We start from the raw sequence: 144,179 nt of genomic DNA, 5'->3' as shown, positions 1-144,179 counted from the left end.
GGTTAGCATTTAGTAGGCACTTAATAAAATATGGGAATAGTTACTGTTGGATTTCTTGTGAAAAGATAGGCATCTGCTATTGATGGAGCTGTGGGTTGGTTTGATTATTCTGGTAAGAAACTTGTAATTATTCTAAGAAAGCAACTAAAATAACCACATCCTTGACCTAAAGTCTTACTGTTGACCATATATCCCAAGGAAATCAATAATAAAAAGAAGCCCTATTTACAAGAAAATATTTATAGCAAAACTCTTTATAGTAACAAAGAACTGGAAATAAAATAGATGTCCATCAAATGGAGAATAGCTAAGCAAACTGTGGTACAATTTTGGTAATGGAATATTTACTGTGCTATAATAAATGATGAATATATGCAATGACCTAAGAACTGATACAAATACAAGCAGAAATAAGCAGAAGCAGGAAAACAATATGCCCAGTGACTACAATGATATATAAATGGATAGACTAACAATAGCAAAATTAATAAAACTCAAAGCTTTGAAATTGTCATGCAGAAAGAAGAAAATAAACATTTATATAGTGCCTACTATGTGCTAAGCACTATGGTGAGCAATTGTTACAAACATGTCATTTGAACCTCACAACTACCTCCATAGAGTCCTACCCTCTTCATTCACAGGTGAAGAATCCAAGGACAAAAGTTGCTAAATGACTTGTCCTGGATCACACTATTCATATCTGAAGCAAGATTTGAGATCAGAACTTCCTCCTTCCAAGTCCAGTATTCTATCAACTGCACCACCTAGCTGTCACTTCATCAAAATTCTTTTAGCTGGATGTGGTCTACTGAGAAAAATGAGACTGAGGTGCTTTTTGTATTCCCATTTTACCCTTGAGGAAAATGAGGTAAACCTGGCTCGGGTCACACAGGTAGTGAGTATGTAAGGCCAAATTTAAACACATAACTTTACGACTCCAGGCTCAGCTGTGTAATAACTCCATCACCTAGCTGCCAACCTTGTTACCAAAGAACACAAGAAGGCATCTATTTTCCATTTTTGCAAAGATGAGGGTATATGGAGCACTGCATTTTATATTATTCTGGGTCAATATGTTAGTTGCATTTGCTAAGAACTTTTTCAATCTCTTTTGTTTTGTTTTTGTTTTTTATAAAAAAATAGCATTTCTGTAGTGGGCTAATAAGCTTTTGGGTTGGTTTTTTTTTTAATATAGCTAATTGCAAAATTGAATTGAAGGGAATCAGTTTCTTTGTACCGTAAGTTGTACCCTTGTCCTGTCTATTGTACCTTTCATGGTTCCTCCCAAAGTCATCTCTCTGATATAATACCTCTTAAGTTTCCTTTGTGTGAATTATTCCTCAGTTCCATAAGTGACTGAGTGGCTTTCAAACCATTCTCCATATAGTGCCTTCTGAACTCTGATATGTCAAACTACAAGCTTTGTTTCCATTTCAAATTACCAAAATTCCATGAGTGTACTTCAGAATCATAGAATAACAAAATTTTATGTTAGAAGAAACTTCAGCGGCCATCTTATCCAACTCAGATTCATCTCACCCTCAACCATCTGATTCCCCTACTCAGCTAACTCTGGGACTTCCTGTTACCTCTAGGACTGAGTATACACTCCTCCATTTCTCTTTTAAATTCTATACAATGTGACCCCAATCTGCTTTTCTACCCTCATAGACATTATTCCCATACCCATACTATGTTACCCACTCAAACTATCCTCACACATGAACTTTTGGCTCTGTGAATTTTTAACTAAACATCCCCATCCCTAAAATACACTTCTTTCCTTATGTTTGCCTTATAGAATCCCCCTCTTTTAAAGATGTTGATCAAGATTCATTTTCTACATGAAACCTTCCCTGATCCCTCAACTGCTAGTAGTACCTCCCCCCCAAACTCTTTTTCATCCAACTACTTTATACATATTTGTATTTGTTTATTTTGTATTTAAAATGTATGTTTTATGTATTTTTGTTTTACCTCCCACTGGAGTATAACTTCATTGCAGGGACTGTATCATTCTCTGTATTCCTACAGCCTAGTATGGTCCCTGGTACATAACAAGCACTTAATAAATTATTTGTTGATTGATTGAATGTAGATTTCTAATAAAAGGTAAATTCAATTCCTCCCAAGCATTACATTACACTTTTGCATAGCTCTAATTGTTGGGATATTTGTCTTTAATCAAGTCTGACCAAATTTTTTTTTTTTACTTTGGTTCATTGTTACTGGTTCTACTTTATGTATGAGGCTTCAGGCTAGACATTATAAAGTCATAAAAAATGTGTGAAAAATGGTCAGAGCTTGCTCTTGATGAGAATCAGATAATTAAAGTTAAAAAATGTAGTAAGTGCTATCTGAGGAGAAGCAAAATACTAGGATCATAGATGGAAGGGAGTTTATTTCCTATTGGGGAGGACAGGAGTGACTTTATCTGAATTGAGTTTTAAAGGAGTAAGAGGATGAAGGGGAAACTAAATCTCACTATTTTGAATAGACAAGAAATATAGTAACTACTTATGAGCCCAATCTCACTACTGATGATCATGGAAGCTTTGACCTACCCTATTTCTGACCTGTGCTGTTTTCTCTTTCTTTAATTAGCCTGGCAGATCCCTGGTCTTGGCAACTCACTATATTGGTGCCAGACTTGGGGACAACCAATTGGCTTTAGCCCTCCTGCAGCTCAGCAGTCCAGACCTCACCTAATCCATCAGCCTTATTCTCCCCAGTCCATGTCCAATTATTTAAAAGTACTTTGCTAAGGTGACAGCTAGATGGTGCAATGGATAGAATTCTAGACTTGGAAACAGGAGTCCTGACTTCAAATTTTGTTTCATATACAAGATGTGTGAACTTGGAAAAGTCATTTAACAACTCTTAACCATGTATTCCTCCCCTGGAAAACAGCAAGAGTTAGACTCTATGGTTTCTAAAATCTCTTCCAGCTCTAAATTATTGTTCTACAGGGTAGAGTTGGAGACAATAGTTCAAAGGTACAGAGATTTTTTGGGGGGAGAAGAGGTATGTTAAGGAAAAAGTGAGGAGTCTTGTTTGGCTGGATGGTAGAGTAAGAGGAAATAGGACTTGGAAAAATAGATTAAAACTGGATTATGAGGGTCCTGAATGTCAGACTAAAAATCATGGATTTTATTTATCAGGGAATAGGAAACAACTGAAGATTAATATATTTGTTTGTTCATCTATTTATTTTTGTTTCTTTCAGTTATCCTAGAACAATGAACATTTTTTGATCATTTTACAATGTGTGGAACACTTAAGCAACTAAAGCAGATATGAAGCTTATAAAAGATATGTCTCTTGTCCTGTCTGGGCTTAGAATCACAGGAGTTCAGAGTTGGAAGGATGCCACTAAATGATGAAGTGGATAGAGATCTGGGCCTGGAATCAGGAAATCTTGGTCTCAAACATTTCCTCTTTGTGAGACCCTTGGCAAGTCAGGTAACCTCTGTCTGCCTCAGTTCCTTCAATTATAAAATGGAGATGCCAATAGCACCTACTTTCAATCATTGTGAAGATAAAATGAGATTATTATAAAGCACTTTGCATAGTACCTAACACAGTAGAGATGCTTGATTAAATGCTATTTTAGGGCAGGTGTTCACATCTGGTCTTAGACACTTAATACTTACTCACTGTGTGATCATGGGCAAGTCAGAACTTCTATTGCCTTGCCAAAAAATAAAATAAAATAAATGCTGTTTCTTTCCTTCTTCTTTAGCATTCATCTAGTCCAATTCAAACTCAAAAAAGAGTCCCAACTATAACATACCCCAAAATGGTTATACAGACTTTACTTGGAAATTTTCATTGCCTTCATCTCCTAATGTAGGGGTAGGGTGGGGAATGTCCGGCCCTCAGGCCAAAAAAAAGACCAAATTGCCAAGGCAACTTCAGGCAATGATAAACTGAAAGCTAGGTAGTTCCCACTGCTTGAATTCTATAAGTTGATAATTTTGTATGGCTTGTGAATGATGTTATAAATATCCAAACAATCCTTGGTAGAAAAAAAGGTTCCCCACCCCTGTCCTAACTCAATTTATTCCACTTTTGGACAATTCTGATTTTGGGAGTTTTTCCTAATGCTAAATCTAAATTTGTTATTTTGTTCATAGTGACTATTGTTCCTAGTAATGTTGAGGTTCATGAGGGGACCACCAAAATTTTGGAATTCCATACCAGTGTCACAAAGATGTCTCAAAAGCATTTGCAGGCTTCGACCCATCTCTAAGGGAAGGGGTAAAGTTCATTATAATTGTAATACCAATTAGAGCAGGCTAAATTCCAAAAGAAGCTAGCAAAGATCCAGGAGCAAGAAAATAAATTTATTGGGAAAAGTTAGAGAGACTAGGTGCTAATCACTGATATTCAAATTTTATGGCTTAGAGGTGGACTTGAGTAGTAGTCTGGTTCTGAATTTGTGAGCAGTTGCATTATCCATAATTCTCTGAGTAGAGTTGGGAATAAGTTGAGGGTGGGTGGGAGGAGAACTTTCCCAAAGTGTATTTTTAGGCCTGAAATGTTACTAGGTCTAGAGGCAGACCCCCAGTTTTGTCCTGTGCTTGCACCAACTTTAAGCACTTCATTATCGTTGTTCAATAGTATCAGAAACCCTGTTATCCTTGATCAACAGGCTGTTATCTAACAGCCAGCAATATTTGTGGCCTTAGCATTCTCATCAGATAGAAGTATATCATTTTTAACTAGATCACTCCCCAAACCCAAGGCACTATAAGTGTTACTGCTACATCTCTGCTCAGAATGTCACTACATTACTTCTACCCTCTAGGATTAAACAGAAAATCCAGTCCTTCTTCCTTGTGATAGTCTTTCAAGACAGTTCTCACAAGTCCCATCGGACTTTTCTTCCCCAGGCTAACCATTCCCACTTCCTTCAACCAATCTCCATATGACACAAGCTTGAGGTCTCTTCACCATTCTGATAGCCTGCTTGGGATTATTCAAGTTTATCCATACCTTTCCCAAACTGTGCTGCTCAAAATGGAATTCAGTATTCCACATGTGTTCTAACCAAAGCCGAATACAAAAGGAAGGGGCTATCACCATGCTCCTCTTAATGTAACTCACGATTTAGGTTAATTTTTTTGAATTACAACACACATCACAACATTCATTTGTATTAAGCTTCGAGTCAATTAGAATTTCTAGATTTTTTTCAAATAAACATCTCTGTAACCCATGGTATCCCAATTTTATGCTTTAGCAATTTTTTTTTTGTCTAAGCATAACACATCACATTTATCCTTATTAGATTTAGTCTAATGTTCTAGATTTTTTCTATTTTTTTTTTTATCTCGACCCTGTCATCCAATTCATTAACTATCCCTTCCAGTATTGTGTCATTTTAAATTTATTATGGATGCTATCAATATTTTTGTCGAAGTCATCAGTTTTTGGGGAAAAAATAATGAACAGCATTGGAACAAATATAGATCCTTAAGGTATTCTACTGGGAACCTCCTTCCAGGTGGACTAAGAACTATTAATGACTCCTCTTGGAGTTTGTCTCTAACCAGCTCTGACTTCATCTAATTCTACTATTATCCACTTAACATCTCTTCCTCTTTTCCACAAAAGTAGAATGAGGTACTTCACCAAATATTTTGCTAATGTTCAGAGAAATAATATTTAGCATTCTTCCAATCAAAAAGGAAATAAAGTTAGTGTGTATTAATCAACCTGATAACTGCTTTCTTTTCTATATTCTTAGTTATCTTTTAAATAAAACATTCTAATAATTTATTTGGCAATTAGATGGCATATTGGATAAAATGCTGAGCCTGGAGTCAGGAAGGTCTGAGTTCAAATCCAGTCTTCCTACCTGGGTGACCTTGAACGACTTTGTAACCCTGGCCATACCACTGATTGATATTCAACTTAAATTTGCCCCTTTGCAACTTCTCATTGATCATAGTACTGTCTTCTAGGGCTAAATATGACAGATAACTTTTCTTTTCTCTCCCTTTTAACTTTTTTTATTAACACTTTTTATTCTTCAAAATATGTATGTGGACAATTTTTCAACATTAGCCCTTGCAAAACCCTGTATTCCAATTTCCCTTCTCATTCCCCCAAACCCTCTCCTAGATGGCAAGTAGTCCAATATATGTTAAACTTGGTAGAAATACATGTTAAATCCAATATATGTACACATATTTATATAATTATCGTGCTACACAAGAAAAAAAAAGAGAAGCAAAATAAAACGCAAGCAAACAACCACAAAAGAGTGAAAATGCTATATTGTGAACCACAATCAGTTCCCACAGTCCTCTCTCTGAGTGTAACTGATTCTCTTCATCACTGAACATTTGGAACTGGTGTGAATCATCTCATTGTTGAAGAATTCTCTCCCTTTAAAAAATTATAATAGCTTTTTATCTTCAAAACACAAGCAAAGATAGTTTCCAATATCTACCCTCAAAATCTTGTGGTTCAAATTTTTCTCCCTCTTCCCCCCCCCCACCCTAGACAGCAAGTAATCCAAGATAGGTTAAACATGTATAATTCTTCTAAACATATTTCCACATTTATCATATAGATCAAAAATGAAAAAAAAAATGAGAAAGAAAAAAAAACAAGCAAACAAAAACAGCAACAAAGGTGAAAATACTATATTGTGATCCACACTCAGTTCCCATAGTCCTCTCTCTGGATGCAGATGGCTTTCTCCATAACAAATCTATTAGAATTGGCCAAAATGATCTTATTATTGAAAAGGGCCATGTCCTTCCGTTTACCTGTCAACGGTTTCATGCCCTCTTGAAAGCTCTCTTCAAAGTTCTTTTCAACTTTCCCTTATGGTACTTGTTGACTATCGGTCTCGCGCCAGTATTTAGCCTTAGATGGAGTTTACCACCCGCTTTATATATGATCTCCCAAAGGTTAACTCCTCCTTCTGGAGGCAGGGCTTAAGGGAGGTATGAATTCGGATATCTCCTACTAAACCTGAAATCTCTCAAATGTGTGAACTCCATTGAGTACTTAAATACTTATGAGCTCTCTAAAGGTGTGAACACAAGCATTATTGTCTATCAGTATTAGCAATTTATCACCTTGTAAGGATTCTTAAGGTGTGAACTAATAAGTACTCTATCAATTCTATTGAATTAACACCAGGATTCTGACATTACCCTTGAGCTTTCACCTTGTTTCAAGTTGAGTTGACACTAGGATTCCAACAATATAATCTTGTTGTTGCTGTGTACAATGATCCCCTAGTTCTGCTCACTTCACTCAGAATCAGTTCGTGTAAGTCTCTCCAGGCCTTTCTGAAATCATCCTGCTGATCGTTTCTTATAGAACAATAATATTCCATAACATTCATATATCAAATTTACTCAGTCATTCTCCAGTTGATGGGCATCCACTCAGTTTCCAGTTTCTGGCCACTACAAAAAGGGCTGCCACAAACATTCGTGTACATACAGGTCCTTTCCCTCCTATAAGATCTCTTTGGGATATAAGCCTAGGAGTAACACTGCTGGATCAAAGGGTGAGCACAGTTTGATAACTTTTTGAGCATAGTTCCAAATTGCTCTCCAGAATGATTGGATCCATTCACAATTCCACCAACAATTGTATCAGTGTCCCAGTTTTCCCACATCCCCTCCAACATTTACAGACAGCCTTTCAGTAACTTGCAAATAGTAATAACATCTCCCTTGGGTCTTCTCCAGGCTAAACATTTTCAGTTCCTGCAATGAATAAAAAGCATTTTCTCTGTGCCAAGCACAAATAATACCAAAACAAAACAAAACAAAAAAGATAGTAGCTGTTCTTCAAAGAGTTCGTAATCCAACTGGAGAAGACCATAATACATAGGAAAGTTTAACTTAGAAACAGATGGAAAGTTTCCATAGAATAAGAAGGTATGGAGGAATTGTGACCTACATATACTACAAGAGAAAGTACCCATCTTGAGGAGATCATTGTTCCTTTGAACTATTAAATAATGATTATAATAACATTTCTGTAGTTATTTAATGACTGTCAAATGCCTTCTTCCCAACACCCCCAGATGCTGAAAAGAAAAGAGAACTTATATCTCATATAACTGGAATGTGTGAGAATATATGAAGATGGAAGAAGAGGTGGGTGGAATAGTAAAACTTTCATCTGAACTGGACAAAAAAGGGCTAAACATACACCTAGTAATACACAGAATTTTGATACAGAAATACACAATGAGATGTGGAAATAGATACAGACAAGAGGAAAAGAGAAGGGAATTTAAGAGAGACAGTAAGGTATTATATCATAAGCAATACAAGCTTCTGTGGAAGAGGCAAAATGTAAAAAAATTGTAAGAAAAGGGTAACAATTTGCAATTAGCGTTTGAGCAATTATCTCTCCCCTACTCTCACCCTCTATCCCCACCTCCATTAAAATGTGAGTACTCTGAGGGCAGGGACAATGTTTGCTTTTCTTTTTATCAAGTCTATATTTAACATAATATGTGACACACAGTAAGCACTTAATAAATACTTCTTGACTGACTGATTCTGAAATGCATTATCCCCTACTACCAGAAACAAGCATTGATTTGTTTTCATTTAAATTACTCAAGCCTTGTTTTATAATGAATGGCCATAGCTTCAGTTTCTTTTCAGAGAAATTTTATTCTCTTCCTCTTTTTATTGAGTTCCTAGTCTCCTTATTAAAACCTCAGACCTTTTCCAGATGAATTCGTATTTTTTATCATAAGGAACACATATAATAAAAAAGACTTGTTTTTGAATGATACCAGTTTGTCTCTCCAATACTGAGTTAGTGTCTCAGACTCATCCAACAACATGTACAGTATATAAAAAGCACTGGTCCTGATTGTTCTAGCCTTCAACATCATGGCTTTATTGCCGCGTCATCCTAGAATTTCCCTCATCTGCATCTTACTCTAGGACATCTTATCATTCCTGCAACTTCTTCATCCTGGAATATCTCCCACTAATGTGTCTTCTTGAAGCCTCCATTTTGAGAAGGGACACAGGCTGGCCTGCCATCATTTTCCTCAGCTCTGCATCTGACTTTCTGATCATGTCCCCGTGCTAAATATATATTGATCAATAGAAAAGTAGAATCCAAGATTCACTATGGGAGAATATAAGAAGCATCTGAACAAGAAGGTGACACCATATTGGAACACTCTCTACTACTGGAAGATCTCAATAGCAGAGGTAACCTGAAGTACTTAGGGGTTAAGTGACTTTTCTAGAGTCATACAGCTAGTGTCAGAGGTAGGATGTGAACCCAGGCTCCCAGTCCAGAACTTTATCAGAAGTTACTATAATTTCAAAGTAATGTCCTTAAGTTAACTTTTTAATTTTCTTGATGGATAAAATCCTCAATTTTTTTTTTTTTTTTTTTTTTTTTTGCTGAGACAATGGGAGTTAAGTGACTTGATCAGGGTCACATAGCTAAGAAGTATTAAGTGTCAGAGGCCAGATTTGAACTCAGGTCTTCCTGACTTCAGGGTTGGTGCTCTACCCACTGTGCCACCTAGCTACCCCAAAGATTCTTAACCAAAGGGCATTTTTATATTGAACTAGATAGCCTTTGGTGGGAGGTAGGTGGCACAGTGGGTACATGACTGGGCTTAGAGTCAGGAAGACTTGAGTTCAAATGTGGCCTCAGATAATTACTGTCTGTGTGACCCTGGGCAAGCCACTTAACCCTGTTTACCTCAGTTTCCTCATCTGTAAAATGAATTGAAGAAGTAAATGGCAAACTACTCTGGTATCTTTCCCAAGAAAACCCCAAATGGGGTCAAAAAGAGTCAGACAGAACTGAAACAACTGAACAACAAAAAGGTGATCTCTGATGTCCTTTCTTCTATGATTCTTCATGCCTGCTTTTGCTAGTGCTGCTTTTCAACACTTCACTGAACAGTGAATAGAAAATTAATTGGAAAAAGAATTATATGATAATTTGGAAATATGTAGAAGAATTGCACATGTTTAACCTATATTGAATTGCTTGCTGTCTAAGGGAGGCGGGAAAAGGGAAGAAGAAAAAATTTGGAACACAGGGTTTTGCAGGGGTGAGTGTTGAAAATTATCTATCCATATATTTTGAAAATAAAAAGCTTTAAAAAGTAAAAAAAAAAACAAATGCTAGTAATAGCCACCAAATAGTACTTGAACAGTGCAAGTTAATAAAATTGTTATTAGTTGTCATTATTATCATTATAATAATAAGCAATGTACTTTATATTTAACAAGAAATTACTTTTAAATAATTCACTATTTTTTTACTTTTAAATAGATTACTATTTGATTTTGTGGCTCATTTTTAGATTGCCACAACCCACCTTCCCTCTCGCCCCCAGTTCTAGAAATAATTTTACTTTTAGGTTGGAATTATTTTGCTTTAAGGTTCTTACCAACTCTAGACTTATATTCCTATTGTAACATCTGTTTCAGACTGTGATCTTTTTACATGAACTATTAATATGGTTACTATATCTTTGAGGCAGAATAATTTAGTAATGGATAAAAATACAATGATTGATTGATAGAACCCGAAAGGATGTCCAACAATTGTGGAATGACTCAACAAGTTAGAGTATATGAATGTGATGGAATACTATTATGCTACAAGAAAAGATGGAGATGATTTTATAAAAACCTTGAAAGACATATCAACTCAAGAAAAGTGAAGTGAGAAAAACCAGAACAGTCTACACAGTAGCAGCAATATTGTAAATATAATCAACTATGAAAGACTTAGCAATTCTGATCAATACCAATGATGCAGCATAGTTTCTTTTCTTTTTTTTTTATTTAATAGCTTTTTATTTACAGGTTATATGTATGGGTAACTTTACAGCATTAACAATTGCCAAACCTCTTGTTCCAATTTTTCACTTCTTACCTCCACCCCTCCCCAGATGGCAGGATGACAGTAGATGTTAAATATTAGTATATAAATTAGATACACAGTAAGTATACATGACCAAACTGTTATTTGCTGTACAAAAATCAGACTCTGAAATATTGTACAATTAAGCATGAAAGAAATCAAAAATGCAGGTGGGCATGAATATAGGGATTAGAATTCAATGTAATGGTTTTAGTCATCTCCCAGAGTTCTTCTCTGGGTGTAGCTGGTTCAGTTCATTACTGCTCCATTGGAAATGATTTGGTTGATCTCATTGCTGAGGATGGCCAGGTCCATCAGAAGTGGTCATCATATAGTATTGTTGTTGAAGTATATAATGATCTCCTGGTCCTGCTCGTTTCACTCAGCATCAGTTCATGTAAGTCTCTCCAGGCCTTTCTGAAATCATCCTGTTGGTCATTTCTTACAGAACAATAATATTCCATAATATTCATATAACAATTTATTCGCCATTCTCCAATTGATGGGCATCCACTCAGCTTCAGTTTCTGGCCCTACAAAAGGGCTCCACAAACATTCATTGCACATACAGGTCCCTTTCCCTTCTTTATGATCTCTTTGGGATATAATCCCAGTAGTAACACTGCTGGATCAAAGGGTATGCACAGTTTGATAACTTTTTGAGCATAGTTCCAAACTACTCTCCAGAATGGTTGGATTGATGCAGCATAGTTTCAAAGGATTCATGATTAAAAATGATATCCACTCCAGATAGGAAGAAGAAAAAAGATGAGGAAAGCAAAATATAGAAAAGAAAAGAAAAAAAGAAGAAAGGGAAGAAAAAGATTGGAAAGGATATGAAAATAATGAAAAGGAGGGAAGGAGAGTGGAAGAGAAAAAGAGAGAGGAAGAAGAGATAAAAGATAACTAAGTAAACAGGAAGGACTAGTACCAGATTTTTCTACTGAGAAGAAAATCATAATTCTTTTTTTTTAATTTATTTATTTTTTTAATTTAATAGCCTTTTATTTACAGGATATATACATGGGTAACTTTACAGCATTAACAATTGCCAAACCTCTTGTTCCAATTTTTCACCTCTTACTCCCCCCCACCCCCTCCCCTAGATGGCAGGATGACCAGTAGATGTTAAATATATTAAAATATAAATTAGATACACAATAAGTATACCTGACCAAAACGTTATTTTGCTGTACAAAAAATCAGACTCTGAAATATTGTACAATTAGCTTGTGAAGAAATCAAAAATGCAGGTGTGCATAAATATAGGGATTAAATTCAATGTAATGGTTTTAAGTCATCTCCCAGAGTTCTTTTTCTAGGCATAGCTAGTTCAGTTCATTACTGCTCCATTGGAAATGATTTGGTTGATCTCGTTGCTGAGGATGGCCTGATCCATCAGAACTGGTCATCATATAGTATTGTTGTTGAAGTATATAATGATCTCCTAGTCCTGCTCATTTCACTCAGCATCAGTTCATGTAACTCTCTCCAGGCCTTTCTGAAATTATCCTGTTGGTCATTTCTTACAGAACAGTAATATTCCATAATTTTCATATACCACAATTTATTCAGCCATTCTCAACTGATGGACATCCATTCAGTTTCCAGTTTTTTGCCATTACAAAAAGGGCTGCCACAAACATTCCGTGACATACAGGTCCCTTTCCCTTCTTTATAATCTCTTTGGGATATAATCCCAGTAATAACACTCTGGATCAAAGGGTATCACAGTTTGATAACTTTTTGAGCATAGTTCCAAACTACTCTCCAAAATGGTTGGATTCGTTCACAACTCCACCAACAATGCATTAATGTCCCAGTTTTCCCGCATCCCCTCCAACAATCATCATTAAGAAAATCATAATTCTTAAGAAAAACTTTCATTTTTTTATTTTTTTTATTTTATTTTTTTTTTATTTAATAGCCTTTTATTTACAGGATATATACATGGGTAACTTTACAGCATTAACAATTGCCAAACCTCTTGTTCCAATTTTCACCTCACCCCCCCTCCCTAGATGGCAGGATGATCAGTAGATGTTAAATATATTAAAATATAACAGATACACAATAAGTATACATGACCAAAACATTATTTTCTGTACAAAAGAATCAGGCTCTGAATTTTGTACAATTAAACTTTGAAGGAAATCAAAAATGCATGTGTCCATAAATATAGGGATTGGGAATTTAATGTAATGGTTTTTAGTCATCTCCCAGAGTTATTTTTCTGGGCGTAGCTAGTTCAGTTCATTACTGCTCCATTAGAAATGATTTGGTTGATCTCGTTGCTGAGGATGGCCTGATCCATCAGAACTGGTCATCATCTAGTATTGTTGTTGAAGTATATAATGATCTCCTGGTCTCTCGTTTCACTCACATCGGATTAGGTAAGTTCTCTCCAGGGCTTTCTGAAATCATCCTGTTGGTCATTTCTTACAGAACAGTAATATTCCATAATTTTCATATACCACAATTTATTCAGCCATTCTCCAACTGATGGACATCCATTCAGTTTCCAGTTTCTGGCCACTACAAAAAGGGCTGCCACAAACATTCGTGCACATACAGGTCCCTTTCCCTTCTTTATAATCTCTTTGGGATATAATCCCAGTAGTAACACTGCTGGATCAAAGGGTATGCACAGTTTGATAACTTTTTGAGCATAGTTCCAAACTACTCTCCAAAATGGTTGGATTCGTTCACAACTCCACCAACAATGCATCAATGTCCCAGTTTTCCCGCATCCCCTCCAACAATCATCATTAAGAAAATCATAATTCTTAAGAAAAACTTTCAAATGCCTGGTTAAAATAGTTTTTTCTCAATAACTAACAACCAAAGTTACTCCCCTAATCAACCACCTTTCCTCTAAAATTGTCTTCAATTGATCCTGGATACATATTGCTAGTTTGTAGTTGTCTGAATGTTGTCTCTCTCATAACATTGTGAGCTTTTTCTTTTTCTTCCTTTATATCCCATGTATGTAGCACAGTTCTTGAAACATGATAGGTACTTAATAAATTTGCTTGCTGACTTAACTTGACTGCTCTTAGGTCCCATAGGGTTAACTTTTATTTTACAGGTTGATATTTCTTTTTTAGCCCTAATTCCAGAAGAATAAGGGACACATCAATGGAAAGGATGAAGAGCTCAAGAAGGTGTTTTCTTCCTCTTGTAATTTACCAAAATTGAGTAGATAAGGGGGGGGTAGGGGGGGGAGAGAGATGGAGAGACAGAAAGACAGGAGAGGAGAGGAGAGAGGGGGGAGAGGAGAGGAGAGGAGGCGGGGGGTGTCTGTCTTTTCCTTCATCCTTTTGTAAAAGCCCTTGTAAAGAGAGTCTAGAGGATAACCAGCAATGGGCAAGTCAAAGAAATAATTAAGGAAAAAATTGTCAATTTGTGCTTTGCAGAATTTGTTGAGCTCAATTAAGACAACTCTGAGATATCACCACACACCTCTCAGATTGGCTAGGATGACAGAAAAAGATAATGACGAATGTTAGAAGGGATGTGGGAAAACTGGGACACTAATACATTGTTGGTGAAATTGTGAATACATCCAGCCATTCTGGAGAGTAGTTTGGAACTATGCTCAAAAATTATCAAACTGTGCATACCCTTTGACCCAGCAGTGTTTCTACTGGGCTTATATCCCAAAGAGATCTTAAAGAAGGGAAAGGGACCTGTATGTGCAAGAATGTTTGTGGCAGCCCTTTTTGTAATGGCTAGAAACTGGAAATTGAGTGGATGCCCATCAGTTGGAGAATGGCTGAATAAATTGTGCTATATGAATGTTATGGAATATTATTGTTCTGTAAGAAATGACCAGCAGGATGATTTCAGAAAGGCCTGGAGAGATCTACATGAACTGATGCTAAGTGAAATGAGCAGAACCAGGAGATCATTATACACTTCAACAATAATAGTATATGATGATCAATTCTGATGGACATGGCTCTCTTCAACAATGAGATGAACTAAATCAGTTCCAGTTGTTAAGTAATGAAGAGAACCAGCTACACCCAGTGAAAGAACTATGAGAAAAGAGTGTGGACCACAACACAGCATCTCCACTTCTGTTATTGTCTGCTTGCATTTTTGTTTTCCTTCTCAGGTTATTTTTACCTTATTTCTAAATCCAATTTTTCTTGGGCAGCAAGATAACTGTATAGACATGTATATATATTGTATTTAGCATATACTTTAACATATTTAACATGTATTCGCCTACTTGCCATCTAGAGGAGGAGGCAGGGGGAAGGAGGGGAAAAGTTGGAACAGAAGATTTTACAAGGGTCAATGCTGAAAAATTAACCATGCATATGTCTTGTAAATAAAAAGCTAAAATAAAATTTTAAAAAAGAATTTGTTGAGCTCTCCCCACCACTTGAAATGGAAAGAATAATCAAACAATCAGAATAAATCAAAATATTAAAAGTTATGAGATTATAAAGAATAAATTATAAATAAATGAGAGATATGAAAAGATACTTTCTCTTTCTTCATTACAAAAGTGGATGAACATAGGCATGGAACAATATATTTAAAAAGTCTGACTTTTTCAAAGTTTGCTGAAATTTTTTTACCCTTTTTTCATATGGGATATTTCCTTGGGAGACATTAGGGAAGGATATATTAGAAAATGTAGGTGATGTTTAAAATATATATATCAATAAAATCTTTATTTTTTTAAAAAAGTAAATGGATCAGCCTTTTAAAATGTTGCTTGATAAGTAGTTTTCTAAAGAATCAATTTTTATAGGACACTGAACTCCTAACAAGTAAAGTGAGAGGTAGTATTATAATTAATGAAAGAATACTAGATTTGAACCTGTACAGGAGAATGGTCTCAATGGGTATGAATTCAATAGACAACTGAAGTAGGAAGATCAAGATCTATATGGAAAAGGTTAAAGCTAAGATATTGAAGGTAAAGAGTCATCTACTGAGGAAATGTGAACATAGCTGTCTAAACAGAAATTATTCTCTGGTGACTATGGAGGTTGGAAACCCAGCAAATTAACTCCATTAAGAGCTAGCAGGAAGACAAGACTTGGAGACAAAATGAATCCAGTCCCAAGGATCTGCGGTAGAATATGACTTCAAACTGGTCAAGTTAATGATTCATTCCTCACTTCAGTCCTTCCACATGTGGGAGGAAGTTTCCATACTCCTAAGTAACTTCTTTCTGGGAATTTTTTCCCATCCATCCACCATTTACAGAAGTATAGGAGAGAACACCTACTTGTTGATGGAAAACTTTGAATACCTCTAATACCTCATTCCTTCTCCCTTGGAATTTATATTGTTTGTGTCTTAATTAAGTGCTTTGTGACTAGATTTGTAGTTTTTGCAGATCTGTGAAGATATTGCACTGGTAGGGACTTAGGACATAATCTGCATAAATAATTACTCAATTACCCCACAGTAAACTTGAGAAAAGTGCCAAGGGGTTCCAGAGACAAAGTTCTCAGGGGTAATTAAGAGGTGTTTTGTTTCAAATGTTTTAGATTGTTTATTCCCGATAAATCTTAAAGAGAAAACAAAAACAATGTAATGTTCATTCCCAAAGGGCCCATGGTGAAGTGGCAAGCGATCCAGATAATAGATCAAGAGTCAGAGGGTCTGGATTTAAATTCCATTTCTGTCATTTAGTTCATGTTGACACTGAATAAATCATTTAACTAACAATTACAAATAAGGAAGTTGGAAGAGATAGTCCCAGTTTGTCTAGTCTTCTTACATTTTCCATCTCTTCGAGGTTCAGCTTTTTGACTCCATTTGGTGTGGTTCACCATTTCCTTCTCCAGCTCATTTACAAATGATAAAACTGAGGCAAACAGGATCAAGCAACTTGCCTAGGGTCGTACAGCTAGTAAGTGTCCAAGGCAGCTAGATTTGAACTCATGAAGATGAATGTTCCTACTTCCAAGCCCAGAGCTCTATCCACTGAACCACCCAGCTACTCTCTCACTCACACCTTCTCTTCACCCTAATACACTGACTTTCCTTGAATAACTTACCTCATCCTTTAACTACTGCCATTTTCAGTGACTGAACCCCAGGCATGGGATTCCCAGATTCCTTATCTGCCTCCTGGCTTCACTCCTTCCAAGGGAAGTCCTTTATAATTCCCCTTAATGCTAGTACTTTCACTCTTTTCCAATTCATCCTGAAGGTAGATGTGTGTACTCAGTTATTGACATGTTGTCTCCCCCATTAGATTTCGAGTTCCATGATAGCAGGGGCTGTCTTTTAACTTTGAGTCCTCAGTGCTTAACACAGTACCTAGAGCATAGTAGGAACTTTGTTAATGGTTATTCATTGTCTATCTATTGATCGATTGACTAAGATATTCTCTACCTCTAAATCCATGATCTAATGATCTCATATCCCCAAGAAAATACCCCTGCTGACAGCTATGAGGATAATTATGACAAACTTCCTACAATTAGTTACTTTCTATGAGAAGAAGTGAAAATATTTAGGCTGCAGTCTTATATGATCGAAACCTCCTAGACCATTTTTTTAGGCAACCATGTTGGCAGAGATATAGTTTTATTCAGTTGTTTCCTGTTCTTTTTGACTCCATTTGGGATTTTCTTGGAAAGATATTGGAGTGCTTTGCCATTTCCTTCCCCAGCTCATATTACAGAGGAGGGAACTGAGGCAAACAAAGTTAAATGATTTGCCCAAGGTCAGACAGCTATTAAGTGTCTGAGGCCACATTTAACTCAGGAAGATAAGTACTTCAGGCCTGGTGCTCTATCCACTGGGTCTTCTAGCTGCTCTAGAGGAATAGCTTGTAAGAAAATTTGGGGACAATTGTGCTGTAGTAATTTCTTAAACAATGATCTCCAACCAGTTTTAGATATTACATCTGAACTAAATGACCCCTTCCAGTTTTTGTCTGTGATCTTGTTTTGACTATTTTTGTGTCCTTTCATTCCCTCATTTCCTGACATTTGTATAGCAAAGTGAATCAGCCAATCTGTCCAGCCATGCAGTGCTGAGTCAGGAACAGCTGGATTTGAGTCCTGGCTCTGAATCCCACTAGTTGAACATGATTTGGCCACTTAACTCTCTCTGAGCCTCAGTTTCTCAAAATAGAGATATTAATACCTAGAAGGCCAATGTCACAAGGTTTTCCTGAGGCTCAAATGAGAAAATCAACTTACAGTTTTGTTGTTGTTGCTTGTTTGGTTTGCAAACATTAAAGCATTGTTAGGGAATTTTGGCTTTTCTTAATTTTTTTTGTCTTAATTTTTTAATCCCAGCCTGTGATTTTATTGTTGTTCTGAATTCCCAGTGAAGAAACTTTCTCTACCAACGTACCTTTGGTGGCAATTAGGCTGTGGACTAGATTGTCAGACCTGAAATCAGGAAAAATTGAGTTCAAATCCAATCTCTTACATGCTTTATGTCCACAGACAAAACATGTAACCTGGGTCTACCTTCAATTAACTCATCTATAAAAAGGAGATAACTCTAGCACTTATCTCCCAGGGCAGTTGTGAAGATAAGATGAAGATAAAATGTAAAACATTTTGTAAACCTTAAAGCACTAAGTAAATTCTAAGTAAACATTATTTCTATCCAGTTTGCAATTTAAATTCTCAGATCCATAGCCTGGGGTAATAAGAAATTAAGCAACTCCCCTGAGGTCAGCTAGTATATGTCAGAGATAAAACACAGCCCAGATTCATAACCAAGATCAGCTCTTTAGTCATTATACCAAGCTCTCTCTCCAATGATGTTAAAGATGATTATGGTGTGTGTGTGTGTGTGTGTGTGTTGTGTACTTAGAATGATAAGGTATCAGCATGTATATGTATGAAGGAGCATTGTGAATTAAGAAGAACATTCAGAACTAATGATTGGTATCTTAATGTAGTTTGATTGAAGCAATCCACTTTTGGTGTCTACCTGTTACCCAACTTTCTTTTATTGCTCCAAGAAGCTGTAGAATGTGCAACAGCCACATCCAGGTAAAACTGTCTCAGCAGGCAGGTTAAGCCAGGTTGAGGATAACTGAGGTCTTGAATCCATTGGTGATTTAAGGAAATGTCTATCCCAAGCATGTGAAGACTTCCCTTAGAGGAATGAGGGATGAGAACAAATTGTTCCAATGGACATGAAGGCAACTGAAACAAGTTGTGCAGTTCTTAGAACTTGATCAAACAGCGAAGATAACAAGGTCATCCATTGCCTCCTGGGCTATCACCGATCATCTTGATTTGTCTTGTCACAGGACTTCATGACACTGGAAGAGACAGTGGGCCTGGTGACTTTGTGCAATTCTGTCTCACTTAAACCTAATTCATTCCCAAGTCAAGACCCTGTGATATTATTAGTCCTCCTTTAAAACACAGGATGAACAACAAATAGTTGTATTAAGATTCAGGATCATGAAATACAAAAAGCAGATTACTATGTTATAAGTCTAGTAAGGAGTCAGCAGAGAGAATGTAAAGCCATCCGAGTTAATTGAAGGGAAAAACAATCGCTGAATCAACCATAGAAGATGGAAACAGGTCAAACCCTACTGGGGGTCACTGGTGGAAAAGGAATAGTCCAAAATAATATAATCCCATGGGTTTTTATAGGGTGCTTAACTAAGTCAAATAATATTGCTCATTGTGGATGAGGAGCTAAGAGAGTATGGAGTCTATACTTCATTGTACAGGGCAAGATTTAAAGACCAATACTAATTTATGCTGAAGGAACAGGAGGCTAGTTGATATTCAAACTCTCTGTGTGGTAAGAAAAGAGACTTTGAATTTCCCTAAGTTTTCTTCATTTAATGGAGTAGGGAATGGAGTGGGGAATGTTCCTGAGGTCCTTACACTTTGGATTTAAGAAGACTCCTTTAAATTGAATTTTTTATGACATTACAGGATGTTTCCATTGCTCAAAGACACTACAGTAACCTTAAAAAAAAACCTACCCAAAATAAAGCATATGGTAATATTAGCCCATGGAACAAGGAGGAAACACACATCCATCAATGACAGCTTGATGCAACTTCCAAAAGACTGGGGAACTGATCTAAAGGGATGCACCTGTGGTGGGCCAAGGCAAATACACAGAGTCACAGGAAGTCAATGCTAGAAAGGACCTTCAAAACTTCAATAGATTTGTGATTTCATCAGTACGGATTCATCCTTCACCAAACAGATTGCAATCCATCTATGCCTTCTCATCCTGTGAAGCACTTGTGTCTTTCCATAAATCCTCCAGAGGATCTAGCTATTAAGCTGGATTCCTTCCTCTACATTTCCTTTAACATTTCAGCACTCAGGCTGTTCATTTGCTAATCTTCATTCATGCTACATAACCTTCCTGTTACACAGATATTCCCTGTTGTCTTTTATGCCCACTTTTTATTTATAAGTTTTTTTTTGGAGATACATTGAAACCTACTTACACATTCACAATGAATCTTTCTATTACCCTTTGACTTACCAGAATTTGTATGTGATCCTTGGTAATTCACAATTCACAGCCATGTAACATCAGTGTAAGAATGATGGGAATGGGGAGGGGAAGGGAATGAGACTTTATAGGAGAAGACAGGAAGAGAATAAGCATTTATATAGTATCTACTATTTTGCACAGAGTAAGTGCTATATAAATGTTAGCTAGACACTATGTTAAGCAGTTGTTGTTATTATCTCCATTTTATAGTTGAGGAAATGCAGGAAAACAAAGGTCAAGTAATATGCCCAGGATCACACAGTTAGCAAACATCTGAGTTTCCTTATAGCAAGAAACAGCTTCAACTATTAGAAAGTGCTGCACAATTTCCAAAACGTGATCCAGCTCCATCTCTTCCTGTTCACCCCTATATCCAATTTAATGTCTTTCTGCAATACCTGACTATCATATAGGTACTAATAAACAAGGAAGAAAAAACCTTAGATTTTAATGATTGCAGAATTTAAACTCTTTATTTAACATTGTACTTACGTTGTTGTTTGATGCTCACGACAACGCTGAGAAGGAATTGCTCCCTCATCCCATCTCTCTCACTTAATCTTGAGCCTCTTTCTATCTATTGGCTGCTCCCCAACTGCCTATAAAAACAGCCTCCATACTCAAAACGACCCTCAATTAGTTCATCCTCCCTGATGGCTGTGGTCCCATATCTCTTTTCCCTTTTTGTGTCTAAATTCCTTGAAAAGGTCTTTTACAATAGGTGCTCACCTTTGCTTTCTTCTTATTCTCTTAACTCTTACTTCCAGATTCATTCAAATGAAACTGCTCTCTCCAAAGTCACCAATGACTTAATTGCCAAACTTAAAGGTCTTTTCTCAACCCTCATCTTTGATTCTTCTGCATCTCTGACATGGTGAGCATTCTCTTTTTAATCACTCACTTCTCTCTAGGTCTTCATGACATTGCTGACTTCTGGTTCTGTTGTGATCTATGTTACTGTTTCACAGCTTCCTTTGCTGATTATTCATCTAGGTAGAACCCGCTAACAATAGGTGTCCCACCAGGCTCTGCCCTGGGCTTCTCATCTTCCTCTATCCTTTTTCAATTGATGATCTCATAAGCTCCTATGGTTTCAATTACCATCACTCTAATGCTGATGATTCTCATATCTACTTATTCAGTTCTAACCTCTTACTCTCACACCTCCAAATGCTTATTAAACTTCTCAAACTGGATGTTCTATAGACATCATAAACTCAACACATGCAAAACTGAACATTATCTTTTTCTTCCAACATTTCCCTCTCCTAAGTTCTCTATTGCTTTTGAAGATACTACCATTCACCTAATCACAAAATATGGAACCTGATATCATACTTGACTGCTTAGGCTCTTTCACTGCCTCCCACCCTCCATAACCATTCTGTTGCCAATGCCTATAAATTTTATATTCCATCATCTTATTTCCATACCCTTCTCTTCTCCCAGCCACCATCTTAGTGCTGGCTCTCATTAATTCAAGCTTGGAGCTTTTCAACTGGCTATTCTGCTTGCTCTAATACAAGTCTCTTCCCTTACTCAGCTGTCGAACTGATCTTCCTAAAACACAGGTCTGACCATGTCACCCTCCTCCTTAATAAACTACAGTGTCTATTGATCACCTCTATTGAGCATTCAAAGCTTTTAATAGCTCAGTCTCCATTCCCTCACCTTTCCAGTCTTTACATACTTGCTTGTATTTTGTGATCCAGTTAAATTAACCTCATTGCTTGAGTGAGACACTACATCTCCCAACTCCAAGGTGTTTTTGCTGGCCCTCTCTAGGCATGGAATGCTTTCCCCTTTTCCCCCCATTTTCACTCCCGGCCTCCTTGGCTTTGAAGGATTTCCTGATTCCCCTTAATTCTAGTACCTTCCCTCTATTGTTTCCTATGTATAGTTTATTTTTTATAGATGTTTGCATGTTGTCTCTCTCATTAGAGGCTGAGTTCCTTGAGAGCAGTGACTGTCTTTCACTTTCTTTATGCCCCCAATGTTTAACATAGTTCCTGGAACATAATAGGTATTTAATAAGTATATATGTATTCCTTTGTCTTCTCCCATTACAAAGTAAGCTTTCTTGAGCAGGGATCATTATATCCTCTGCATTTGGATCCCTAGCACATGATTTGCATTTAATAAATGTTTGTTGATAGATTAAAATTAAATAAAAATATCACCTTTAGGAAACTTATGATACCCCGATCAACATCCTTCTTCCTTTTACCTTACATAATACCTTGTCTTATCATTTGTCTAAAGCTTTTATATGACATTCTAAATTACACCTACCTATGGTGTAATAAAATATACTATAATTGTGAAGTCTTACTTGATTATAAACTCTCTGAAGGCTAGAATTATGCTTAAAATTTTCTATTTCTACCACCAACAGGTGCTCAATTAATTTTTTTAAAATTTACTACATCTATATATATATATACTGATAGCATTTTGGATGCAAGCACTTTTCTTCAAAAGAAGTCTGAAGTGTTATTATGTATTTTATCTGGTAAGGGTGGGGAGAGGAAAAGCAGCATTACCATGTTCTGTTCTGAGCCTTGGGAAAAGATCAAGGTTGACAAAAAAAAAAAAAAAAAAAAAAGATTGACCTTGCACCTGACAGGAAACCTAAGTCTTGGCAATTTTTTGTGATCTCATATGGGTTGATTATGGATAAATATTGTCACAAAAAAAGCAATCTGTTGATGACCACCTTTGAAGAATAATCATTTCCTTTTTAATTAAAAATGTATCCAGGAACTCTCACTGGTTAGTCATTTTTTGTCACAAATTAGGAAAATGAATTTCTGGTACTGCCTCTCATAGAGAGAAATTAGCAGTAAGGCCATTATGAACAAGAAATATTTCACTAAGTTTGTTAAATAGTCCTGTTCTGGAATGTCTGCACTATTTCTTTAGGCTATGTTTTCCTTAAAGATAAAGTTTATTTATTCTTCAATAATATAAATCTTAAAGCATATAATACAGTTCCATACCCTCAATATGCTCAGTGAAAAAAAGTATTCCTAAGCAATACTTATAAATTTGAGATGTTGTCCGTTCAGGGATAGCAGGGAAATAGATACACTAGTATTAATTTATCACATGTCATCTTCACTATACAAAAGCGATTATTTCAACCACAGTTTGAAAAGAAACCAGGATATACTTCAATATGTTGTTTGGGAAGCAGGGAACAATTTCAAGAGAATGTAACTTGAATTTTGAGAGTAAAAAGCCAAATAGTCTTATTGGTTTCATTGGTTCATAAAAATTTCTATGCAGGAATATTTTCCTCTCTCAATGGGAATTATACTTTAATTTTGTTGACTAGAAATTGGTTGAGCAGGATTCATCATGCACCCAAAAGCAACAGAAAGCATCATATCATGAAACCCATTATCATGGTGCTTTGTAACACTCATGAATATAAGCAAATAGATCACTGAAGATAACAAGTTGCTTCCTGAGGAAGCAACTAGATGGTCTAGAGTCAAGAAGTTCAAATCTAGCCTCAGAAACTTACTGTGTGACCTTCTGCAGGTCACTAGATCTCTATTTATCTCAGTTTCCTCAATGGTTAAGTAGAGATAATAAAACCTACCTTCTGGGATTGTTGGGTCAAATGAGATATTGGTAAAGTACTTAGCACGATACCTGGCACATATAAATAAATGCTAGCTCATTATCAGTCCAACTCCAAGAGAAACAACATGGTTTACCAGAATGAATGCCAGACTTGGTTTCAGAGTTCAAATTCTAACTTTGTTACTTATTACTTTTATGATCTTGCATAAATCACAATCTCTTTAGGTCTCAGTTCCTACATCTATAAAATAAAGGAAATAACACTAAAGTTATTTCCAGTTCCTAATTGTGATCCTTTATAGATGATTTGTAAGTAAAGAAATTTACTGAAGAACTTGATGGGATTCTCCAAACTATGCCATTAATACTTGGTGATTTTGGGGGGAGAGGAGAGAAGTAGCCCAGAAGTGGTTAGTAAAAACCAAGATCAAAAATGAAAAGAGGTGGTCAAGCACTTGTCAAATATATTATATACAGGATTATATTCTATATAATCCTGGTTAGAAAACATTAGCTACAGAAACAGGGCAGTCAGGTGCACAGTGATTGGAGTGCCGGACCTGGAGTCATGAAGGCTCCTTTTGCTAAGTTTATACTAGCTGTGTGATCCTAGGCAAGTTACTTAATGCTTCCTCTGTAAAATGAGCTAGAGAAGGAAATGGCAAGAAAACTCCAAATTTTTTTACAATGAGTCAGATACTACTGAACAACAAAACACACAGCAAACACCTGGTGCAGTCATAAAAATTTCATGTTCTTATATTTTCAAAACAATCATATAAGCTGGGAGGACAAATGTTATGATCCCCATTTTAAAGATGGGAAAACTAAGGTACAAAGAAATGATGTATCTCACCCAAAACCATATAATTAAGAAGTGCTAAAACTTAAGCCTAGGTCAGGTGAATCCAAGTTCACTTCTTTTTCACTATGCTGTGCTGCTTTCCAAAAGTTTATATTGATTTTCTTCTAATCTTTAAGAAAATCTAGAAAAATTATATCAGGTTGTACCTTGAGCATAGACAATTACTATCCAAGTGAAAAACACCCAAACTAATTCTTAGTATTCCTTTAATTATTTGTGTCCACCTTTAGGGATTTGCCTCAAGAACCACAAAAAGGCTAAAATGTTTCTGAACCTCTAAATTTTCTACTATCTCTCTGCAAACTAGGCTTTTTTCAAAAAAAAAAAAAAGGCTTTATTCTGGCTAATCAATCAGCAAACACTTATTAAATGCCTTCCCTAAATAGGGAAAAACATTATTGCCTGTTTCTGAGCACCTAATGTTCTAATGGGGGAAACAGCACACAAAATTATGTATAAAATACACAGAAAAGGTGGAATATATTTCAGAGGGAAGGCACTAGCAGTGAATAAGAGAACCTGGAGAAGGTAGGATCTGAACCAAGTCCTCAGGGAAGCTAGAAGTGACAAGGAAAGGAATTCCAGGCATGGGGCACAGCCATGGAGTCAGGAAATGGAATGTTTTGAGTTAGGAATAATAAGAAAGCAGGTTTTGCTGAATCATAAAGTATATGGAAAATAAAATGCTAAGAACACTTGAAAGATAAGAAGGGGGAAAATATTCAAGATCTTTAACTGCTAAATAGATCAAGACATGCAATGTTTTTTGTAATCCAGCATGAACAGTGATAATTAAATCTTGGACTTGGAAGCAACCAAAAATACTGATCTCTACTTATCTCTTTTCTTTCTTCCACCATCCAATCCTTGTTCTAGTAATATAATGCATTTAAATAGTGGTGTAAGAAAATAAACAAGCAAAATAAGCAAAATACTTCATAACATAATACTTCAATGGATCACTGATTTCATTTGATATGGATTTTCTTTCCTACTGTTCAGATCACAATTTATCTAAGCTATCTTATACCATGAGACTCTTGTCCCTGTGCTCCTTATTCTGTAAAAGAGATCTGGCTACTGAGGATCCCTTTCTAGTAAGATGCAAATAGAATGTATTAGCCATCCATTTGGTATCCCTCACTCTTATAGCTGACTTACTTTTTCTGGTCATACATTTCTATGTGCACAGTACCTGACATCCACTATTTATTGCTCCTCTGACATCTTTTGCACTATTTCTCAGGTGTTAAGTCCTCGTGGCTCCATATTGCAGCCTACTTACACCCACTCCCCACCAATCACTACCCTTTGGGTGACCTACAAGTTGAATTCCTCAAAGAGGATGACATCCTATGACTCGGACAGCATCATCTTTGCAGATTTCTGTTCTGATGTCTCATTGTAATGTGGAAGCAATAATGAGTACTTGATAACTATGCCAGGGGAATACAAGCTCTGGCAGGTTTCATTTTACCATACTGAAAAGACTTTATTAAATATGATTCTAGCAATAATTTGCCTCCCTTTCCTGAGGTCAAGGTTATGGTGACAAATTCTTTTACCCCAGCAACTCAACGATTGCTCTGTAGCTGAACAAAACAGTAAAACTAAATGTGTTCTCAGATTTGATAAAGATGTTTGATTATTGGTCACAGTGAGAAAGAAAAAAAATGCACAAAAAACATTGGGACAAAAATATGGGAGCAGAAGAATGGAAAAATTAGATGAAGAGAGGCTGCATAACATACAGTAAAATCACAGAAGCTCTAGGATTCTTGGAAAATACACGAGAATACTTATTATTTCTTGATGAATTGAAAAAAGTCTTTGTAGACTTTCCCCAAATCATTAAGGGTAGCCAGACACTTCAAAACACTGCTGATTATCGGGGTGGGAGAGGAAAGAATATTTTGATATATTAGAATAAAAGGATGGAGGGAAAATCATTTAGAAACACTATTTATAAAAAGGGAATTGATCTTGAGTTATTTGAGATGGCAGATTCATTACTAAATGAGAGAGAAATATAAACAAGAATTAGTAAACACCAATGAAAAGTTGTCTCCTACCCTGAGCAATTCATAACAGACTTGTAACAGATTTTTCTATTTTTGCATGATTATGTTTTCATATATGAAAGCTGAGGGACAGAAGGAATTAATGGTTCTAATTTCTGTATCCTTGTCCAGGACATCTGTCTATTGTAGTTCATTACGCACATCAACTGAAGGAATATATTTCAGTTCAAGGTGACTGATAAGCTTAGAATGATATACATTTAAAACACTGAACAAATATTACCTAAGAATAACACATTAACTCAGGTCTCAGTTAAATGATACAATAGAAAAGCTAATTATTAAGAATAAAATGTTACTCTGAGGGGATGCCCATCAGCTGGGGAATGGCTGAATAAGATATGGTATATGAATGTAATGGAATATTATTGTTCCGTAAGAAATGATCAGCAGGATGATTTCAAAAAAGCCTGGACTTATATGAATTGATGCAGAATGAAGTGAGCAGAATCAGGAGAATATGGTACACAGCCAAAACAGGATTATGTGATGATCAATTCTGATGGATTTGGATTTTTTCAATAATGAGGTGATTCAGGTCAATTCCAATAGACTTGTGATGAAGAGAGCCATCTGCATCCAGAGAGAGGACTGTGGGGACCAAATGTGGATTGCTTTCAAGGGGAAGGGGAGGAGGTAAAGGAGAAAGAAAAATATGGGACACAAGGTTTTACAAGGGTAAATGTTGAAAACTATCTTTGCATGTATTTGGGGGGAAAAGCTATTATAACTTTTTTAAAATAATAAAATATTACTAATAGTCAGAATTCAATTTTTATAAAGCAGCCAACATTTTGTAACATATGAACAGAACCCTGATTCAAATCAATTCTATTTAATTTAAAAACATTTTGAAACTAACTACTACTAAAGACACTGTGTTGGGCACTGGGAATTCAAAGATAAAAATGAAAAATAGTTCCTGCCCTCAAGAAGTCATTCAGTCGATATGAGGCAACAAAAACCTTCACTCTATACTGTATGTTGTTTTTTTGCTAATTTAACAAATCAACGAAAGTTCAGAAAATATTAACAAGGTGTATCACTCTATGCAAAGTGCTGAAATCTGCAATTTTAACTTTAAAAAGCTATAATAATTTTAAAAAGTCACGTCCTTTTGAACTGATCCTTGTATAGTCTTGTTGTTCCCATATATAATGATCTCCTGGTTCTGCTCATTTCACTTAGCATCAGTTCATGTAAATCTCTCCAGGCCTCTCTGAAATCCTCCTGCTGGTCATTTCTTTACAGAACAATAATATTCCATAGCATTCATATATCATAATTTATTCAGCCATTCTCCAATTGATGGGCATCCACTCAGTTTCCAGTCTCTTGCCACTACAAAAAAGGATTGCCATATACATTTTTTGCACATGTAGGTACCTTTCCCTTCTTTAATATCTCTTTGGGATATAAGCCCAGTAGTAACACTGCTGGGTCAAAGGGTATGAATAGTTTGAAAATCCTTTGAGTATAGTTCCAAACTGCTCTCCAGATTAGTTGGATCAGTTCACAGTTCCACCAACAATGTTTTAGTAACCCAGTTTTCCCACATTCCCTAACATTCATCCTTGTCTTTTCCTGTCATCTTTATCAATCTGAGAGGTGTGTAAGTGGTGCCTCAGAGTTGTCTTAATTTACATTTCTCTGATCAACAGTGATTTGGAGCACCTTTTCATCTGACTAGAAATGGTTTTAATTTCTTCATCTGAAAATTGTCTGTTTTTATTCTTTGACTATTTATCAATTTGAGAATGGTTTGAATTCTTATAAATTTGAGTCAATTCTCTACATATTTTAGAAATGAGGCCTTTATCAGAACCTTTGAATGTAAAAAATATTTTCCCAGTTTATTGCTTCTCTTCTAATCTTGTCTGCATTAGTTTTGTTTGTACAAAAACTTTTTAACTTAATACAATCAAAATTACCTACTTTGTGTTCAATAATAATCTCTAATTCTTCTTTGGCCACAAATTCCTTCCTTCTCCAAAGATCTGAGAAGTACACTATACTTTGTTCTTCTAATATGCTTATAATATCACTTTCATGTCTAAATCATGAACCCATTTTGGCCTTATCTTGGTATATGGTGTTAGGTGTGAATCAATGGCTGTTATTGTTTACAATATTCTTTCTTTTGGTTTTGTTCATTTCATTTTGCAATGGTTAATGCAAATCTTTCCAAGTTTTTCTGAAATTATTCTGCTCATTTCTTATAGCACAACATTATTACATCACAATCATGTGCAGTGACTTATTCAGCCATTCCTCAGTTGATGGGACATCCCCTTAGTTTCTAATTCTTTGATACTATCCCAAAAAAAGCTGCTATAAATATTTTTTGTATATGTAGGTCTGTACAGACTGAAGATATTGGGAAACTCTGAGAAAAGTATACTTGAAGCAAAGATACTTACAGCAGAGTATTATTAATTCAGTGTGATTGATGAGATGATGGTTTTCTAGTTCACATATTAGTGCTTAGTATGGTGATGTAATGGTTCTACAGTTGGCACATGATCAGTGTGCTGTAGTGGAGGTATTTAAGGGATGAGAAGACTGGAAATGAGACATTCCATCTTTGACCATCTTCCTGGTGGCTCTCCTGCTTCTTGCATTCCTCCACCAAGATCAAGGTTCGTCCTGAGATCAGCCAGAGAGTTAGTTCGGACAATATATTTTGGCACCCAATGTGGGGGCCCTAAAAGATGCATACTACATTTTGATGCTCTGGATGTAAGGACCTACACTCAGCAGTTTGACTGATGCTATCATAAACTCAGTGAAGAAGTCCCTGTGACCCGGAAATAGGATAAAATAGTATAAAATAAAAATAAATAAATAAATTAAAATAAAATAAAATAGTACAAAAATGGACAAGCAGGAAACTTTGGTAAGAACTAAACTTTCATTTTTTTTTCAGCTTAAATGGGGCAAATAGTAAGAAAAGAGCCTTCCCCACCTCAAAGGAAGTGTGTAGCAAGCATAGTTAGGTTAATAAAGAAGCAAGGTATGTTGGTAACTTGGAAACAGATCATTGGACTCTTAGAAATATTAGAGTGCACATCTTAGTTCTCTAAGGAAGAAAAATTAGAGCCAGATAAGTGCAAAGTAGTGGGAGAGCAACTAATTGATTACAATAATAATGGTTCTGATTCAATTCCTGAGGAAACATTCTATATATTCAACATAATACAATTGACTTTAAAGAATCCCACAAGTTTTAAAATAAGGAAAACGGAGAAAGAGCAGGAGGGGGATGGTACTAACAAAACAGCTGAACATGAAGAATTGGACAAGAAAGGAGTTGTCAATGCTGATGAACTTAAGAAATGTGGTGCTTCTCAGCAGACGCCCTTAGGGTATTCCCCATTTCCTGACCCTCCCACCTCAATTTCGCCTTCATAGGTAGATGAAGGAGGAGGAATGGGAGAGGCAATGACATCATCAGCACTACCCATATAACAGTTCTATCCACCCCCTATGACAAGATTACAAAGGCACTAGTTAAAGCTAAAAAAGAACAGGATGCATCTGATTTGAGAATAGATACATACCCTGTGATTGAAGAGTTTGATTCTTCAGGTCAAGAAGGAAGATACACTCCTTTTAATCTGGAAATTATCAAAGATCTGAAAAAGGCTTGTACTCTTTATGAGGTCTACATCATCTTATGTTAAGATGTTATTAAGAGAATTTGGCTTTTGAAGTTTTAACCCCTAATGATTGGAAATCTATAGCAAGGACACGTTTAGAACCTGCACAAAACTTGTTGTGGCTTTCTGAGTATAGTGAACTCTGTAAAATACAAGCCCAATGTAACAGGCAACCTGGAGTTAATATACCAGTCATCTTTGACCAACTAGCAGATTTAGGTCTTTATGCAGATATTTTAGCAACATATGAGCAAATTGCTGCTACTATCAAAGCATGGAGCACCCTCCCAGGAAGATAAGATAAAGGGGAAGCCTTCATGAAAATAGCACAAGGTCCAAATGAACCCTTTGCTGATTTCGTGGCATGTCTGCAGACAGCTATCATACAAACTATTGGTGAAAATGCAGCAACAGGAATAATGATAAAACAACTTGCTAAAGAAAATGCTAATGAGGTTTGTAAAAGAATTATACTAGGACTACACAAGGATGCTTCTTTAGAGGAGATCATAAGACACTGTGTAACAGTGGGCACAAATACCTTTCATATGCTATGATGCAGACTTCCCAAGATCTGAACATGGGAAAACAGGGACCCTTTTGGCAAGGACCTTCCAGAGAGACTCATCAATGTTTTCAATGTGGTAAAGTAGGGCATCTGAAAGCTCAATGTTGGCAGAGAAGACAAGACCAAAACCCCATGTCCAACAAGCAACAGAGGCTTCCTTTGGGCATCAGAATGTAGATTGACCCAGGGGAAGCAGGGCCCAGCTCCAAGGGCCCAGGCAAAAAACATTTGGGGAATGATAGCAGCTGATGTTACACCCGGAGATTCTTTAGAAGTTCAGTACTCAGACATGACCAATCAGCCAAGAAGCAACCTGACTGGGGAAAGGGATTACAATTGGGGAGAATAGAGCTGTATACATCTGGGACTACTGAGATATCCCCTGGAGAGGTGAAATCTATTCCTCTCCAGCCATGGATCCCTTACCTCCAGACACAGTAGGCCTGACCATTTCACCTCCTGAGAATACTTACAAAACAGTGTTCATTCATACTGATGTGGATAAACTGGGGAATGTGTAGCTAATATCCCAGGCCCTAATACAGGTAGATAATATGTGACTTATCAACCAGGAGAAGTAGTAGCCTGAGATTTACTGATAGACTCCTAACAAGCAATTTGGTGATATTTACCCAGATTTTGACTCCCCACAACAGAATCCAGGAATATTCTAGACTGCAGCAGTTACAGCTGACCAACCTATGCTCACTATCTATGTAAATGGCATACCATTGGAAGGGTGGGTATACACAGGTGCAGATCGTACAGTCATTAGAGGTGCCAACTGGCCCAGTCATTGGCCAAAGATTAAGGTAGACACCTATATGTCTGGCGTAGGAGGATCAACAGCAGCTAAAGTTAGTGCTACCCCTTTGAGATGGACATTTGAAGGTGAAACAGGAGTTTTTACTCCTTTTGTAGTTGAAAAAATCCCCATCAATCTATGGGGAAGAGACATCTTACAACAGTACAAATGAGTACTTCAGTTTTTTAGGCAGGACTGCTGTTGAAAGCCTGCCTGCACTCTCACCTGTTCCTATTCAATGGAAAACTGATACAACAGTGTGGATAGAACAGTGGCCCTTAGCTAGTGATAAAATTCAGGCCTTATGTAGATATAGTACAGGAGCAACTTGACCAAGGACACTTACAATCTTCTCTAAGTCCTTGGAATTTCCGTGTATTTGTTGTAAAAAAGAAATCTGGAAAATGGAGGATGTTGCCTGATTTAAGAAAAGTAAATGAACAGATGGAAACTATGGGAACTCTTCAGCCTGGATTTCCATCTCCTACTCAATTGCCTAGAGAATGGCCTCTTTGGGTTATAGACATGAAGGATTGTTTTTATTCTATCCTTCTAGATAAGGAGGATATGAAAAGATTTGCCTTTTTAGTGCCTAGCATTAACTTAGCTGAGCCTTATAAAAGATATGAATGGGCAGTTTTGCCACAGGGAATGAAAAATAGCCCTACTATGTATCAAATGTATGTTGCTGCTGCTCTTACTGCAGTAATAAAAGCATTTACAAAAGTTATGTTGTTACATTACATGGATGATATCTTGGGATGTGCACCTAAGGAACAAATGTTAGAAGTATGTCTACAAAAGACCATAGAAATCCATGTTGTAGTAGACACCTTCTCAGGATTTACTTTTGCAATACCAGCACCAAAAGAGACTGAGTAAGTAGTCACTGAATTCCTTATACAAAGCTTTTGCAATCATGGGTGTAATCACAAGCAATAAAAACAGATAATGGACCTGCATATACTTCTAAACATTCTGCTCACTTTTGTGCACAGTATCAGATTTTACACTCCACTGGCATTCCTTTTATTCCTCAAGGACAGGCAACAGTAGAGGAGAAACAGAGACATCAAGAAACTCCTCCAAAAACAAAAGAAACCCTAGAGAACTTTTAAATTTAGCTATTTATACAATTAACTTCTTGATTTTTTGATAAAGATGCACTGGCTCCAGCAGACAGGTTTTATAACCCGTCAGAAGGGCAGTGTCCAATGCGAGCAGCTCCACTATCTTGAGATAATCGCCAGGTGATGTAGAGATTCAGAAAATGGTGAATGGAAGGGACCAGGTAGGTTAACTGCTTGGGGGAGAGGATTTGCTTGTATCTCTACAGATGGAGAAGGAATCAGATGGGTGCCAACAAGCTGTATTCACCTTGTCCATTGTAGAGAAAAGGGGAAGACTCAAGAAACATCTGGTAGTTCCATCTCTGACTCCATGTGCCACTGAAAAAGCATGACAGTGAACATCAAAAATTGTTGCTGAGACTGCTGCAGGACTTCAAAACCTGTAGGAATCATTGGATTCTCTGACATGTGAAGTAAAGGACAATGGATTGGTTTTGGACTATCTCTTGGCTGCTGAAGGTGTATGTGTGAATGTTATTTATATATCCTCCTTCTAGGACTTATGGACATGTATAATTCCTGTTGTTACATTACTACTAGCCTGCATTATATTACTATGTGCTTCTGTTTATACTTCCCATCCTGACGGATTTATGTATACCTGTTTCAAGTAAGATCCTTCAGCTCAGAGGAAAGCTGCTAACAATATCTGGTTTGACTCCCCATTTCCCTTTGGTGCCCACTTCCCTTCCTGAGAAGTCAGGGAGGGCATGACCACCTGTGTACTAAAACAAAAGAAAGGGGGAGATGTAGAGGATCACAGATATTGGAGAACTCTGAGAAAAGTATACTTGAAGCAAAAATACTTACAGCAGAGTGTTTACTCAGCATGACTGATGAAATGATGGTTCTCTAGTTCACATATACTTAGTACCTAAGTGATGTAATGGTTCTACAGTTGGCACATGCTCAGTGTGCCGTAGTGATATAATTATACAGAGGTATTTAAGGGCTGAGAGGACTGGAAATGAGACATTTCATCTTTTGACCATCCTCCTGGTGGCTCTTCTGCCTCCTGCACTTCTACACTAAGATCAAGGCTGGTCCTGAGATCCTCCAGAGAGCTAGTCCAGACAATACATAGGTCCATTTTTCTTTCTGAGATAGAGACACAGTAGTGGTATCTCTGAGTCAAAGAGTATGCAGTTTTGTAGACTTTTGGACACAGATCCAAATTACTCTCCAGAATGGTTGGATCAATTTACAACTCCACTAATATAGTACATTAGTGTCCCATCATTCCCCTCATTCCCCCATCATGTTATTTTCCATTTCTATCACATTAATTAATCTGATAGGTATGAAGTGATAACCTCAGAATTGTTCTAATTTGCATTATCTCATCAATAATGACTTAGAATACAAGAATGACTTGTAATCTTATAAATTTGGCTAGTTCCCTATATAATTTAAGAAATGAGACTTTTAGCAGAATAACATGTAAAAAGTTTCCCCTCACTTTTCTGCTTTCCTTCTAATCCTGGTTGCATGGTTTTGTTTGTGCAAAAACTTTTTAATTTAATGTAATAAAAATTATTCATTTTATATTTGATAATATTATTTGTCTGGCCATATATTCTTCTCTTATCCATATAAGATCTGACAGGTCAACTATTCCATGCTCCCCTCCTAATTTGCTTATGTTATTACCCTTTATATCTAAATCAAGGATCCACTTTGACTACATTGTTGATATATTGTGAGAAATGTTAGGCTATAAGTAGTTTCTGCCAAATTGCCTTCCACTTTTCTCAAAAGTTTTTTTCAAATAGCAAATTCTTGAACCAAATACTGGGACATTTGGGAAATATCGCAAATGAGTTTATTAAACCTTAGATTACTATGGTCCTTTACTACGGTGTATTGTGTACCTAAAATATTTCATTTTCCACCACTCTATTTCTTAGCCACAGCAAATTGTTTTGACCATAAACACTTTGTAATATTGTCTGAGATCTGGTGTGATGAAATCACCTTTCTTAATATTTTCTTCATTGATAGAATATATACAACTTAAATAAGATACTTATGTTGACCTTATAGGACATGCCATCTAGTAGTCATGTAAGATACAAAGTCCTAAATCAATAGAATATACAGTTATCATATGTTATGAGCATTACAGAAATGCAGAATAAAGTGGGGCAAGTATAACTGACAGATGCAGTTTGAAGAGGTTGCATTTGAAATTGATGGGGAGAAATTCAATAGCAAACATAATATATGAATGCAGGAGATTATAGAGAATAAGAAAGCAAATCATCCAGGTTACTGGAACATAGTATGGGGAAAGAAATAATATGAGATAAACCTGTGTGGGCCTTGAATGTCAAGCAAAGGAACATAAATTAAAACCACTGAAGATTCCTGAGTGGAAGAGGAAAAATACAGATGAAATTATGCTTATCTTCAAAGGTTCAAATGCCTTCCTTCTTTCATTATGGTTTTTCCAATATTTGTAGTTTATGTTTATACATCCCCTTCCTAAATTCCTCTAGAAAAAATTTGGCATTTAGTTACAAACTATGTGGTTTAATCTTTCTAAAGCAAAATTAAGGTTGCAAGGTAGGTGATATGCTAAGCCCAGTGTTGGTGATAAAGTGACAGGATGAAGTTTGATTTCTGAAAATAGATAGTCTTGAAAATAGTAATTAAAGATCACAACCTTCCAGGTCCATTTTAGGCTCTAGAAAGAATTTAAATGAAAAAAATATAAGTAATCTGGATCTTTTGTGCCTATGGACTTTATTTACATTATCAACTTAATAATCTAATAGCTGGGTATTTGTTTCTCTGGTTGAAAATGAGTAGAATGTTTCTCATCATAAAAAGGTAAGATGAGAACTATCATTTCCTACACTTTCAAGAAAACAAAATCAGTCTAATTTCCATGCCTTTATGTTTCAACTGAATGACAGAGGCATATAACTAAACCTAAGTTTAGAAAACATTCCAAAATCAAAATTGGTCTTTAAATAAGAAAAATCAATGTTGTAATCTATCAAAAAATCTAACAAAAATGTTTTTAAAAAAATTTCAATTTTCAAATTTCAGAATTTCAAATGATCATTGTCCAATTTTTTTCTCTACATAATCTGTGTTTAAATAATACTAAGGATGGGTCTCTGAGAATAGTTTTTAAAATATACCTATATTTCTGTGTTATTTTTAAAAATATGAATTTTTAGCAAAATGAAAAGCTCAAGTCCTTCAATTCCCAAGTACCAAAATGTATTAGCAGTACAACCAATGAGCAACAATAACAAGAAAGGAGTGGGAAACTTCTCTGAACTTTACCAATATTATTAGATGGTCAACATTCAATTTTTCCTCTGAATCACAAAAAAGTTTGAAGTTTTGTGTTCAAAGTAAATATATATTTACATAGGGTCTTCATAAAATCCTGATGCACTCAAATTTCAGCAAATTTTACTATATATTCACTATCAAAAATAATAATAGTAGCTAGCATTTACAAAGCATTTTAAAATATGCTAAGTGCTTTAAATACCTTATTTGAATCTCACAATAACAGCTTTGAGGCAGGTGCCATTATGATTCCCATTTTGTAGATGAAGAAAATGAGGCTGAGAGAGATTAAGTGACCTGTCCAGGGTCAAGGATTTGCAAATTAACTGAAAACTGTTACAGAATGCCAGATCTTATAGTCAAGTTCTGCTATAATACAAAAAAAAAAAAAAAAAAGCTTCCCTAAAAAATTAATGCATTATGCAAAATTGAGCAATAAAAATGATATAGCCTATAAGAAAAATGGGATTGAGAATAAAACTCAATATTGAGAATAAAACTCAATACCTTCTTTGGTACCATGTTTAAAAAAAAAAAAAGGAACAAATGCAGTTTTATATATAATATATATGTGTGTGTGTATATATATTACATAAATACAAAATAGTGGCAATATCAATGGCCTCAGAATTCTGCCCCACTTGAGCTCAAATTTCTTTAAGGCAAAGTACAGTTTTTGCCAGGCCAGGATATGACCCACATGGGAGGGAGGAGAGAGAGCTGGACTGGCCTTTCTTAGTCCAGAGCAGAACTGATCCATATAATATACAATTAATATGGGATTTGCCTTGGAAAAGATCTTAATTTTGCATATGGAAGTGAGTCTGGGAAGAGTTATAGCTAGTGAGCTATTATGAAGTGTTATTTAATCTGCTGGACAATACCCACAGTAAAACAGTGTTTGTTTTGTGCTAGGATTGCTAGATACAATTTTTTGTTTGTCTCTGATAAAATAATGCATAAGTAAACATGAAGTTTGCAATATATTATATTTATATATATAAATTATTTCCTAATATCTATCAATATCACTAGAACAAATCCACATTTTAAAAACGAGTGTTATAGCAGAACAGACTATTCAGAGACTACAGAAGTGTAGTCTAGAATTCAACAAGAGAAAGAACAGAGAATGGATTGCATAATGCTTTCAGTGATCCAGGGTTGATCTTAGACACAAAACATATCTTTTTAACAACAAAATTCTTCCAATGATTATATAAAGTTGCAAATTATCCCAGATTTGCAGAAGAATCAAAAGAATGAATGATCCAAAGGGAGAGGGTGCATACCGAGGATAAGCAGAATGTAATGTATTACAAGTCATTATTTGGTACAAAAGGTTTAAAGGAAATAGAAGTATGTCACACAGGCAATGGGGCCAGTCTCATGTAGCTAGTGGACAAGTCAAGTGCTACACTGACAGCAATAGAAATGTTAAAAAAACCTAGGACAGGGGGTTTTTAAGCTGAGAACCTTATATACCACACCCACACCCCCCCCCCCCCCAACACACACAGTTTATAGATTCCAAGTTACAAAACATAAAATTTCATAACTGTATTTTAACATAATTGATTTTCTTATAATCCTATGTACTTTAAGCATTTAAAAAAATTATTTTGAAAGAAGATCTATGATAACAAGAAAGTTAAGAACCTCTGATATGATAGAAAGCCACCAGCTTTCTGATTTGATTCTTGAGTCAGATTTATATAATTATGATAAAGAATATTTGTAAAGTTAGTTATCCTCTTATCCTCAAAAAGGCTCACTAATATCTACTGAAGTACACTACACAGTAGGAGGAGGGGAAGGATGAAAGGGAGGAGGACTAAAACCTCAAAACTCTAATTTACCATTCTAATTTAGAAGTGAGTTTTTCTTCCAAGGTTGATCTATTATATTTCTTTTATTTGTTACTCATGACCAAAGATAGGCTCTAATATACCTATAATTAGGTTCATGATGTTTACAGTTTTTTTTAACTGGGAGAAGAGAGTGTTTGAATCTCATACTGAAGAAGTCTACCACAGACAGGAAAACAGAGGGACCAGACCACTATAGGAATTGTATGTATGTGGTCTTATTTTGTAAGGCTTTCCTCTACTTATCTCCACCTTTCAGAATCCTTAGCTTCCTTCAGGACTCAGCCCAAGTGCATTCTGCCCTCTCACCTGAGTGCTTCCCTTTCTAAATGTAACCTATATATATATCTTGTACACATTGTACGTATCTATCATGTACATTCTGTTTCCCCTTTCCATTAAGAACATAATTTCTTTGAGGGCAAGCATTATTTCTACTTTTTCTTTGTATCTTCCATGCTTAATTCAATGTATAGTTAAGTTCTTAATAAATCTTTGCTAATTATTATTTAAAAGAGGGGAGAAGGTTCAAAAAGACAACAGGATCAAGTCTGGCAGTCCATTAAGCCAGTTAAATATACTATTGTAGGGTAGGCAAAAAAGGTAAAAAGTGTCCAGTAGCAGAACTGAATTCTATACATCTTCTATAAGAAGAAAATTTAATGTCATTAAGCAGTATTTATAGGTTTCTATCATATCTACAAACCTATTATTAAAGCTTATAAATTAAAAGTTCAAAAGCCAAACGGGTGTTTATGAAGACACTATGCAATTTAGACTTTTTAACTTTTCATAACTTTCTTCTTCAAGTCTTCAAACAGTGAGCAAAGGGCCAACTTGAGATGATCCTTATGAGTCTGTTACATAGGAAAGAAGAGTGACTTTTTTCTCTTGGCTCTTATGGCTTATGTGAGTCCCAGTACTACCTATATGTACTGATCCATTTCATTCTTCTACTCTATTATCTCGGCAGCACCCTATTTTCATAGAAAAAATAAAACAAGCCCTTTGCCAAACTTCTGACCCTGCTAATGTAACAAGGCTTTCTGGCTCCTTCCACATACCACTTCATTCCTCAAAAGAAGGAAAGTTACATAAGGAAACATAACATAAGGAAAGCATGAAAGAATTATAAGAGACATGTCTGTACTCTTCAGTGGAAATATAGCTGGCCTCTGATTTCTTCCCATGTTCCTAATTTCTTTAATAAAGCAACATGAAAATAAAATACTCACCCTCAAGAAAATGTGTATGGTTTAAGTCTGAGTTTATGGGGAAAATAACCTGAGAAAATAAAGCAATTTTTAGATAGTAAGCTAAGAGCCAAAGAGGAAAGGGAATACATTTCTTATATGAAGAGTAATCATTTCAATCAGTTTAGTTCACCTTTAACTTAGGTCTAAAGACTAGTGAACTCCAAAACCTACTCTGATTTTTTCCCATGTTCCTAAGTTCTTTAATAAAGCAACATGAAAATAAAATACTCACCCTCAAGAAAATGTGTATTGTTAAGTTTGAGTTTATGGGGAAAATAACCTGAGAAAATAAAGTGATATTTAGATAATAAGCTAAGAGCCATAGAGGAAAGGGAACACATTTCTTATATGAAGAATATTCACTTCAATCAGTTTCTTCCAGAAAGTTCACCTTTAACTTAGGTGCAGAGATTAGTGAAAACTTCCATGCTCGAGTTAGAAAAATAATGACTTATTTCTAGATCATATGCTCGCTCTCATATAATATATTCCTTGATATTATATTTTCCTCTCAATTCTGAGTGGTCTCAACAAAACAGTAACAATAAAACCACTCCATTCCTCTCTATCCCTCCTAGATTTAAATAAATATAATCACAAATGTACCAAAAAGTCATGTTACACAGAATGAAAAGAATTAAATCCTGAACTCAAATCTTGACACAGAATAAACACTTTAGGTAAATTTAGTTTTTGATGGTACACATTTCAAGAGGCTTAAAAAAAAAAAAAAAAGTTCAGTCAGTTTACTTGATTAAAACTATAGTAAAGAAATAATGTTTCTTTGCGAATAACAACTTTTACAAACAATACCCTCCAAATTATACAATAACTACTTAATATATACAGATTCATAACAGTCCAAATCTCAGACTTTGGTAGAAAATGAATTGTTATATCTTTATAGCTACAAAAGTCTCAATAATTCAAACAGGGTTAAAAAAACATCCATTTTCTTTTATCTAATATCCTGTAGTAACAGTAAAATTTCATTCCATTTCTCCCCTCCCACTCCATTGTGTATATTAAGGAATAGTTCACAATCAGCAGTTTGGGGACAGGAATTCCACAATCAATGAAATGGACGTCCTCTTCTGTGTTTAGTCTTAAGGTGTCCAGCTGAACGGCGAAGTCTTTTTCTCTCTTGTCGATGCTGCTTCTCAGCTTCTTGTTGCTTTTTCTGTTGCTCAGACTAAAAAATTTAAACAAAGAAAAGAAGAGGTAAAGTTCCAACTTTTCCTTCCAGAGTCACCCAAATCCATTCATCCTTGCTAAAAGAAATATTACTGAATTCTGGCTAGTTTAAGTTGGTAAGGCTACATTCTACTCAGGAAAGAATACTGTGGTGGAAGACAGTACAGGGAAAGAGATTTACATTACTAATACACACAGTACAGAGAAAGGCCCTTTAATGAGGAGTAAGAAAAATTGTAAAAATAATACTGTATAAGGAATCAAGAGATCTGTATTCTGTCTGGTCCCAGCTTTGTCACTAGTTCACCTTATGCCTTTGTGTCACTTTCCCTCTCTGATCCTCAGTTCCTTCACCTACAAAATGGCAGTGGTTGGACTGGATGATTTCTCTGGTCCTCTTTCAAATTCTGAAAGTCTATAAATTGATGACACAACTGTCCAACTATATAAGGCTAGCAGGGTGAACACATCCTGTGAATACTTTTTCTTGTATTCAAACTCTTCTTAACAGCATTCTCTCTATCTCAAAACAAAAGCAATATTTCCTAGCTGATTATCTGTTTTATTTTTTAAAGCTTAAGCTTTCAAACACTTCTGCCTATTTCCATAAAATCAAATTAGCCTTTAAGGAATGAAGATTTGTCCTCACTGATGATGTTCCAAAAACTATATCATAGGCTCAGAAAGTGAGTACAGAATAATAACCCTGATGTATTATAAATTGTGGAAATATGATGGAGACAGAGTCAGGTTAAAATAATAGCTGAATGGAATGGAGAAAATATAACTAACTCTTGAATCAAAGTTAAGGTCAAGAACACCTCGATTCAGATTTTTGTCTCTGACAAAAATATATGTATAACAATGAATAAATCACTTAATTGAAACTCATTTTCCTCATTTGTATGAAGAGGGTCATTCTATCTACAGAGCCTATCTCACAGGACTATTGAAAGGCTCAAATGTGATGATGTATATGAAGCATTTTTTTCAAACTTTAAAGCAATAAGCAGCAGTGATAAGTAGTAATACTGTTATCATTAGCATTACTATGGGACATTTGAATCTTACTAACATTATAGAGTCTAAACTAATTTTGTTTATATGTCAGAGTTCTACTTTATTCCAAAAATTATTTGCCTATATTCCTCTATAGCATCTGCTTGATGCTTTACTACTTTTTATTCAAATTTTAGGAAAAATGAAATTATCATTAGACTTTAACATTTTCTCACCCAAAGTAAAAATTTATATTGAATTTAACAATCTCAAAAAATATAAGTGAACTGTCTAAACATAGTATTAAAAATTATAGAAACTGGCATGTACATTATTAAGAAATCTTTATTTAAGTGAAATACCAGAACAAAATTTTGTCCGTTATCACCCTTTCTCAGCTGCCCTTCACAATAAACTCATAAAAACCTTGAGAGGAACACCACATTGCTGAATAGAGTAGTTATAGCACTATCCTTTGTAAAGCTAATACATATTAATTTAACCAGCAGCTTATGAATAAGTGATTCAACTGGATATCACTGGTACTACTTACATCACATTACTGTAAATGCCCTTTAAGACAAAGGTAACAGTTTATATATTACTGAAATTTTACGAAGTGACAACTGTTTTTTATATTCTTTTTCTTTCCTTTTGCTCCCAAAAAGAGGTGAAGTTTAAATGAGACAATATCACTAATCATTCATATTATGAGACAAAGATTTGGAGAATGTGAAAATAAATTGCTAGAATGTAGTTTTTAGTCAGAAACAGGTTCTAGTTCCAGTTCTATCATTAAATATGCTGCTCTGAATGGCAGAGATCGCTTTTCTGGACCTCGGCTTCTTCTTGGGTAAAATGAGATTTAATTTTATCTCAAAGTGTGATCCAGGGACCCCGGAGGTCTACAAGATCCTTTCAGGGAGGCTGAGGGCAAAGATATGTTTTTATAAAATTAAGAGACATTTTGATTTCTAATGTAATAAATAGTGATAGACAGAACCCAAAACACAAAAGCTCTCTAAAGTCCAGACTGGTCTTAAATGAGTCCTAAGATAAAAAATTTAAGAACTGATGAATTAAATGATTTCCAAGATCCCTTCCACATCTGAAACTCTATAATTACAGAATCCTTTTCTCCAATGATCTGGGATGTGTTTGCTTAGTTTTCAGCTGCCAGGGAAGGGAAATTGGGGGAAGGAGGAGGAAGAAGTTTATGAAAAAGAAGGGGGAGAACATGAATACCAACAGGAATGCAGCTTCACAGGAATCACAGTCCCTACATAAATATATCACATTTTACTTAAATAATTTCTTTGTTTTAAAGATGTAAACTTTTTCATGAATTCCACATGGTTAATACCATTTTAAATAAGTTTTTCATCTCTAAAATTTCTGAACAATTTAATTTCTTAGAATTTGTTCACATTTATAAAGAATAATTAGAAATACAATATAGATTTAACCAAAAATATAACAGACACCTATGTGATATAGCCAAAAAATTTCAGTGGATACAGAGTCCAAAGATTTGGCTTAGAATTCCATCTCAAACTGAAATTCAGAGAACTGCTTCCTAACCATGGGCCTGGAAAAAGTCCATGACTTTTCTCCTCTCTGAGCTTTAATATGTCCCTCTGTGAAGTAAAAGTTAGGACAAAATAATCTTTTTCTTAGAGCACTAAATCATGAGCTTACACACAATGGGTATTAAAAATATATATATTGAATTCTCTTGATTTAAATGAATGCTGTGTCCAGTCAAATGCTAAGACCAATGGAGAGAAAAACCTTTGAAAAATACCAGTAGGGGCTCTTTCTTTCTATGCTGAAATCTGTCCATACCTTCCTATCCCAAGTTCTTTTTGTCCATGAAATTTCCATTCATGATCAAAAATTACTTTGCTTTATACAAAGTAAATTTTTCGTGATTCATGTATTGTCATGTTTACTTTGCAAAGAAGGAAACTGAGGCTAAGTTAAGTCACTTGCCCATAAAAACACAACTCTTAAGTGGGTAGACCCAACTATTATCCCAAACATTTGCAAAAATAATCCTAACCAAGTCAGTTATTGTCTATGTCTAGTTTTGATATAATTCCATTTTTAAATTTCTGGAGTATTTTGTTGAATAAAAACAGTGTCAGGAAGATATGTTATTCACTTTATCATGAAATACAAAAAGTTGCTCTAGCTAATCATTTTCTAATTTTATGAAAAGACTTTTAAGAGTCCTGGCATATATTCACTAAGCCAAAGAACTATATAGGAACTAACATATTATTTTAAAATAGTTTAAATGATGAAAGGATGGTCCCTCACATAAAAGCACTGGACTATATGGCTTCGATTCCAATAAAAATGTGTCTTGAATTTCAAATATAATGTAACAATTTTTTAATGTCCAAGATTAATTATGATAAGAAAGTTAAAGTATAAGGAATAGGTAACAGATACAAGAAATCACTTTTAGTAAAAAGTAAATTTTGATTTATTTGGGAAATGCTTTCAAAGAGACTAAAAGATGCTTTCAATTCATAGAGTGAAAGTTATTTACTACTATTAAACTACCTATATCTTCTTTAGGAAAAATTTCAGAAATAAGCAAAAAATTTATGAGATTACAATTGCATATTATTCAAGAAAAAGAAACAAAAATACTGTTAAAAAGCAGTATTCATTGATTAATTTAAAAAAGAATATCACCTCCAGATAGTTATTTAAAAGCCTTCACTAATTAAAAGTACAGATCAATTTAGGGCAATATTCAATATTAAAATAAACATTTCAATAAATGAAAATAGAATACATATAGAGTTTAGACTTAGGAAGGACCTTCAACCCTCTCATTTTACACAAAAGAAAACTGAACCTGGAGGATTTAAGTGTGTTTCTTGCCAAGGACACAGACATAGTGATTGGAAGAGCTGATCTTAGACTAGTCTGGTTATACTTTATTTTTTCTTATTAATTAATGAAATTAAATTTCACCAGGATATTATAGTTCACATCACTGTTTTGATAAAAGATATCCTTTAATCTTTAAATGATAAGGATTTTCATTTCTAAGTTGCAAATATCAATTCAGTAAATGGACAACTGCTAGTGTGCTTGTTCTCTACTAGAAAAAAGAATTATGGCTAACTTCTGAATCACTCAGTCTTGTGCTACTTTCCAGGACTCCTAATAATACAGGACCTCCTTCTTTTAGTCCATGAATTCACAGTCCAAAAAAGCTCTGAAAAAAATGATGAAATACTTGTATAGGAAATGATATTTTACAGAAGAGAAAGAAAACCAGGGAGGTCTGGCTCCAATTTGAGGTCAAGAATATGCCAAATGATCCCAGAGACTTGATCAATCTTTTGTGAAAGTTAAGAGCATCTCACAAATCAAGTGGGAAATGTGACACTAGGTAACTGAAATGCCTTTAGTTCTTTTAAAACACAAAAATGACAGCCCTAAAGCTATTCTCTACCATACTTTCCTTTAAAAAAAAATTTAAATTAAGTCAAAATAATTTACCCTCTTTAATGTGAATGTCAATTGCTTGCTACCAACAGTGGTATCCGATACATTCAGAGTCCCAAGTTTTGCTTCAAGCTGCAAACGATCTTCAAGGGGTTTTCTGGAAAACAAACAAATAAATAGATTTTTTTTTAAATGGATGAAAATTAAGGGGAAAAAATTTATGATTTGACAGGATGAAATGTAACAAAGTCAATCCTCAAGTTAAGTCACACAGTGAATAGAGCACCAGTCCTGGAGTCAGAAGGACCTGGTCCCAAATCCAATTTCAAACATTTAACACTTACTAGCTATAAGATCCTCAGCAAATTAATCTCAGCTGCTCTTCTACCTCCTCCCCCAAAAAGTACCCATACATGTCATGAACACACATGATACCCAGGGTATTCCCAAAAGTTATAATTTTAAGCTATTGAAACTATTAATTCTTTAAAATACTGTAAGATTTTAGGGACACTCCATATATTTAAATCAGTAAATAGCAAAAAATGTAGATATTCCTCATATTCTAGAAATTCAATTCAAAATTTCTCAAGTGCCTCCAATTTTCAATGTACTATGCTAGGTGATGAGATATAAAGGTAGTAAATGATATTACTCACTCACAAAAAACTCAGACTAGAGTTAAAAGACTATATAACTAATATAAGTAACATTGAAAAATCATGTGATAAGCACATAGACAAAAAAAATCAAACAGAATGACAAAGGATTCAAAAGAAGGGTTACTTCTACCTAGGGGAGGCAGAAAAGGTTTCATGAAAGAGAGCACCTGATTTGGGTCTTGAAGAAAATTTTTCTTTTTGAAATATTTTTTATTAATATTTTTTGTTTATATCACAAGAATTTCTTCTAATATCCTTTCCCCATGCCTTCTCTCAGAGAGCCATCTAAAATAATATTCTATTTTTAAAAGGGAAAAAAATTAACAAAATCAATCAACAAATCTGAAAATATACTGAAAAATATTAAAAAACTCCTACCTCTAAGATGGAAGAGAGTATGTATTTTCATATTTCTTTCAAGTCATGCTTGTTTTTTATAATTTTGCAACATTCACTTTTGATTGTTTTATGGCAACTGTATTTTCCACTTATGCTGTCGTTTTACATATTATTTTTAGCTTTTCTTACTTCATTTTGCATCAGATCATGTAAATCTTTCCAGGCTTCTCTGTATTTGTTACACTTTCCATTTTTTCACATCACAGTTTCACATCACATCACATTATATTGATGTACTATAATCTGTTTATTCCCCAATCAACAGGCATCTACTTTAGTTTCCAATTTTTGCTATTACAAAAAGAAGTGCTATAAATATTTAGGTGCATATGGGCATTTTCTCCTTATCAATGACCTCCTTAGGTTTTAAATCTAACAGAAGAATCTTTGGGCCAAAGGGTATAGATATTTCAATTTCTTTATTTGTAACTCCAGATTATTTTCCAAAATGGTTGTCCAATGATTAAAGCTCTACCAACAATGCCCCAGTGTATTTAACATGCCACAATTCTTCTAACACTATTCCCAGTTTTTCTCATCTTGGCCAATTTGCTAAATTTGAGGTAAAACCTAAGAATTGTCTTAATTTGTATCTCTTCAATTCTCAGTGAAGTGGAAAATCGAAAGAGAATATTTTCAACAATTAGAAATGTATGGAGTATCCATTCTGCTCCTGGGTGACAGCTTACATGGATAAAGAGGTAACAAAAGAATATGCTAGGAAACACTAGTCCAGTTTGGCTAGAAGGCAGTGTTTGAAAGAAATAATAAGATAAAAAGCTTGAAAAGTAGGCTGGGGACAGATTATGATTGGCCTTTAATGCCTAAGAAGATCAGTTGGAGGGACAGATAACATGTTGAAAAAATAAAGGATCTAAAAAAACCTGAATTGGCTAAAATAAATGTCAAATATATTGAGATGAAATTTAATAAAAATAAATGCAAAGATTTAACAATGTTTCATAAAATAAACTATATAAATACAAGACTAGATTGATATCACTAGACACAATTTTATACAAAAATGATCTTGGGATTTAGTGGACTGCAAGCTTAATCTGGCTACCATATGGCACAGCAATCAAAAAAGCCATAAGAATATAGAGTTCATAATGAAGGGAGATAAAGAGTCCTGCTTTTAGATCCCCGGTCAGATTAAATGTGGAAGACTGTTTAGCTCTAGATGCTATACTTTAGGAAGGACATTTGCAAAAAGGAAGTTTTAAGCCAGATATAAGGAAATATTTCTTAATAATTAGGATAGGATGGGGCAGCTAGGTGGAGCAGCGGATAAAGCACCAGCCCTTGAAGTCAAGAGGCCCTAACTTCAAATCTGATCTCAAACACTTAACATTTCCTAACTGTGTGACCCTGGGCAAGTCACTTAACCTCAATTGTCTCAGCAAAAATAATAATAATAGTAGTAATAATAATAATTAGGATAAGATGAGAAAGGAAAGGGACAGAGATTAGACAAATGATTTCAGAAGAAACTCCTACCAATGCATCTTCTCTGCAACTTATAGTCTTACAAAATTAGGGCTTTTCAATAAGGGAGAGGTTGCCTAGGGAAGCGGTAGGCTCTCGCTATCACTGCAGATCATCAAGCAGAAAATGAATAGCAAGGAATCTTTTTTCAGTACAGGTTGGGATCTCCAAAGGCCCTTCTAAAGTTTCGATGACTGACTTTATATATCTTTAGGCAATGAAGAGTTATTGAACGATTTTATACAGGGAAGTGGTATAACAATATCTGTTCAAAGATTAATCAGATTCAGGGCTGTATTCTTTGAGACGATAGTCTCGTTCAGTCCTGGGACCAAACACGGATCATTTGGTCCCAGTAAATCTCTCCATTTAATAAACTATTAAATTGTTCTCTTAAAAAAAAAAAAAAAAAAAAAAGGATCAGTCAGATAATAATGAAAGGGATGCATTAGAAAGGAGAAAACTGAAGACAAGAAAAACAGTTCAAAAGTGATTACAACAGTCTAGGCCAGTGGCAATAAATTCTTGAATTACGGTAGTGAACCAAAGATTAGAAAGGGTAAAATATGAGAGAAATTTCAGAGGCAGAGTCAACAGGACATAGCTGTTGGTTGTATACACTGGCAAATGGAAATGAGACAAATTAAACATGAATGAAATTTTGAACTCAGATGTCTGGGGAGAGTTATTAATTCAATAGGAGAGTTAGAAAGGCGTTTTGGGAGAAAGATAATTGAAATTTAAGATATAGTAATTTCACTTGCGGAATCAAAGCAGGAGAGATCAGGGCTGAATATATAGATCTGATAATCATGCATAAAAGTATTAGTTGAAACTAAAAAGATAAATTATGGGAGAAAGGCTAAGAACAGAGTCTATGGGAACACCCACACTCATGGAGAAATAAAAAATATAAACTTGCAAATGAGACAGAAATAGGAGGTCACATCAGCAGAAGGAGCACTAGGAGATAGAAGCCAACAGAGGAGAACATATCAACAAAGAAGTAATGAAAAAAAAATATCAAGTACTGCTAGAAATTTAGAGTGGAAAAGGCCTAAAAAAAGATCTTTAAATGTGATATTTAAGTGGTCATTCATGTGTTTGAAGAGCAGTTCCATTAACATATTGGGGGCAGAAATCCAAATAGAAAGAGAAGAGGATTGGAGTTTATGCCAGTGGTTAATAATGAAATAGAGTCAGCAGGAACAGGCTAATCTCTCTTAGAAGGTGGCAGTGAAGGGGAAGGAAAAGATCAAACTAACAGAGAAGGAGGAGAGTCTGTAGTTTCTTTCGTTTTTAAGGAGCCCCAAACAGGATGGTAAGCAGTATGGTGGGGATAGTGGATGTGTTCTGCCACAGTTCCCTTTTATTGTCCTGCCTCAGTTTTCCTAAATTGTTTTGCCTCAGTTTCTCTGAACTGTTCTGCCTCAGTTTCCCTGAATTGTTCTGCCTCAATCCCCCTGGTGACATCATCCCTCCCTCCTAAATTTAATCCAGATAAGGAGAAAGATATCTATCTTAGACATCATGACTCCAGACCTTCCCAATTTATCAGAATGTCTGGTGCGTCCCCCCATTTTGTCATTGTTCTTCTTAATCCCAATTTATGAAAATTTATGGTCCTACCCCCGACCCTGTCAGAACCAGATTGATGGTCCATTCCCACTCTCAGTGCTGGGACTCTGCCCCTGATTCATCTACCCTGATAGCTTAAGGGCCGTGTGTGTGTGTGTGTGTGTGTGTGTGTGTGTGTATTTCATGGGAACCTCACACTGGCTATGGGATGCTTTGAAACATCAGCCCTGGGGGCAACATGCTCCCTGCACAATCTCTCCCTCTCAAATAAAATATTAAAAACTCTCTCATCTCTATCTTGTATCAGTTTCTCCATTACAGATGGAATCAAGGACATAAACAGAAAAGAGTCAGATTTGGCAAGAATTAAATCCAGCTCAATCACTGCACCTGGAGAAGACTGATGAAGGAAGAAATTCTAAGGTGCAAAGGTGAGGCAACTCATGTCAGACTGCTTTCTCAGGAAAACAGGAGTCAATGTCATCCACAAAACTATTGAAGGAAGGGAGTTGAGGAGAGATAATTTTTTGAACAAAGGGGGTAGAAACTATTAGGAGGGAAGGGGAAAGGAGAGAGTAATTATAGATAATGAAAGGACTGTCACATAGTCATGAGAGCCCAGTTTACATCTGACAGAATAAACATGTACAATTTCATAACTCAGCCCAAAGATCTGTTAATTTCTAAATCTTTAAAGACTTTGATGGTCACTAGTACTTAAGTTTCTATGTCTTTTGTTACTACTGATGTCTTACAAAAGAAACACTAAGACATTCAAGACTAAGAAACAAAGGAACTACAATACAAGTTGTAGCCCAGTCATTATTCAATTGTTTATTCTGATTTCCTTTGGAATGCGGAGAACACTGTTGATAGTTGGCACAAATTGTTAAAAAAAAATATCTATTAAACTTAAGCATTTACCATTTAGATACCCAATGAATTAGTAGATTTTCATTGCTACTTTTCTAGGTGTCTTCCTTGTAAGAAATACCTTTTGAAAAGTATGTTTTGAACTCAGTTTCTAGTATACTTGTATCACATTTTCTAGATTAAATATATCATTTCAATTTACATATTTGGATTTTCTTATGACTTCATTAAAGTTTAACAAATCCTCTAATTTAGTAATACTTGTTCTCTAAATGCTACGGAGCTGTACTCCTTTGGATTCTACTTTATGATGCCCTTTTCCCATTCCACTCACTACCTTTAGGGCTTGCAAATGTGTGTAGTCTTTCCCCATTAGATTATAAATTGCTCCTGACAGTGATCCAGGACAAGTCACTTAAGCCCAATGCCTCCCCCAAAAACAAAAAGAAAAACCCAACAAACAAGATTTTAAATTCCCTGAGAGCTAATGATCATTGTTTTCATTTGTATCTCCAGCTTTTACCACAGTTTCTGGCATATAGCAGGAATTTAATAAATATTTACTTAGTGGACTGATACACAAATTTATTCAATTCCGTTTCCTTGAAAAACCAAGAGTTTTACATAGTTGGGCACAATGACACAATCTTTCACTACGTTGGTTAATGAGAAAAACTGCACTGGGCCCAAAGGTGGGATGCCCAAAACTTTCATTTTAGAACTAAGGCTCCCAAAGTAGGTAATACAGCAAGTATTTGCACCCAGGTCCTCTTGTCTCCTCAGCAAAAATACTCTCTTTTCAAGTTAAAACAACTGATTTATTGGTTTGGTTTTTTGGGGGGGGAGAAAATGGACCTGTGTTTTCATCCATTTAGGGAATTCTTACATTCTTAGAGAGCTGTTTCTGAGGCATGGAAAAAATTCAGTGGCTTGCCCAGAAGCATATAACTGCAAGTGTGCCAAAGACAGGACCAAAACCCTGATCTCCAATGCTGCTAGCAATCTACTCTTACATTGCCTCAACATTTACTTATAACTATTAAATATAAAGGGATAAAATAATACTTTTCTTTTATTCTTAAATCCTCATATTGAAATATACAAAGCGCTTATCAATACTCTACAAAGATGTGAAAGGCTCACAAGAGCACAAAATGAGTTTACTTGTGCTTCTACCATGGCATTAGAAAATAAACAGCTGTATCTTGTGGGACTGGAATTAGTCTGATTAATTTACTGCAAGATGTGGGTCTTGAGAATGGGGTCATCTCTTCTACTAAATAATATTTTTCTGGTGAATTATTTTGAATACAGTTTCCCTAATCCACATGGGAATAAACTAAACATTTATACCTTGGGAAATTTAGCTACAATTTTCAAGTAGTAATGGAATAACGTATCTTCTTCATGTAATTTGGGATGTGGTTAGCATAAAGTGGTAGTTTTTTTTTTCCTAAGCAATAATGTTGTTAAGAAGCACTTTTAATATACTTTTCATCTTCAAAGTTCTTTAGAAACTAAATAATTAATCCTTTCAACATCCCTGAGACAGAGGTATTTATCCCTTACAGATGGGTAATGGGGTAGGGGAAAGAAGTGGTAGATATTAAATGATTTGCCTCAGGCCACATAGGGATTCAAGTCTAAAGCCAGGATTGAATTTGAGAATTTCTGGTTTTCAAACCAGAGCTAGACTTTACCTGATTATAAATGATCTGTACTAGGAACTTTTTCTAATCATGTTCATACATGATGAAAGGATTGAGAATGAATTTTTCCTTTTTTCTTCCTTCCTTCCTTCCTTTCTTTCTGGTAAGGTTATGATCAGAAATGTGACTATAGCACAGAAGTAAATTATGTTTCCCTAAGTAATGTCCGCAACCTTTTAGGATTATAATCTACTCATATCATAGGAGCTGTGAGTAAATATGGAGCTACTGGGACTAAATGTTCCACAAAAAAATAAATTTGTGAGAATTAAGATTTTTCAAGTACATATTTATAAAATTACTATCTTTCAAGAATGACCTTATTTCTTCTATGATCAGGTATTTAAATTCAGGTTTCTTCTTCAATGTGCTTTCAATAAACACTTGTAAAAACTTGTTTCGTCTGGGTAACTTGGAAAGGCAAGCTACGTTTCAGAACGAAGCATGGCAAGAGATCAGACACTGACAGGGACTATGTACTGAGATTTCTACATTAAAGAAAGTTCCACTTCTCTCTCTTTGAAAGTCAACTTAGAATGTGGCTGGTAACCAGCAATTTCTAAAGCATAACTGCATGAGTGCCATTTCAGTCAGAAGCAATTAAGAATATGAACAGACATAGAAGCTGTAAAAATCTAAGGACATTTGAAAATGTTCAATGTTAATAGAATAAAGAAATCAGTTACGACAAGGGGAGAAAAATTGCTACTGTGCAGCTTTCCCAGAATTTAGGGCCTAAAATAGGCTTAGCAGTATACCTGTACCATTCCATAATTCACTTGAAAGCACACTAGGAAAAAAAATATAATTTAAATGCTATATTAGAGAAAGTGCAGTTATATTTGAAAGACAATTTAGACAACTGTCTAAAAAGAGGCTAAAATGATTAGAAGTGCTTTTTAGTAAGATAACAAATATTTGGAGAAAAGAATCTAAATGATGAGAAAGGACGTATTACTGGGTTAAAAAAAAAATAGAATGGGAATAAATCAAAGAAGAAAAACTTAAGGTTATATCCGAAGATCTTTACTTTTCTTAAAAAAAAAAAAAAAAAAAAGAGTCAACAGCTATTTGTTAGGAATGTTTTGAGTACAGACTTACTATCTATAAGGAGTTGATTCACTTGTAAAACAGAATATTTAGGTGATCTTTCATACACTTGTGATTCATACTATACTTGTACCCTCTCTTCCAAGACTGTCATTATGATGTAGGAAACAGAAGGGATTTGGACTATTTATGTCATAATACTCTTGGGGACCAACCTTTTGGAATTTAAGTTCTTCATAGAAGGGTAGGCTGATCTTCAAACAGGAGCTGTGGCCTAATGCCAAACCCATATTTAAAGATTTTCTAGCTTAGCTGATGTCTGTTAGGTCTTTTCCTCCACTGGCATACATAGCCTTTGGAAGACCAGGGTTCTGCACAACAAGGAAAAGAGGTGGGGCTTTTATTAAAACATTCTTTATTATTGCCGTATGTACCTACTATAGTTAATATCTATGCATTTTTTAAAGACATTAACATCTTCTCAAAACATAGGAGGAAGTAAATCAATGTGATCAGCTATGCAACCTACCCTTCAAATATTGGTTTCCTATGACAACAGGGAGTCTGGAAACACTTGCTTTCACATAGTCCTATTGAAAGGTTACTTGAGAAAAACAATGGGTAGAGCCCAAAGTAAACCATTTTCAGTAGTTCTACAAGATGTAATTTTTAAACTTTTAGTATCTGGCTAAGTCAGGTAAAAAATGCAATTTATCAGATGAATTCAATCCACAGAATAAATATATCACTGCAGAAGAAATAGGGGCTTAAAAAAAAAAGTAATGTTAGATTATAGATAAATTTATAGCTACTAAAAGTAGAAAAGGGATTAATAGGCCTTTTAACTTACTTAGAATGAGCTTGCTATTTACTACGGAGGTTTACAAACATGGAATGTTTCTGAGATATGAGAAACAAAGGAAGAAACTTAAAAAATGCAGTTTTTAAAAAGAAATCACTTTATTCTAAGAGGATCTGTCTTATCTTCACTTAATCTTGTCTTTGTTCAGATATTTGAAACATGAATGCATATAGTGTTTTAGGGAAGATATATTATTCCTTTCAAATGGCTGAAGATGAAAAGTTGAACAAGTGCCAAACTAATTTAAATGATAGTGGAAGATGAAGTAGGCATTAACAAGGTATATACATCAATTATCACTCCTATTATGCAGCCTATAATCCTAGCTTTACATCTTTAACCTTAATTAGTCTTAATCTTCTTTTACCTTCTAACTCTGTTGTCTTCCTCAAATCTTCAGACTCTTATCCAAAAGTTCATTCTTGTATGTGAAGAATTTATCCCATTTCAAATCTGTCCTATGAATACTTTGCTTCTAATGAGAGATGAAACCTAACATTTTACAACCTACATATAATTTGGAATTGGATTAACTAAGAGAATCTCATTCTCTTTACTTAACCTCATATCAAATGGAACTGACATGAATAATAAAATAATGCCACTGATTTAAATTTAATTTATATTTGTTGATGATCAAGTCATTATAAATTTTCTAATATCCTTAGAAGAAACAGTAAAGATTATGGTCCCAATAGAAAACATGATTACTTTCTACAGAAAGTATAGGATTAGTTAGCTCCTAAATTACTATGTTCTGTTTCTAGGATATCATATAATTGACTTTATGCAGACTACCCTACTGCATAAATAAATGAAAGGGAGAACTTGGAACAAGAGAGAGAGAGAGAGAGAGAGAGAGGAAGACAAGAAAAAAAAGCACTTATATAGTTGAATATTTCATATAGAAGAGGGACAAAATGTATTCTAATTGGTATCAGCAGAGTGAACTAGATCTAAATGGTAGGGAAAGGAAACCTTCAGTCTCAACATAAGGAGGAATTTTGTAAAAATTAGAAAGGACTTCTGGTGAGGTAATGAGAGTCCCTTATGAGTGGTAGTGTTCAAGCAGAGGCAAGATGAAGACTTGGTTGGGAATAATGTTTTGAGTGAAAACCAGACAAGAGAATTTCTACTATCTTTTTAAGTATCCATAAATTTGGCTTCTGAGATTTAAAACATTTTAATATCTTGTGTTTTAATGTTTCCTGAGTTTTTTGATAAAAGACATTTGGCCTCTACCATACACATATGCACATGGAATAAATACTATTCAAGGGGACTGAATAGGCAATGTGCCAACTGCAAAACATTTGGAGCCCTGACCACAACTCAACCCCATATGTTACTTACTTCATTAGCTTCTGTTTTTTTGCAGAATCCTTGAAGCTTCTGAATTCCTCCCCTGCTTTGATCTCAAAAAACTGGGGTTTCAGCACTGTTTGCTGATCCTCCTTAAACCTTTCCTGCCACCTCAGTTTTTCCTCTTGGCGGAGAAGTTTGCGCTGTTTCCTGACCTCTTCAACCCAGTCTTTTTCATCATCTGAAGTCTCAGAACTTTCTGCATCACTTGGTTTTCCTTCCGGTTCTTCCTCCTCTTCCTGAAGACAGAAATAGTTAGAGGCACCACTTTTTCCCCAAAATAGGAACTAGTTCTTTTTTTTAATTAGCATTTGCCCAATTAGAATATGTGACAATTTCTACTACGCCCCAATTTTAAGAGAAAGCTAATATTAAATAAAATATGCCAAATAAAACAGTTAGAACTGTCTAAAATAATGTCTCAGCCATCTATAACATCTACTTGTTTTACAGCTTAATTGTATGAAAATTCTCATTAATTTGAAAAAATAGGTACATTACTTGTTCAAGGAATTCCTGTTGCTCTAAGAGTTTTAGTTTCTTTTTTCTTTTTTCACTTAGTTTCGAAACAAGTGGATTCAGAAGCCTAAATTCTTCACTCTGTTCATCCACCTGGAAATCAGGGTTCTCAAACATAACTTTGAATCGATCATCACTGAGAATGTTTGGTAATTTCTGTGAAAGAGAAAGAGAGAAGTGACTGGCACATTTTAAATTCAGTTTTAGAAAAATATGGAGCTGAACAAAATCACTTATAACAATTTTAATTATAATTTTTAATGATAACATGACAAAAAGCTGCACACGGCCAACATTACTTAATTACCAAACTTCTTTAGAACTAGTTTCAAGAATTTCCCAAATGCCCCTAAGTTTTAAATACCACCATTGAAATAATATATCAATTTCTTAATCAACATAGTTCAGCCTTCCCTGATCAAATCTAACAATTTTCTCCTGTGCGGGGGAATTATTCTTCAAAATATTATTAATGGGAGAAAAGTGTTTTTATGAATCATGAAATTTCTGATATAATAGCAATCAAATATTTCATTAAGAGTTCAGGCTGAAAGGAAAAAAATCATGCAGATACATAGGTTTAGAAATATTCCACATAAGCAATTTTTCCTATTTATTTTCAGAGAATAGGGCTTAAGGTTCTATCCATTCTGTACTGAAAAACATTGGCAATCAGTGAGCAGAGTATTTTATAGACTCTAAAATATCATATTCTCATCAAGTATTGTTGGTATTATGCATAACCCTTGGGAAAAAATTGTTGTAAGTATCCACGTGCTCCTGATTCCAATTATTTTTATTTTAATTTAGATGAAAAAAAAATTTCTGAAATACATGTGTATACAAATGTGTATGATTGTGTGCATTCATGCATGTGTCTAAATATGTGTATATATGGACATATGTGTATGTATATCCCTGCCTTCTTAACAGATGATGCTTAGTATTGCCTAATAATGTTCTTTAATATTTTTAAAATAATATTCTTAATTCTTAAAATAATATTCTTTAATATTTATTTAATAACTTGAGGTCATAATTATTAACATTCATTATAACAGTGATGTCCTCAGCATCTACTCTTATGAGTAAGTAGGGCTACTAGTCTTGATGTAAAACCACCTAGACTGCTATACATTTTGAATTCTTGCCTTAGCTTCTTGTGCTCATTGGCTATCATATATTACTTTTTAGCTGCTCTCAGAATGCTAAGGCATTCCTTATACTAGCAGCAGCAGGCAGCAGCAGCATCACCACCATCACTGATAAAACTGCTTTGAGTCTACTGTGTGCCCAAAATCATATTGCTGCATCTTTTAGAAATTTATGTAAACTAGCTAGAATGGTTCTAAAAAAGGATGTTTCTTATGAATAAAAGCATATAAACTTGTTTATTTATTTTGATTAAATGAAGGGCTGTTTTGCTTATTTCCTCCTTTTCAAGTATATTTCAGACAGGTGAGGTGCTATTTGATTAATTCAGATCCAAAGAAACAATTGGCAAACAGAACATGATAAGCAGCTATTTTTCACCTAGAAAATGGATAACAGACTGAACTTTGTGAAATTCCACAATGCCAAGTAATTAGAGAAAGGAGTTTGCATATTTTTCAATCACATAAGTAGACAGACGCTCAGAGAGCATCTAATCTCAGGTTCTTATAAAAAAGCTTTTAAGATCACCTCAACTAAGGCATGGACCCACACTTAACACCATATACCAAGATAAGATCAAAATGGGTCCATGATTTAGACAAAGAACGACACTATAAATAAATTGGAGGAACATAGGATAGTTTATCTCTCAGACTTGTGGAGGAGGAAGAAAGTTGTGACCAAAGATGAACTAGAGACCATTATTGATCACAAAATAAAAAATTTTGATTACATCAAATTAAAAAGCTTCTGTACAAACAAAACTAATGCAAACAAGATTAGAAGGGAAACAACAAACTAGGAAAACATCTTCACAGTTAAAGGTTCTGATAAAGGCCTCATTTCCAAAATATATAGAGAACTGACTCTAATTCATAAGAAACCAAGCCATTCTCCAATTGACAAATGGTCTAAGGATATGAACAGATAATTTTCAGATGATGAAATTGAATTTATTACCACTCATATGAAAGTGTTCCAAATCATTACTGATCAGAGAAATGCAAATTAAGACAACTCTGAGATACCACTACACACCTGTCAGATTGGCTAACATGACAGGAAAAAATAATGATGATTGTTGGAGGGGATGTGGGAAAACTGGGACACTGATACATTGTTGGTGGAGTTGTGAACGAATCCAACCATTCTGGAGAACAATCTGGAATTATGCCCAAAAAGTTATCAAACTGCATACCCTTTGACTCAGCAGTACTACTACTGGGCTTATATCCCAACGAGGTACTAAAGAAGGGAAAGGGACCTGTATGTGCCAAAATGTTTGTGGTAGCCCTGTTTGTAATGGCTAGAAACTGAAAAATGAATGGATGCCCATCAATTGGAGAATGGTTGGGTAAATTGTGGTATATGAATGTTATGGAATATTATTGTTCTGTAAGAAATGATCAGCAGAATGAATACAGAGAGGCTTGGAGAGACTTACATGAACTGATGCTAAGTTAAATGAGCAGAACCAAGAGATCATTATATACGTCAACAACGATACTGTATGAAGATGTAATCTGATGGAAGTGGATTTCTTTGACAAAGAGACCTAATTCAGTTTCAATTGATCAATGATGGACAGAAGCAGCTACATTCAAAGAAAGAACATTGGGAAATGAATACAAACTGTTTGCATTTTTGTTTTTCTTCCCAGATTATTTTTACCTTCTGAATCCAATTCTCCCTGTGCAACAAGAAAACTAGTTCTGCACACATACATTGTATCTAGGATATACTCCGACATATTCAACATATATAGGACTGTTTGTCATCTAGGGGAGAGGGTGGAGGGTGGGAGGGAAAAATCGGAACAGAAGTGAGTGCAAGGGATAATGTTGTAAAAAAAAAAAAAAAAATTACCATGGCATGGGTTCTGTCAATAAAAAGTTATTATAATAAAAATAAATAAATAAAAATAAAGCACTTAACACACACACACACAAAAAAAATCACCTCAACTAAAAATGAATTCTACTTTATGAAATTTGGCATCTCATTTTGCTCTACTCTCTTTAGTGCACTTAGCTCCCATTCCATATTTGTCTTTTGAGCAACACACAATTGGACAGAAAAGTTAATGTCTTATCTATTATTCTAATACCAAGCCCTAGAAAAATGCTTTGCAAATAAGAGCAAAATATCTGTTGATAGAAATTTTATTACTGGAAAAAAAACAAGAGTCAGTGAGGTAAGATAAAATCCACATTAAATCAACTAATAGTACAGTCATAATTAAACTCCAGGCCTCCCATTAATTCTGTTCCTTTCTACTGTGTAACACCTATTTTCTTAAGAAAATAATAAAAATCCAATTAAATGATGAACAAAAACTTTAATATGTTGGCTTAATGAGTGCCACAATGTTGTCATATAATCATTATTTTTAGCAAAAATTATTATATCAAAAAAATATTCTGAGAGCTATCATGGTGCTAATAAGATATGGTAGCCTTCAATTTGTCTGGAGATTTTAAAAAATCTTAAGACCATTGTATTTTAAATGAAGATTTTAAAAATGAAAAACTTTCTTCACCCAGTTGCAAAAATATTACCACTAAGCTTTTCCTCATCTAATTATTTGTTTATACAACTGTCTCAACCCAAAGATAAAAGTTAGATATATTTCCCAGTTTGTGGATGGCCAGTTTACTCATACAAGAGCAAAATTTAAAAAGGAGATATCCCCTGTCATTAATGAAAAATGTATGCAAAAGATTTATTTTAAAGTACTTATAATATATAATACATGGGTGATATATTTATATGAATTGTGAATTAAGTGGTTGTTTTTTCTACTTTTCATATCCTTTTATATTCGAGTTTTATTTATGAACAGTAATCAATTAAATCATTACACAGTAGATGAGAATAAAGATTAGTACTTCCTAGTTAGAAAGGTAAAAGCTAAAAATGATAACATTTTAAATGTTCTAACTGATTTGGCTTGAAATAACAGCTCATAAACATTAGTGTTCTTTTTACCTCTGGAGCAACGATTTATTATTTTGATAGTTGAAAATGGTGTTTAATCATCTCTGAAGCTGTCTGCACAGCTCAGCATAGATATCCAGCCAAGAAACACCCATGGCCTAGAGATATTTAATATGACAATATCTGCCATTAAACATGACAGTAGCTGCAAGAACAGATCAGTCACACACTGTACTGCAGCTATTATTCTCATTCTAATATCAAAGATAAGCCAAAGAAAGGAATGCACAGACACACAGACAATTCAAACAAATTATCTAAAACTACTTCAGTGGATAGAAATGAGGGAAAAAATGTCAGTTTTGGAAGTCACACATTGAATTTATTATATATTTAAAGGAAATTCTACATATAGAGATTCAATATTTTGTGTACAACCCTCAGCTGTTCCAAACTGTATATAGAAATGCTCACTGTTTTTTGTTGTTTCATTGGAATATAAAGAAAATAAAATAGAAAAATTAAAAGGGTTCACACCTGAACCAGTTTTTATAATTCTAGTGACTTAGGTGCTAAGCTCAGAGTTGTTTGTTTTTTTTTTAATTAAATAAATACTATGATAAAGAGGTAGCTTAATAGTTCATAGGTAAGACTCAGCCTTTGCTATATGATTCAATCATTCATGTATTAGGTGTGTATGTGTTCAAGGCAGAAAGGTAGCTCAATATAGTTGAAAAGTCAGACATAGAACCAAGAAGACCTGTTTTAAATTCATGACTCTCACTCATTGTGGCTACAGGACCATAGACAAGCCCCTTAACCCCTGTGTGTTAGGCAATTCTCCAAGGCTTTAAGTTACAGACCTGCAAAATTCCCTATTCAGTGAGTTCCTAATACTAATGAAATCACAAATCCAGTCTCTATGCCTATGTACAAGGGATTGTAGTAGTCACTGGGGATACAAAAATAGAAAATTATACAGACCCTATCCTCAACAGAGATGAATAATACTATGTGGGAAGTTAGAGAAAGAAAAAAAGAATACCATCAAAACAAAACAAAACACTTTTTAGAAAGGAGAGAATACTTCCAGTCTGAGAGGTCAGATAAAAACGCACATCACTTGATCTTTATGGAAAATAAGAACTCAAAGAAATTAGAAAAATATTCCAAATAAAGAATTTGGTTCTCATAAATGCATGGACTTAGATGACAGAATACAGTCATCCCAAAATTAACCATTAGTTAGTTCAAATAGAGTATGAGAAGGACACTTTATTGTAAAGCTCAGAGGTTCCTAACCTCTGGAGTCCCAGAGTAACTGCAAGGAGTTACTGAATCCATATGTAAACATTCCTTCTGGAGATAATTTCTTGTATATATGTATCACTATTTTTAAATGTCTAAAGATGCTTTTGTGGTGAATAATTCACAACATTTACTTTTACTATGTATTTTCTAAATCAAGATGAAGAGTACAACTAGTCATACAGTGAGTCTAAGGAAGTTTTTAAGGTTAAAAAGGGTATTATTTTTTTCCCCCTGAGGCAACTGGGGTTAAATGACTTGCCTAGGGCCACACAGCTAGGAAGTATTAAGTGTCTGAGAGCAGATTTGAACTTAGCTCCTCCCTGACTTCAGGGCTGGTGCTCTCTCCATTGCACCACCTAGCTGCCCCTATTAAAACAATAATTATTATTATATCTGCATTTAGGGTTATACAATCCCATTTTATCTATATAACAAGAATAACATGATTATCTTCACAACTACCTCTGGAATAGTACTGAAAGTGTCATAAACATTTTACAGGCACAGAAACTTAGAAAAATAGCTGAGAGACTAAAATAGACCAACAATTTTGTGAATGGGGAGGAATGGACAGATTCAAGTCACAATGAAGTGTAACTATTTGTATGAAGTTGGAGATGTTGAGGTAGAAGGACGACAACATAGACGTTTCAAGACTGAGTGATTAGGAATGATGTTCTCACAGAAACAGAAAAGTTTGAGAATGCCCATGTGAGTTGTGGGACAAGTCACACAGGTTGGAATTGTTAACTCAATAACAACTATCATGTGTACACTTATTTTACCCCTCAAATGTGTCACCTAGTGACAGGAGCAATGTTTGGGAACAAAAATAGAAAGAGAGTCACACCCAAGTTCATCTTACTGCTTTATTATTAAGTTTCAAATGGACCAAAATTCCAGCAAAACTGTACAGTACAGTCTTCCAAAAGATTATATCCCAGATCAGGAGGTACTACCAACACTAATAAAACTTCTAGAGTTTTGAAAAGCAGAATTCAAAGGCAGAGCTAATGATCTGTTGCAGATTTAATTTCTCACTTAAGAAATAGTGTATTTTATCTATTGTTTAAAATCTCAAATGAAAGTTGTTTAATATACAGAGATATACATTTATCATTAGAGGACTTTCAAAAACAGTGGATTCTCATAGGGAATGGGGAACATCAATAAATTTTTCTGGGTCATTCGCACTGCTAGTTCTGAATTCATGAACTGACTTGGGTTAGCGAGCTATCATAAAGCTCAATCTCATTTGTTTTTTAAAGCACAAGCCAGTATAATGATATCTTACACTAGAATTTTATATGGCAGACCACACTGCATAAAATACTACTTATAATATGCAAAAAATCTGGATAAGATTTGCTGTTTGATGGTAGAACAAAAGAATTTCTAAGATCTTCATCACCATCCCCCATTTAAACTACAAACAAGCAGACAGATAATTTCTTTAATGAGTTACTGTTAGAGAAGCTGGAAATATATTTATTGTACTCAATTATTCATTATAGTGAACTTGTGGCAACCCAACTTATAAAACTCTCTTAAGTCTAGACCACCAGGATAGAGGATAGGAAGATGAAACTACAATGATACAGCAGGAAAAACATTAAATTGAAGAGCCAGACAACCTCAATTCTGCTAGCTATGGGGCCCCAGCCAAATCACAACATTTGGAGGCCTCAGTTTCCTCATCTATAAAACTAAGTAATTTATTAAATGATCTTCAAGGTTCCTCACAGCTCTAACCTCTGATTATTCATCAGGACTGAAAAGTACACAAAGCAAACAATTACTAAAATGAAATCTTAATTTGAGTGGTCCTTCCCCTGAGGTCTAAAAGGCCACAACAACAAAACAGAAAAAATGTTGCTAAGAACAAAGAAATACAAAATTTTTCTCCTGATGATGTTATACTTCAGAAGTATGATAGCATATTCATCCAAATTTAAATTTAGTTTTGGAAAATTTATAATAATACTTTCTAGTGTTAATTACAGTTGGTAAGATTTTTTGTTTTTGGTTTTGGTGAGGCAATCAAAATTAAGTGACTTGCCCAGAATCTCTCAGTAAGTATCAAGGATCTGAGGCTGGATTTGAACTCAGGTTCTCCTTCCTCCAGGGCCAGTGCTCCATCCACTTACCTGTCCCAATTATAGTTGTTTAGTTTTTGACTGGCATTAAAATCACACTGAAACCTTTAAGCAAAGCAAACAGCCCAGAAGCTCTGGTTGTTGGCAAACAGTATTTACATGACAAATAGTTGGATGTTACTCTATAATATGCACGTTTAGATATATGTTAAACACACCTACAAATTAAATTCGTAGACCTGTTAAAACTATAAAGACAAACTAAAATAACAACCGATCTTTGCAAATGTTCAAGGAATAGAGTGTTATAAAAACTACTAGCAGAAAAAAGATCACAGAACATTTCTAGGTAAACTCCATCTAAATTCTACTCACTTAAAAAAGGCTGAATGTAGACTTTTAGAATTCTTGGAATATATTATAATAAGTAACTTATTTGACTTTAGAAGAAAAAAATGTTCAAAGCACAAAGGATATGCAAACAGAATAAAAGAATAAGAATAAAAAGTGTTAATACTAAAAAACTGGGAATAGTGAATTTGTCAAAACTGATTGAAAAGAGAAGCAGAAGTGTACTTTAATATTTTAACAAAAGTATCAAAGAATTACAGAACTTGAAAGTATGAAGCTCAGCAGTCATCTAGTCCAATCCATAGCTGAGGAATCCCCACCACAACTTATCTAGCCCCCGTTAAAAGACCCCCAAGATGAAGGAACTGACCACCACCTTTCAAACTTCCTACTAACTAGAATTTCCTACTAACAGGAAGTTCTTTCTAACATCAAGCCTAAACTGACCTCTCTGCAGCTTTTACTGATCCTGATTCTGCTCTTGGGGTCAAAAAGAGCAAATTCTAATCACTTTTCTACAAAGACAACTTTTAAATATCTGAGGAGAAAAAACTTACCAGTCTTCTCTAAGCTAAACATCCACAAATCTTGGAAGGCCTTCACCATTGTTTGCCTTTCCATGGATACTCTCCAACTTATCAATGTCTTTCTTAAACTGAAGCAGCCAGAACTGAACACAATACTACAGAAGAAATCTAATGTAGAAAGAGTATTATCTCCTTTACCCTTGGGAAGTTGTGCTCCTATTCATGCTGCCCAAGATCACCTTAGTAGCTTTTTGCTATCCCACCAACAGAGCTGAGCCCTGCTGAGTTTGAAGTCAAATAAAATCACCAAAACTTACTCAGACAAATTTCTGTGTGAGGGAGACATATATCCAAATTTAAGCTCTTAGTCATCTCTACTGAATTTCATCATACTAGTGTAACACTCTAGCCAGTAAGGACCTTTTGGATCCTGACTCTGTCATCCACTGTAGTAGTGAGTCTTCATATCACCTGCAAATTTGATAAGCATGCCATCTCTATCCATGTCAAAGTTACTTTTCAAAATGTTGAATAAGGCTAATAACACAAATTCTTTAAGTACTCTACCAGAGATCTCTTGCCATAATGAAATTTTTACCATTAGCAAATGTTAAAATTGGCCATCTATTTAATTATGAATCCATCTAATCATGTTATTATCTAGTCTACATCTCTCAATCTTCCTCAAGAATAACATGAATATCTTTATCGATTAAAAAAATTTGTCAATCTGAATTAGTTATGTTCTTGGATCAAGATTATATAACATGAGGTTTTCTGATAAGAAGTTTCTGTTACCACAGGACAATTAACTGGTTACAGTAATTATGCAGTAAGGGGAGAGAGTAACAAAGTGATCATTATAAAAATAAAGATTATCTATTTTTTAAAAAAGAAAAAAACCCAAAACATTGTGGTAGGAAAAAAATAAAGCTAGGTAGTTCTGAACAGATCACTAATTCAGATTATCACAAGGAAATCAGAAAACTTCTCAGTAGCAAAAAACAGATGTCACAAAATCCACATAGTCCTCTCAAGATAGGTCTCCATTCAGATCCTATTTGAATTCTGCAACTATAATTCTAACAAGCATGGGTTTTATGAGTTACCAGACAATAAAAAAATATGGAATTAGTGGTTTAGAAAGAGCACTGCTTGAGGCTAAGACACTGAGACAGAAAAGAAATTAGAGATCATAATAAGGAAAGACCAGAAAAACTATAAAATATACTCACAAACACTGAATAAGGACACAAGAATATAACACTTAGCATTGGAAGGGATACTAAAGAATCCATTTCAATCACACAATTTGCAGAACAACAACAGATCTACAGAGGATGGAAAGAACTTGGTCAGTCATATAGGCAGTAAACCACAAAGCCAGAATTTGAGCCCAGGCAGGTCTTCTGTTTCCAAATCTTATCCTATAATCACAATACCATAATATTTCTCTTAAACTCTAGCTATCTGCTATCATGATTACCTTTAGACATCCAAAAAAAATTAAGTTAGATTCAGTACCTTCAGTTTATGAATGCATGAAATTCTGTGCTCCACTTAAAAGAGCTATCAATCCAAAAACAGTTAATAGTCAAATTAGAGGTAAGTTTTAAGTATATGGAAAATGCCTCTACATTCAATTGTTCATCAATGATTACTGACCTGATGAAAGAAGAGTTCTGATATACATAGTGAAAAGATGATGGAATAAAGGCTAGGAGGGAATTCGCCAGTACTCTCCTATATGCTCCTTCAAACAACATTAAAATAATGCCTCAAAATGAATTCTGCAGAGGCAAAACCAACAAAAGGATGGAGTAAAACAATCTGACAGCCCCAGTGAATTTAAAAGGTTAGCTAGAAAGTCTCACTGAGATTGGAGCGCAAACTAGTGCAGGGAGAATTTTGCAACTCAACAGAAAACCCTGAGGGGTGACTAAATCAGAATGGAGTGGTTTTTGGAGTTCTGAGCCCATAGACAGTAAGGGGGTTGAAAAACTGATCAAAAGATTACAAGGGATTCTTTGCTGGCAGTGGGATCTGTTGTATTGCCCATATCTGAATGTTCTAGTTGGTAGTCCCAGAGCACTAATAGGAATGGGGATCCTAGTTGCAATTCCAAGCAGAAGATAGTGCTCGTGGTCACTCAGACAAAAAGCACAGACCATACCTCTCCTTAGATCATAATACCTTAGAAGAACTAAGAGATTGCAGCTCCACTCTCCTGCACTTCTCACCCTGCAATTCAATCCTGCTAGCTCTGAAAATATGAAAAACCCGATCCCCTCCACTATCGAAGCTAAATTCAACTTATAACATAAAATTAAAACTCCAAAAAAAAAAAAAGAAGAAGAAGAAGAAGAAATGGGCAACACAACAAAAGAACCTAACCACAGAAACTCACCATTTTGGTGAGAGAGAAGATCCAAAAACACAAAATTAAGACAATTTTCAAAGGAGCTACATGCAAAGCCTCAAATTAAAATGTGTATTGGTCTCAGGCCATATAAGAATTCAGAAAGGATTTTAAAAACCAAATAAGACAGCTACAGAAAAAAATAGAAAAAGAAATTAGAATGATACTAAAAAATCATGGAAAAAAGTCAACAGATTAGTAAAGGGAGCAAAAAAAATAACACTACAGAAAAATAACACTTTATAATACTACCTTAAAAAAAACAGAATAGGCCAAACAGCAAAAGCAGCACAAAAAATCCACTAAAGAGAAAAACTACTTTAAAAAGCAGAATTGAACAAATGGAAAAGAAGGTGCGAAAAGCTCACTGAAGAAAAAAATTGTTAAAAATTAGAATTGGGCAAGTTTGGAAGCTAATGTCTCCATGAGGCATCAAGAAACAAACAAAATCAAAAGAATGGGAAAAAAACCAGAAGAAAATGTGAAATTTCTCATAAAAAAAAAAAAAGACCTGGAAAATAGATCAAGGAGAGATAATTAAAGGAAAACTTCTTTATTTTCTACAATGAAAAATTGATCATATAATCACAAAAAAAAAATGACTGTTCTAAGTCCAAAATCCAGGAAGAGATGACTATTGGCAAAGAAGATAAATCTTAACATTCTAATGATAAATTCACTGTTTAATGTATTCAGGAAGGAACATAATTTTTAAAAACAATATCCACTGTGGACTCCCCTCATTCATACATAATTTTACCTTAAGTTTCTTTTTCCAAACAGACCGCTGCTTTTCTTCCTCTTCTTCAATTAACTTGAGAGCCAGTTCTTTGTTAACCTTGGGCAGTTTCTATTTGAAAAAGGAGCATAAAAATGCTTTAAAATATATTTCATAGACACTTAAAAATCAGTTTTGAGGAAACTATATTTGCATCTGTGAGTTCATTAGCAGAGGAAATTCCCATGGCAGAAATTTCTTCCTCCTCCATAAACCAGGAACTCTTAGAGAATTACATAGGGGCAATGAAAAGTTAAATGATTTGATCATGTTTGCAAAACTGTGTGTTAAATGAACTGTAACTCATATTGTCCTTTCTGTAGTAACTTAAAAAGACATCTTTTAAGGGAACAAGTTTTATAATAAAAGTAATTTTTAAACTTAAAAAGATAAAATTACCCACAACTGTATTTTTTATTAACTTGTTGATTACAGCAGGAATTAGTTTAGTCCTACACACATTTTAGAAATAAGCTTCCAAAAGATTTGCTGAAAGTTTTAAAAGACCTTCCTCCTCTTCCCCAATTTCTGTAGTTCCAAGATATAGGACAAACTCGAAGAAGCTGAATATAGCCTAACATAAGACCATAGGTCTGAAACATATTATGGGGCAAGAGAGGCCATCCTCTTCAGAACTCTCAAGTTTCCAAAAGGAAAACTATAAGAATCTCCCAATTCTTTAAATAATGCTTCCTTTAATGGTTAGGTACAATACCTACTTTGGAGATTAAGAGGTTGGGAAGATCAGAGAAAATGTTTAGTCCACTGTCTTGTTATAAATAATGTTTGCTTAAGAACTGGAAACTGAGTGGATACCCATCAGTTGGAGAATGGCTGAATAAGTTATAGTATATAAATGTTATGGAATATTATTGTTCCATAAGAAATGATCAGCAAAATGATTTTAGAAAGACCTGGAGAGAATGATGCTAAGTGAAGTGAGTAGAACCAAGAGAAAATTATAAACAGCAACAACAAAAATATGCAATGATCAATTTGGATGGATGTGATTTTTTTCAACAATGAAATGATTCAGGCCAATTTCAACATACTTGTGATGAAGAGAGCCATTTGCACCCAGAGAGAGGACTGTGGGGACTGAATGTGGATCACAACTTAGTATTTTCACCTTTTTTGTCATTTGCTTGCTTTGTGTTTTTTTCTTTTTTTTCCTTTATGGATCTGATTTTTCTTGTGCAGCATGATAATTGTGGAAATATGGATAAAAGAATTGCACATATTTAACATATATTGCATTACTTGTCTAGGGAAGGGGGTGGAAGGAAGGGAGGGAAAAAAAATTTGGAACACAAGACGTTGCAAAGATGAATGCAGAAAACTATTTTTGCACATACTTTGAAAATAAAAGGTCATTATTTAAAAATAAATAAGTAAATGAAATGTTTGCTTTTTCTCTATTTTTTTTTCATTCAGCTTTTTAGGTTATAGTATGAAATTAAGTTTAAAAATATACTCCATTCTATTCCATGTAATATTTTAATAACATAAATTGTGGGTGAAGAGAAATAGGAACATCTTGAAACAACTTCAAAATACAAATAATTTTTCTATTTCCTCTAAATGATAAATAACAAAATTGCCAAAAATTTCTTATCTACAAACATGCATAAGAGGCCAATTACCAGTTATTGTTTGTAGTCTTGGGAATTTTTCTCATGGCCAAAGACAAATGTACTAAAATATCAAATAAGAAATGACCATTGTGGAAACAAACAATAACATCATAGAGGGGGGAAAAAAAAAGAAAGGGGAAAGGGGAAGAGGGAAAAGTGAAAACTAACAGGGACTATCAGATGTTCTTAGAATGAATTAAAATCATTCTCTCTTGGCAGATTTCAAATGTCACAAATAGATATTAACTAGAAAGTATACCCATCCATAAAACTAAAATATGATCTTTAAATAAGCACATTCAGCTAAGTAGTGTAATATATGGAACAACATATCTAATCAGGAATTCCTGTTCACTATGCCAGAGGACTCCTATATAAAATAATAAATACATAGTTTTTTTTTTTTTTATAAAGATGTCAATTCTATGTCTTATAAAAAAAACAAGCAATATACTACATGATAAAAACCCACATAATACAGTGTTGTGAAATACAATCTTGTTTTTAAAAAAGGAATGCTTCCTTCAGTAAACTACAAAAGTGGGAATATTTACCTTTAATTTGACTCTTTGTGCACGAGTTTCTTCTATCTTCTGTCTAATTCTATCTTTCCTGTATTCTTCATAAGCAAATGGATTTACCATCAATTTCACCTTTTTACAAGAAAAATTTAAAGACAAGCAACATAACTAACAAGCATTGGAGGTACAACTTCAAAGAACAAAGACATTCTTTAAAATAGCATACTATGAAAATATGTAGGAGGAAATATAAAATATATACATATGCATTCATAGTTTCCTACTTGAATTCATGTTAATCATATGTTTACCTTATGATAAAGTCTTATATCCATGAAAAAACCATGCATATATGCCCGGAGTAAAGGTGATCCAATGAGGTGTGTAAGACCTAGGAGGAATAAAAAATTTCACTCAAGAGAAAAACACCTCATCTAAATTTGATTACAATACCACAAATCCTGCTATATGATTTAATTCATTTACTTTGTATTCGTCATAAACATTACTATAGCTTTATATGAAAGGAGATTAAAAAGCTCTACATGTTTCTCATCGCACTAATTTAAATTAGCTATTTTAAATATTAAGTAACAAATGTAATAGTAAAAATAAATCATCTTGAGTTAAGTAGAATTTAGGATGTTGTACTTTGGGATAAGCCAGATATATCTTTTTAACAAATACTTTAGTCATGATCTAAAAAATTTTTTTTTAAAAAAGGAATGTCTATGATTTGCTGAAGTATCACATTTACTGAGTTTCAAAAGTGAACAAGATAAAAATCTAACTCTCCATTATCCTATTATCTACTTCTTTCTTCACATGAAACTGAACACTGATAAAAAAATAAAAAATAAAACCATGCTAATGGGGTCAGTCAACAAGAATTAAGCCTATTTTGTTCTGTGCTAGACATAAAGATACAATAAGAACAAAAATTAAAGTCTCTATCTTCAAAGATCTTACATTCTCTCAAGGAATATGTGTGCATGTGTGTTCATTCAAATATATACAAAATAAATACTAAGTAATTCAAAAGAGATGGAATGAGAGGTTGAGGTTCATTAACAGCTATGGAAATCATTTAAAAAATTGTGCTAAGCAATGATGGCTTCTAAGAACTACATTTGAAGAAAGCAGGAAAACTTTCTGAGAAGAAAGAAGTGATGTAAAGGCAAGGATAGAAGTGAGGAACATGAAAAAGGCCAGTTTGGTTTGACTATAAAGTTTCTGAAAGGAATTATGTATGATAAACCCAGAAAGGCTTAAATGAGAAATAGAAGAGTGTGCATTTGACTCCAGAGGCAATCTTTTCCTTTTCCTTTCACCATCAAAACAAAACAGAAAGTTTTGTCTCTATCTGTTGCCTCTTCTTCTCATCTCCCATTCTATCTAAACTATTAGTAGTCTGGCCCTTGTTCCAGCCACCCTACTAAAGTTATGCTAAGTTTAATAATCATTTCTTAGATACTAAATCCAAAGAGCTTTTCTGTCTTTACCATTATATACCACCCCCTCACCTGAATATTCTTTTCCTCCTAGGCTTTGTGACAAGCCTCTTAGACTTTTCTTCCTTGTTCCTTCTACTCATCTAAATGCATCTATCTTCTTTTAAGCCTCAAAAAAAACTGTCCCTTAAAGTTCAGACTTCAGTTTTTTCCCTCTTCTCTTTCTACTTCTCTCAGTCATTTGATCACCAAGAGTTTAATGATCAACTTTACAAAGAAGACTATAGAATCTACACATCTAGCTCTAATCTACTCTCTTGAAATAAGGATCTGATGCATTTTTGTTCTTCTTCCTAGGTTATTTATGCCTTCTAAATCCAATTCTCCCTAAGCAACAAGAGAACTGTTCGGTTCTGCATACACATATTGTATCCAAGATCTACTGTAACCTATTTAACATGTATAGGACTGCTTGCCTTCTGGGGAAGAGGGTGGAGGGAGGGGAAAAATCGGAACAGAAGTGACTGCAAGGGATAAGTTGTAAAAAATTACCCTGGCATGGGTTCTGTCAAATAAAAAGTTATTTAAAAAAATAAATAAATAAAATAAAATAATAAAAATAATAAGGATCTGAATTTTTAATCATCTGCCCTCTCATCCACAAAAAATTAACACGGCCAAACCAAAACCTTTTAGGCTTCTTCCCAAGCTCATCCCTTCTTCTAAATTTGGCTTTTTCTATAGACAACAATACTGTCTTTCTAGTCACCAAGATCTGAATTATTGTTATGACTGAATCTTTCTTCCCTCACCACCCACATCCAATTAGTCACCAAGTCTTAATCATGCTAACTTCACATCTCCCACATCTATTCCTTTTTCTTCATTCACATGGAGAGTCTTCTAGTTCAGACTCTCATAATCTCTTTCCTGGACTTCTGCAATAACTACCTAATTTGGTCTTCCAACTGTCTGTAGAAGGAATTGAGGGGATTAAGATAGCAAGTGGCTAATTGTGGGAACTCAGTGAACCAAACTGACTTCATCTTGTGATTCAGTTGTGGAGCTAGGTCAATTCTCTCTCTATTCAATTATGGGTCTAGTCCAAGTTATCTGGTAAGGAAATGTTATTCAATTGTGGGAACTGAGAAAAAATCCGGTTGCACTGTTTGAATTTACAAAAGCAATCCAGAAAATTGTTTTTACAGGTAATTGGAGGAAAATATTAAATAAAAGGAGAAAAGAAAAAAGTAAAAAGTTTTGATTTAAGTTGTCAAAATTGTACAAAGTATAGCTTATACAATCTTAGTACAATCTATCCTATGCATATTTTGACAGATCCTGTCCTTTGATCAGAGTACTTAATTCTTCCCAGTGGTAATATGATCAGCTCTATTTCAACCTTTAAATGAATATAAATATGAAGCCATGTGATAAGAAGCCTCTCTGTCACACAAAAACCTTTGCTCCCCAAAAGAAGCTAAATTCTGACCAAGACAAACCATTAGAAGATAAAGAAGGCTGATGCTAAAAAGTGCATGGGCTAAAGAAAATTATGTTTAATCTCGTCACAATACATTTGTTACCATTTCTTAAAACTCAGAAATAAGAGGAAAATGAGAACAAAAAATTATTACTTTTACTTTTCTAATTATCCCAAGAGATTCTAATGTAATAGGGTTTTTTTTCCCTTTAGATACAAAGGTAAAGTGCATATTACTTTTTTTAAGAGTTAACATTCTGTTAATATCTTTTATTTTTACATTGTTTATTATACCATGCTGGAAAATGAAGGCAAACAATTGCTGGGAAGAGTTGATCACGTTTGAGTTTTGCCTCTGAAAACTATTGGCTATGTTTTGGGACCCTGGGAAAATTGCTTAACCTCTCAGTATTTTAGACAGATAACTTTCTACAACTAAAATTGACAAAGAATGTGTTGACTTTCACTGGAAAAGGGAGTTTTCTCAGTATATGTTCCCTATATCATTTAATCTACAGATTTCATATAGCTAGTATATTGCAGCCATATTGAGTACAGGGTAGCATTGGACTAACTATTTATTCATACTGAGAATTATTAAAGTTTAGTTATAACTTTTGGGCTTTTTTCATAGTGATGAGAATGACCCAAATCCTAAAGGTTACTGATAGTACCAATGGATTCATATTTGGTTAGAAGTTGCAAAAAAGAAGTCATTTTCATTGTATTAGGTAGAACTCCCTGACAATTAGAATTGTCTCATGAGGTGAGCTCCTTATCTTTCATTAGACATGCTCAAGCAGATTCTAAATGACACTTTTCATATAGAAGTTAGGAAGTCCTGAGTTCAAATTCAGTCTCAGACATGTAACTAGCTGTGTGACCTAGGAAAATTAATTAACTTCTCTTGCCTTAATTTCCTTATCCACAGAAGTGGGTACAATACCCCACAAGAATATTGTGAAGATAAAAATAAATATTTGTTAGCACTTTGCAAACTTTAAAACACCACATAAATGGTTCTTCCCACCACTTACCTTCAAAAAGTCATCTCTTATAAAAAAGGAAAAAAAGTCAACCAAAGCTAATCAAGTACAATTATTATATGTAGTGTTTACATTCGTTGTCACCTGCTCCTACAAAGAATGAATACATAATTCCTTATAATTAACAATGCGCAGATAGTACCTACATTTTCTTGTCTGTCTCTCTCTCTCTCTCTCTCTCTCCACACATATATGTATATATGTATACTTACAGAGAGAGAGGGAGGGGAGACTGAATCCTAAACAAATAACTATTAATAGATTTCTATATTTTTAGAATAGTTAAAAAAAATGCAATAAAAGACAGATCTAGCCCATCAGTAAAAGTATCTAATATTAAGTCAGCCAATATTTTCAAATTTAGCACTCAGAAAATAAAATAGTCTATTTTTATCATTCTGGAATTAAAAGAAAAGAAGCTAGGGCAGTTAGTTGGTGCAGTAGATAGAGCACCAGCTCTGAAATCAGGAAGACCTGAATTCAAATATCACCTCAGACACTTAACACTTCCTAGCTGTGTGACTCGGCAAGTCACTTAACCCCAACTACAAAAGAAAGGAAAGAAAGAAAGAAAATGCAAATTGTGAAAAAAGTAAAGAAAAATGATATGCTAAAAGATTAGGTGTTATTAAAACATAGCTTTTAATTATCTACTAATAGCTACCCTAGTTTTATCCACTAGAAGATTATTTTTAAGACATTCATACAAAGAAAATGAAATTTTGTTCAAATCTGTAATAACGAATTCTCAAGTTTCTCATTCTGAAAGACTTATTCCATTTTTACTCTACTTATAGTTTTGTCAGGAAATATGTTTTCTTTAATGCAGAAAACTGTGGCATTTCAGAGATACTGAATGACATTTTATTTTGTTACTTTCATAGCTAAAATAACTAAAACACATATGAACAAAAGGGAATTCAGTATTTGAATTCTAACATTTAGGAGCTGAGATTTTTTTTTTATTTTGTTCTGTGTTTGTGGCAGATATCTTTTCTGTTTGCTTGCTTTTTAGGTAAAAAAAAAAAAAATGCTATTTTATACCCAACGGGAAAGATATTATTTAATTGAGTTTAATGATGTGTTTTAACACCTGTTCTCCTCAGATGGCATATCACTCCTTACTTGCACAGATTTTTCTTTTTAAATGCCAATGTGCTTTCAAGTATTTATTCAACAATAAAAACCTTAAAATATTAACTAAGCTCTATTAAAAATAATACAATTACAGTAATTAAAATCTTAAAGCTAACCCCCAAAGCAGGGCTATCCTTTATAGCAGAAATGTCAAAATATGTGGTCCATAGCACTCCTTGGTATAGTCTGAATCAGATTAAAATATAATTGGGAAATACTTAAAAAAATAAATAAAATTAAATCAAACATAGATAAGGTAATGTGATTTCCTAAATCAATATGCAGCTTTTAGAAATCCTTTTGTATGGTTTTATAGCCCCACTTCTACTTGAGTTTAACATTATTGCCTTAAAGGATCTGAGAGGTGTCATCTAGAATCTACTTCAGCATGTCCTTGATATTCTTAATATGAATATTTAGTCCAATGTTACCGTATCCTATTATAGAATCCTAAATGATTGGTACCTCAGGAATGAAATTAAAATTAGTTTTAGTAGGACAAGAAGAACAATTTACATTGTGACCATAATGACAAAGAAAAAAATACAATAAAAACAAATAATGTGAATGGAAATTAATAATATTAAAAGACTTCTCTGAATAAATAAATTCAAATAAATAACCAATAGTGGTTTCAGAGACTGAACGGTGAAGGGTGCTTTCCACCTATCAAGAGAAGTGGTGAACAATGGATAGAAGTCACCTTCATATTCTCAGATATAGCCAAAATATTCCTTTGTTTTTGCTGGCTACCATGTTCTTCTAGGAGAGAAGTGATTGGGAATTTTACAGTATATGTTAAAAAAAAAAAAAAAGAAAAGAAAAGAGCATGAACTAAACATCTTAAGAATAAACAAAATTGTTAACTATAGCTATTAAATATAATTTCAAAAAAGTTAAGGCTGAATTCCAAGGCCAGGTATAAGAACTTCATTTCTGATGATGTGCACTACTCTTCTTCTCTGTTAGAAAAGATAATAGACATGACTATAATCTATACAGGAGAGCATATTATTTCAGCTGAGAATATATATTTATTCTCTGCCCACATCAAAATATTAAGGAATTATCAGTAATTACTTATATTCAAAACTTGACAAAGAAAAAGTGAAATAAAATAAACAAAATAAACATTTATGACCATAACTTTTTTTTTTTTACCTAGATTGTCAAGATCTTTTCTGGTGACAAACTTGTAATCATCATAAACTGTGCTTTCTGGATTCTCTTCTAATTCTTCAGTCAAGTTGTCTAAGAATGAACACCATCTAGGAGCAGGACCCAAAACCTGTGAGTATACATTACAATAAAATTAGATAATGAACAGTTACCCTGATGCTTGACAAAAATCATATGTTCCAAATGACAAAAATTTATTAAGTGCCTAAATATGAGGCCTAGGTTTAAGTACTTGGGGTACAAAGATCATAACTGTAATAGTTCTCTACCCTTCTAGAATTCCCAGCAAGAAGACAATAAGACATCTTTACAAATATCTATAAAAAAGAAAAATAAAATGAAGAAACAGAAAAAGATTTTTTAAAAATCATGCAATTTCTTCAGAGAATAATCACTTGAATCTGAAAGGACAAAGAAAAGCAATGTAATACACTAAAGAGACTAATAAAATGGAAGACAGAGTACTGGGGTTCAAATCCTGGCTCTGGTACTTGTGTCTGTGTGAAGGTGGGAAAGTTGTGTTGCCTTTCTCTATAAAATGAGAGGACTGAATTAGATGACCTCAGAGGTCCCTCCCAACTCTAAATCAGTGATCCTGTAGTACACTTCAAGAAAGAAGCAGCACCCGAGCTGGGTCATGAAAGACAAAAAAGATCTCAGCAGTTGAAAACAGAAAAATTCCATGAGGATAAGTAAGCCCATGATCAAATATTCTGAGGTAGGGGAAGGCTACATGGGTTCAAGGGTGATCTGGTAGCCCAGATGAATAGAAACAGAGCTCCAACTAACTAGAGCCAGAAGAAAGCCTTAATTATTAATCTATGAAATTTTAATTTTATTTATATAAGAAACAAGAAGCCACTAAAAGCATTTGAGCAAAGAACTGACATGATCAGAACTATGTTTTGGGAAATTTACTTAGGCAGTCATTTCAAGGATGACTGGAAAGGGATAAGACTAGAAGTTCATTAGTTATTAGCCTATTGCAATGTTCCAGGTAATAAGAAAAACCTAAAACTAGGGCAGTGGCAATAGAAAGGAATAGAAGGGACAAATTAAAGAAACGAAGGAGCTAACAGTAGCAGCATTCAGCATTAACTGAACACAGAAAGGTCTTTGTTTTCATATCCATTTGCCTTATGTTCACTTCTATGATGCATCTAAGCATTAGCAAAGCCCCTGAAGTATGGCTTTCAGTCGGTAAGAACTGAGCCCAAATTATGGATCAAGCCTATATCATCATTATCGTCATTGTCATCATCATTACTATTAGTATCTATGGTAACTGCAAATGTACTCTAATTTTCAGAAACTCCTTTCCTATGCAAAAGAAATTTTTGTATTAAGTATGGCTTACTGAAATCTTTGTTGCTTGCATGTTGAATAGTTTTCGTTACAAGGCTCCTTGCAGCCTTGAACATTTACTTCTTAGTCAACAAGTACCTACTATCTGCAAGGTTCTGATGATACAAAGAAAATGGAAAAACTGACACTGCTCTTAAGGCACTTAAAATCTGATGGAGGAGACAACACAATTATGTAGAGAGACAAAATAAGTGGAAGATACCTTGGAAATAGATTCAGAGAAAAGGCATCAAAATTAAGGAGGCCTAGGAAAGTCAAAAAGCAAAGGTGGGACTTTAGCTGACATATGAAAGAAACCAGGGAAGCCAGAAGGCAAGCATGAGGACAGAGAGTTCAGGCATGGGGGAGAGTCAGTGAAACATTCAAAAGTCTGGAGACAGACTGTCATACTCATGCCAAAAAATGAAAAAGATCTAATCTTTGCAAAGGGTTTTGTCTCTTTCTCTGCCCTAAGATAACAACAGGTCTTGTCTTATATTCCCAAGCTATTTATTAGTATATAAATTGAGTAAAATGCCAAACCTAAAATAACCACAGCCTGTATATCAATCTTAGGTTGGAACCAATTTAACAAATCCATAACCCCAGACAATAGGCACACATATCTAGTATCATATGAGTATCATAAGTCAATAAAGTATGAATAAACAAAAAACTGAGTATAAGTAAAGAGTGAATAAATAAAGGATGGTTCACTAGCTGCACTCCTGTGCTCCAGCCAATTAGGATTCAGAAAAGACCACCCACAAACTCACCCCACACATCACATTCCATCTGGCCAATCTGCATTCACAAATCTTTAAGAACACTTAAAAAGTGAAGAACCTCACTGAGAAGAACTTAAATAAAAAGGGAGGCCTTTCCACAATATATCAGCAACTAGAACAATCCAGTTTCAACAGAATTGCTACAAAGCACAGAAGACTATAACAAGACTATGTTAGATGATTAACTGTGATACACATTTGGCTCTTCAATAGTGAGATGATTCAGGCCAATTCCAACAGACTTGTGATGGAGAGAGGCATCTGCATACAGAGAGAAGACTGTAGGAACTGAATGTAGATCTCAAGATGTATTTTCATCTTTTTTTTTGTTGTTTGTTGGCTTTTTTCCTTTTTGTTCTGATTTTTCTTGTGCACCCATGATAAATGTGGAAATTTGTTTAGAAGAATTGTATATGTTTAACCTATATTGGATTATTTGCAATCTAGGGGAAGAGGGTAAGGAAAAGGGAGGGAGAAAAATTTGGAACATAAGGTCTTGCAAGAGTGAATGTTGAAAACTATCTTTGCATGTATTTTGAAAATAAAAAGCTATTACTAAAAAATACAGAATAAGATTGGTAAAAAAAATAAAGTAAAACATTTAAAAATCACATGAAAGAAAAAGTTCATTTAAGGACACAGAAAGAGGACAATTTTGCTATTAGCATTAAAACTTTTAAATTCAACTTTTAAAAAACTATGTAGCATAAGTTCATGGTTCCATATGTAAACTTTTTAAAAAATTATTTTCTGAAAGTCATGTTGGGTTGATGATAATGAATTTCAAAAGAAAAAAAATTAAATTTAAAAAGTTAATAGCTGGAAACATTTTTAAAAGTTGCAGTAAAATCTATCACTTGACACAGAGGCACTTGACACTGATATAATTATATTGTACCCTCTCCTCCACAAAAAAAGTGCAAATAAAAAACCTAGGTTCACTGTTTTTCAGCTGGGCAATATTCACAATGAATGCTTTAAGTTTATGATCTTTCAGTAAATAATGAAAATGTTTTTCTCTGTTATATTGATACAAATCCTTTCCATCGTGCAATCAAAACACTCAGAGAGAACACTTAGTCCAACAGTTGTGATAGTTAAATGGAAAAAGGTCACTATAGAGACCCTCCCTTCAACATGAAGTTTTTAGCAAGAGGAGGATGATGAACTTCAACCAAATGGAACTTTTTATGACCAGTTTCCTCTCTAGTTTTGGGAGTAATCATTTAAATGAGAAAAACAAGAAGTTATAATGGAAAGTGCAAATCTGTTATTCTTTAGAAGGTTCAATGTGGGAGGGGATAGTGGGAGAAGAAATATAGTAATCACAATAAAAGAACAAAGAAAATTCCACCCTGTTAAACAAGATGACAAAAACACAGCATTTCATGTGGATAAGATATAATTTAGTTATATTACTAAGTGGTATGGTTGAGATTTATTCCTCACAAAAAACAAGTGAGGAAAATTCTCAACCACCATTATTTTCAAGGTATTCAACACCATCCAATAAAGAAATTACATTTCTGTAAGAATGTCCCCAAAGAAGAGACATGAGAAAATACCTCCCTGTACTCCTTGCAGAGTTACGAAGTCCCTAGGGTGTAACACTGTTTATTTTTCATATTTTTTTGATATATTGATTGATTTTGCAAATTGTTTTTTCTTTTAAAAAATGGGATAGGTTGAAGGGAGGGGAAAGGATATAGGGAAAAATTCAGGCAATGTAAAAACAAAAAAAAAATGATAAATTTTTTAAAAAAAGAAATAACATTTGTGTATATTAACTTATAGAACAAAGTGTTTGATACAAAATGAGATGTTTCTCTAAATTTCTTTCCCATAAAATGTAGTACAATTGAAAACATTTGTCACTAAAACTTCTGAAAAGATGGAAAAGTTTACAAAGTTTTCAAAGAAAATGGAATTGAAATTCATTTAATTGTATTGAGGTCAAGTTCCAACTCTAAAGGCAGATTATGTTTAATTACTCATTGTAAGCAGCATTATGGAATGTAAAGAAGCTTTGAGTTTGAAGTTAAAAGATCTAAAATTGAAATCTAACTCAATTGCTTAGTATCTATATGGCTGTGAGCAAGAAAGGCCCTTTACCTTTCTAGAGGTATTCTCCTGGGTTCTCAAAGAGTTAGACTGCCCTCCCTATATGTAGTTTACAATTTGGTCAGATAAACAAATCAAACTAACTGGTAAAAACCAATAAAATTAGAATACTATGAGAAGCATCACTGTGGCTTATTGGGGTCTAGAAAAATTTTGTAAAGGAAGTAAGAGTTGAAAGACAGGGAATCCTTGGATGGCAGAAGAATAAAGTAGAGAGTGGGAAGGCATTTCAAGGTTGGTGTAACCACACAAAAAAAGAAACAAGAGAGAAAAATATGTGACATAGTGGAAATTATGAAAGATTACCCAGTTACAAAGAAAAAGACACATATGATATTTCTGACTCTAATGCAGTACACTAAATCTACAAATAAGGTGGGTTTTTTTTTAATAGACTGATACCCTGTAGTCACTTACTTCAAACATATTAAAAATCAAAAACAACAAACAACAAAAACCAGTTCATTCCCTACTACAGCAACATACAGAATTAACTGAATGTTTTCTAAAAGATCAAGACAGGTATTTTGAATAAAATTTTCCTACATAAACTTACTAGAACATTGTCATAATATTATAAATTAGAATTACATTTAAGTTAGATCTTTCTTGAAGCTTATCCAAAGGAGACTGGAGAGGAGACGAAGGCTATTGAAAGACTTCATTATAAGAAAGTTTCCTCTACACAGACGTAGCAAGAATCCTGAGAAAACATTAAAGTTGGGTTCTAGTATACTTATTGACTTCTATTTGAAGACTAGAAGACTACAATATCATCTTCAATAATCTTTTAGATATTTAACTTCATTAAAATCAATAATTTTCTTAAATGGCAATAATACTTCATTTTAGGGGATTAACCAAACATTTGAATAGAATGTTTTTTAAATGAAACAGTTAATGGAATTGTTTCCAATTACTTCCCCAACAAAGAGGTTTTCACACTATAATAAATAATCTCTCAAATCAGATTTCGTTTATAGGAAAAAATGTTTTCATCAAAAACAAAATTTTATTTAGGGGATTGGTTCCATTTATCACCTTTTCCCATTTCCCTTATAAAGAGAAAAATGGCAGAACAAACTTAAAGAAGCTGGAATTAAAAATTAAATCCACATAAGATATTTTCTCAAAAATCTATAATTAAATATTTCAAAGAGACCAAGAGAAGTGGTTCAATCAATAAAAGATTTCTCCAATCCTTATTCTGCTATTAATGCTTATAGTACTAATTAATATGTTTAAAAAGTCACTAATATCTAGCCAGAACATAACATTTACCTAACCCTCAAGACAGTTAAAGCATTTCAGTTTTTGGATCAACAAACAAAAAGTAAACTATGTAAGCATACTGACTTTCTGTATCTAGGGTCAAAATTTTTGAGTCTTTCATGTTTGCCAATAGCATGATTTTAGGGGAGATTTTATTCTGATACTATGAGCAGTGGGTGCTCTTATGCTTTTATACTAAAGGGATTTCAATTTTGGAGGATATGTAAATGAGTGAAGGAATTCTGACTCCAATTTCTGCCCTTAATGGTCTAATCATCAAGTCAGCATTTTGCCCATTTTAAAAAACTATAAAGTAATTACTTAAATTACTATCACCCCTTTAATGATAATGTTACCATTACCACCAATTGTCTTATTAGGTCCATTCAGACTTAAAACAATCTACATCTATTAGCAAGCCATATGGCAAGATTTTTATCTCAAATACAGCCAAGTATCATAAAGCTCTTGAATTAATCCGCCCAAGCAGAATAACTAATTTAAAGGTACATGAAAATACATGCCACAAATGACTGATTAGGATCTATCTCCAAGATCAGAATCTGCTTCACAATTTACAAGTCAAAATTCACACAAACCTTCCAATGGAGAAAATGGCCTAGAGGCTCTTAAAATTCTAAGAATAGCAAAATTGTAATACAAATGTTATAATTTACCAATAATAAATTGTCAACAAAGAAACAAAATATAAACATATAAAAATTCCAAAGACATACAATTACTATAACTTTCCCATCATTCATAACACGATGAAGAAGCAGCTATGTGGCACTATACTTGAAGCCAGAAGGATTCAATTTCAAATTCTCACTCAAGACACTAAATAGCCATGTGACTCAGGAACATCGCATAACCTCTCTCAGCCTCAGTTTTCTTCATCTACAAAATTAAGGAATTGAAATCAATGGTTTATAAGGTCCTTATCTACATCTTAATCTATGATCCTGGGGGCACCGCACAGTAGATACAGCACCAGCCTTGAAGTCAAGAGGATCTGAATTCAAATGTGATCTTAGACACTTAATACTTCCTAGCTGCGTGACACTGGGCAAATCACTTAACTCTAAAAGCCTCAGCAAAAAAAAAAAAAAAAAAAAAAAAAAAATTAAATATATGATCTTATGATATAGGAATTTCATGATTTTAGATATTATCAATACAAATAAAAAAGAATTGTCAATACCAAATATGAAAAAATAACCTAAGGTTATTTAAGTCCTTTCAAACAAATCAAATCAATTTTTTACTAACAAAGACTTGTCATAATCATTACTTTAAAAAGTTTTTCTAATCTAAAATGCTTAACAAAAAAAACGGATCTCAAAATCTGCATGGAAAACAACCGAACAAAGTTTTAAGTAGCCACAGATTAGTATAAATAAAAATACCCTTCACTTATCTAAACTCATTTTTTGGAAAAATCATAACAAATAGATCAAACATTTGTCACTTTACATATACTGGATTAACCATTCAAAAAACTGATGAAAGATGCTTTATTAAATTGAATGTGGTTTTGAAGAATCTTATGAAAAAAACATTTTGAAAAAATGTGGTTTTGAATAGAAAGCCTATTGAAAAAGCCCATTAAATTCAACAAATAAACAACCTTCTGTACAAAAGGCATTATGACAGTCTCTAAGAACATAAAGAAAAAAAAAGCTTTAGTATTCAAAGAGTTTATATTCTGTGTGTGTTTGGGATGGGCAGTTTGGTTCAATAGAATAAGGCAAAATAAATGCATGGTAATTTAGAGAAGCAAACATTCACAACATTAGCTTCTATATGTAACACACACACACACACACACACACACACCTCACAGTCAGTAAAAAGAGTGACAGCAAGGCAAGAATAAGGGAGTGAAAGAGAAAAGAGGCAGGCAACTGGGTGATACCATGACTGCCAGAGTCCAGAAGAGCCAAATTAAAATGAGGCCTCATATTAACTTTGTGACCCTGGGTAAATCACTTCACCTCCATCTCCTCATCTATAAAACAGGAATAATAGTAACACCTCTTGCCAAGATTGTTTGGACAGTAAAAGAAGGTACCTTAAAGTGCTTTAGCCAACTTAAAGCACTATATAAATGCTGGCAATTATTATACTGACTCAAAATTTAATGAGGAAAATAGAAAGCTAAATTATATGCTTTTATAGAAAATCAAAACTGCAAATAATCCAAAAGGAAAAGGAAAGTTATAGAATGCATTTTAACAAGGCCAGCAAAATAATAAATGAAAATTTGGGGAAAAAAAGCTAAGACCAGTGCCTATTACCGAAGATATGTTATGTATATGATATATGTATATGATTTGCATAAAAGAATATATTATGATCATTTAAAGAGCAAAAGCAAGGGATCACAACAGGACAGCAGAATGCAACTTCCTTGATGCCAAGACCTAGATTTCATTCTTGTTTTCAAGACCCAGCCACTAGGACATAACAGATGTTACATAAATGCTTGCTGAATTGAATTACTAACAATCCACATGTTGCCTTGGCATATTTTTTATAACCAAGGCAGAGCCCTAGCAGGCTGCATAACATCTCTAAGAACCCTTCTCATTCTTCTGAAGTTGCATAGTTGCCACAGTCTTCATGGAACCATCATTCCCTCCTCAGATTTTCCTAGATTTATGGCTCTCTCCTTGGCCCCTTTTACTGTGCACATATTTGTATGCTACCAGTATAATGTAAGTTCCAGGAAGGCAAGAATTGTCATTTTTGTCTTTTAGTTTTTGGCACAGTTCCTTAACTGGAGAAGATATAGAATAAATGATTGCTAAATCAACTATAACTTATGTAAACTTTCTCCAAAGCCCCACATTGTGCTCTGTAACCACAAGGTCCTAAACAAATGATGGCTGGTTAATTAATGAATAAATAAGGTTGGGTTACCTAATCTCCAATTATCTCTACAAATACAAAGAATCTATGATGTGTTATTCCCTAATAGATAATAACTGATCAAAAGGATATGAACAAATAGTTCTCAAGGGAGATAAAAAATATTCAACCACACAAAAGAATGTGTCAAAACCCCTACTAATAAAAGAAATTCAAAACAAAACAATCCTGAAATTTTTGTACCTCACCCCCTGTAAATGGCAAAGACTATAAGAAATGGTAACAGACTACCTTGGACAGGTTCTTCCTGTCCTTCCTTATCAGTTGAGAGAAAATGACAAATATTACATTTCTGTTCTTATATTGCTAAAACACAAAAATATATTAATTGAGCAACATTTTAATCATACAATACCTCTATTAAACAGATGAGAACTACAATGAGAGGGAGTAGACTGTTGATAACACCTATTATGAAAGCACTGGTGATCCAATTGAAGGTACCATCATGGAAAAACTATAAATGCTCATGTCACTCACATATCACTTACTTTCAGGACATTCTCAATGTTGTTATAAAGATAGCTCAGTGACACAGTGGATAGAACACCAGTCCTGGAGTCAGGTTCTAAATCCAGCTCAAACAATTGATCTTTTCTAGCTTGTGATCCTGGACAAGTTACTTAGCCTCAAAGAAGAAAAATAAAGGGGGGGAAAAGATGACACAGAGATAGAACACAGGGACATTAGAGATCATAGTACAACTAAATACTCTCCAGTGGCCACTAGAAACTTTAGTCTATCTTCTTCTTTCTTCAATTATATATCCCAAACTTTTTAAGTTTGAGAAGCTCCTTTTACCTTAAATAGAACAATTCTTTGCACTGCCTTTTACAATTTTTTGAAAGAACTTTGAAGGATATGAAAAGAATTCCAACTTTCTGCTGTTACATCAACATTGGCTACAAAACATCTTGCATACATGTTCAAATTTTAACAGGTGCTGTTTAACAATAAATTCATGCAGAATCCAAAAGAAAAAAAAAGTGGGTGAGCCTGAGGGAGTGGTCATGTATTTAAGCATGTAATTTCATTTTCAACATAATTAGTTATCTAATTGCGTATCCAAGTTTACATGCACTTGCATGAGTAATTATGATTCATTTAAAGGTATTCAGCTTGTAATGCTTTGTTCTCTATTTCCTGAATTCAGATTAGCAAAGAACTAATTTGATTTCAAAATTATTTTCTAAGATTTCCTTCATATATGCTTATATTTTGGTATTAGGAAAAAATGTAGGCACCACAATTTTAGGCTAATTTCATATGCTAAAAAAGTGCTAGAATTAATATTAATAGACTGAGAGTTAAATCCCAGCACTGTCATTTATTTTAGCTATGTAACCTCAACCAAATCCCTTATTTTCTACCAGGGGTCCTCATACTTTTTAAATAGGGGGCCAGTTCACTATCCCTCAGACTGTTGGAGGGCCAGACTATAGTAAAAACAAAAACTTTCTTTTGTGGGCCTTTAAATAAAGAAACTTCATAGCCTGGGTGAGGGGGATAATCGTCCTCAGCTGCTGCATCTGGCCCGCGGCTTTAGTTTGAGGACCCCGCTACAATTTATTTTCACATCTTTAAAATCAGAATAATAAATAATAAATATTTGCATTACTTACCTGCCTAACAGGTAATAGTAACAAATCATAATATATTATAAAAAGGTTGGGAATTATGTCTTTAATAGGAGAAAAATTTTCATGTGAAAGGGAAATGAACTTTTTTAAACTATGAAATTATTAACAGTCTTTTGGCATTAAGCAATCAGACATTTTTCAAGGTCTTATGCACAAGGGAAAGCAATGAGAGAAGCATAAGACATAGTCCCTACTTTGAAGAGCTTAAAAATCTAGTTGAAGAAAGCAAGCATATATAAATAAATAATACCAGATTGCATTTAAGTAGGAGTTAAGTTGTAGACTTATTTCCATGTCAGGCTAAGAAGAGAATATTAGTTGGTAAACAATGAGGAATCAAGCCTATTACATACTTAATATATATCTCTTTTGAGTGAAGGTGAGTGAAATTGTACCACTTAAGGTAGATAAGAATAGGAAGGTAAGAAAATAATAAGGTACAGATTATAATTTAAGAAAGAAATGATGGGAATGTAGACTACATGATAGCAGTAGAAATAAGAGACATCACAAAGGAAAGCTCAAGTAGATTTACTGAAAGATCAAGTAAATAGGATGAAAGAAAGCTCCAAAGGACCCACAAAAACCAAAGTGATTGGGTAATATTAACAGAAACAAGTCTGTACACACGGCCATCCCCAAGAAAAATAGGATGACCTGTATGACCACAGACAAGTCACTTTGCTTTTCAGGGCCTCAGTTTCCACCTCTAAAATAAGATTTGTAAATTTTGAAAAGCTGTCTTCTACCTCTAAATTCTATAATACAGGCTAATGGTGAATCAGAGATTTGGGGTTAATTATCAGGAAAGAGATCAAGAATAAAGATATGGAGAAAGTGATAGAGTACTGGCCCTGGATTCAGGAGTGCCTAAGTTCAAATTCAGCCTCAGACACTTTAATACTTACTAACTGTGTGATCCTGGGCAAGTCACTTATCCCCAACTGCCTCATCAAAACGAAAAACCAACAACAATAAAAAAGAATAAAGATATCTTCTGCACTGAACTGAAATAAATAATGAAGATTGGATGGACTCTAGGAGGACTAAAGAGAAAGGAGGAAAAACAGAGTCAGCACAGGAAACAGCAGTAAAAAAATTGAGAGGAAACAAGACTGTGTGGTGTTATATTTTAAGAAAAATGCACAAAATAGAGAAATAGAAGATCAATGAATTGAGTTTGCAACTAAGAAAAAAAGCTAGTCAACTGCATCAAATGCAAAAGTCACTCTGTACAAAACTTTCAGGTTTAGGTATGACACTTCATTAGTCTTCTCTGTCCTAACCTCCCTTTCTGAGCTTTAAGAGCCATTGTCTTGTAACTTACAGTTATTTAAGTTTTTTGTCACAGTTATAAAATACAAGTGGGATACTAGAAAAATACAATAAAATCTCACTAATAAATGATAGGATATAATATGGGTTATATTCTGTCTGATCTAATAGATATTTCATAAGACAAGAAATAAACTTTTATTGAATATTATTTCTCTAGCCTATCATTACAGATAGTAAAGATAACACTAGTGAATAATTTGTTACAGACATAGGTAAAAATATTCACAAATATTTGAAATATCACATAAAAATCTCATAAGATTTTATAAGTGAAACTGTATTTTATCATTGACCTAGAAGATAGAGAAAAACATTTTAAACTGGGCAAATAAAGCTATAAGAGTTTTTCAAATTTAGTGTTTCATGGAATGGAAAAAAAGGGGGGGGGGGGAGCACACAGATAGGTGGTGCAGTGATTTGAGCACCCAACCCTAAAGTTAGGAGGAACCTGAGTTCAAATCTGATCTCTTTAAAACTTTAAAGAAAAAGATTAGATGCAGTGTATGAGAGGGAAAAATAATCTTTAAAAATTCCTAATAACCCATGTTTGCATGAAGTTTAAAGGCATACAAAGTACTTTTCTCACTGCTCTACAAGGCAGGTAGCACAAATATGACATAGGCTATATAGATGAAAAATTGAGATTCAGGTTAAATGATTTGTCCAGGATAATATATTTAATAATAATGATCTCTTTTTTGAAGTTTTGTAGGGTGTTCTTACTTGATATTTCTGTGGCAGCCAATTTTAACCTGTTTTCCTAATAAGAATAAAGACTCTTTGAGGTCAGGAGTATGTCTTATCTTTTCTTGACCTCTAGGACTTAACAATGTGCTCAGTAAATGTTTGGTGATAAAGATGACAACCAGGACAATGATAATATGAATTCTGCAAATTCAGTGAGGGCATAGTAGAATCTAAGAATATTCCTATATCATTTCCCAATTCAGCAGTTTAAATGGAACATGACAGTAATAGGGCCAAATTATATAAGAAAGCTAGAATTCCACTCCCGCTTTTTTTCCAAATTGAAAATCTTGATACTAACATATAAGACTTTGTCTAAAAGAATTGCTCCTAATGATCCTATACCCTACATCCTTATTTCTCCAACAACAACAACCAAAAAAAAAAAAAAAAAAAAAAAAGGATATACATATCTTCCTGCCCTGTTTCTTTTATCACTTACAACACATTTAAGAGTTGTTGGAGTATCCAGGAAGTCTACTACTGGAGAGTGCTGTAACTTTTTTCCTGAAAATCCAATTCCTATATCCACTGTGGATTTATTAACTTTAAAGTTTTTCTGGCAGAAACAATCTTCCTCCCAAGATGATGACGTAATAATACTACTGACTATCCAATATACTTTCCTGTTAACCCAAGAAAGCATGGAAACAGGTATTCTATGAACTAAACTACTATAATTTAAAGCCAAAAAAAAAAAAAAAAAAATTGTGAAATAATAAAGATAGGATGGTCTCTCATAACAAAAATTATTTTAAGTATTACTGTAAGACCTCCAATTAAATATACTATCCTTATTCCCTATATATTCCTGGTTTGAGAAAATAAAGCATTAAACTTTAAGCCTTTATTTTACAGATAAAAGAAATAATTTAATTAAAAATCATCATTAAGTAACAAAATAGAGATGGGAAAAAATATTATTTGTGCAAATAAATGTACTCATTCTCTACCAGCTTTCAAGGAATTAAACACATGTACCAATTAAATACTTAACATTTGAAGGTAATGGGAAAGGATAGTAAACTAGGTGTCAGGAATCCTGAGCTGTAGTCCTAGTTCGACCTCTACCATTACCACTACCTATCTGATTTTGCTCAAATCATTTCCCCTTTCTGAGCCTCAAATTTTTCTTCTGAATATGAGAGAGCTGGATTTGATGGAGGTTTTTTAAGGGTGTCTAATCCCAAAATTTTGTGATTCAAGAATTATAGTTTGTCATAAGTATTTATTTTTATGAAGATAAATGACAAATCTGACCTAATTAAAATCACATTTGCATGAAAAGCAGAAATATAAAATTCTTTCCAATTTTGGCAGGTACTATTTAATAATAAACTTATCACAAAGGAATATTGGGAGCAAAAAAATACATGAATGTAAAAGCATTTGCAGACTCTAATATATAAAGCATTAATACCATGACATGGTCATAATGTACTTTAAAGCCCTTTGTATTTAAAAAAAAAAAAATTAGTGTAATTTCTCCTTATATGATTTTCTTGTGTTTCATAAAAATTCTGATATATCTAGTCTATAAATCATTTTTAGTTCTCATATATTTTAAAAACTTAATGGAATTCCAGGAATTCTCAAAGTTTATAATAATAATTTTCTACTTAATGGTCAATTGCATTATTTTCTGCCCTTCTTATTCCTCTCAACTTCCTAAATGCATTAAAGGCTCTAAAGTTTGAAGAATGTGTGAATACACACACGCACACAGATATCCCTTGTGTGCTAAAGGCACTGGGCCAATTTCTATCAGATGAGAATATATTTATCTTTTTGATCACACACCTGGTCATGTGCATTCCCCAAGATCTTGTTTTGAAGGTTTACTCCTGCCAAGAGTTACACAGATGGTTTAAGTATATGATCCCTGGTTACCACATCAGTAGCTTCCTGGTTCTGGTCCACTTCCTTGCAGGCAATAATCTCTCTAAATAGTTTTTCATGATCTATTTGTGTTGTCCTTTATCTTAAAGTCTATATGAAAAATCAAGAGCATCTTAGCATTTAAAAATCCCTGGGAATAGAATCTTGCTAGAAATTTGATGAGAATGAAAGAATTAAAGGACTTATAAATGTATGGCTGTTTCTCACGGATCCACACCTTAACTGTACCAGTCTAGGAGTGTCAGAAAATAGTCTGCCAGCAATTAATTAGTAGTTACTAAGTACCTACAGAGTGCCAAGAATGGAACAAGGAAACTGCTGGGGAATACACTTCAAACAAAATTAAATGATTTTCCCCCAAAATAAGAAAATAGCAAACCTGCTAAATTTTATGACAACAGGCATCAAACTTAAGTGATTTTAATATGCTCATCAATATTACATAATTTTTTTAAAGTAGTTAACTGGATTAAAAGTCACATAACTCATAAAAGCTTAAAATGAAGAGATTTCCCCATCTTAGTCAAGTGATCATTCAGTACAGATCAATTTTACTGGAATAAGTCACTGAACTTTCTATCACTTTTGTTTTATTTGGTTAATAAATGGCCATCAATCACTCTCATTTTGTTCCAAAGTCAAAAACAAAAGATTATTATACTGACACACGATTGTAATAAGGTAACTCAAGAGAACTAAGTTTTAATGTTTAAATGAGTTAATTCCAAGAAGAAAAGAATTTAATTCTCTTACTATAGTACTACATGTCTTTAGGATTCACTACTGAACTACATTTCTTATATAAATAAAAACTGTAAGCATTAAGCTATGAAAATTAATCTGAATTTAACTCAAATTCTACTGGCCAGTGGATAAGGGGACATATTCTGCACTGTTAGTTTTTATTTATGTATGTGCATGGTCCTCAGATTTCCAACAAATTGTTATAATCCATAAATCATTACTATGAAATGAAATATTAATAATAAATTTAGAGACAAAAGTCTTGGGGAGAGAAAATGTTGTGATAAGGAATCAAGTAGGATTTTCATATACAGAGCAGTGTACTTAAGAACACATGACCTAATTAGTAGATGTTAATTCAGTATAATACTGGATCCTATAAGCACTGGCTACAAAATCAAACACAGCATTTCAAAACCAGAGGACACAAATCTGTCAACACTTTCTTTGTACCTCAATAAAATTCAACAAGCATTTTTTAATATTTTGAGTACTACATAATAACCATCATATACAAAGCTTTGGAATGCATTATATACATAAAATATCTATACAAAGAAAACAAAAACACATTAATCTTATTGATTTATGACTGACATGATTTAATGACTATGACTGATATAAATTAATTCCCTACTAAAATGCAACTTACATGAGGGTAGTGATAACATATCCAAACTTGGTAATACATTGAGCAGCTAGCATGACCTCCAAAAACAGGCCATATTGCAAATTTTTTGTTAACAGTGAGGGAAACAAGGTTGGTAAAAAGTACACTGGATATGATATCTGACAACCAGGATTTGAATACAAGAGGCACTACTTATTGTCTGTGTAACTTTGAGCAAATGATTGCAACTCTTTAGGACTGTTTTTTCCATCAGCAAAGTGAAACTTAGAAGATCACTTCCATTTTTAGTTTTATGATTCTAAGATTTATTCATATGAGTACTGAATAGGTGCTATTTCAAGTTCTAAAAACATGTTTAAAGTTACTTAGAAATGTTGACTACACAAGAGTTACACAGATGTAATCAGCTCTTTTTATAAATACATCAGTTCTTTTTCAAAGATCTCACATTGTTTTAAAGACCAAAAAATGTTCTTAGAAGCCGATTCTTGAAGGAAAGTAAGCCTAATGCTGGTCTAGCTTTTCCTAATTGGAAGATGTTCTAACAAAAATCTCCATTTATCAACTCTATGTGTTACTTAAAATAAACTGACACCTACTCCACTATGCACACAAATACTTTCACATAAAAATTAAACTTTTACACAGGTAGAAAATAATATATAATTTTTAGACTATAACAGGATGCTCAGAAAAGTGGTTTCCTAAATTTCACACATTAATGCTTTTTGTATTTCTGCTATTCTTGTGACCCAATAAAATGTAGTGGGAAATGAAAAGGATTTCCTTTGTTGAGAATATGCGACAGTCACTATATGTCAGTCCAATTCTGTTTAGCTTAAGATAGGAAGCCCAAGCTTCCCCTCTGCAAAGACACAAACAACTTGTTTGTCTCAGAACAAAAAAAAAAAAATTTGCTTTATTATTCACCTGACATTGACTTACTTCCATACCACTTAATATTGTTTGATATTCACCAATGAGATGATTTATTTAAAAAGTATATAGAGAACCCCGATTTAAAAAGTTGTTTTACACACTGAGATTAAAATTAGTACTGACCCATTTTTATTAACTTAGCAAGAAAGTGAAATACAATTGTGGGGTTCTTTATGTTTTATGAAAAGGCAGTAATAAAGCAATTAACAAGGGCATGTTGTTTGATTTCACCTCCATGCTCCAGTTTTTCTCCATGTCCATACTATGCCTGAAGAAAATACTAAATACTTAAAAAATAATACTTTTCAAAGACAAAGACTGAAGACTTAATCAACTTGCCTCATTATTTAATCTAGTCACAAATCAGAAAACAATATCCTCAATTTAAAATATTTCATGTTTTTCTCATTATAAATGATATTCTTTTGGGGTATAAGAATATGAAGATCCATCTGCCGATCTAGCCAGGTACTCTTTGGGAGTAGAAACAATCAAGGTTAAGTTACTTGCCCAAGTTAGTATCAAATGTCCAAAGTCCAATTTGAACTCAGGTTCTCCTAACTCCAGGGCCAGTGCTCTCTCCACTGTGTCACCTTGATGCTCCTTGCCCATGACCTCTTAATTCTTTCTTTGAGCAATTATTCAATAAATCAATAAGCCAGACACTGTAAAGCAATAAGGATATAAAGACAAAAGTAAAATTGTTCCTATTTTCAGTTTCAAGAAGCTCACCTTCTAAAAAAGGAGATGGCATTAATATGTATAGTATAGACACAAAATAAATACTAAGGGAGGAGATGGGAAGTGGATCAATCTCATGGAGAAGATAGCACATTAAGAAATCAGGGGTTCCAAGAGCCAGCATTTCTGGCAATGGGGGAACAGTCAGTGCAAAAGCAAAAAAATGGAAGATGAGTCATTATGGGTGAGGAAATACAAGAGGGTCAATTTGGATAGACTGTGAAGGGAGATAGAGGTAATACAATAAAGTTGGAAATATAGGATGAGGACAACTTACAAAGATCTTTATATTTAATTCTAGAAGAAATAAGGAACCACAAGAATAGTGTATATTTAATCCTAGAGGTAAATGGGAACCATTAAAATTAATTGAGGGGCAAGTGATACTAACAGACCTATACTTTAGGACAATCATTTTAGTAAAGAATAGACCAGAATGGGAAGAAACTTGATCCAGGGAATCCAATTAAAGAGACCATAGTAACAATCTAGATAAGAATCCGAACTACAGAGATAGCTCTGTTTGCAGGCAGAAGACATGGGAGCAGAAATGTCATGATTTAACAGATGATTAGATATAAAGGAACAAAAAGAGTGAATAGTGGAAGCTGATATCAAAGTCACAAATGTGGGTGACTAGAAGGATGGTGATACCTTCAAGAGAAAGAGTTTGAAGTTTTAAGTGAGTTTGAGGAAGAAAATAATGAGATGTTTTGAATTTATTAGATTGGACTTGACCTCAGTTTATTCAGTTCAAAATGTCTAACAGCTAATGGTAAGGAACTAAAGTTCAAGAGAAAGATTAGGGCTGTATATATAAGCATAGAAATTAAAATTAAACATGTGACCCAATGAGATCATTAAGTCAATGTAAAGAGAAAACAATAAGAGGGTTTGGGGACATTCATAATTAGTAATATGATAACCAAAAGAAAATGAGGACTGGCCAGAAAAATAAAATGTAAACCAGAAGAGAGTATCTATCATATAATGCCAAAAAGAGAAAATCCAGGAGAAGAAAGTAGTCAGTGGTATTAATGCTATAGAGAAATTAAAAAGAATCAGGATTAAGAAAAGGGCACTGGATTTGGAAATTAAGAATGAACACTCTCACTCTCTCTCTCCCCCTCTTCTCTCTCTCTCTCCTCCACCACCACCACCACCACCATCACCCCCCTTTCTCTTTCTTTTCCTCCCTTCCTCTTCCTTCCTCCTGCTTTGGAGAAAGCAATTTCAGTTAAAGAGCCAGACTGCAGAGGGTTTAGGAGACAGTGAGAATCCAAAAAGAGAAGGAAGGGGGCAACATGAATATTAAAAATCTTCTCTAGATAACCCAATCAATTCTGAATAAGAATTAATTTAAACCTCTCCAACCAGATAACCTGATCCTAATCAAATATAAAGAAACCCTTATTCTCTATCTTGATATTAAACTCTTTCTCTGGGCTGCACAAAATCCCAAATTCACAAAATTTCAGAAAAACTTATTGCAATTACCTATTTACTATGTTCCCTAGAAGGCTCCTATAGCTTAATGTCCCTTGTCCAAAATCAAGTTATGTCTCAAAAATTTTGGCCTCTCTAAACAGGCTTTAAAATGGTTTGTTTCACAAAGAATTTCAGTAACTACTTGTTCTGCTAACTATATGTTCTGTCTTGTATGCCCCATAATGTGCTCACTAATGCCCCAAGGGGAAAGCATTCTTTGCATTTGGCACCATCCCCCAATTTAAAATAATAGTAATTTCCAACTAAATTGTTTATGACGCCAGTGTAACAGACCTTTGCTTAAAATTAATATTTGAGAGGAAATATATACTTTTTCACCTTTAAGATCTTGCAAGAAGAGTAATATATTCATCCCAAGGTAAGCCAGAGATCCACGAGGGAAACCTTGGGAGTTTGAGCTAGTTGGGTTGGAACCTAAGGAGATGTGAACATGTCTAGATGTCCTTCTAAGGGATTCAAAAAGACATTCAAAAAAAGGGAGTGAGGTAGGGTAATAATGTGAAAGCTGGACTAAAATAAGATCTTCCCCCTAGAGGATTTCCCAAATCACTACATGAAACCAAACTATCTACAATATCATTTAGATCTGGATAAGTCATGTATCCCTATCTTGGTCAAAATTAAAATTTAAAACTCTGGCTTGGCCCAGAATATATAATTCCTCGGGTGTGATGTGTGGCTCTAGAAAACTCTCAGCAAGCAAAAATTACAAACATAGAATTTTAATTCTGCCACACTCCCTAAATTCATTTCACTTACAAAATTATATTAGAAGCAGCACAACATAGCATTACATGTTATTTTTATATTAAGTACTGAGATTGGTATTTGTGCTATGTTTTATTGATCATGAGGTGACACCTTTCTCTCTTTTTATTTATTTTTTCAAGTGTCAACCCAGTTGATACATGATGCTAGGCTTCATACAAAAACCTGAGGATCTGGAAGTGATTTAAATCTCTTTACATAGTCTACCATAGTTCCCTAGCAAATTAATATAAATATTAATTTGAATTGAACTGCCACTTGGTTCCACTACAAGCTTACATTACATAATCTTAACTGAGTCCTCACGAGAGCAAGATAATCCATTCATATTATTCCTAAATGATGCACTATCTCACTCACCATGCCCCTTTTCCAAACCTTTTCACCTTTTTTCAAACCTCTCATAGTTTAATCTCAGCTGAGAAATTTCCCCAACTGAAAAAATTGAGGCTATTCAGTGTCACATTCTCCCCTCCTCTCTCTTACTCAAATACCTTCAACCATTATTTTTACCTTCGGCTCCGTTTCATGTGAAAAGGTGGCCCTTGTGCTTGCCAAAACAAATCCACACAAGCACAAGATCCGATTCTATCACATCTTCTTCCCTATGTTGTCTCTCTTACTTCAATCACTGCTACTTCTCTACATCTACAAACAAATAAACCCACAACTACTTGCCCTCTACATTCTCACTTGATCTATCCATCCAATTTTACTAGCTGTCATCCCACATATTACCTTTTTTGTTCTAAACTCCTTGAGAAGACTTCAACTTCCCTTCTTCTCACTCTCTTAATTCTTTGCAGCATGAATTCTGACTTCATCACTCAACTGAAATGCTCTCTCTTAAATAACAACTTCTTAACTGCCCAACCTATTGGACCTTTCTCAATCCTCAAACTTCTTAATTTCCCTGTAGCCTGTGACATTTTCAATCTGCTCCTGCATACAGTCTAAGTTTTTGTGACACTGCTCTCTCATGGTTCTCGCCTTACCTATCTGAACACTACTCATCATCCAACTCATGACTGCAAACCATGGATGTCCCACAGGGCTCTGTCCTAGGCCACTTTCTCTTCTCCCTCTATCGTATTTCACTTGGCAATCTCCTCAGCTTGAATTTGAGCCCACATCTTTCTTGATTTCAAGTAAAGCACCCCTGACAATACATAATGCTATCAAAACAAAAACAAAAACAAAAAACCCCACCCCAATACACATACCAATTAAATATTTACAACTACTAATTAAATTTAATGAAAAAAGACCTTCAACTATAAGTGGATAATGTAGGTATATATTATTCCATCCTTCTGAAGCCTCTTAGAATCTCAGTCCACTAAATACCTGTATTTGTATCTACCTTGATCTTTGAGTAGCTCCTTAATTCACCTCAGTGAAACAACTTTGAATTTTTAGGTCCATTTTCCATGCATATGCTTACTTTGTTGAAGATGGTTATCAAATCTTCAATACAGATAAACTTTACCTTGCAGGCAAACTTTTCCTACACGTTTATTTTGTCCTCAAATCAATGTCATTGAAAATAGTCAAACCAAGAAACTTAATACTGTTCTTTGTTATGGGCCAGAATTCTGAACTTAAAACAAGGATTCTTATAAGGTAATAAGTGGAATTGATGAGACAATGGTTATCTAATTTAGCATGGTGCTTAATAATTCTCTAAGTTCAGTATGATTGATTTAATCTTACAACAAATAATGGTTTCCCAGTGATATAATGATTGGTTTATACTCAGTGTACAGCATATAAGCCAAGCTCTTGGAGCCAAGGAGGAAAGATTCATTTCCACCATCAGTCAGGCTCCTGGTTGCTCTTCTGGGGGACTGAGAGAGCTCAGATTCAGAGCTAGGGAAGAGAAGCAGATTGGAGGCTGAAGCACAAGCCCTTGGACTCAGATTCATTCATCCCATCTCACACTCTGTGGTGGCAGGCTCTCCTTAGTTTCTCCACTGAAACTAAGACTCTGCAAGGCCTTTAAGAAAAGCTAACCAGGCCTCAGGAGAGGAAACAAGACTTTGAAAGAGATACTAAAGAATTTGGACTTTAACCCTTGGCTACTCTTGTGGTGATTACAAAAAAGAAGACTGCTCAAAGACCTTCCAGAAAACCAAACCAAGAACAAGAACCTTGCTAAGAAGCAGGGTGGTAAGGGTATATCTAAGCTAAATTTGCACACCCAGAGGTTCAGCAAGGACTCATTGGTCTGTTTCACTGTAAAGTATTACTTGAGGCCAGTAGTTCAAAAGAACTACTGCAAATTAACTGCTAGTAACTGTACATTATCAAAAATATATCTCAACTTCTGACATCATTGCTGAAGGCCCAACACTCCAAAAGCATGCTACAGAAAAAGACCCAGGAAAACATTCTCTTTCACCATGAAAATGGTCACATCTTGTCCTTTGACATTCTGTCAAACAATAAGCTATAGTGCTAGAAAGAAGTCAAGAAATTTGAGGATTAGGGTAGGTATTTTATAGCTAACAAACTTAATTCATCTAAAAGTCAACTCTAAGGTTTTTAACTTTCAGAACATAAAATGTAGATCTGCATGCCTGGAGGAAAAGTGCCTCATTAAAAGTTCCTTAAATAAATGAAATCACTGTTCTGGCTTTAATAAATAAAAAAAAAGCACATGCTCTTCACAAAACGTTACTATTGTGAAGTGAGTAGAACCAAGAGAACACTGTACATGGCAACAAGAAGATTATGCAATGACCAATTCTGGTGGATGTGGCTCTTTTCAACAGTAGGGTGACTGAGGCCAATTCCAATAGATTTGTGATGGAGTGAGCCATCTGCATCCAGAGAAAGAACTGTGAGAACTGAATATGGATAACAACATAGCATTGTTACCTCTTTTGTTGTTGTTTGATTGCTTTTTGTTTTCTTTTCTCGTTTGCTTTCCTTTTTCATCTAATTTTTCTTGTGCAGCATGATAAATGTAGAAATATATATATATAAGAATTGTACATGTTTAACACACTACCAAAAAAAAAAAAAAGAGGATTTTTCAAAAGCAAATTAAGTTCTGCCATTGTTTGTCTGAAAAAGTTCTCCTGCCTTTATCTTCCAATATGAATAGAAAGGGAAAAGGAATATAAAATATAGGATCTTGCACAAAAAGAGCAGAAGTAGCACTAAATACCTGCAATAGACTCCTAATTTCTACTAGGCCTATTGTAGACAGAACATAAGCACAGCAGCCGTAAAAGGTTACTCTAATATTCAGTGATCAGATTTATCACACTTTATTTCAGTGGATAGTAAGAATATTTATTTCAGTAAAGATAGTAAGAGATCAAATTCCATTTTTGTTCAGAAAACCAGAATTCTATTTTTCCTCAGAAGATAGTTATTCCTATATTAGCCAACACTTCCCTCTGGTGTTCACTAAGATTCTGGAAGCTGTGGAATGTCAGACTTCACTATCATTATAAAGTACTTCACTCCCCTATATATATATATTTAATACAAAAATGGGTATGATGTCAGGAAACACAAACTCAAGGTGGGCTTTCAGCAATATAAATGGAGAAAAAATGGAGAAAAATTTGGCACACTCGGCATGTTGGAGCAGATTTTTAATTAGCCCTTAATTATGGGCATTCTAGAATATTTAAAATTTATTGTTCCACTTATAATATTAAGACACCTAATCAATGATCCAATGCAATGCCTCCCTTTCAAACATAGATAACCCAGTGCTCTTAATCGTAGATGTGAATAATCCTTGAAATACCGGACTTCAACACATCAGACTACTAAAATGTCTCCAAAATCCATGAGCTACAATTATTATATTTCTTTGGAATAATAAACGACAGAAATTAAAAAAGAAAATTCCCGGAAAAGTGAGCAATGAAATATATGTGAATGTCATGAAATCTACTCCTTTATTTACAAAAAACTAACCAAAAGTAAAGAAACCAGCTCAATGTAGTCTCCATCTGGTTAAGACCAGACATCGTGTAAGCATAGTAGCATCAGCTGAAAGATGTGTGCATGGATATTTCTGTCACAATATGAAACCATATAAAATATACTGCTTGTCCCAAGTTATTCACACACTATGTATATATGTTACCTCTCTTGACAGAAAACAAATTCCTTTAAATAAAAACCTTTTTTTTTTTTTTTTTTTTTTGGGGGGGGTCTTTGTATTCCCTGTATTCAGCAGAATGTCTAGAGGGCAGCTAGATGGTACAGTAGATAAAGTATTAGACCTTAAGTCAGAAGGATTTTAGTTCAAATTTGACCTCAGACATGTAATACTTCCTAGCTGTGTGACCCTGGGCAAGTCACTTAACCCCAAATGCCTCAGCAAAAATAAACAAATAGACATTTGGCTGCTATGAGACTAAAAAAAAAATAAGCCAGTTGTGGAATAAAACACTGAGATGCCAAATGTTATGCTAGTGTCCCCAAAATACTAAATGATTTCGATCCTCTTATGGAGGATTTATGGGATGCCATGGAAAAGAATGTCAGAGGATAATTAAACTGGAAAAATAGTGATCTGAACCACTGAGGAAAATCCAATGGAGCCATGGATCTATCAAAGGATTAATGTTAGAAAACAAAATCTCTATCTACAGAAACTTTTTATTCTTCTAAAATGAATAGCTTTCAGCTCAAACGACTATCAATGTTTCACTCTAACATCTTTTCCTTAAGTTTCTATATGTAGTTCCTTAATATATAAATATAAAACAAATTAAAATATGCAGAAAGAATTGTGGTAGTTGAAAAAAGATTCAAAAGTACATGCAAAAGAACTTAATGTTGAATTTCATCAACAGCATAGTTCCCAAATGTAAAAGATAATGCTGCTCTACAAGACAGAGCTCAAAAGGATGTATCAAAGTTTTGTTTCTAACAGTTTGATAAAACTTTAGGGAATGGCCTTTCAAAAACCCCTGAGTTCTCTTAACCTCAAACATAGCATTACAAGGGGGCTATAGTTACATACAAAAATGAAGTGAACCAATAATGTGTCAATAACACACTGCCAGAGAAATGACATTGCAACTGTTTTTACATATTTGACAGGGAGGCTTTAATATAACTTGCAACATCTTTACCTAAACAAAGAAAGACTCTTTGTTGCCCCCAGATATAGTTATCACCAGAAAACCATCTACTGTTTTTTTTTTTCCTTGTTAAATAGTCAGATATTCAATATGACACTAATTTACCTGAGATGGATGAAATGACAATAGTCAAGAAAAGTTTCAAACATCTTCAGGATATTAGTCCTTTCTTATACTAATAAAGTTAAAAAATAAGTAAAAAAAAAATTAAGGTAAGCAAGATCTAAAAAGTAATTTGAGAAATTACAATTTAGTGATTGGACCTGTAAATTATAAAAAGTAGAAATAATCAAATTTGAAAGGGTTTTGGAAGACAGATTAATGAATGTACTTCTTTTGGAGCTAGAAGTGTTCTAACAGTTCCGTGGGTGTGGCAAGGGGAAGATAGGAATTGTGAAAGACAATTTTTTTTACTAAACTACTTTTTTTATCCTTTGCAGCAATCACACTTATGGGTATGTATACTACAGGTATCAATCATAAAAAAAAAAAGAAAGGTCTCACATAGAGCAAAGTATTCTAGAAAAGACTTGGAAACAAAGTGAGTGCCTATTAACAGGAAAAAGGATGAACAAATTTTAGTTTACAAATTTAGTAAAATATTGTAACATAAATATGCAATATGAGATATTCAGAGAAAGAAACATGGGAGACTTTGTCTAAATTAATGGGGAATGGAGTAAGAAGAAATATTAATTGTTACTATTAAAAAGTTGAAAAGGATAAGAACTAGACCTGTAATTTCATTTATGCAGTACTCCTAGATAAAGAAACTTTTTCTACCAATATGATTTAACAATTCACTGAATTTTGTATTTTGAAAAAATCAATACAGGGGAGGCAGAATTAAAACAGGTCCTCTTAGCTCCAAAGCCATCTCAATGTGCAGTAAATCATCATACCACCTCCAAAACTCTCACTTGGAATTTACAAACACTTTTGAATTTATCTCAAAGATACTAAGAAATTACGATTACATAAAAGTGGTTACTGGTTATGTGAAATGCCTAAGATATTAAATTTGCTTTATGCAATTTATAAATGAGAAAAAAGCTAGAAAGGAGAGTTGATACTCTATATAACAAAGCCAGAATCACAAAAGCTGTTCAGAGTATAACCTTAGACTGAATCTAGAAAGACGAAATTCAATAATGAAAAATGTAAGATGCTGAAGTTTTTAAAAAGGTATATCTTCCAAAAATAAGGAGTCAACAAATTTATAAGAAATCAAGCCATTCTGCAACTGATAAATGGTCAAAGGATATGAACAATTTTCAGATGATGAAATTGAAACTATTTCTACCCATATGGAAAGGTGCTTCAAATCATTATTGATCAGAAAAATGCAAATTAAGACAACTCTGAGATACCATTATATACCACACAGATTGGCTAAGATGAAATGAAAAGATAGTGATGAATGTTGGAGGGGATGTGGGGAAACTGGGACATTGATAAATTGTTGGTGGAGTTGTGAACAGACCCAACCATTCTGGAGAGCAGTTTGGAACTATGCTCAAAAAGTTGTCAAATTGTGCTTGATCCAACAGTGTTACTACTAGGCTTATTATACCTCAAAGAGATCTTAAAGTAAGGAACGGGATCCACATGTGCAAAAATGTTTGTGGCAGCCCTTTTTGTAGTGGCTAAAAACTGGAAATTGAATGGATGCCCATCAACTGGAGAATGGCTGAATAAATTGTGGTGTATGAATGTTATGGAATATTATTGTTCTGTAAAAATTGACCAGCAGGATAAATACAGAGTCCTGGAGAGACTTACATGAACTGATGCTAAGTGAAATGAGCATAACCAGGAGATCATTATACACTTCAACAACAATACTATATGAGGATCAATTCTGATGGAAGTGGCTCTCTTCAACAATGAGAGGAACCATATCAGTTCCAAATGATCAGTGATGAACAGAACCAGCTACACCCAGCGAAAGAACCCTGGGAAATGAGTGTGGACCACAACATAGCATTTCTACTCTTTCTGTTGTTGTTTGCTTGCATTTTTATTTTTCTTCCTAGGTTATTTTTTTCTTTTTTCTAAATCTGATTTTTCTTGTGCAGCAAGACAACTGTATAAATATGTATACATATATTGTATTTAAAATATACTTTAACATATTTAACATATATGAGACTACCTGCCATCTAAAGAAGGGGATGGAGGGAAAGAGGGGAAAAGTTGGAACAGAAGTTTTTGCAAGGGTCAATGTTGAAAAATTACCCATGCATATGTTTTGTCAATAAAAAACTATAATAAAAAAAAATTAAGGAGTCAAAAGTCTGGCTTAACTACAACCCATCCAGGTACAATATAGAGATCCTATGTTGGGTCTCTGTAATAACAAAGGGAATATTGATAAGTTGTCCACTGTCCAGAGACAGACAGGCAAACAGAAGGGTAAAGAATATTGATCCCATACAAAAGAGAAGATTAAATGGGCAGCACACATTATTGAGCAGGATGACTTTTAAATAATCTTAAAAAAAAAAAAAAAAATATATATATATATATATATAAATGTATATAAGAAACTACTATATTTGGTCATGTATACTTATTGTGTATCTAAGTTATATTTTAATATATTTAACATCTACTGGTCATCCTGCCATTTAGGGGAGGGGGTGGGGGGGTAAGAGGTGAAAAATTGGAACAAGAGGTTTGGCAATTGTTAATGCTGTAAAGTTACCCATGTATATATCCTGTAAATAAAAGGCTATTAAATTAAAAAAAAAAAAAAAAAAAGAAACTACTATAACAACTTAGTAACTGGCAAATATTACAAATTGGTCAGATTTTTCTCTTAAATTTCTAAGACTGGTCTTTTCTTGGCTAAAATCTGTAAAGTAAGATTTTGAAAACGTATTCAAACAAGAGATATTAAAAAGAAAGACACACTTTAAAAATATAAAGTTTTTAGTCCTAAAATCCTATGTTCCCTTAGTTCTCCCCCTAAAAAAGAACGTTTCAGTATTTGCCTACCACATGATTTTTCTGATTCTAAAAAGTGAAGTAAACCTATACACTTTTACTGTACCTTAAATTAAGATCACCTTGGAGACTCAAACTCATTCAGAGTAATAGCAATTAAAAAACAAACCATGTTTTCACTTGTTCCTACTTTCAGCACACAGTTTATCTGTAACACTTACAGGTATATAATAGATGCCCATTTTAGGGGTTTCGTTGGCTGTCAGAAGCATTCCTAAAAAAAAAACACACACACACACAAAACAACATAGTAAACAAATAGCAAAAGAAAACCATTTATTCACATTTAAACATCTGAAGATTTTTTTAAATGACCTCTAATTCCATGAAAACTTATATAATGGGGAAAAAAATTAAACTAAGAAAAAGGAGATGGGCTCTGTATCCCTAAGCAATTACCATGATTTTTCTGAACCTCAGGTTCCTCGTCTTTAAAGTACTCAAAAGGATTGTGTTTCGAAATTCAGGGACAAATGATCAATTCATTCTGTCCCATTTGTGTGTGTGTGTGTGTGTGTGTGTGGTGTGACAAAGAACTGGAAACTGAGAAGGTGTCCATCAATTGGGGAATAGCTAAATGAATTATGGTGCATGAATGTAAATGTTATAAGAAATGAAGTACATGGACTTATGTATACAAAGTAGTTAAATATTTAAGAGGAAGGACATTAGCAGATGAGGGGCTGCCTTTCCTAATATGGTATACAAGCTATAACAAAGGAAAGGCATTCTACGAGGGAAAAATGAGAAGAAAGATTTCTAGGAAGGATAGCCAGTACAAAGACATGGAGAGAAGAAATGGAGTGTTATATATGAGGAACACGTAGAAGCAGATTTGGCTGGACCACAGAGAATAAATTCACACACCCTTGGACATTGGTCATGTCCAAAAATGCTTATCTCTTTCTGAATCTTTAATCTATCACCCAGGTCAAGAAGCACATAAAATGTTTCACGATAGATCCTGATTGATCACTGCACTGATCAGAGATCTTTAGTTTTTTCAAACTAAAGATTTTAAATTTTTAGTTCTTTTCATTTTTCTTTGCAATGTTGTCTTTGAAGAAAAAAAAAACTGTCCTGCATCTCATTTCATTTTGCATCAATTCTTAGAACTCAGGATTTCTGCAATCATCTTTTTCATAATTTGTTATAGAAATATTCTATTATATTTATATATCACAATACTTCTGATTAATAGGCACCCTCTTTAGATTCTATTTCTTTTCATTTTTTATTTTGATTACAATTCTTTTTTTTCACATTTTAAAAAATTTATATTATAGTTTTTTATTTTCCTTTAATCTCCAATTCAGAATCAGAAGTTTGCTTTGCTTAGGACTGTTCCCTTCCCTCTAGACAACTCTCCTTCCCAAGTTGATTTTGATGTATTTATATACCAAATAACTGGAGAGGATGAGCCCACACCTACCTATGCATGTATCTGTATGTGTGTGTTCAAAGCTTTGTCCAGTTCAAACAATAAAGGTCATCTATATGCTTCCCTCACCCCTTCTCTTCCATGTATATATATACTCTTATTCTCATCTCTCAACTTTACCTAAGTTATAATTGATTATAAATATATAATTATCTTTTGAAATATTGCATTCTAAGATCTCTCATTTAAAGTATAAGCTATGATGCCTTATATGATCTTGGCTGTGGTTCACTGGTACCTGAGCTGCTTTCTCTTGGCTGCTTGTATTTTTGCTTTATTTTGAGTGTCATGTTCCTATGAATTTTCTTTTAGGATTCCTTTCAGAAGTAATCAGCAGATAGAAAGGTGGTAGAGACAAATGGATGGAGAGGTTTTGGGTTTTTTCCCCCCAACTTTGTCCTCAGTTTCTCAAGAATCTAGGTATCTTTCATTTATAAATTCTTGTACTGGAGTTTACTGAGTACAAGAATGACATGCACACTTAAGTGCAGATATATACTTATGGAAGATGCCTTTGGTAGAAGCATGTAATATGGACTGGAGCAGTGAAACTAGAGTGAAGGAGGTTGCAGTAAACTAAGCAAGACATGATAAAGGTGTAAAGGAGAAAGGAGAATATGGTAAAGGTAGAAATGGCAAGACTGGAAAACTGACTGGATGTATATATAGAATGAAGAGTTTACGATAATACCAAAATAGACTTAAGGCAGCCTAACTCCAAATTTTATGTTTATTACACAACTGCCATTCTAATGCATCCTCCACTTGGGTGTCAAAGGAATCTTCCTTAAGTCCTGAGATTTTTCTTACCAAATAAACTCCAGAAAATAATATAAAATCTTTTCTTTGGCATTTAAAGCCTCTCACAGTCTAGTCTCCTCCCTACCTTCCTCATCTTATTGCACTTTATTCCCCTCCATCTGCTTTCTAATTCAATAACATTGGCTTTCTTGACATTCCTCACAGTGCTCAATCTCCAGAGTCCATGCCTTTTCAATACCTGTCTCCCATGGCTGGAACACTCTCCCTCCTCATTTCTGCCTCCTGGATTTCTTCCAGACTCAGTTTCAAATTCCACTTTTTGTATGCTTTTCCCAGTAACCCTATTCTTTCCTTCCTCCACAATTAGTATCTTCCCTTGAAAAACCACTTCCCATTTATATATCTTGTATGTACAGTTTTATATATGTCTTCTCTAAAATATGAGCTCTGAGGGCAAGAAGTGTATTTTTGTTTTTCTTTGTCAATATTTGCTAAATGACTATGTAGATATGTGTAATAGAACAGCATGTGTTAACACTACGCATTCACTGATAGTTGAACCCTACTGCAACTGTTTCTAATGATAGCAATGGTGGGTTAAACCGAGAAGCCAGCCTGTAAAAAAGATGATCAAGACTATTAGTGAAAAATATCATAAGCAATTTTTCTATCAATCTCAGTGACAAGTCTACATTGATTACATGAATCTCTCAAGTCTTTCTTACTTTCTGTTCTCTAGTACTTAATTTTTAAACAGCACAACGGTAGAAAACACAAGACACTTGTATAATAATCTCACACTATGTAGAAAACTCATTTCCCTTTTTTGCTTTAGAAAGGGCTTTTTTTATCAAAGTCTCTCAGGTCAGTTATAGTACAGCAACAATACTGCTGCTTGTCTTGCCTCATAACCCTACCTCAAAAGTGATCTGTTCTTGATAAAATTTTAAGTAAGAGCAGAACATTTTGGAAATAGCTTCAAATTCCAAGATAGTCTTACATCTGAACACCTCTCCTGTATTCATGATTACTAAACTTAGAACTCAAAAGATCTTTTCCATCTAACCAAACTCCTCAATCTAAAAATAAGAAGGGTCAGAATTTGAATCCTGACATATCCCTCATATGCCATGTTTGATATTTTGAATCAGAATTTGAATCCAGGTTCTGACTCAACTCTTCATTTATCATGTTTTCATTACAATTTTTATATTATACTTATTTGAGTATGTCTCTTCTCCTTATACTATAAGTCTGATGAGGACTTGTTGTCTGATGAGGACAACAAACACACCTAATTTTCTATTTCCCTCAAAAGCTAGGACAATAAACAATAAACAATAAACGTTTGGTGAATTTGTTGAATTAAGTGAAAATACATTATTTTCTTTTTATCTGATCTATTTATAGCTGTGGGAGAGAGAAGATAAAAAGGAAGACAATTACATTTAAAATACCAAAACATGTATCATTAGCAATAAATATACCCATATATATGAGCAGCTAACTGGTAAGTTGAATGTATTTAAAAATAAATGATTTTGGTCATCAGCTTTGTGTAGTATTATAAGAGAATTAAAGAGGTTGGATATTAAAAAGTAATTTCATATAGATATGAAGGAAGCTAAGATTAATGAGGTCAATGAACACTTAGCCACATAGAAATAATGTAATTAAGCATTGAATCCAAGTCATATATGGTATATAACTTGTTAGTGTGCCTATCTCAAAGTTGGAAAACAAATCTTTCTTGACAGAAAAACCCTCAAAAAACAATGGAAAACCAAAAGCACCAAAGAAGTCTAGAAAGGCAAAAATTCAGATCCAGATAAAGCAAATGAATAAAACACACAAACACACACGCTATCTGATCAATATCACAACATTCAGAAGCATTCATTCTAAAGTTTCAATAATTACTGAACCCTATAAAAACCCCTAGTATTTTAATAATTTTTATGGCAAAACAAAAAATTCAAACTCAGAGGAAAACTCTAAGTCTACAATAAGCACATTATGACTATGCCTCAAATATTGTCACAAACAATAATGAGTTTGAGGCAATTTTCAAAAGCCTTCAACCATAATTAAAAAAGAAAAATCATAGGGACTAATATGCTTTTGCTGAATGATAGGAAATATCTCCCAACTAAAAAGAAGCTTTCTGATCAAAAGACAGCTTCCCAACCTGTCTCCACTGGCTTTGTTTCTTAACACTGCATCTCACAAGAGAATATAGCCACACCTATCAAACCACAGAAAAGACTAATCTGATTACATGAGAGAACTCCTACTACATTGAGCTAGATTTATTTTTTCATTGAGGCATGAGTTAATGACAACCATATATGGAATTAAAGCTATAAGCAGATTGGCTATATCTAAGCTGGGGAATGTCAAAGTAAAAACCAATTATAAATGTCAAAGATAAACAATTTCATAATGCCTAAGGAATGCCAGAAGTTACTAACAAACAGAAACAAAAAAGTTTCTTTTCAAACAACTGAGAGGAAATTTAATTTAGGGAGAGATACAAAGACCTTCCAAGAAACAAGAGTAAAACAAATAACAACAACAACAAAAACAAAACCAATTTTTCCAGGATCAAAAAGCACTCAGAGCCTGAAGTCAACACAGAACCTTACAATGGTCTAGTTTCTTATGATCAGATACTATGAGAGTATCAAGTCTTCCTTTGAAGCATCTGGCACTGGCCACTGTCTCATACAATTTACTCATAGACAGTCTACAAGTAAATAACATTGCCAGAGGGAGAAAAAGGCTGGGAAGTTTTAACTTTATTTAATACCATGCTTAGAAACTATGTCAATATGCACCAATGTATTTAGCTTATTAAATGGAAGTTTTTGAAGAACACAAGCAATTTAAGATTAAAAAATACAGTCCCTAAATTGCAAACATGCTATGGTCCAAATGTACAAATGTTTTGATGTAAAGTTTGCATTGGCATCTTCTCCCTTGTCATTTTGCACCTGTCCCCAGATTATTTATATATAACTTTCTAGCTTCACAGTTATCCCAAGAAGCTCCAAGAGTCCCACTTTAGCCAATCCTAATTCCTTCTTAATTACCAAATGGAAAAGACCTCATAATTCATACGTTCCAACCAGCTACCTAATGAAAGAATCAAAAATTCTTCAAAAAAAAAATAAGGAATGCACTACTTCAAGCTAATCTATTTTCAAAAGGGGCTAACTTATTGACTTGAAATCTGCCTCCCTAAATATTCTACTTATATCTTTGTATTTCCCTCTGAAGCTAGCAGAATAAATAAACCTAATCTCTCTACCTCATGACAACCCTTCAGATATTGGGAGACAGTTATCATTTCCCCCCAAAAAACTAACACATCCCTGTCCTATCCTCATAAAGTTCTCCATGCTATTTAGTCCAGTTCTTAAAAAGGTATAAGTGAGAGAAGAAGTTTGATTCAACTAAGTTTCATTACTAGGGGATAATGTGGATGGTTGACAGTCCCTTAACCCTTGAGAGGATAATAGGAGAAGGGGAGGTTTATATGATCAAATTAATTTTCAAAAGTATAAAAAAGACATTTTAAAAAGATTTTAAGTTGATAGGAAAATATTTATGAGGTATCATTATATTGTCAAGAAACAACACTGAACTTGAAGTCAAAAGAACTGGGCTTAACTCCCAGCTCTGCTGCTTAATAGGCATTTCACCTTAGGCAAGTTACTTTACCTTATTGAATCTCAGCTCAGCCATTTGTAAAATAAATTAACATGGGCATTGCCTTACTCATGAGGCTGTGTAGAAGACATTTGGATACTTATTTTACTAAGAAAATGGAGGCTCTCCATCTTAAGCCTTTTCTTCCTTCCTTTCCTTCCCCTCATCCCGTCTATACTTCAAAATCTCTCAACAACAACCTGATTTCTTTTGCTCTAGTATCTGAAGAGGCCCCATCTACTTAGAAATGCCAATCCCACTTTGCCAATTGTATACTTAATCATATCCTTGTCTCCTATGGAAAATTGTCTCTTAGATAATCAATCCAATCTCCCAAATTTTCAGTCTTTCCTTTTCTGCTTTCAGTCTCCTTAAGAGGAAGAACACAAGCAATTTAAGATCGAAAAAATACAGTATTGCAGAAATACTATGGTCCAAATGTACAAATATTTATCTGGAACTCATGAATTTTTCCATAGAAATAATGTAGGTGCTTAAGTTTCCAGGTGAGCCCACTAAAGCTTATATATCTCACAAAGTACATAAATGAATATAAGAATAATAGAACTAGTGTGAATTAAGGGGTCTTAAAAAATGGCACAGGAGGGTGATAATGTTCATCTGTTTACTCTTTCTTATCCACAAATGTAATCCAGTCTTGGCTTGTCCTCTTATATTCTTTATTTACTGTCTTCTGTTTCTCTTCTCTTTCATCCCTAAATTTCTAGGAAAAATAACTTGTATTTCATTCCATTTCTCATTTGTCAACAGCATAAAAAAAATCTGGTTTCCACACCTCTTGATTGAAACTGCTTTCTCCAAAGTTACCAACTATTTCTTAATTGCCGAATTTAATGGCATTTTCTACCTTTTTACTTCTGTTAATTTTGGCAGTTGTCCCTCCCTCAGCTTTCATTAATAATATATTTTTCTAAGATGCTCCAAGTCATTATTAATCAGAGAAATGCAAATTAAGACAACTCTGAGATACCACTACACACCTGTCAGATTGGCTAGAATGACAGGGAAAGATAATGATGAATGTTGGAGGGGATGTGGGAAAACTGGGGCACTGATGCTTTGTTAGTGGAGTTGTGAACGAATCTAACCATTCTGGAGAGCAATCTGGAATTATGCCCCAAAAGTAATCAAAATGTGCATACCCGTTGATCCAGCAGTGCTACTACTGGGCTTATACCCCAAAGAGAGACTAAAGAAGGGAAAGGGACCTGTATGTGCCAAAATGTTTGTGTCAGCCCTGTTTGTAGTGGCCAGAAATTGGAAACTGGGTGGATGCCCATCAACTGGAGAATGGTTGGGTAAATTGTGGTACATGAATGTTATGGAATATTATTGTTCTGTAAGAAATGACCAGCAGGATGAATACAGAGAGGATTGGAGAAACTTACATGAACTGATGCTAAGTGAAATGAGCAGAACCAGGAGATCATTATATACTTCAACAACGATACTGTATGGGGATGTATTCTGATGGAAGTGGATTTCTTCGACAAAGACGAGATCTAACTTAGTTTCAATTGATCAAGGATGGACAGAAGCAGCTACACCCAAAGAAAGAACACTGGGAAATGAATGTACTGTTTGCATTTTTGTTTTTCTTCCTGGTTATTTTTACCTTCTGAATCCAATTCTTCCTGTGCAACAAGAAAACTGTTCAGTTCTGCACACATATATTGTATCTAAGATACCCTGTGACATATTCAACATATATAGGACTACTTGCCATCTAGGGGAGGGGGTGGAGGGAAAGAGGGGAAAAATCGGAACAGAAGTAAGTGCAAGGGATAAAGGTGTAAAAAATTACCCAGGTATGAGTTCTGTCAATAAAAATTTATAATTATGAAAAAACAAACAAATATATATATATATATATATATATATATATATATATATTTCTTTTCTAATTGTCCCCTGGCACCTCTGACTATATTTGTAGCTCAAGCACTATCTAAGGCCCATCTTCCCATGTGAGTGAGTTTCTACTAAGGCTTTGTACTAGGGCGTCTTCTAGGATCTCATCAGCTAATAGTTTTCAATTACTATCTCTACTCAGATTGATTCTCAAATCTGTATTTCTAGGATTTATATCTCTCCAGAGCTAGACATCTCTATCTGAATATAAGAACTTTCCTCAATACCACTACACACCTCTCAGACTGACTAAGATGATAGAAAAATAAAATGATGAATGTTGGAGGGGATGTGGGAAAACTGGGACACTAATACATTGTTGGGAGAGTTGTGAACTAATCCAACCAATCTGAAGAGCAATTTAAAACTATTTCCAAAGAGTTACTGAGTCTATATCCCAAAAGAGATCATAAAAAAGGGAAACGGACCTATATGTGCAAAAATGTTTGTATTTTGTTCTTTTTGTAGTGGCAAAGAACTGGAAAATGAGCGGATGCCCATCACTTGGGGAAAGGCTGAATAAGTTATGGTATATTAGGTAAATGTAATGGAATATTATTATCCTTTAAGAAATGATCAGCAGGATAACTTCAGAAAGGCCTGAATAGACTTATGTGAACTGATGCTAAGTAAAGTGAATAGAACTAAAAAAACATTGTACACAGCAACACACATTGTATATGATAAACTGTGATACAGCTGGCTCTTTTCAAAAATAGGTGGTTTAGGCCAATTCCAATAGACTTGTGATAGAAAGAACCATCTGCATCCAAACTGAGGACTGTGGGAACTGAATGTAGATCAAAACATATTGTTTTCATCTTTGTAATTATTGTTTGCTTGCTTTTTATTTTCTTTCTTGTTTTTTTTCCTTTTTTTGATCTGATTTTTCTTGTGCAACATGATAAATGTAGGAATATATATATTTAACATATATTGGATTACTTGCTATCTAGGGAGAGAATAGAGGGAAAGGTAGGAAAAAAAATCTGTAACACAAAGTTTTGCAAGGGTGAATTTAAAAACTATCTTTGTATCTATTTTGAAAATAAAATGTGATTATTTTTTTTTAAATAAAAGGTATTAAAATTTTTTCTCAAAATTTCTATTTCCTCCAAACTTTCCTATTTCATTCCATTCCGCTCAAAGGTACTATTAGCCTTCCAATACTCACCAAGAATCATATTCTGAGTCCCAACTTTTCACTCTCATTATATCAACCTCGGATGCAATTTAGTTGTTAAAACTTATCATTTCTACTTCCTTACTAATTCCATCCATCCCAGTCTTTTCCTTCATATAACCATCACCTAGCTCAAGATTTCATCTTGTCTCACTTTAAGACTATTATAATTAGACTCTCAGCTTCTGATTTCTCCTTTCTCCAATTTTTCCTCCACATATAGTTGACAAAATAATCTTCCTACTATATTAGTCTGACAATATCATTTACTCAAAAATTACAATGGCTTTGCTATAGCCTCTAGCATACAATACAAAAACCTCAGATTGGCATATACCTACTATTAAATCTATCTACATTACTTACTCCCCTTCATGTACTAAGTGTACCAGTTAAATAGGCCTATTTGCTCTTAATTCCACTTTGCATGCCAAATCCTACCTCTGTGTTTTTTAAGCATTAATCTTTATGCGTACAGCGAACTATCTCCCTTATTTCCTCAATCCACACTCTCTAACTTCCTTCAAGCCTTAGTTTATGTGTCATCACCTATAGAAAGCTTTCTTAATCTTCCTAGTTATAGGTGTTCTCTTTTCCCTAAAATTACCATGAGTTTACTAATTTTATTATTTATTAGTTTATTTCTTGAATAGAATAAATGAATAGAATGTAAGCCTCTTGAAAGTAGGGACTCTTTCATTTTTGAATTATAATATTTAAGAATTGTTAAAAAAAAAAGTGAATGGAGAATGTAGTTTTATTGAGGTAAAGATAACCAAATATAAATAAATGAAGCTCAAAATAGTTATTAAAATGCTCTTCACTAGTATATTTATAGATCTTACAAAACAAGTTCCTTGGTCATTATTAACCTTTTTTAAAATCATCTTTTGAAAATGTACATAAAGATAAACAATGTAATATATTGATTTCATCAAAGAATGTGCTTTGCAAAGGATAAATTTTTTAAAATATTCATTTCCATCAGTTACGTCTAAAAAAATTCAAATCAACATAATTGCTGCATTTAATTTATTGCAGCTTTAATATATTTATTATAGAATGATTTTTATTAAAATCAGAAAGTTTTAAGAGATTCTTGGGTTGAAATGCCAATACTTGGAACACTCTCCTTACATATGACCATGCTATACAACTGATCTTTGGTCCTTTTTTGTATGCCTATTAAATGGACATGGACACTTCATAAAAAAGAATTAGAATCTAACTAGGTTTCTTCTCAAACTCTTAAACCTCAAAGGTTTATGGGAAAATAAGATTTCCTGATCTGGTTATTTCTGGAAATTAGAAAGCCCCAATTATATAAAATGAAGAGCTTATTTCTCAGTATTAGCAAGGAATTCCTCAATAAATACAAACAGCTTTAAAATGTAATGTTTTTATATTGCAATGTCATTCTATAATTACATAAAGTTATCCTGTGTATCTTAAAAATACCACTTCACCACGCCACAATATCTATCAACATCCTATAATAACTTACTACTAATAACCATGATAAGTGAGTCAGAGGTAAGAATGAACTTTTCTGAATCATCTACACCACTTCCTGCTCTTGGTTTTTTCCCAGCAATGTATCATGCAAATACTGGTCTGACCCAGAGAAATCCTGTCTATCCTATGAAACGAGATAAACTTGAAGCCCAACACATACACTGGAATGAATATTTGATATGTTACCTGAATCTGGATAAAGACAGACATCATTAATATCATGTTCAGGTTCCAAGGAAGTAAATATTTTCCCCTATAAAAGAAAAAAAAAAGGAAAATTAATTACTAAAATAAATTTAAATTTATACATTTATTTATTTATTTTTGGTGAGACAATGGGGTTAAGTGACTTGCATAGAGTTGCACAGCTAATCACTGTTAAGTATCTGAGGCTGCATTTGAACTCAGGCCATCCTGATTTCAGGGCTGGTATTCTATCCACTGAGCTACCTAGTTGCCAATTAAAATTTATTTTAACAAACAAGAGAACTTAAGTAAACTCATTCAAAGTGACACTAAGTACCAACAATTTTTTAAAGCAAAAAATATGCATTATTTACAAAATATATCATATTTAAATTAACCAATCTTTAATAAATATCTGATAATTAAATGTGTCTGTTAACCAATTCAAAAGGGAAGAAAATCAAATTAACAAAAAATGAAAACAAAGAAGGAAAAAAGCACAAGATCATCTTTTAAAAATTATCTGAATCAAATTGTACACAATGATATATGAGCAAGATCATTTTTTAAAAATTACTTACAAAAATTCCACTTGAGATCTTAAATGATCCAATTCAGAAAATGAAACAAAACAAGTCATAAAGGAACTACTAAAATAGTGTCATGGGAAAGATAAAGAAAGGGATCAATAAAGGAAGACAGAAAAGTAAAAAATCTATATATATATAGTTTATGTATTTATTTACAAATAAAAAAAGTCAAATGAAATTTATACATTTGCCATTTAAAATTAAAAGAAGACTCTGGGAGATAAGCCATTTTCTACAGTAAGAAAGGGATCAGGATGGGACAAAGGAAGAAGAATTGTTTTGGTTTTTTTTTAAAGCTGTAAAACTAGAAGCCATGTGCTTTTCAAGGTAGAAATTCAATAAAATGTAAATTATTAAGATCTATTATGTACAAGGAATTGTAGTAGGTATCAAGAATACAAAGTGAAGGATAGTTTTTGCTATCAAAAAGCTTACAACTTGGTAAAAAGAATTAAGACATTAACAAGTCCAACCCCAAAAGTAACATGGAAGAGACACAAATTTCTATACAAGATTAACTGCAAAGAGTAGAGATTTCTTTCATACTCTTTGGGTATATCCTTGCATGATAGAATGAGGAAAGAAGTACCATCAAAAAAGGTGACTTGTTCTTCAGACATTTCTTTTTTAAAGCTGTTTGGCAACTATCACATATGTTGAATCTGGAAATCATTGGAACTTTTAGATGTATCCATGAGTGCTGACTCATTATCATCAATATGTATGCATATATTGGATTTAATATATATTTCTATTATGTTTAACATATATTGAACTACTTATTTTCTTTTTCGGATATATGTTGTAAAAAAAATCATATTCTCTAGTGCAATATTTGCTTCAGTTACCCTTTGTATAGAGTTGTTTTACATCTGATTAAATAGAAAATCCAATTTAAAAAAATTAGTATCTTTTCAAGATGATATCAAAAGGGCAAATGAAGAAATGGAAATTCAGGACAACGACACTTACTGTGTCTTTGTTCCACATTTTGATGATTCGAGAGTCTGCAGATAAAATTAAATCTAATGAATTCTGGAACTGGATTGATTTAATAGCTAGACCAAACTGGTGATCTTTAACCAATAATGGGTTGCTGGAACGAAGATCATACAACAAAACCTGAAAAAAAAAAAAAAAAAAAGTTAAAAGTTGTCCATATTATAAAAATCTAGAATTACCAAAATAACCACAAAGAAAACTGAAATAAATTATTTTAGATTCCCAGCAGGGTGGTGCCTTTTTAATTATTTTACTATTAATACTCTCTTCAGCAAAATATTCAACAATATTCAAAAAATAATCTTTCCAACGTGATTAGAAAATAGGCCTTTTGTACTTTATTTACTCATGACTGAGATTCCCTAATAAATGTTGAACTTGATCTTCCCATTGAAAAATTTCTTAAATTTGGGAAGCACCTGAACATTGAAAGGAAAAGTTCCTGGCATAATGAAGGAACTATTTGCTTTACCCAAATAAATATGTCTCTCTTTCTTTCTCTTCCTTTCTTTCTTTCTTTTTGGTATGTGTTTCTTTTTTCTTTTTTTTTCTGCTGAGGCAATTGGGGTTAAGTGACTTGCCCAGGACCACACAACAGCTAGGAAGTGTTAAGTGTCTGACACCAGATTTGAACTCAGGTCTTCCTGACTTCAGGGCTGGTGCTCTATCCACTGCACCACTTAGCTGCCCTTGGTATGTGTTTCTTAAAAAAAAAAAAAAATCAATAAATTACATAACATCTATCTCTTAAATAAATGAGGTATCTACAAAATTAAACAACCTAAAATATAAAAATGAAAAAAAATAATAAAACCTAAGAAAATGGAGTAAAGAGCCAAGTAATTAATATTGCCAGGTAGCTCAAATAAATCAAGCTATTTCAGATGAGCCCTCAAATTAGCTCCTCCGAGTTTCCTGACTGCAAAGGTACAAAGGAAAACATATTGTATTTTATGGATTTCATAATATTCATTTCACATTGTTTTTTAGAAATCCATATTCAAAGGGACACATTTTTTCCTGACACTGATATGGAAGAATTTATTACAAGGGTAATTGGACCTTAAGTAACATCATCAACATTATTTTGTAAAAGACAGACATTCAAATGGAAATTTCTTATGTTGACCTCTTGCCATACCCCACCTCTCCCATCCCTCCCACCCCCCACAAATGCAGCTTGGGAGAAGTAGACAGACATCAGATTTACAGTCTGAGGACACTGGTTAAATTTGGCTCTTCTATTTACTGTCTAAATGACCAAATACAAATCACTAAACTTCTCTCAACATCTTCATCTATAAAAATGAGGGAAGTGAATAAAATAATCTCAAGGGTTCTATTATTGCAAAATATGTAAACCTAGGGGCAGCTAGATGGCAAAGTGGCCCTGAAATCAGAAGGACCGGATTCAAATCTGGCCTAACCACCTAATATTTAATAGCTGTGTGACCCTGGGCAAGTCAAACTCCAATTGCTTCATTGCCCCCCCCCCCCCCCCAAAAAAAAAACCCAAATCTCAATCAAAAAACAAAATATGTAAGCCTAGGGAAAATACAATTATAGCATGAAATGATGACTTAATGGAGTAATTTCTACAGAAGCTAAGGATAATTTATGACCTAAAAATATAGTGAGCAACCTAATAGAAGGCATTTTCTACATCATATACATAAAGACTGCAGTTTCCATTTGCAATACATTTACCTGTCCTGTAGATGTTCCAACTGCCATGTTCAAAGCACCATTAAATTTCAGGGCTGAGATTGTAGGTAAACTATCTATCCTGAAAGACATAATGTGTGTTCCATTTATATGACTAAAGACTTACATATCCAATATTGGGGGGGCAGAGTGAAATCAATTTTTCATTTCCAATTTAGGCAGCCAATATAAATATATATTATAAAAGAAAGATAAAGTAGCATTCTTTCTAATATATTGTACTAGCTTTATAACTATCAACAAAAAATCATCTAGAATATTTTAACATTTTTAAAAATTATAAAATCAAATTAAAAGATTCAACATGACTATATATATATATATATATATATATGTATGTGTGTGTGTGTGTGTGTGTACTATACACACACACACACTTTATTTTAATCATACTATAAAAAAGGTACTGTGTAACAGTACTAAATTTTGGATCTGCTTCCAGTCTGGCTAATGCTAGCAGGATTAGAAAGAAAAATAGCTCTTTGGAGAAGGGAAGAATTTATTACCAAAGAAGAACTAGAGAACATTATAAAAGGCAAAATGGACACCTTTGATTACATTTGATTAAATTAAAAAGGTTTTGCACAAACAAAACTAACAGAAACAAGGTTAAAAGGGAAGTGCAAAGCTGGGAAAAAATCTTTACAGCCAGTATTTCTGATAAAGATCTCATTTCTAAAATATATAAATAACTGCGTCAAATTTATATGACTATAAGTCATTCCCCAACTGATAAATGGTCAAAGGATATGAACAGACAACTTTCAGATGATGAAATTAAAGTCGTTTACATTTATATAAAAAAATGCTATAAATCACTATTGATTAGAGAAATGCAAATTAAAATATCTCTGAGATACCACCTCATACCTCTTAGATTGGCTAAGATGACAGGAAAAGACAATAATAAATGTTGGAGGGAATGTAGGAAAACTGGAACACTAATACATTGTTGGTGGAGTTGTGAAATGATCCAAACATTCTGGAGAGCCAAAAGGCTATCAAATTGTGCATACACATTGATCCAGCAGTGCCATTATTGGGTCTGTATACCAAAGAAATCATAAAGGAGGGAAAAGGGCCCACATGAGCAAAAATGTTTGTAGCAGCTCTTTTTGTGGTAGCAAAGAATTGAAAAAGGAGTGGATGCCCATCAACTGGGGAATGGCTGGACAAGTTGTAGTACATGAAGATAATAGAATATTATTGTTTTATAAAAAATGATGAACAATCTGATTATAGAAAAGACTGGAAAGATTTACATGAATTGATGCTGAGTGAAACACAATCAGAACTAGGAATATATCTCAGTGGTTCAGGGATCCAAAGCAATCCCAATAAACTTTGGGCAAAAAACGTCATCTGCATCCAGAGAAAGAACTAAAAAGACTGAATGTAGGGGCAGGTAAGTGGCACAGTGGGATAGAGCACCAACCCTGAAATCAGGAGGATCTGAATTCAAATCTATTATCAGACACTTAACACTTCCTAGCTATGTGACCCTAGGCAAGTTACTTAACCCCAATTGCCTCAGCAAAAAAATAAACAAAAAGACTGAATATAAATCAACGCATGCTACGTTCACTTCTTTTTTATCTTTTTATGGTTTTTCCTTTTGGTTCTTATTTTTCTCTCTTAACATTTTTCATAGAGCTATGTGTATTTAAAAAAATTAAATTACTACAATTAAAAAAAAAAAGAAACAGCAAAGCTTTGTAAGGACTCTAATAGAGTAGAAGAAACGAGGAGAGTGAAGAAGGGGGCAGACTAAGTCAACCGTTACTGTATTCAAGGTCCCTTGTGCCTACCAATGATTGCCTCCAGCATTCCACAGGAGGCAGCTTGCCAATTCACTGAGAATTCTGTGAAGATGGTGGAATAGGTTGGTAAATTTCAAACTCTCCAGATTTCCCCCACAAGTAGAACAAATTTAAACCTCGGGGCAAACAGACTGGTGAAAAATCAAAAAGACTTGGAGCAGAACAGGAGTCCTTCTGGTATAACCCAACAAGATCTAAAGGCCCCAGGAATATATAAACGCCTCCAGGCTAACTCCACAGAAACACCAAACTAGGACTCCTCTAGCTAGCTGAATGTGGCTGAAGCCTCAGCGGGAACCACAGAGACTTTCACTTCCCAAACTGTTTGTGGAGTTGGGGTCTGAGTCCAGGAAGACTGAGTGATTCAACTGATTACAAATGCCAGGCCTAACTGTACTTCTGAGAAGTGGCCGAAGGGAGAAGGAACCAGCACCTGGAGAATACAGAGACACTGATGGCTGTGGGCACTTGCAGGAGGGTGGAGCTCTTAGTTTGGGGTTCCTGGTCAGAGTGGAGAGCTGAAGGGAAGTTTGAGGCACCATCCTTCTACCCCATCATTAGAGGTGCTTACATTAATACATTTTTTTTTTTAATTTAAATGAACCGGCAAAGAAGAAATGATGCACCATAGAAACCTATTATGGGAACAAGGAAAACTTAGGTTCATCTTCTGAGGAGGACATTGAAGAAAAAAAGCTTCTACCCCAAAGAGTAATGTGAAATGGCTCCCTACCCAGAGAGAGTTCATAGAAGAACTCAAAAAAGAATTTAAAAACCAAATGAGAGACATGGAGGAAAAATTAAAAACTAAAATAAAATAAAAACCATTCAAGAAAAACAAGATCATGGAAAAAAGTTAACTAGAAAAGGAAATAGAGTCTCAAAGATGAAAATAATTCTTTGAAAATTAGAATTGAGCAAGGGAAAGCCAGTGAAGTTATGAGAGACCAAGAAATAACAAAACAGAGAAAAAATAACTGGACTGCCTGAACACACAAAGAAAACTTTAACACAATAATGCAGGAAATAATCTAAGAAAATTGTCCTTAAGTGAAAGAACATGAGGGTAAAGTAGAAATAGAAATAGAAAAAAAAATCCACCAATTACCACCTAATTGAGATCCTTTGTGGAAAACACAGAAAAATTATTGCCAAATTTCAAAACCTCCAGATTAAAGAGAAAACTTTGCAAGAAGCAAGAAAAAAAAAAAAAAAAAAACAATTCAAATACTCTGGAGCTAAAATAAGAATTGCAAAACATTTGTAGCCCTTTCTGTAGTGGCTAGAAACTAGCAATTGGATGGATGCCCATCAATTGGAGAATGGCTGAGTCAATTGTGGTATATGAATGCTACGGAATATTGTTGTTCTGTAAGAAATGACCAGCAGGATGATTTCAGAGAAGCCTGAAGAGACTTACATGAACTGATGCTAAGTGAAATGAGCAAAACCAGGAGATCATTATACACTTCACAACAATACTAATGATGATCAATTCTGATGGACGTGGCTCTCTTCAACAATGAGATGATCCAAATCAATTCCAATTGTTCAGTAATGAAGAGAACCAGCTACACCCAGCGAAAGAACTATGGAAAATGAGTGTGGACCACAACATAGCATTTACGCTTGCATTTTTGTTTTCCTTCTCAAGTTATTTTTACCTTATTTCTTAATCCAATTTTTCGTGTGCAGCAAGATAACTGTATAAATATGTATACATAAATTGTATTTATCATACTTTAATATATTTAACATGTATTAGGACTACCTGCCATCAAGGGAAGGGGATGGGGGGAAGGAGGGGAAAAGTTGGAATATAAGGTTTTGCAAGTGTCAATGTAAATTTTTTTTGTAAATAAAAAGCTATTTTAAAAAAAATTAGAATTCCACAGGACTTAGCAACTACCACAATAAATGTTCATGGAATTCTGTTCAAATCTGACCTCAACCTTAACACTTCCTGGCTGTGTGACTTGGGCAAGTCACTTAACCCCAACTGCCTCAGCAAAAACAAACAAACAAACAACAATAACAACAAATAAGAATAAGGTACATAGCAGAAAACAAAAGAACAATTTACAAGGAAATACAGGAAAAGTGAACATTGATGAATATAATGTCTTCTACTAATATATATACTTTCTTGATCTGGTACTTTGTTGTTATATTTTGAATTCTCTGTTAGGCACATGACAACGTTCTCTTTTGTTTTGCTTCATTTTGTTTTGTATTCCTTTTCTGTTTTCTTCTTTTCTTATTCTATTTTTTTTATATAAAATTTAAAAAATAAAATATTTCAAGTCAGGTGATGGAAAGTCTTATTCAGGCTGGTGTAAATAAATCAAAGAGTATATGTAAGGGAAAGGTATAAGAAGACTAGAAAAGTAGGCAGGAATCACAGTTATTAAGGACTTTAAAAATCATATAGATGATTTTATATTTATCCTGTAGCAAACAAAGAACTACCAGAGTTTATTAAAGAGTGATATGGTCAGATCTTAGCTTTAGGAAGATTCATTTGACAGCTCAGTGGAAGATGTACTGGAATGGGGAAAGACATGAGAAGATCAGCCAACAGGCTATTTCAATAGAACTGACATGAAGTGATGAGCTCCTGCATCAGGGTAACTGAAGCGTCAAAAGAAAGAAAAAGGTGTATATAAGAGACTTCAAAAGGTAGAAAGGTAGCAACAGGACTTTGACAATTTCTGGATTGGATGTGTGAAGTGAGAGTCAAGGATTAACACCTAGATTTTGAGACTAAGTGATTGGAAGGATGGGGATAGTAATAAGAAAGCTAGAAGATAGGAGTTACTGGGAGGGAAAACAATAAATTCAGTTTTGGACATGTTGTTTTAGGTATCCAGAGGACATCCAGTTCAAGATTTCTAATACTAACCTCCCCTAAGTTTCAATTGGACAGCTCCATAATAAAGCACTATCTTTAGAGGAAATGACACTTAATGAATACCCTACAGGACTTTTGGAGACAAAACTAATGATTTGGGCATGATTTAGACTAAATGATCAGGCAGGTCCCTTCCAATCTTGCAATTCTATGGTTAAAGTCAGATGGGAAATTAAATATACATTAAGCATCATGCATTCTGCTAAATAATTTTAATTCCAAAAGGAAACATCTTTATACAAATAAAAAGTGGCTATCCTTGTCTTCTCATTACATCAAGGTTCTTAAAGAGTAATAAGAGAAAACTCTTAACTACACTAATTCCAAGCAAAAGATGCCATTTCTTTTTCTTTTTCTTTTTGGAGGCAACTGGAGTTAAAAAATTTGTCCAGTTACATAGCTAGTAAGCATCTGAGGCTGCATTTATGCTCAGGTCCCCTAACTCCTGGATCAGTGTTCTATCCACTACGCCACTTACCAGACCAAGTGGCATTTCATTAAAAAAAAAAAAAAAATGTATACAGGTAAAATTTCATTATAATTAATGTTATTACAAAGGACATTCTATTCCAAATAATATCTGACAGGAATCCCCATATCTTTCATGACAAGTGTTCATTTAAGTTCTAATGAAGACCCTCAGTAATGGAGATCCCATTAATTATGGAAGCAGCCCATTCCACTGCAATTCACTTTTAATTTCCAAGTGCTATAGACTAGGAATGTCATTTCTAAAATTGTTTTTCTTGTTTTAAAAATCCCTGTACAACCAATTAGGATGGCCTGCAAAGTGATTTATGAAGAGAGTTCCTACTTTAGACTTTTTGTTGACCTTTATTAAAATCAATAAAATTCTACTATAGAAGTTCTTAAAAAAAAAAAAAAAAAAAAGTGGAGGAGTGGAGGTGATTGAGTTTTACCTTACTCTCATCAGAATTGGCTCACAGAGGAAATAACATACATACTTAATAGGAGTACAGAAATCTATCTTACCCAGCAGGAAAATAGGAGAAAAAATAAAATGGGAAGAAGGGGTGATAAAAGTGAGGGCATATTGAGGGAGGCGTGATCAACATCCTTTTGAGGGGGGACAGGCTCAAGGAAGACAGAGAATAAATGGGGGAAAATAGTTAGCAACGGTAATTGTTAAAAGAATCCTGAAACAAGTTTCTTTGAGAAGGCCTCATTTCTCAAATATAGAGGTAACTGAGTCAAATTATTAGAAAATAAGAGCCACATCCCAACTGATAAATTGATTACATCAAAAGAGATGATCTGTGCCCAAAGTGCTATAAATCCATGCATATACTTTGAGATTGGGGGAAAAAAGGGAAATGATCTATATAGAAATAAAAAAAATATTCATAGCAGCTCTCTTCTCAGGTCAAAAAAAATTGGAAATTAAGGGGAAGCCCATCAATTAGGGAATGGCACAATAAACTGTGCTATGTGTTTGTAATGGAATATTATTTTTTTATCTTTCTTTTTTTTGCCGAGGCAATTGGGGTTAATTGCCTAGGGTCACACCTTAGAAAGTATTTTAAGTGTCTGAAACCAAATTCGAACTCAGGTCCTCCTGACTTCAGGGCTGGCACTCTATCCACTGCACCATTTAGTTGCCCCTAGAATATTATTTTTCTATGGGAAATGATAAGTAGGATGCTCTCAGGAAAAAAAAAAAAAAAAAAAATCTAGAAAGTCCTCCATGAAACCAAGCTGTACTATATACAAAGTAATAGCAGTGTTCTGAGACGACCAGCTGTAAATGACAAAAGTCCTCCATGACTCTCTGAAGAACTTATGATGAAAAATCCTATCCATATCTCAAAGAAGGAACTGATTGTGTGTGAATATAGATTGAAACATTCTCTCTTAAAAAAAAAAATACAAACCCACCTTTATACATGGATATTTTCTATGGATTTTACTATGTACTATTTTGCTTCATCAAGAAATACACATTGGTGAAGTGAAAGACTATAATTAGTCTCAAACATATCAATTTCTTTTACTTACTCTGTATCAGCTGTAACACTGCTTAAAGCACAATCTAAAAGGCCAACCCGATTTCGGGTTCTAGGGTCCCAGCATTCAACTCTACCCTAAAGAGGAGAAATAATCATTTATTAGAAAATATATCTTATCTTAGAACTAAAAGCAATATCAAATATACTTCAGAGACAGTCATTAATACTATTCTTCCCAAACATACATAAAACTATCTTTTTGATATACAGTGAACAAAGCAAAAGCTAATAATAAGAAGAAAGAGAGACAGCTAGTTGGTGTAGTGGATAGAATACCAGCGCTGAAGTCAGGAAGACAAGATTATGTTCAAATCTGGCCTCAGATACTAAACACGTCCTGGCTGTGTGGCCCTGGGCAAGTCACTTAACCCCAATTGCCAAGGAAGAAAGAAATTCTAACTTGCCAAAAAGTCATATAAGGAAACAAGGAAAGAAGCTATTCATTCCATAAGTATTGAAAACTAACATTTTAAAGTTTTGGATTTTTTTTCCTCACAAACTTATGAAGTAGATTATGAAATTATCACATCTATTTTTCAGAGATTCAGAAAAGTTACATTTCTTGCCTATTATCACAAAAGATTCCATAATTATAAGGAAAAAAGATTCAAAATTACAAAGAAAGCATACACGTTGATAAACATAAATTAAAAAAACAAATTTTCTTCTATTACTGATGGTCTAAATTCAAGTATTTTACTTATCAAAGCCAGTATTTTAAATATTTACAAAAACAAAAATTACATTATTTACTGCACTGTATTTGACAAATCAGTATCCTAGAAACATTAAAGTAGACATAACAAGTTCTGATCTTGGGAGCAAGAAACCTGAATCTGCGGCCCTGACTTCAAATCTTAGCTCTTCTATTTACTACTTGTGAGATTCAGGAAAAGTCACACAATCTCTTTTATTTCCCTTCCATAAAGCTATGAGTCTCAGACACTTCTCTAAATACCAGTTTCCTCAAATATAAAATGGGAATACTCATTAGGAGATTGTGAAAAGAACATTTTAAAAAATCAAATAGAAAAAAGCAGGCTCCACATTTTTAATAAAATTTTTGATTTTGGGAAAGAATTTTAAAAGCCCATTTAAATTTTTTTTAATATACTGTATAAATAATATATTTGTTCTCACAGAATTAAAGAATCCCTAGAACTAACAAGTATCCAACAGTATTTCCTCATGACAGAAAAGTTTCTGTGCTTTCAGTGCTATTCTTAAAATTTCTAATGAAAGAAAAATACATGACCATAATGTAACTGATATCTTTTCTAGCCTCAACTTTCCTAAACTGTGAGTGGTGGACCCATTGTGATCTTGTAACTGAATATGGGAGTCACAAAATTATAATTTGTTATCAGTAAATGTTTGATTTGTCTATCGATTTTATATACTTATATGCCGAGAGTCATGTAAAAATTTCTCAGGCAAAAAAGTCCTAAATGTAAATAGTTTAAAGAAGTCCTGTCCAGACTATATTATGTAATATCACTTACTTTGATATCTAAAATATACATATTTATGTGCACATGCATTTGCATGTATACACACTCACACTGAGAGAGAGAGTGAATGTATATTTGGAAACTTCTAAGTGTATTACCAAGAAAACTTTATTTGTTCTTTAATACTGAACAAGGGGTACAGTATCATTAGTATTGGCAGACCTTCTGCAAAGCTCCCTACACAGCCAAGCTGTATTTCTTTTAAAACAAAAACACAATACCAAAATACTTACTTCTATTGTGCCTGTGGCAAACAAACCATGCATAGAATTTATGTCACATACATTGTTCTCTCTACAATGGCAAAGGGAAAAAAATGACTGTTAACGTTCATTTTGGGAAAGAAAGACACAAAGCCCTTAAGAGATTGAGCCCCTATAAAAATTCAGTGGAATGAATTATTTGACGTTCCATGCTTAGTTACAAAAGAGAATGTGGAGTCACAAGAAAACTGATTAATGTGCAGGTGATTTTTCTTTTTTCAACAAAGGATAAGAACCAAGATTTTTTCATTCCTAGAAAAGCATTTTATCTTCTTCTCAATAGTACCTTTTAAGTAAATGAAGATATCATTTCATTACTTAGTCACAATTCCCATATTCAACACTCAGCTCACCTACTTATGTAGATGCGCCTTTGGAGAAAGTACTTAATTTCTCTAGATTTCATTTTCCTCCTCTGCAAAAAGCAGCTATAAAATACGGTCTCTAAGATTCTCCCCCCCCCCTCCCCCAAGGTTTAAATCTGAATACAATGAAATAACTGATTTAATCCTTTGCTGGAATTGTTATATAGGCAATGTGTAATTTTTTTTTGTTTAAATAATATATTCTGAAACTAATGTCTTTAAAAAAGAAATATCAAATAGGCAATCAAATCAAGATTTGGGTGAAAGTTCTTACCAGAAAGAAAATAATCACTTATTTATTTTTCAACCCTACTTTACTCTCTTCATTTTTTAATTCTCCCAAAGTACTTTTTACAAATAATATACTTACAATCACATTTAGGAAATTCTTTTTTGCATGAGAAACAAAAGAATGTATGTACACTTTGCAAAATGCTTGCCCCCCAATTAAGAATGCCACATCTGGAGTTGCTGGCTCTGTATTCAAATCCTGACTCTCTTACTTTCTTTAAATCACTACATGGCTTTAAGTCTGAGTTTGCTCATTTATAATGTGAACAAGCTGAACTAGCTAATCTCTAAAGTTTCTTCCAGCTCTAAATCTTGGCAAGTCAAATGCAAAATTCCTTCAAAATTACTATGAATAATAATTTAAAAAAAAAAATCATTTCTGATTCTGACTACATTGAACTTTTAAAAATCAAGTCTTTTAAGAATAATTTTAGAAAATATTGTTGTTTTTTTTTAACATGAAAAGTAATGTTTTAAAATTTCCAATGATAATATATTCCTTTGAATTAACTTAGTGCACAGAGTCCATAAGATGTAGATCAAATTCTATCTTTAATACTTGAATCAGCCCAGGCTCTTGCTTTATAAATATGAGCAAGTCTTTTAATCTCCCTAAGTGTCAAGTAGTACTCTAAAACTAAAAGTTCCCACACCTAAGAAATCACATCCTTTGAACACTAATTCCAATTCTGTTTTCTAACCTCTAAGAAGTTTAACTTTTGGCTCCCCCTATGGATTGAAATAAACTATTGCTTAAATTGGAGAAATACGCACGCAGCATCCGTTTGGAGAGGATTCAGGTACCGTCCTTGTTCTAAATTTAACCGGTATACTTCAGAGCTAAGGAAGAAAAGTTATAGTTACTCATTTGATAAATTGAACCTATATAATTTAAAAACTAATTGTAAAATGTCATTTTTAACCTTCATAATGCCTTCACAATATCCCTTTCATTAAAAATTAGTCCTAAACTCAAAAGGTTAATTACTACTTCCTGTGAATTTACTTACACAAAAAAGGATTAAAAAAAAAAAATACATGCAGTACATTAATAAACTAAGTTTAAAATCAGTTCGCAAATAGTTTAAGAAGTGAGAACAGCATAATGCCATTACCTTATCACACTCTAGATATGGCTGTTTCAACTGGTTAGAACATAATACTGATTAAAGTCAAGGGTTCAATCCCTACTAGGAACCAGTAATTTCACTCTACCAGATCTGTGACTAGAGACTGAAATTCTAACTCCAATCAGTAATACTGAAAATATATCACCTCAGTCACAAAGAAAATCAGAAAAAAGCATTAAGGCAGTGGGTAGTAGTAGAGAGTAAATATGTAAGTACATTTGAAATAAGATTCAAAGAACACAGTTAATAATAAAGTGCATACTATTAAGTGTTTCTCAAAAGCAAAATAGTACAATACCTGAAAACTGCTTCTATTGAGCTATTCCTAAAGACTCATTTCCCTATTTTTTAAGAACAAAACTCATCCTATATAATACTCACCTTCAGTATGACTTGGTTCTATCATGATGTAAGTAATTAGTATCTAGCTTTAACATGAAAATAAAAAACCAATTAACTAGTAAATATTTTAAGAAATGCTAACTGGGGATAGAGTAGAGGAAATCCAAACAGCAAGTTCAATACCTTGCACCAACGAAGTACAAATCACAAGATGGATAGTGATAAGAAAAATCCCTCCCAAACTTGGGTATTCTGGTTTTGTAATAAAAACCTTGTTGTGAATGAAATTCAATATATCTGTCATTGTGCAGGAAGACAATCTGAAAAACATAAACAAAGAATTCATTTTGCTGAACTTTAGAGCAAAATTTTAACCATCAAGCAAGCACCTAGCATTGTCCCTTGTACATAGTAATCACTTAGTAATATTGTGAAGTTAAAAGTCAAATATAGTGGATGTAAAAAGTACATAGATAGCAAGTAACCAACAATTTGTCAACTGGCAACATTATATAAGAGATCATCCAAGAGATACAGAATAAGAAAGTCGTAGAACAAAAGGAATGAAGGAAGTGCCCAGAATAAAACTAGAGATCTCAGGTTGTATTGAAGAATATTTGGAATATATTCTCAAAAAGGTTCCAATAATTATATGTTATCTGAAGCAATGTGAATACCCAAAGGAAAGGTACTTCTTTGTTTATAAGATGTTGCATTTAAAATTCTACACAATGCAAGAACTAGAATAAGATGTGGAATGATGTGGTCTAACCCCTTATTTTTACAGAAGAAACTGAGCCAAGAAAAACTAACTGAAGTTACTGGTAAGAGAAGGGGTATACATCAAAACACCCAGGCTCTTTCCTCTGTATCATGCTACCCAACTATAATAATTTAAAAATTAATATTATTAAACATACCTTTGAATAATCATCAGATAATATGTCAAATGTCACAACTGAAAAACAAGAGGAAATATACAGAATCATAAAATATTTATTTGTGAATCCAAAGGAAACAATAATATGCACACATATATAAATATGTATATAGGGTGTCCTAAAAGACATTGCAATTTTAAGCTTGAATAATTTAAATAATAACTTTAATAGTTACATATAGTATACATAATATTTATATCATTCATAATGTGATATATATAATGTATAAATGTGCATGTTGTTGATATGCATAAAATTATATTTTATGTATCATGCACATATAAATTTTCATTAAAATATTTGATTTGATATAGAAATATGTAGATTTGCATTTATATATGCAAATACGTATTTGCATATTAGGGCTATCTGTCTGAACTCATAAGATACATAACTATAGTATTTCCAACGTTTTTCCTTCTAATAAAACCAGAATGAAATTTCCACTTAATCATTTATACACTATAGCAAATACAAACGAAAACAAATGGCTTTATAGACTTCAAAAACTCTCACCATCAACAGTATTTGTGGAAATGGCACTGTGGAAATGGTACAACTGGACTATCATGTCAATTAAACCGTTGCATCATTTTACTTCTCTTTATTCTGTTTCTTTCTAATTTTTGAAGCCAACTATTCAATAGAAAGAGGGAGTTCCCTGTACTTTTAAAAATGGCATTTCACACAATCATGGAATACCAAATGGAAAGAAATTTTGAAAAAGTATTGAGTCAATTATTATTTCCAATTCCAAAATCCTTTTGGGAAAATGAGAAAAAAAAATCATTAGAATATGGTTTCAACACACTTAGCAAATAATAAGTGCTTAATTTTTTTTCCCATTTATCAGTTATGCCTTCTATGAGGGATTTTTATTTTTCATCAGACACTATTATGCAGACACCAAATATGGTATAGGCATGAACAAAAATTTCAGAATAGGGAATAGAGAATGCCAGGCAGTTTTGCTTCCATTTACACACACACACACACACACACACACACACAATTTCTTGACTTTTCACACTTTTCTCTGTTCTCATTTACCTGGGAGGAAGAAATCTACGTCTGAATCTGGCAGAACCTATGAATTGTTTTCCTTTTGGATACTGCTTTGTGACTTTAATCCTGCCCATTTTATATAGATAAGATAGGGCATTTCAGAGGTAGAAATACAAGACACTCTAAGTAACTATGTGAGAAGACAGGAATGAGAAAAGGTATTTCTGAGTTTACAACTGTGTGACATCAGTAGAAGCAAAAATATTGAAAATGAGCAGATTTTCACATGTCCATTAAGAATGTCAGAATACCCACAGGGAAATATCTAACAAGAACTGGGAAGTGTTGTACCAAATCTGGGAAGACATTTGAATCATCTACTTACTGATAATATATATAAGTTGGTGAAACAGTAAAAAAATAACAATAAAAAAAAAAAGAATAGGCTTCAATTTTTTAGCCATACCTTTTTCTCTCTTCCTTCAATACCTAGCAGACTTACAGATTCTCATTTCCACTGAAGGCAGTCAGGAGGAAAAGGAAGTAAGCAAACAGTGTTGACAAGCATTAATCACTCACCATCTGAATCTAAGCACCTTTCAAATTTCAAGGATAACTGATAAGTGTCATAGCATCGAACTCGTGGCTTATAAGTACCTATAACATAAAATTAATATATTATGAAAACCAAACTTCATACATTTCATGGCTAAGAAAGAACAATATGCTGACATTAGTACAGAATCATCTAACGGCAAGGCAGTGTTATCAAAATTCACACTATTTACATTCTAAATAAACATTTTGTGACACAGGTCCTTAGAATCTTTCTTCTTTAGTCTTTGTATATTCAGTAAAGTTCTTATTGTCATCAACCAATTAGTTCCACTTTCTTCCTACTACATGACATACAATTTAAACCAGTTTAATTTCTGCCATCTTTGCTAAGGGAGATTTATTCACAATTGTAAATTATCTTACCACTATGTTATTTCAGAAGTGCCAATAATCAATGAGTTGTTAGCCCCCCTTTTAATATTAATCTTTCTAAGAGATTTCCATTTGAAAATTAAGGAAAAAAAAGGTATGCAAACATTATTGGGTTCTACTGTTTCGAATTTTAATATAATCAAATCTAAAAATCCATGTAGATTAAATATATAAATTTTAACTTTACAAAGAAAAAACCCCCTTACTGTAAATAACCATATCAACTAGCACAAACATCAATAATCTTTATTTTCATCTAGAATTAATTGTCAAGAAGCAGATTAAGACAATGGAGAAAAAGAGGACTGGAGAGTAGAAGATCTGGGTGTAAGTCTTTTGTAAAGTTATTTCCCAGTCATGTTACCTTAGGCAAGTCAGTAGCCTATTCTCACACTTGATTTCCTCACCTATAAAATGGGGATTATATTATATTCAAAAAGCCTTTAATAAGTATCTAGGACAACTTTCTACTGGGGAAAAAATAACATCTGCGTGTGAACTCAGAGGGTTCTTGTGAAGCTAAAGTAATAATGTGAAAACACTTTATAAACTATGTCTTCTACAAATAAGAGGGAGAAAAAGCAAGTAATACCATACTTAGTATAACTGATCATAGGCACATACAACTTAAGCAATTCAAATATAAAATTTTAAGGTAGAAAAGATAGGAAAATTAATGGTTCTGTGTTTTTACAAAACTAAATACTACATGTAAAAACTAAATAAATCCAAAAAAGAATATCAAGTGATACCAATAAATGTTACTTTATTTTCAAAAAATAGATTCTTAACATTACTATGAAACACCTGGCATATAGTGTATACAGGTTGATTTTCAAGGTAAGTGACGAAAGGAATAAAATCAAAGGTGGGAAAAAGGATCTCAAAATTTACTGCTATGAATAAGAAAGTATCAAGAACTATCAATTCTTATGCCTACTTTCCTATATACTTAAAATATTATTGAGACTATTCTAAAAAGATATCAAGACCATCCTCCATAAGAGACTATTAGAAGGAGATAAGTAACCCTTTTAAAAGTGATATTCCCACCATTTCAAGTGAATGACCAAGGCTAAGACATTTGGGTAACCATCTAGAAAAATGAGATAATTGGCTCTCTTTCTTAAATTTTTCACTTTCTCAATTGATGACCTTTGATTTTTGCTCCTTTTGGAAAAAATTCCTGGGCTTGGTATTCATGAATCAAAATGAAAGTTTGTGTAGGTATAAGACATTCTGGGGCAAATAAAGCAGCAAAAAAAAATGTTTTCATGGGTTTTTTACATAATTAAAACTGAGAAAAAAATTTTTTTTTCTAGTTATTGTGTAGTGGTTAAAGAGGTAGATTTGGAGTCAGGATAACCTTGAGTCAAAGCCTTTTGAAAATTAATACGTATATATGATCAAGGGCAGGTCACTCAAGAACTCTGACCCTTTGTTCCCTCTTCTTTAAAGTGGAGATAACAATACTTACCTCATAAGCTTGTCATGAGGAAGGAATGAAATACCACTTGTAAAAAAAGTTTTAAAGATTTTTAAAAATTAAAAAGTGATATTCCATAGTAAGCTACATCATCATCATCATACAAAACTGACTATTAATATAAAGATTATAAGATACCACTGTGTTTATTGTTTGTTGACCGCAAAAATAATCAATAATCATTTGTTAAGTGATCATTAGATGCCAGAAAGGCCCTGTGCCAAACACTAGACCAAGAAAAAAAGTCTCCACATTTGATTTTGAAAAGCACAATACTACTTTGGTGTCTCTTTCAACAAGGGAAATTGCATATATATGTCATACAAGATTCCCTGAAAAATAAGAGATAATCCAGTTCAAAGAAATTCTTTTTATTAACATCAACATATAAAATAACAAAAATTAAGAGAGAAGCATTTAATCAAACACTTTGCAGGAAATAGAAGATAAACCAAAATGGGCATCATTCTTATGATGCTGACATTCTATCAATCTACTAACCATTGTCAAGGAAAACCAGTTATACGGCCTGCCCATCACTGTATCTTGAACAGACACTGCAAACAAAAAGGGCTACTAGCCCATATCCACAGTCAACATCAGAAGAAGCAGCCCCTATGGAGATAAAACTTGGAAGCTCCTCCTACAGATGCTAAAAACACTGCTCATTAACACCCTAAAAAGAAACTTCTTTTTACCAGAGTCCTTTGCAGTGGTAAATGGATCAATCTCAATAACTGATAGGGTTTTAGTTCATGGAAATGACATTAAAGAAGAGGCATAAATGCAGAGATTCAAGATAATTCCAATAGACTTGGGATGGAAAATGCCATCCACATGAGGGAGAGAACTTTAGAGACTGAATATGAATCAAGGCAAAGTATTTTCACCTTTTTTAATTTGTTTGCTTGCTTTTTCTCTCATGTTTTTTTTTCCCCTATTGGTTTAATTTTTCTCATACAACATGACAAATATGGAAATGTGTTTTTACATGTTTAACCTATATCAAATTGCTTACTGTCTTGGGGAGGGAGACGTAAGAGAGGGAGATAGAAAATCTGGAACACAAAACCTTACAAAAATCAATGTTAGAAATTATCTTTATGTGTATTTGGAAAAATAAAATACTATTGAGGGGGAAAAAAGGAGACAATCATTTGCTTTATGGCTACAGTCTAAGCCCAAAGAAATCTTTTCATCTGACTTGTAACAGAAAAAGCTCCATAGGTGCTATTTCCCCCATGAGTACACGGGGTCTTTAAGAACAGGGACTATCTTAGCTTTCTAATTGTATCCCCAGTGTTTTGCAAAGGATAGTTCAATGTTTCGTTCTTTCATACACATCCAAGTGTATTAATGAAGAAAATTGTGCTGAGAGCAATATCTTAAAGCAGGGGTCCTCAAACTTTTTAAACAGGGAGCCAGTTCACTGTCCCTCAGACTGTTAGAGGGCTGGACTATAGTAAAAACAAAAACTTTTTTGTGGGCCTTTAAATAAAGAAACTTCATAGCCCTGGGTGAGGGGGATAATCGTCCTCAGCTGCCACATCTGGCCCGCAGGCCGTAGTTTGAGGACCTGCCTTAAAGGTTTGTTTTGCTCAGGGAAAGCTAGTTGTTCCTTAAAAGGTTTTGAAACCATTTTCAAAATTTAGTCAGACCAGGACTGACTAAAGACTCCCACCATTGGTATACCTCTGGCTCTTCCTTCAGAACTCTAAATGGCATGATCAACACTGACAGAGAGAAGCTCACCTTAGCTTAATCAGTGCTGCATCTTCACTGAATATCCTAAATCTGTTCTGAATGGATTTCTTCTGCTACAGTTAAGCAAACTCCTTTTTGTTAGCTGTAAGATATTCCCTCCTTTTTGTTCCGTTCTTAAATCTGAGAGGCTGCCCTATGATAAAGAAGTACTAAACTAGGAGCCAAAAGATTTGGTTCCATTGTTGAGTGATGTTAGGTAAATCATTTAACTTACAGTTTCTTGTAGTTCTAATATTCTGTTAAATACTTGGATTAATCTCTAGTGCTATGTATGAAGCTCTACTACCAAAAGAGCCTCAGAATGCAGACTGCTCTCTGTGACCTGACTTCCCTAAACAAATATAAAATGGGACCAGAGAAAAGCTCTCTACTCTAGCTGTTGCTTCTACCATATTTCCCAAATGTCAAAATAATTTAACATACATTTAATCCATTCTCCAAAGTACTATTCCCATTCAGTATTAATACAGCCCTCTGATCACTTCAAAGATTGTATACTCAACATATCATTATTTCTTCGATTTTTCACATGACTTGATAATATTTTACTAGGAAAGTAAAGTGCAGAAAACGGAAGTGGCAATACCAATGCTGACAATGAGACAGAAAAGAGTATCAAATACTTTAATAATTCAAATGATCTCATGAGATTGTGTCCCCCCCCAAAAAAAAAATTAAAATCGACAATTGATGACCAACCTCTTGATAAGCAACCTCTCCTCACTTAACCAAGTCAGAAAGAGAAAGCCAACTGTCCTCAGTCCCATACTGATGCACTTAATTTAATAGAACATGGGAAAACTTGCAATCCACTGCCATAGCCTTCAAGAACAAGGGTCATCTCTTTAATAAGGCATAAGAGAAGGAAATGTGGTGAAGGGGAAGAGAGTAAGGAAGACAGAATGGTAAGTAAAGAAGGTGAATAAACAGTCTCAAGATTTGTAAATGCCTGTATTCAATAAAAATATTTGATGTAGGGGCAGCTGGGCAATGCAGTGGTTAGAGCATCAGCCCTGAAGTCAGGAAGACTTGAGTTCAAATCTGGCTTCAGACAACTTAACAATTCCAAGCTGTGTAATCCTGGGCAAGTCAATTAACTCCAATTGCCTCAAAAAAAAAAAAAAAAAAAAAAAAAAAAAAAAAATACACACATATATATATATATGACAGAAAACATCCCAAATTCATTGCCATGTCACTAATGAGAGCAGGGAGAGTGGGAAGACAGGAGAGAGGAGGGGAAGAAAGAGGAGGGGAGGAGAAATAAAAATAAAAAATCAAGGAAATAATGCTAAATCTATAAATTTTAGCAGAGGCCATGTTTATTGTATTGAATTATTATATACTTTAATTAAACATATTCACTGGCAAAGAACCCATTACTGTAAAAGGTCACCCATTCTATTTTTGGACAACTATAATCACTGGCAACTTTTTCCCTTATAATTTGTTGAAATGTGCTTAAAATTCTATGTTATAACAATAACTATCAAAATGTCTAAGCATTACTATAACATACTTAAGAGTGAATAATTGATAACTTTTTGAGCATAGTTCCAAATTGCTTCCCAGAATGGTTGGATCCATTCACAGTTCCATCAACAATGTATTAGTGTCCCAGTTTTCCCACATCCACTCCAACATTTGTCATTATCTCTTCCTGTCATCTTAGCCAATCTGAGATGTGTAGTGGTATCTCAGAGTTGTCTTAATTTGCATTTCTCTGATCAATAGTGATTTAAAGCACCAATTCATATGACTAGAAGTAGTTTCAATTTCTTCATCTGAAAATTGTCTGTTCATATCCTTTTTGTAGTGGCAAAAAACTGGAAACTAAATGGATGACCATCAATTGGAGAATGGCTGAATAAATTATGGCATATGAATGTTATGGAATATTACTGTTCTGTAAGAAACGACCAGCAGGATATTTTAGAGAGGCCTGGAGAGACTTATATGAACCGAGGCTAAGTGAAATGAGCAGAACCAGGAGATCGTTATACATGGCAACAACAAGACTATATGATGATCAATTCTAATGGAAGAGACTCTCTTCAACAATGAGATTCAAAACAGTTCCAATTATTTAGTGATGAAGAGAGTCATTTACACCCAGAGAGAGGACTGTGGGAATTGAGTGTGGTTCACAACATAGCATTTTCACTATTTTTGTTGTTGTTTGTTTACATTTCATTTTGCTTCTCTCTCTCTTTTTTTTTTAACTGGTTTGATTTTTCTCGTGTCGCAACTATAATTGTATAAATATGTATGCATATATTGGATTTTTAAAAAGTGAATCATTTCATTATCATATTTTCTATAAACATTAAGACTTACCAGTTGCTAAAATATACTGCCCATCTTTTGACACTTTGATAGTGGTGCTAACTGTGGGCATTTCAAAATCCTGAATAAGTTCAATTCTCCTCCTAATATCTATAGAAAGACAGAACAAAGAAAAAAAATTTATGAACAGTTGCATGAAATTCACCAAGTATTTACTTGTTCTACACTGGGGGTTGAGGGGGAAGAGAAGAGCCCCAATTTCCATGTACAAATATATTGGGGCAACTAGGTGGCACAGTGGATAGGGCACCAGCCCTGAAATCAGGAGGATCCGAGTTCAAATGTGGCCTCAGACACTTAAAACGTCCTAGCTGTGTGACCCTGGGCAAGTCACTTAACTCCAATTGCTTCAGCAAAAAATAAAAATAAATGTTTGTATCAAAAAGCACCAATAATTGGGCGCCAGGTACTACGCTAACCACTGAAAATAGAAAGGCAAAAATAAGTTCCTGCTCTCAAGAAGCTTAGTCTAATGAAGGAGACAAGATGTAAACAGCAATGGTAAAATAAGATCTATATGTGGTCCTTAAAGATCATTTCATAAGGAAGTCACTGGTATTAAGGAAGCAAAGGAAAGGCTTCTTGTATAAGGTTGAGTTTTAGTCAAAAATTAATAAAAGAAGCCAAGAGGCAGAGATAGAGCATTCTATTCAGTGGGATAGCCAATGAAAATATAGAGAAAGTCAGAGATGGATATCTTGTGCCAGGAACAGGAAAGAGGCCAGTATCACTATATTGTAGAATACATGAAAGAAATTAAAGTGTGAAAAAGAAAAGAAAGTTGAGTAAAAGGCTCAGTTTTATATAAAGGGTTTCAACCTGGATTTTCTTTCTATATGATCTTACAGCCACTGAAGTTAGGTGAGAATTAAAATGACATGATTAAACCTATACTCTAGGAAAATCACTTTGACAGCCAAGTAGAAGATGAACTGGAGTAGGAACTTGAGGCAGGGAGACCAACCAAAAGTTAATTTCACTAGTCCAGGTTGGCATTAGTTGATAAGGGATGACACAGGTGGATATCAGTCTCAGGAGAAAGAAAGAGACACAAATAAGAGAAGTGATGAAGATAGAAACAAAAGACTTGGTAACAGATTAGGTATGGCGGGAGAAATGTGAGGATTTAAGGTTGATTTAAGTTGAGAGCTTAGGTGACTGACAAAATAGTTGTGCTCTCAAAAGTAATAAATTTAAAAGAGGGGAGGGTTTGGGTGTAAAATGATGTGGTTTTGACATGCTGAAATTTAGATATTTATAGGATATCCAGGTTAAAAAAAATGCAAAGACATTTGGTGATGTCTGAAATCAGGAGAAAGAAATGGGGCTGGATACTTTAGGCTGAGAATAATCAGCCTAAAGAAAATAATAGAATCCATAAAAACTGATAAGATCACCAAGAGAAAAAGGACAGAAGGAAAAGAAAGTCCAAGACAGAACTTTGGAAGTCATCCATCACCACAGACATAACCTAGTTACAATCCAATAAAGAAGACTAAGAAAGAATCAGTCAAGTAGAAGGAGAACCAGAAGAAAAAGAAAGAAAACAGCAAATGCACGCACGCACGTGCACACACACACACACACACACACACACACACGCAAAACCTCAAATAAAGAGATTATATGGGAAAAAATAATTAACAGTATCAAAGATGGCAGAGAGGTCAAGAAGGATTAGGATTGAGAAAAAGACATAAGATTTAACAAATAAGTGATCAATAGTAACTTTGAGCAGTTTGAGCAGTTTCAATTGAATGTGGAGATCAGAAACCAGATTACAAGAGAGTCAAGCAAAAAACAAGTAGAGGCACATTTTGATTGTAGATGGTTTTGGGTTAGATCATGAAACTGGCATGAAAAGGCAGAAAATTTGGAACACAGGATTTTGCAAAGGTAAAAAACTATCTTTGCAAGTATTTGGAAAAATAAAATACGATTAAAAAGTGTGTGTGTGGGTTTGTGTGTGTGGGTTTGTATGTGTATGTGTAACAGAAAAGCTTCCTGCTTATTATTATTATAATAGCAATGACAACAAATTTAAAATACAGGGGAAAAAAAGACTGAAAATAAAAGCAATTGGAGAGACCCCCCCAAAAAGTAATCTGACATTCTTTTATTAAGACTAATATATTTTAAAATAAATCACAGTTTTGAATTTATGATTTAATCTGTACTATTTAAAAAAATTTTTTTTTGTTAATAGTTACTAAGTAATAAAGCCAGCATGAAATTGTAAATAGAGATGTGAGCTCAAAAATTTACATACAAATTATGCTTCTGATATATACTGATTGTGTGATCCTTGCCTAATTACTTAAATTCTCAGTGCTCTAGAGAGCTCTCTGAGATTAAATAAATTATTGGTGGCAGCAGTAGTTTCTGCATTTGGGAGCTGTCTATATAATAAAATTAGTTTGAACCCCTACCCCTAATAAGAAATAATAAAAATTTATCAAAATGAATTGCTGTTACTATAATACCAAACATGATATTATAAAGTAACATGTTCCTCAATAAATACTTGCTGAAAAAGTGAGGCTATTAAACTCTAAATAAGGAAGTTTAAATCTGAGGTGTACTTCTCAGAACAGAAGTGATAAGACAATGTTTATTAACAAATATTATTAGACTATAATTTTTATGTTTTTTCAATTTTATATTCTCATTTTCAAGCTTGATACTAAGTCCTCTATGTCCTCTCTGTATTTACAACTATGATATTATGTTTATTAAAAAAAAAAAAAAAAAAAAACAAGTTTTTAAACTACATTCTTTCCAAAAAGAGGATAAAAAAGTAAAACAATCTAAAGAAAATATGTGACATATGGAATTAACAAACTTCTCTAGTGGCAACTGATCCAGAAGTTTCTATACAAAAAAAGCAAAAAATTTAAGAAAATTATTTCCCATATCCTAAGCAGTTGACATACCTTTGATATTTTAGTCTTTTTTTTACAAACACTCAGCCAAAATCAAATAAGCTTCTAGAAGGATTTATGATTCAAACACTGATTTACAAATTATATGTGAGTTTAACTAAAAAGAAATGCTTCTTCTTGATTCTATATGTTGAGTGGCAAATAAAACTTAAGAGAATTATATAGCTTGAAAAAATAAAAAAAATAAACTTACCAACATCTTTCTTTTGCAATGCTCTCTTCTTTCTGTCAGAAAGCCACTAAAAGATAATAAATTTTCTCATAATCATTATGTTAAACAAAAGTGAGATAGCTACTCTTTTTAAAAGTACATTTTAAACTTTATAAAATATAGAACCTCATTTTGGGGGAAAATTTTTTGAATTATAACCAAAGCAATTAAGTTCCACTAAACTCTTCACAGAGTGGTGTCAATGATTAAAATAGAAGCTCTGATAAGTCCTACCAACCTGGAAAAGTTTTCAGTATAGTATTAATCTAAGGAATTCCAAAGTATATCATCAGAAAGTTGGTCACATGATGTTAAGCTATTAGTCTTAATAATTCATAAGCTCAACTAAGACATGGAAATGTTATTATTAGCTTTGGTGGAAGGAATACCAATAAAGACAAATTCATTAATCTCATGATGTACTAAAAACATATGACTTCTCTGGCAATATATGTAGAATCACAGATTTAAATTTGAAAAGAACTTCCAAGTATTATCCCCTTCCATTTTACAGTTGAAAAAACTGAGCCCCAGAAAGGTTCCATGTCTTGTTTAGGGTCACACGAGCTAGTAAGGCGGAGAACTTGAACAAAAGTCCTCAGACTCTTTCCATTGTACCATGTTACCTTTATAATGAGATAAAATAAAATAATTGATAATTTTAGCAAATCCATGAGAAAGGGATAATAAAATCAGCCCGTCACCCCCAAAAAGTGTTATGCCAAATTCCCTGTTGCTTTCTGAAAAAAACAAACAGAAATAGTACTTCTATTTATTCTATGTGATATGAACCAATAAGGAAGCACAATGATCAATTTAAGGATATTCTGAATTAAGTCCAAGAGAAGAAACAAATTGTTAGTAAGTTGCGTAACAGTTTATGAACCTTATTCTTAGCATCCTGTCAACAATTTCAATTCTGCACAATTCACCAGTAAATTTAAAAAAAAAAAAAAAATCTTTGTGGCTATTCCCAACAAGTCAATGGTGCTACTCACTACTTTTAAGGTTTGGGGATTAATATGGAACTTTCTTTTTACCCCACTGTCAGTTTTCCCAATCTAAAAGTCATATTTAGTTTTCTTCATGCAAGTTTCTAAAATTAATCTTAGGGAGCAAAACTTCAAAATGCAAAACAAATCAAAGTTAACATTTCTATATTACATTTCTCAATTCTCAAAATATCCCCTTGAATTAACAAACTTCTCTAGTGGCAACTGATCCAGAAGTTTCTGTACAAAATAACTGTACTCTTGAAGCACATATATATGGAAGAGTACAACAGAATAACAGACCTGAATATCAAGCTACAAAAAAAGCAAGTCAAAAAGGTTCACTGTCAATACAGAATTGAAAGTTGTCACTAAATTGTAGCAGCTCAGTACTGTACTGCTCTAGTTAACAGGTACAAAGAAAGTACAACTATTTCAAATAACTATGTCTTATTCCCACCAGAGAGAGACAAGAGAAATGCTGTAAAACAAAGTAACAATGTTTAAAGGAGGGACACAAAAAAAGGAAGTTTATCCAAGAGAGAACAAGCATCCTCTGAAGTTAGTTATTATACTGAAGCCACTATTGAACAACACCTGAATAACTAAAATTTTGCAGGGATGGGATTTGAAATAAACCCATAGCATCACTTATATTGTGTCAGATACACAGAACAACAGGATTTCTAATTAACTAAAACACGATAAAGTGAAAAATGACAATATAAACAGAAGAAATAAAAAACCAAAAACACTGTCAAATTCATCTTAGGATAATATGTAAACAATTAAAAGACTGACTTGGACAACATAAATCTGGGCTGGAATAATTTCTTCAGCCTTTAAAGCAAAGAGATAATAAATAGATAACTCACAAGTAAAAGGCAATAACCAGGATTACTATAATCATGTAATTTCATAAAAGAAAAGTATCTTAAAAGCAATCTCTTTTGACTAAATGATTTATATGGCCTCCTTTATCTTTAAATCAACTCATCAATGCATATTATTGAGGTGAGGCCAAAAAAAAAAAAAAAAAGATGCTCTCAGACCTATAACTGCTCAGAATGAAATGAGCTTCAAATCAACATCAATTCAACACTTATCCTTTCTAATAAACCTTCAAAATTGCTTTTTAAAAATGCTCTAAATCACTATTGGTTAAAGAAATGCAAATTAAGGCAATTCTAAGGTATCAATTCCCACCTTTCACATTGGCTAAGATGATAGGAAAAGAGAATGCTAAATGTTGGAGGGGATGTGAGAAAACCAGGATATTAATGCATTGTTGGTGCATCTGTGAACTGATCCAACCATTCTGGAGAGCAATGAGGAACTTTGCCCAAAGGGCTATCAAACTATGCATACCCTTTGATCCAGAGTGTCATTACTGGGCTTATATCCCAAAGAGATAATAAAAAAGAGAAAAGGACCCATGTGTGCAAAATGTTTGTGGCAGCCCTTTTTGTAGTGGCAAGAAACTGAAATCTGAGGGGATGACCATCAGTTTGGGAATGGCTGAATAAGTTATGGTATATGAATGTTATGGAATATTATTGTTCGATAAGAAACAATCAGGAGGATGATTTTAGAGAGGCCTGATGCTAAATGAATTAAGTAGAACTAAGAGAACATTGTACGCAGAAACAACAAAATTATGCCATGATCAATTCTGATGGACTTGGCTCTTTCCAACAATGAAGTGATTCAGGCCAATTCCAATAGATCTGTGATGGAGAGAGATAGCTACATCCAGAGAGAAAAAATGTAGAGATTGAATATGAATCACCACCCAGTATTTTCACCTTTTTCTTAAGTTGTTGTTTGCTTGCTTTTTGTTTTCTTTTTGATCAGATTTTTCTTGAGCAGCATGATAATTGTGGAAATATGTATAGAAGATCTGCACATTTTTAATATATATTGGAATACTTGCTGTCTAGAGGAGGAAGGAGGAAAAAATATGGAACACAAGTTTGCAAGAGTGAATGTTGAAAACAATCTTTGCATGTATTTGGAAAAATAAAAAGCTATTTTTTAAGTGCTCTTAAAAAAGCCAAATCAGGAAAAAAAAAAAAAAAGTCAAACCAGAAATCCCTTCAAAGGTCATGATTCAAATCAAAGAATCCAAGAGTTAGAAGAAATCTCAGGAATCATTTTAGTCAAATCCTTACCTAAGCAGGAACCCCCTTTAAAAAAAAAAAAAAAAATCCACACAGATGGTTTATTCGTCCGGGTTGAACATTTCAGTAGAAAGATAGCCACTAACTTTAGCCTGTAGAAATCTCTAATTATGTAACTTTTATCTCCAGCTTCTTTTCTGCACAGGATAAATATCCTACTCGCGGTTCAGCGCTAGCCTGGACAAGTCATTTAACTTTTCTGAGTCTGTTTCATCTCTAAAACGTGAGCGTGAGCCAGACGATTTCTAAGTTTCCTCCCAGCACTTTCACCCTCATAGGAAGTACATACAAGCTCGAAGGCCTCTTTTCTGTCTGATGATGCCCAGCGTGCCCGGGGAGTGGGGGGGGGGGGGGGGGGGGGGGGGGGGGGGGGGGGGGGGGGAGGCATGAGACGCGGGGGCTGGGAAAGCTGGCGTGAGGAAGAGGCCCGGGCTACCCAAGGAGTACCGGGAGAAAGGCACGAAACTCACCTCAGGAAGGGATTTGCCGCAGCTCAGGCTGTAAATCTTCACTTCATTGAGGCTGGAGACTTGCATGGTGAGTCCTTCCCGTCCACGCCTCCCGCATGCAAGTCTGAAACTTCTCACAGCAGCCCAGCAGCGGCGGCGGCGGCGCGCTCCTATGACGCGCTCCTATGACGCACTTCCGTTGTCCAGAAGCCGGCGACCGGAAGCTGAACGTTGTTGCTGTAGGAATAGAGAAGGCGGGGAGAACATTAAAAGAAACCCCACCTTTCCCATCCCACCCTTCGCGTTTTCTAGAGCGTGCTGGCGGAGTTATTTCGCTGCTGGCTTTGTAGTTGTTTCGATACCTTTATCTAGTCTGAGGCTTCTCCGGTCTGGAAAGGGCGCCCCCTTCTCTCCTTGCCTATGAGTCTTCAGAACTAAAGTGACCAGAGCGCCGCTCAGGACCGCAGATGCGTTAGGCCAAGGCCCAGAGTAGCGTCCTTATATCAGCGCAAGCTGCGTACTTAACATGCTCCTCAGTGGCGCAAGGGGTTAGAGCGCCCTAGCTGGAGTCGGAAAGACTTCGTCTTTATAGGTTCAAGCCTGGCCTCGGGCACTTCCTAACGGAACCAGTCACTTTAATGCCGTCTGCCTCAGTTTCCTCACCTGTAACGTGAGCCGGAGAAGGCTGTGATAAACCGCGGCACTATCTTGGCCAAGAAAACCCCAAATGGGGTCAGGGTCGAACAACTGAAAAAGACTGACCAAGAAGATTGCTTAAAGACTTTGTTTGGGGGTAGAGAAGATGTCTGCAATCCTTTAAAACTAGGATCTTTTAAAGAACGCGCTTTTTTCTAGTCCTGTTTCTCTAGGCATATATCTGACTCTTTGCCACCAGGTACCATTTAGTAAGATGA

General features: G+C 34.0%; 1 protein-coding gene across 1 annotated transcript; it reads right to left on the bottom strand.

The window, feature by feature from the left end:
- Window positions 1–40,251: 40,251 nt before the first annotated feature.
- NOL10 (nucleolar protein 10) lies at window positions 40,252–143,459 on the bottom strand. The gene is made up of 21 exons (XM_031951295.1): window positions 143,287–143,459; window positions 139,627–139,672; window positions 136,483–136,581; window positions 130,485–130,562; window positions 128,880–128,917; window positions 128,143–128,279; window positions 127,262–127,327; window positions 125,802–125,862; window positions 124,047–124,132; window positions 117,282–117,360; window positions 115,545–115,694; window positions 113,983–114,049; window positions 103,414–103,466; window positions 75,694–75,820; window positions 69,727–69,806; window positions 69,449–69,547; window positions 67,243–67,332; window positions 55,669–55,842; window positions 55,159–55,406; window positions 45,239–45,341; window positions 40,252–40,712 (listed from the first exon to the last, which is right to left on the bottom strand). Exons 1-21 carry the CDS (start codon window positions 143,350–143,352, stop codon window positions 40,593–40,595), a joined length of 2,067 nt encoding a protein of 688 aa, XP_031807155.1. The 5' UTR covers window positions 143,353–143,459; the 3' UTR covers window positions 40,252–40,592.
- Window positions 143,460–144,179: the final 720 nt, after the last annotated feature.

This window comes from Sarcophilus harrisii, chromosome 2 (assembly GCF_902635505.1).
Source record: "Sarcophilus harrisii chromosome 2, mSarHar1.11, whole genome shotgun sequence".
NCBI classification, from domain to species: domain Eukaryota; kingdom Metazoa; phylum Chordata; class Mammalia; order Dasyuromorphia; family Dasyuridae; genus Sarcophilus; species Sarcophilus harrisii.
Note: the sequence above shows the minus strand (reverse complement) of the source record. Positions and strands in the feature narration are given on the sequence as shown.

Coding starts and splice junctions, on each gene's coding strand:
- NOL10 (XM_031951295.1), bottom strand. CDS start 143,352: ATGCAAGTCTCCAGCCTCAATGAAGTGAAGATTTACAGCCTGAGCTGC. Junction 117,361..124,046: donor AGTGTTACAGCTGATACAGA/GTAAGTAAAAGA, acceptor TATGTCTTTCAG/GATAGATAGTTTACCTACAA. Junction 67,333..69,448: donor CACAAAGAGTCAAATTAAAG/GTAAATATTCCC, acceptor TTTTTCAAATAG/AAACTGCCCAAGGTTAACAA.